The 142,555-nt window shown below is 42.2% G+C and overlaps 8 protein-coding genes and 4 pseudogenes across 12 annotated transcripts in view; 8 read left to right on the plus strand and 4 right to left on the minus strand.

Moving 5' to 3' along the window:
• Window positions 1–593: 593 nt before the first annotated feature.
• Window positions 594–3,743, plus strand: LOC307251474 (inositol 1,4,5-trisphosphate receptor-interacting protein-like; the record flags this gene model as incomplete). Its single annotated transcript, XM_080028845.1, is given in 4 exon segments — window positions 594–634; window positions 2,213–2,974; window positions 2,976–3,181; window positions 3,274–3,743. Coding segments are annotated over 4 exon segments (1,479 nt in total).
• Window positions 3,744–9,043: 5,300 nt separating this feature from the next.
• On the plus strand, window positions 9,044–14,854 carry LOC307251476 (inositol 1,4,5-trisphosphate receptor-interacting protein-like; annotated as a pseudogene). The gene is made up of 3 exons: window positions 9,044–9,179; window positions 11,268–11,361; window positions 13,317–14,854. The product of its transcript is annotated as an inositol 1,4,5-trisphosphate receptor-interacting protein-like (transcript).
• A 5,683-nt stretch (window positions 14,855–20,537) lies between these two features.
• On the plus strand, window positions 20,538–23,652 carry LOC307251477 (inositol 1,4,5-trisphosphate receptor-interacting protein-like; annotated as a pseudogene). The gene is made up of 2 exons: window positions 20,538–20,578; window positions 22,111–23,652. The product of its transcript is annotated as an inositol 1,4,5-trisphosphate receptor-interacting protein-like (transcript).
• A 9,378-nt stretch (window positions 23,653–33,030) lies between these two features.
• LOC307251478 (inositol 1,4,5-trisphosphate receptor-interacting protein-like) lies at window positions 33,031–42,771 on the plus strand (annotated as a pseudogene). Its single transcript has 4 exons — window positions 33,031–33,104; window positions 33,269–33,414; window positions 33,905–33,987; window positions 41,320–42,771. The product of its transcript is annotated as an inositol 1,4,5-trisphosphate receptor-interacting protein-like (transcript).
• A 15,227-nt stretch (window positions 42,772–57,998) lies between these two features.
• LOC307251479 (inositol 1,4,5-trisphosphate receptor-interacting protein-like) lies at window positions 57,999–61,496 on the plus strand (annotated as a pseudogene). The gene is made up of 2 exons: window positions 57,999–58,033; window positions 59,964–61,496. The product of its transcript is annotated as an inositol 1,4,5-trisphosphate receptor-interacting protein-like (transcript).
• Window positions 61,497–65,160: 3,664 nt separating this feature from the next.
• LOC307252023 (ras-related protein Rab-40C-like) lies at window positions 65,161–70,785 on the plus strand. The gene is made up of 6 exons (XM_080029552.1): window positions 65,161–65,779; window positions 65,889–65,949; window positions 66,438–66,498; window positions 66,588–66,665; window positions 66,870–67,092; window positions 68,712–70,785. The coding sequence occupies exons 1-6, from the start codon at window positions 65,626–65,628 to the stop codon at window positions 69,041–69,043; spliced, it is 909 nt and encodes a 302-aa protein (XP_079885678.1). The 5' UTR covers window positions 65,161–65,625; the 3' UTR covers window positions 69,044–70,785.
• Window positions 70,786–72,110: 1,325 nt separating this feature from the next.
• wfikkn1 (WAP, follistatin/kazal, immunoglobulin, kunitz and netrin domain containing 1) lies at window positions 72,111–74,004 on the plus strand (the record flags this gene model as incomplete). The annotated part of the gene is made up of 2 exons (XM_080028847.1): window positions 72,111–72,377; window positions 72,496–74,004. 2 exons carry the CDS (start codon window positions 72,111–72,113, stop codon window positions 74,002–74,004), a joined length of 1,776 nt encoding a protein of 591 aa, XP_079884973.1.
• A 613-nt stretch (window positions 74,005–74,617) lies between these two features.
• Window positions 74,618–77,480, minus strand: mettl26 (methyltransferase like 26). Its single transcript, XM_080029553.1, has 6 exons — window positions 77,151–77,480; window positions 76,721–76,883; window positions 75,697–75,756; window positions 75,495–75,562; window positions 75,329–75,407; window positions 74,618–74,894 (listed from the first exon to the last, which is right to left on the minus strand). Exons 1-6 carry the CDS (start codon window positions 77,342–77,344, stop codon window positions 74,838–74,840), a joined length of 621 nt encoding a protein of 206 aa, XP_079885679.1. The 5' UTR covers window positions 77,345–77,480; the 3' UTR covers window positions 74,618–74,837.
• Window positions 77,481–78,650: 1,170 nt separating this feature from the next.
• Window positions 78,651–99,983, minus strand: LOC307251481 (girdin-like; the record flags this gene model as incomplete). The annotated part of the gene is made up of 28 exons (XM_080028848.1): window positions 78,651–79,684; window positions 80,236–80,301; window positions 81,722–81,802; window positions 82,622–82,836; window positions 83,207–83,299; window positions 83,913–84,058; window positions 84,296–84,482; window positions 84,567–84,710; window positions 84,819–85,096; window positions 85,571–85,732; window positions 86,124–86,297; window positions 86,398–86,539; window positions 86,654–86,784; window positions 87,412–87,606; window positions 87,724–87,929; window positions 88,573–89,250; window positions 89,619–89,763; window positions 90,187–90,333; window positions 90,844–91,002; window positions 92,018–92,099; window positions 93,224–93,402; window positions 93,807–93,947; window positions 94,322–94,405; window positions 94,503–94,561; window positions 95,771–95,840; window positions 97,697–97,802; window positions 99,737–99,828; window positions 99,921–99,983. The coding sequence occupies 28 exons, from the start codon at window positions 99,981–99,983 to the stop codon at window positions 78,651–78,653; spliced, it is 5,259 nt and encodes a 1,752-aa protein (XP_079884974.1).
• A 2,600-nt stretch (window positions 99,984–102,583) lies between these two features.
• On the minus strand, window positions 102,584–112,670 carry LOC307252021 (inactive phospholipase D5-like; the record flags this gene model as incomplete). The annotated part of the gene is made up of 10 exons (XM_080029550.1): window positions 102,584–102,846; window positions 104,258–104,348; window positions 104,520–104,685; window positions 104,901–105,052; window positions 106,052–106,249; window positions 108,036–108,163; window positions 108,682–108,790; window positions 109,029–109,212; window positions 109,900–110,036; window positions 112,638–112,670. The coding sequence occupies 10 exons, from the start codon at window positions 112,668–112,670 to the stop codon at window positions 102,584–102,586; spliced, it is 1,461 nt and encodes a 486-aa protein (XP_079885676.1).
• An 11,913-nt stretch (window positions 112,671–124,583) lies between these two features.
• Window positions 124,584–135,683, minus strand: cep170ab (centrosomal protein 170Ab; the record flags this gene model as incomplete). Its single annotated transcript, XM_080028849.1, has 18 exons — window positions 124,584–124,780; window positions 125,311–125,362; window positions 126,654–126,747; window positions 127,164–127,252; window positions 127,707–127,865; window positions 128,040–128,148; window positions 128,379–128,610; window positions 128,963–130,450; window positions 130,986–131,118; window positions 131,279–131,407; window positions 131,535–131,901; window positions 132,576–133,029; window positions 133,164–133,298; window positions 133,995–134,145; window positions 134,628–134,686; window positions 134,888–134,966; window positions 135,350–135,439; window positions 135,579–135,683. The coding sequence occupies 18 exons, from the start codon at window positions 135,681–135,683 to the stop codon at window positions 124,584–124,586; spliced, it is 4,122 nt and encodes a 1,373-aa protein (XP_079884975.1).
• Window positions 135,684–140,031: 4,348 nt separating this feature from the next.
• The window catches only part of LOC307252018 (B-cell lymphoma/leukemia 11A-like), a 35,526-nt gene continuing 33,002 nt past the window's right edge, over window positions 140,032–142,555 (plus strand). The window contains 1 exon segment of the mRNA XM_080029547.1: window positions 140,032–140,295. Coding sequence (XP_079885673.1) covers window positions 140,241–140,295 — 55 coding nt within the window. The 5' untranslated portion in view covers window positions 140,032–140,240.

A 142,555-nucleotide genomic window follows, 5' to 3' on the forward strand; every position in this document is an offset into this window, starting at 1 on the left:
TTTTAAATATGGCGGGCATGAGGTTTGAGTTGCTCTGGTTGGTCAGGATAATCCCTCCCCCAACCGTTCGCGCAAGCAGTTCTTATCAAACCCTGCTCAATCCTGGGGTATGGGTTCCCCCGGTTTTTACGGCCCGGAGCAGGCTCTCTGGCGGTGTGAAACCAAAACACTGGCTCTAACTCCGAACAAGCCCAGAACTAGCTCCGATTTTGCGGCGGTGTGAAAGGCCTAATGGTGGAGCTTCTTACCGTGATGTGCAGGATTGAGCAGGCGGGAGAGTCAGTGGGGTTCATGTGGGTCCCAGCTCATGTGGGGATAGAGGGGAATGAGATAGCTGATGGGGAAGCAAAAAGGGCTTTAAGAAGGGAAGATGTGGATGTAAAAGTGAGGCTGGGGTTAACTGAGTGTAGGTCAATCATCAAAAAGAACATCATGGCTCTGTGGCAGGAGGAGTGGGATAAGGAAAATAAGGGGAGGCATTACTACAGCTTGCCAGTGCTTTTGGGGAAAGGAAAGGAGGCATACAGTCATGATGACCAGACTGAGGCTGGGGCATTGCGGACTCGCATGGGATTTACACAAAGTTGGGAAACATGAAGATGGACTATGTGGAGTGTGTAAAAAACAGCAAACAGTAAAACATATCCTGATGGAATGTTCTGGACTCACTCGACAGAGGGAACATCTGTATGCAGCAGTGGAAAGCCTGGGCAAAACACCGGTTACACTAAAGAGCCTTCTAAATCCCATTGAGAATCAGCCTGGGACTATAAAAGCTGTCCTGGATTTCATAACGGCCACTGGATTATTCCTATGGAAATAGGATGGACTGATTGCGTCTGAAATATATATATATATATATATATATATATACATATATATATATATATATATATATATATATATATATATATATATATATATATATGTTTTGTTTGTTTGTTTATTTCATTTATCTAGTTTTGTCCTGTGGGTGGCAGCAATGTGCCTCAAAGGCATACAGTCTGCCGGAAATTAAAAGCTACTTGTGGGTTTTTTCAAACAGTGAAACTGAAAGAAATGTTTTTATTGGTATTTTTGCCTGACTGGTGTATAGCTATTAGCTTTGGGACAAGCATTCAGCTTTTGCTCATAAAAACATCTTTCTATACCCCACACCCGTCTGGAAATGCCTCGTTTTTAACAGGACAAAGGATTGGAAGTTAATAGTGTAGAAGTCAACTTTGAAGATAATTTTTTCACTGATTTTAGTGGTATTTTTAGCCGGTAGCTCCCGAGCTAGCTTCGCAGTAGCCACCATCTTTTGCAGCATTGTTATTGTGAACATGCCGTTTCCATTAGCTTGGAAACGGCAAGTCAGTGCATCTGTATTCCATAGTCTTTCATGTAGACAAGGATAGGTCATGTCAAACTGTTCAAAGTGCGTTACTAGCACTAGACTTGGTTCTTCTCATGGGTAGGCTAACTGCGCTAACAGGCCCAGCAAATACGTCATCATTGTTTACAAACAGACAGAGGGCGAGGCGTATCAGGCTTCGCTTCCAGACAGGGGGCGGGGGCAGCTCAAAGATTGTATATTTACGAGGGGAGCTGCAGCTCTTTTTAAAAAATAGGCCATTGTGAGATTAGCTGAACATCAGCATAGTACAATAAATTATCTGAAAGTTTTTTTCAGCAAACAATTAAAGAAAAACGTATTAGGGACCACTAAGACCATATAATATGGTGTTAGAACCGAAAAGTGTATAATATGGGAGCTTTAAGTTCCACACCGCAAAACAAGCCTGTACATTCGCCATATATTAACGCTATGTACGCCACAAACGGACCGCGGTCCACCTCTGTAACACCAAATACGTGCCTGTACCGTCACGGTACAAATACGTTTATCGTTACACCCCTACTAATGAATCAAAATCGAATCGAATCGTGAGATTCTTGACAATACCCAGCCCTACAATTCTGCTGGATGGAAGAAGAGTGAAATTAGAGTTATGGTAAGTACTCTTCTTTATTATTATTTGGGGAGCGTGTCTATGTTCCCACACCCCTGTGTTCCCACATTTCTGAGTAATCTAACTATGTAATATAGAATAGTATGTCTGTGATTGTGTGTGTCACTCCTATTCTAACCTCTTCCTGTCCCCTCACCGTAACAACCCAGCTGTGATGCCTGTACCTAATTGCTAAGTTGGTCACAAAACTCCAAAAGTGAACCTGAGACTGATCTGAAGGCTTCAGGGCAAAAGGCAAATTTACTGCATGACAAGAAGAACACACCGGGAGAAGACATACAGTCCTATGGTTCTTTTAGAGACATAAGCACACCACAGGGGCAGCGAGAAAAGCCAGAAGGGAAGAAAGTGATCAGCTCCAATGAACACCTCGACACAGAAACATCTGCAAATGAAACTTCAGGGAAGGACGTTGCTGACCGGGAGAGGGATTACCTATGGTACATATGGAACACGTTCTCCATCATTTCAATGATCCGTTTCTTCAGGAAATACCTAGGAAAACATTTCCAAATGACGCAAGGAGAAACCAGGGCCTTCCCAGGGACCTGCACTGCCGCCGGAGTGCCTCTACCCGACAGCCAAACTCTGCAATGTTTCCATTCCAAATGCATTCAAGTCTCGTCTAATAAAATGTGGAGGGAGGAGTTTTTGGAGTGGTTTGCAAGTGATCTATTGTACACCATGAGGGCTGTCTGTGACAGAAAGGGTGGCATGGTGATTGAGGACTTTCAGATGGTGGATGTGTGTGACATCATGGTCCCCGTTAGCCCACCCGATCCATATAGATTTCAGTGTCTGCTCTGGAACAACCAGCCGTGTGACCTGCTGCCAGATATGCAAGTCTGCGGTCAAATAAACCTGGTGGAAGATGAGAAAATCCAAAATGGCTGCCTTTGTCAGTCTCCTGATGCAGATGATGTGGTTTGCCTGCTGCATTGTGAGAGTGAGAAAAAGACAATTCACTGATGTTTGCAATGACCTTAGCACAAATAACTCCACGTTCCTGTCAAAGTCACAAGTTACCAGGTGGTTCCAGAACACTATCAAACAAGCCTGGGCACAGATTTCACACAAGTATGAATTTGAGCTGATCATTCGCTACGTAGATGGTCCAGGTGGTTCGATTCAGATCGGGGAAGAAGATAAGCTTCAATATAAATCCTGTACTTAAATACTATTGCTCATTTCTTCATCGCTTCTTGCTCCCCAAACAATTTGGATACGTTCTGGGCCTTGTCCCTGACCAACTACGAAGATCGTCTTTTGGAGCAAATCTCTAAACGCCTGACTGAACACTCGTGCCACAGTCAGACCCTAGACATTGCACTTTTTCTCAGGAGGCAGACCGCAGTCTCAGGAAGTAGTGCACTCAAGGATTTTCATTTCAAAACAGCACCGATTCATCTACTTTTGACGAGAGACCCTTCACAGTGGAAACCCCATTATGTGGCCTGTAGGCTACGAGATTTACTCTACGTCATGGAGAGGAGCCTTGAGAAAAAGCTGCTGCCCCACGCTCTCATTGGGAACCCTTTAACTCAGAAGGGTGTTCAACTCCCTGAGTTTACTGGAGCAAAGAAAGTGAATCTCTTCCATCCCCTTGTGGCACACAACTGCATCTACAGAAATGCAGTGCTGCATTTCCAGGAAATGCTCAGAAATACACATGTGCTGATAGACGATTATGTTGACAAGTGCATTGATCTTGATGTTCTCTGTAAATAAATTATATTTTGAAATCAAGAGTATGAATTACAATTCTAATCCCTTAACTTCAAAATGAGTGACAGCATTGTGCAACAGAATTATCAGGTGGAGATTTAACTAAAGCAAGGTAAAAGCTTCCCGTTGCAGCAGCAGTCAGACTAAATCTATATATGGTTCAGGACATTGCAATTGTTATTTTATTTACACCAGACCCAGGCTAAAGTGGATGTTCAATGAATTGTGATTAGTTATTCTACTGGATGTGTGCGAGACTCTACTTTTAGGTTGTATCAATTAAGGTATGGTTTGTGTCTCAATCTGCTATTAAAAAAAACAAGTGCGAAAAAGCCATTTAATTTATCATTTCCAGATGATATTTTATTCAAGCCCCCCAAATGCTCCAGTCTGGAAGCTTGTCCATGTCAGGGTCGTCATCAGAGAATGTTTGAGCAGCAAAGGGCTTTGGCGGGATATCACCAACATTTTCACCCTTGCTGACCGTCCAAGAAGGGCTGGAGATCATCTTAGCAAAAGCTTTGGGAGTAGGACATGAGAAATGCCAAATGTTAGTTTTAACTTAAGCCAACAGTTATTTTATGCTTCAAAAATGTCTGATTGAGGAAAATCAAGCTACTATGGATTTGTGTCACCATTGCCCTGTTATGCAATATTCATTGAATTGAGTGAGTCAAGGAAGGTTATGTCAACTCACGCCTGTATGTGCCGGAACACTTGTAGTCACAGCAGGTGCACACAGAGTCATGACCGTACAGCTCCTTCCAACTAAAAAAAATAAATACATGTTATTCGATCGTGAAATACCATTTGCCACGGACAAAACAAAAGCAATAAAATAAGACCGTTCGTCCACTTAGTTTTATGGACATGGAGGTACACATTAAACATTTAATCCTGCTGGAGACTTCAAAAAAGCAAGCTGCCACCTGCGATTGTTTAAAATGTAGCCCTAGTCAACTCACCTTGAGGTAGTTGCATCATAATTGCAAGCCTTTAAACTGGGAGTTGGAGTAGGGTCCCCCTTAAAGACCTCACAGTGCAAGTAGAGATTCTGAAAGACATTTGGTTGCAATTTTAGCACACATTCTGTGTGACAGCAAAGAGCTCTCTTCCACATGCTTTTGGCATTACCTGTGATGAGGAAGCCCATTCCCTGAAAATCAAGGAGCCCACACTGATTTTCTGGACCAGCAATGAGTCATCAGGGTGGAACATCGACTGTTGAGTCACCTTGCCATCAAGCATGCATCTGCAAATCAACAAGATTAAAAAATAAATACACAACACCAACCAGGTGGCATGTCCACTGTATGCTGAAATCATTTTAAATCTTACCCTTGGTTGTCAATTATTGTATATTTAGGTGTCGAGTGAGGGTTAGGAGAGGCTGTGATGAAACACTTGTTGATGTAGGTTCTCTGATGTTCAGTAGCTGCAGTGCCAGTGGGTTGCCTGGCCACAAAGTACATTGGCTGGCCCAAGGTGTAAGTTTTGGCAATAGGGATGTCGATTACTGATGGAATAGAGAGACAGTGGACAATTTTAAAGAAATTAAGAGGGCCATTGCTCATGGTCACCATTTAGTGCCTGGGTTGCAATAAAATGCACAAGGGGTTTGTGGAGATATTTCATTCCTGCCTGATGGGCCTGAATGCAGTGAGGAATTACTTCTATTTAACATTTTAGTACACTTCCCAAATAAAATACTGCTATGGTGGCATGAAAATCATACGAACAAAAAGCTGGAGTCATTTGAGGCAACCTTCAAATGTTGGTGTTGCTACAGGTGTTAGTAAAGATGATCTGAAAGTACCAACGTTGTCCTTGTCCCTCGAAACACATTTGACTTGCCTGTTTATGTGAACCAATTTATAGCACCTCTAGTTTACCCTGCTCCCGTCTACATTTTAAGCTGCCATTTCCCACCATGTTAGTTGACTTCACAACATGTCACTAATTCTGTCTGAAGAAAATGTAGACCAAGTAGCACATTTCTAGGTTGCCGGGTTTAGTTTAGACATCCTTGTGCATTTGAAGGCCTGCTCCTTTTTTGCGACCAATTTAAGCAAGCCGGCCACTTGATCAGAAAGCGTTGCACGTTTACATGAATGCCCGCATGTGTGAACATAATCAATTGACATTTATAAAGAGGGAGCATACCTTGACCAAGATCATCATCACTTTTGGGTGCAAGTGCTTTGAAAACAGTTCCTCCTTGTAGTTCCGGATAGAAGCCAACTTTATAGGAGTGATGGAACCTGCAACAGACAAGTGAAAACTCACGTCAATACAAGTCAGCAGGCAAAGGGTTTCTGAAATCCAAATTCTCATGTTACAAAATGTGTAATCTTGACTTTAAAATCTCTTTACGGGAATACATTGAATAACCACTCAAATTCCTACACAATCCCACCAAAACAGAAACTAAAAATGCTTACTTGAAATAGTTACACTGCAGGAGAATGTCGAATGGCATCTCCCTTAAAATGTGACTGGACGGCTGGTAGTGGAGGATAGTGCCCAAGGTCACAACAGATGGATGAACCTGGAATAGAATCATTTTGGGAGTCAATATTAAGCACAACAATAGTTATGGAAAATTTAAGATAAAGAAATGGACCAGTACAAACCTCCACTTTGTAGCCACAGTCTGTAAACAGATAGTACTTAAAGTTGAAATGGGTGCTGGTATGTTCGTTAATTGGACAGGTGCCCAGTGTCAAATCTTTGTATGCATCCAAAGTCTTAAAGAAGTCTTTCCTGATTCCTACAATCAGTCCATCATTATAGCACTGGAGTTCAACCACACTTGTTGGTGGTGAAGTTTGACTAGTAATGGAATGAGCCCCGAGTAACATTTCCTTGACCGCGTGAGGGACCTGTCTGGCATTCTTATCTGGCTTGAAAACTTCTCTCGGTACTTTTTCGTCTGAGACAACCACATACTTAGGAAGCAAATTACTACTACAGGCATTACAAAACTGCAAAAGTACAAGCCCAGCACAAAACAGTCCCATGTTCACCCCAGAAGCTGCTCTCTGACTTGTCCCTTGGCTGAACCGGTTAAGTATGAAAGTCATGTTGCACCTGGGACCTTTTGTATTCTGCAGCCAGGACAAAAGCCCACAGCTGCTGCAAATGCCAATCAAGAACAACCAATGAGAGGTGCTCAATAGTATTCCCCCCTAAATTGTCTCTTGTTGTGTCATACACAAACAATAACACTCAAATACAGAAAAGTGCAAATGGCTTAGTTCTTTTGCCAAAACTGTTTTGAATAATAATTCCCGAAGCAGATTGGTATGTTCTTATTTTGTACTAGGCCTACTGATAAACCTAAAAGAGTCTTAATGTAGGCTAACTTTCAAAATAAAAGGATTAATCAAATTCAAAAAGATAGGGTAGATTTAAAAACATGAAAACTAAATTCGCCCAATAAAATAGGAAAATTGACAATAAGTTTAACTTTTGTTTTGTGTTAATTTTCCTAACAATTTATTACATTTAGGATTTTTTATCTTTTTTAACCCTTATGCCCCGCTGGTGGAGATTTGTGTATCTGGGGTTGCATTTTTGAGATAATTTTGGCTGTGATTGTCCCCTAGCCATAAAATTTGGTAAGGAGGTGTGTTTTACAATGAAGTTTTGATATTCTGAGTTTCATCCATTTCCACTTCATTTTGACTGTGTGAGATGTTTTTGTTACACTGGGACCGCTTCGTACATTTTGTGTACCATTGACTTCCATTATAACGACATTTTTTGACCCCCACCTTTAAATTAAAGTGAAAAATATTTTTGACTGTAATTTCCCATTTCTCTGTAGTAAACTTGATAAGGTTATGTAAAAATGAGGTCAATAAAAAAAATGCCCCATTTTAGCCCCCCCCCCACTAATCTCTATGGTGACCCTTTACAACAAATTGGCATCCTTGTGTAATTCATGGCTGCAAACCAATAAAAAAAATAAAAAAATACAATAAAATAGTTTTGATGTGTAGTTAGTGAACACCTCTTTTAGTCAGAATGGTTGAAGTTAAAAAAAAAAATCCAGGAGTGTGTCTGTGTGTACTCAAATCACATACACTGAAATCCTTGTCTAAAAAGATGCCATTTCGTGAACTCATAGAAAGCCATAAAACCAGTATTTTTGATTCCTTGGCCATGGCAAGATAAAATCTGAATTTATATAATGTTTTGCATTCATTTAGAAGGTAAGGCATCATATTTTAGGTTTTAACTCTTATCTAGTTGATTTATGAATTGCATATGGTGTATTACTGGGGGAAAACTTGCCTCATGACACAAACGAGAAAAAAAATAGGATTTTTCATAATTTTCAAAAATTTCAGGAATACTGGCCACTGCGACAACAAATCTAAAGAAAAATGTCAAATGTGTTTGAATATGGATGGGAGGGACTGTTGTCTGCATGTCCATGACAGAAAAAGATTGTGTGTGTATGTGTGTGCGTGTGTGTGGGTGTGTGTGTTTGCATGTGTCATTGGATAATATGGCTGCAAATCTGTACCCCTTCTATTTCTCTCCTCTCATACACACACACAAGCACACTTTTACACACACACATGCACACACGCACGCACGCACACACACACACACACGCACGCACGCACACACACACACACACACACACACACACACACACAAAGAGAACAAAGAGAACAAGTGACAGCCTTTCTGACTTGTGTCTTTGAAGTCAATAGATCAAACACTTTTACACTCCCTCAACTTGTCAGAAGATATCAACATGACCCCAGTGCCCCAACAACAGTTTTGGTGCAGCGAATTGCATGGTGCGAAAATGTAAACAAGGTGAGAAGGCAGGAGTTTTGTTTATGCAGGTGCGGCTGATCTAAAGTTACTCTATACACCCAGTATCAGAAAAATTCATTTCTAATCCGGCAGCCATGGACAAGCGTCGATTTTATGGCAAATCCTGCTCCCAGCTCAGCGCTGATAACATCCATGGCCGGCGGCCTGAACCGAGGGGGTCAGTGGCTGACTCCCAGGCTTCTTCCTCCAGAGCACCAGAGCCTGATTCCAGCGACTCCAGCTCTGACTACTCATCTGAAGAGGAGATTGACTCCACTGAGTCAGACACCGAAACGGCAAGTGATGTCTGGATGCCGCCACCAAGTTCAGACAGTTCAGAGTCGGAAGAGGATGGAGGACTACCGATGCGGCCGAAGAACGAGCAGGTGGCCGCTCAGCCTGTTCTTTAACATGCTGGATGTCAGTGCGTACAACGCGTACGTCCTGTGGAGATGGGTAAATCCACAATGGAATGTAAGCAAGACCTGGCGCCGCAGGCTCTTCCTCCAAGAGCTGGGGATGGCCCTGGTCTCACCCTGGATGGCACAGCGGCAGCGTCTCCCTCGGGCCCCCACTGCAGCCGCACTTGTCAGGGAGGTGCAGGTAGGAGCTGAGGAGGCTGAGCCAGCAGAACCTGAGGAAGATGAGGCAAGGGCAGTCCCGTCTAAGAAATCGAAGAATGCAAATAGGGGCTTTTGCTCAATTTGCCACAAAAGGGTGACAATCTGCTGTGCCATGTGCGGGGACCACGTTTGCAGGGAGCACTGGTCACCAGTGTGCACACTGTGCACTGACGCACAGTAGAGACACACACACACACACACACACACACACACACACACACACACACACACACACACACACACACACACACACCTGTTTTGTTCTTGTACGGGTTATGGTGTTGTCTGTTTTGATAACAGTTGTTTAAAAAATGCTGTATATTTGATAAAAACCCATCTTTTGAAATAAAGACAGAGGTGATTAAATGGGAAAATTTTGCTATTCTCTTTTATTTTATCAAATTGCATTGTGTTTTCTGCAGAAAAATTGGAAATCAGAGGTAAAAAAAATGTTTCACTTTAATTTAAAGGGGGGTTCAAAAAGTGTCGTTATAATGGAAGTCAATGATACACAAAATGTACGAAGCGGTCCCAGTGTAACTTTTTTATTCAATCTGACATTAAACAAAAAGTAAAAATGCCCCAAATTCAATTTTCTCACCTATCATTCAGATGGGTGAGCCGGTTATACTAATAATAATCAAAAAAAAAAAAAAAAATTGAATATTGAGTTTTAGTGTATTTTTCCAAAAAGCGTTTGGTGGTATATGATCAAAACTGGCATCTAAAGGGTTAATTTTTAATTGTGATTAATGAAATCATGACATAGATTGAACAACAACCCCTTCATGAAAAATATGGAAAAAATTTTTTTGAAAAAATATTGATCTTTCATAATTGTAATGCAATTTAAAGGTCAAAATACACAAAATGTACGAAGCGGTCCCAGTGTAACTTTTTTATTCAATCTGACATTAAACAAAAAGTAATAATGCACCAAATATGATTTTCTCACCTATCATTCAGATGGGTGAGCCGGTGATACTAATAATAATCAAAGTAAAAAAAAAGATTTGAATATTGAATTTTTGTGTATTTTTCATTAAAGCGGTTGGTGGTATATGATCAAAACTGGCATCTAAAGGGTTCATTTTTAATTGTGATTAATGAAATCATGACATAGATTGAACAACAACCCCTTCATGAAAAATATGGAAAAAAAAATTGTGAAAAAATATTGATCTTTCATAATTGTAATGCAATTTAAAGGTCAAAATACACAAAATGTACGAAGCGGTCCCAGTGTAACTTTTTTATTCAATCTGACATAAAACAAAAAGTAATAATGCACCAAATATAATTTTCTCACCTATCATTCAGATGGGTGAGCCGGTGATACTAATAATAATCAAAGTAAAAAAAAAGATTTGAATATTGAATTTTTGTGTATTTTTCATTAAAGCGGTTGGTGGTATATGATCAAAACTGGCATCTAAAGGGTTAATTTTTAATTGTGATTAATGAAATCATGACATAGATTGAACAACAACCCCTTCATGAACAATATGGAAAAAAAAATTGTGAAAAAATATTGATCTTTCATAATTTTAATGCAGTTTAAAGGTCAAAATACACAAAATGTACGAAGCGGTCCCAGTGTAACTTTTTTTTAACGGGGCATAAGGGTTAACCACACCCGGATGGGACGCAACTAATGACGTCAATACAAGGAAGTTCCAACACGGTCCACTCGGCTACATGTTGTGCCTTGAAGCTGAATATCCCTCGTTAGATTTTTTATTTCTGTAAAAACAAAGCGAACCAGTGGTGTTGTGGATCTAAGTGTGTTAACTCATGAGAGAACTGCAACATTTGGGGGAATTGTAAAGGAAAGGCTAAATAACAAATGGGGACAGTACATACAAATTTACACTGATGGGGCTCAAGACCCAATAACTGGGAAGTCTGGGTTTGCTTTTTGCATCTCAGATTTGGATGTTGTCAAATATAGGCGACTGTCTGAGGGTTTCAGTTTATACCACAGAGCTGCTTGCAATAATCTGGGCTATGCAGTGGGTGGAGGAGGTCAGGCCAGGGCCAGTTGTGATATGTTCTGACTCTGCTTCAGTGCTGATGACATTGAGGGAGGGAGGGCTTGGAGCCAGGTCGGACCTCATGGTGGAGCTTCTTACCCTGATGTACAGGATTGAGCAGGCGGGAGAGTCAGTGGGGTTCATGTGGGTCCCAGCTCATGTGGGGATAGAGGGGAATGAGATAGCTGATGGGGAAGCAAAAAGGGCTTTAAGAAGGGAAGATGTGGATGTAAAAGTGAGGCTGGGGTTAACTGAGTGTAGGTCAATCATCAAAAAGAACATCATGGCTCTGTGGCAGGAGGAGTGGGATAAGGAAAATAAGGGGAGGCATTACTACAGCTTGCCAGTGCTTTTGGGGAAAGGAAAGGAGGCATACAGTCATGATGACCAGACTGAGGCTGGGGCATTGCAGACTCGCATGGGATTTACACAAAGTTGGGAAACATGAAGATGGACTATGTGGAGTGTGTAAAAAACAGCAAACAGTAAAACATATCCTGATGGAATGTTCTGGACTCACTCGACAGAGGGAACATCTGTATGCAGCAGTGGAAAGCCTGGGCAAAACACCGGTTACACTAAAGAGCCTTCTAAATCCCATTGAGAATCAGCCTGGGACTATAAAAGCTGTCCTGGATTTCATAACGGCCACTGGATTATTCCTATGGAAATAGGATGGACTGATTGCGTCTGAAATATATATATATATATATATATATATATATATATATATATATATATATATATATATATATAAATATATATATATATATATATATATATATATATATATATATGTTTTGTTTGTTTGTTTATTTCATTTATCTAGTTTTGTCCTGTGGGTGGCAGCAATGTGCCTCAAAGGCATACAGTCTGCCGGAAATTAAAAGCTACTTGTGGGTTTTTTCAAACAGTGAAACTGAAAGAAATGTTTTTATTGGTATTTTTGCCTGACTGGTGTATAGCTATTAGCTTTGGGACAAGCATTCAGCTTTTGCTCATAAAACATCTTTCTATACCCCACACCCGTCTGGAAATGCCTCGTTTTTAACAGGACAAAGGATTGGAAGTTAATAGTGTAGAAGTCAACTTTGAAGATAATTTTTTCACTGATTTTAGTGGTATTTTTAGCCGGTAGCTCCCGAGCTAGCTTCGCAGTAGCCACCATCTTTTGCAGCATTGTTATTGTGAACATGCCGTTTCCATTAGCTTGGAAATGGCAAGTCAGTGCATCTGTATTCCATAGTCTTTCATGTAGACAAGGATAGGTCATGTCAAACTGTTCAAAGAGCGTTACTAGCACTAGACTTGGTTCTTCTCATGGGTAGGCTAACTGCGCTAACAGGCCCAGCAAATACGTCATCATTGTTTACAAACAGACAGAGGGCGAGGCGTATCAGGCTTCGCTTCCGGACAGGGGGCGGGGGCAGCTCAAAGATTGTATATTTACGAGGGGAGCTGCAGCTCTTTTTAAAAAATAGGCCATTGTGAGATTAGCTGAACATCAGCATAGTACAATAAATTATCTGAAAGTTTTTTTCAGCAAACAATTAAAGAAAAATGTATTAGGGACCACTAAGACCATATAATATGGTGTATAATAGAACCGAAAAGTGTATAATATGGGAGCTTTAAGTTCCACACCGCAAAACAAGCCTATACATTCGCCATATATTAACGCTATGTACGCCACAAACGGACCGCGGTCCACCTCTGTAACACCAAATACGTGCCTGTACCGTCACGGTACAAATACGTGTATCGTTACACCCCTACTAATGAATCAAAATCGAATCGAGTCGTGAGATTCTTGACAATACCCAGCCCTACAATTCTGCTGGATGGAAGAAGAGTGAAATTAGAGTTATGGTAAGTACTCTTCTTTATTATTATTTGGGGAGCGTGTCTATGTTCCCACACCCCTGTGTTCCCACATTTCTGAGTAATCTAACTATGTAATATAGAATAGTACGTCTGTGATTGTGTGTGTCACTCCTATTCTAACCTCTTCCTGTCCCCTCACCGTAACAACCCAGCTGTGATGCCTGTACCTAATTGCTAAGTTGGTCACAAAACTCCAAAAGTGAACCTGAGACTGATCTGAAGGCTTCAGGGCAAAAGGCAAATTTACTGCATGACAAGAAGAACACACCGGGAGAAGACATACAGTCCTATGGTTCTTTTAGAGACATAAGCACACCACAGGGGCAGCGAGAAAAGCCAGAAGGGAAGAAAGTGATCAGCTCCAATGAACACCTCGACACAGAAACATCTGCAAATGAAACTTCAGAGAAGGACGTTGCTGACCGGGAGAGGGATTACCTATGGTACATATGGAACACGTTCTCCATCATTTCAATGATCCGTTTCTTCAGGAAATACCTAGGAAAACATTTCCAAATGACGCAAGGAGAAACCAGGGCCTTCCCAGGGACCTGCACTGCCGCCGGAGTGCCTCTACCCGACAGCCAAACTCTGCAATGTTTCCATTCCAAATGCATTCAAGTCTCGTCTAATAAGATGTGGAGGGAGGAGTTTTTGGAGTGGTTTGCAAGTGATCTATTGTACACCATGAGGGCTGTCTGTGACAGAAAGGGTGGCATGGTGATTGAGGACTTTCAGATGGTGGATGTGTGTGACATCATGGTCCCCGTTAGCCCACCCGATCCATATAGATTTCAGTGTCTGCTCTGGAACAACCAGCCGTGTGACCTGCTGCCAGATATGCAAGTCTGCGGTCAAATAAACCTGGTGGAAGATGAGAAAATCCAAAATGGCTGCCTTTGTCAGTCTCCTGATGCAGATGATGTGGTTTGCCTGCTGCATTGTGAGAGTGAGAAAAAGACAATTCACTGATGTTTGCAATGACCTTAGCACAAAGAACTCCGCGTTCCTGTCAAAGTCACAGGTTACCAGGTGGTTCCAGAACACTATCAAACAAGCCTGGGCACAGATTTCACACAAGTATGAATTTGAGCTGATCATTCGCTACGTAGATGCTCCAGGTGCCCTGGTTGTTCGATTCAGATCGGGGAAGAAGATAAGCTTCAATATAAATCCTATAGTTCAATACTATTGCTAATTTCTTCAACCCTTCTTGCTCCCCAAACAATTTGGATACGTTCTGGGCCCTGTCCCTAACCAAGATCGTCTTTTGGAGCACATCTCTAAACGCCTGCCTGAACACTCGTGCCACAGTCAAACCCTAGAAATTGCACTTTTTCTTCTCAGGAGGCAGACCGCACTCTCAGGAAGTAGTGCACTCAAGGATTTTCATTTCAAAACAGCACCGATTCATCTACTTTTGACGAGAGACCCTTCGCAGTGGAAACCCCATTATGTGGCCTGTAGGCTACGAGATTTACTCTACTTCATGGAGAGGAGCCTTGAGAAAAAGCTGCTGCCCCATGCTCTCATTGGGAACCCTTTAACTCAGAAGGGTGTTCAACTCCCTGCTGAGTTTACTGGAGCAAAGAAAGTGAATCTCTTCCATCCCCTTGTGGCACACGACTGCATCTACAGAAATGCAGTGCTGCATTTACAGGAAATGCTCAGAAATACACATGTGCTGATAGACGATTATGTTGACAAGTGCATTGATCTTGATGTTCTCTGTAAATAAATTATATTTTGAAATCAAGAGTATAAATAAAAATTCTAATCCCTTAACTTCAAAAGGAGTGACAGCATTGTGCAAAAGAAATCGTCAGGTGGAGATTTAACTAAAGCAAGGTAAAAGCTTCCCGTTGCAGCAGCAGTCAGACTAAATCTATATATTTTCATTTTCATTTCATTTAACTTTTATTTATCCTCGAGAGACCAATTGAGGGGTGACCCTCATTTTCAATGACGTCGAGTTCAAACAAATTCAAAGGAAAAACAACAATACATTAACAATATTCAACGCAAATACATCAAATACACAACAGGTGAAGAGAAAAACAATTGAAACATTTACACAGTGGTGAAATTAAGTGGTAGCAATTAAAATTAAATGGGTGAGAGTACAATATAGCCTAATTAAAACAGTTACAGGTAGTGTTTGGCAGATTTAAAATAGTTTGTTTAAATTGGTTAAAGGATATGAAGTTATTTAGTTTAATTTGTTGCTGTAAGTTGTTCCAGGAGTCAGGGGCACTGAAGCTAAAAGCTGTCTTTCCTAGCTCAGACCGGGCTTGTGGGACATAAAGCATAAGCATGTCAGTGGAGCGGGTCTGATAAAGCCCATCTGAGATTTGCAGCAATTCAGTTAAGTAACGAGGAAGCTTCCCGGTCAAGGCTTTGTAAATTAAAATATGCCAATGTGCGTCACGTCTCTCTTTAAGGGAGGACCACCCAACCTTTTCATATAAAAGACAATGGTGTGTGTCATAAGCATCTCCTGTGATGAACCTTAAAGCAGAGTGAAAAACAGAGTCCAGGAGTTTAAGACATGAATGTGATGCATGCCGGTAAACCACATCACCGTAATCAAGGACAGACATGAAAACTGCTTCAATAATCCTTTTCCTACTAAATAAAGGGAAGGTGGTTTTGTTCCTATAAAAATAGCCAATTTTTTGTCGTAGTCGAACAAGATTTTTTATATGAAAATTAAAAGTGAGTTTATCATCTAACCAGATGCCAAGATATTTGTACTCTGTGACTCTTTCAATTAAAAATCCATTATTTGTAAAAATATTAAAATCATTCAAATTTGTAGTTCTTGCTCTGGAGAAACACATATATTTGGTTTTGTCTGTATTTAGAACCAGCCTGAGGTCCACTAGACAGTCCTGCAGGGTGTTAAAAGAGCTTTGTAGGTTCTGAATAGATTGGTGCACCGAATCGGAAATGCAATACAGTACTGTCTCGTCAGCGTATAGATGGGCATGACAGTTTTTTAGCGATGAAACAATGTTATTTATATAAATTGTGAAAAGAACTGGACCTAAAATTGAGCCTTGTGGGACACCATTTGTAACAGTTAAAAACTCAGATTGGTATCTCCCGAGTTTAACTGACTGCTGTCTATCAGAGAGATAATCCCTAAACCAGCTACATGCAGAATGATCAAAGCCAATCAAATATGGTATCATATGGTTCAGGACATTGCAATTGTTATTTTATTTACACCAGACCCAGGCTAAAGTGGATGTTCAATGAATTGTGTTTAGTTATCTTCTACTGGATGTGTGTGAGACTCTACTTTTAGGTTGTATCAATTAAGGTATGGTTTGTGTCTCAATCTGCTATTAAAAAAAACAAGTGCGAAAAAGCCATTTAATTTATCATTTCCAGATGATATTTTATTCAAGCCCCCCAAATGCTCCAGTCTGGAAGCTTGTCCATGTCAGGGTCGTCATCAGAGAATGTTTGAGCAGCAAAGGGCTTTGGCAGGATATCACCAACATTTTCACCCTTGCTGACTGTCCAAGAAGGGCTGGAGATCATCTTAGCAAAAGCTTTGGGAGTAGGACATGAGAAATGCCAAATGTTAGTTTTGACTTAAGCCAACAGTTATTTTATGCATCAAAAATGTCTGATTGAGAAAATTAAGCTACTATGGATTTGTGTCACCGTTGCCCTGTTATGCAATATTCATTGAATTGAGTGAGTCAAGGAAGGTTATGTCAACTCACGCCTGTATGTGCCGGAACACTTGTAGTCACAGCAGGTGCACACAGAGTCATGACCGTACAGCTCCTTCCAACTAAAATAAATTAAAAATATGTTATTTGATCGTGAAATACCATTTGCCACGGACAAAACAAAAGCAATAAAATAAGACCGTTCGTCCACTTAGTTTTATGGACATGGAGGTACACAAACATTTAATCCTGCTGGAGACTTCAAAAAAGCAAGCTGCCACCACCTGTGATTGTTTAAAATGTAGCCCTAGTCAACTCACCTTGAGGTAGTTGCATCATAATTGCAAGCCTTTAAACTGGGAGTTGGAGTAGGGTCCCCCTTAAAGACCTCACAGTGCAAGTAGAGATTCTGAAAGACATTTGGTTGCAATTTTAGCACACATTCTGTTTGACAGCAAAGAGCTCTCTTCCACATGCTTTTGGCATTACCTGTGATGAGGAAGCCCATTCCCTGAAAATCAAGGAGCCCACACTGATTTTCTGGACCAGCAATGAGTCATCAGGGTGGAACATCGACTGTTGAGTCACCTTGCCATCAAGCATGCATCTGCAAATCAACAAGATTAAAAAATAAATACACAACACCAACCAGGTGGCATGTCCACTGTATGCTGAAATCATTTTAAATCTTACCCTTGGTTGTCAATTATTGTATATTTAGGTGTCGAGTGAGGGTTAGGAGAGGCTGTGATGAAACACTTGTTGATGTAGGTTCTCTGATGTTCAGTAGCTGCAGTGCCAGTGGGTTGCCTGGCCACAAAGTACATTGGCTGGCCCAAGGTGTAAGTTTTGGCAATTGGGATGTCGATTACTGATGGAATAGAGAGACAGTGGACAATTTTAAAGAAATTAAGAGGGCCATTGCTCATGGTCACCATTTAGTGCCTGGGTTGCAATAAAATGCACAAGGGGTTTGTGGAGATATTTAATTCCTGCCTGATGGGTCTGAATGCAGTGAGGAATTACTTCTATTTAACATTTTAGTACACTTCCCAAATAAAATACTGCTATGGTGGCATGAAAATCATACGAACAAAAAGCTGGAGTCATTTGAGGCAACCTTCAAATGTTGGTGTTGCTACAGGTGTTAGTAAAGATGATCTGAAAGTACCAACGTTGTCCTTGTCCCTCGAACCACATTTGACTTGCCTGTTTATGTGAACCAATTTATAGCACCTCTAGTTTACCCTGCTCCCGTCTACATTTTAAGCTGCCATTTCCCACCATGCAAGTTGACTTCACAACATGTCACTAATTCTGTCTGAAGAAAATGTAGACCAAGTAGCACATTTCTAGGTTGCCGGGTTTAGTTTAGACATCCTTGTGCATTTGAAGGCCTGCTCCTTTTTTGCGACCAATTTAAGCAAGCCGGCCACTTGATCAGAAAGCGTTGCACGTTTACATGAATGCCCGCATGTGTGAACATAATCAATTGACATTTATAAAGAGGGAGCATACCTTGACCAAGATCATCATCACTTTTGGGTGCAAGTGCTTTGAAAACAGTTCCTCCTTGTAGTTCCGGATAGAAGCCAACTTTATAGGAGTGATGGAACCTGCAACAGACAAGTGAAAACTCACGTCAATACAAGTCAGCAGGCAAAGGGTTTCTGAAATCCAAATTCTCATGTTACAAAATGTGTAATCTTGACTTTAAAATCTCTTTACGGGAATACATTGAATAACCACTCAAATTCCTACACAATCCCACCAAAACAGAAACTAAAAATGCTTACTTGAAATAGTTACACTGCAGGAGAATGTCGAATGGCATCTCCCTTAAAATGTGACTGGACGGCTGGTAGTGGAGGATAGTGCCCAAGGTCACAACAGATGGATGAACCTGGAATAGAATCATTTTGGGAGTCAATATTAAGCACAACAATAGTTATGGAAAATTTAAGATAAAGAAATGGACCAGTACAAACCTCCACTTTGTAGCCACAGTCTGTAAACAGATAGTACTTAAAGTTGAAATGGGTGCTGGTATGTTCGTTAATTGGACAGGTGCCCAGTGTCAAATCTTTGTATGCATCCAAAGTCTTAAAGAAGTCTTTCCTGATTCCTACAATCAGTCCATCATTATAGCACTGGAGTTCAACCACACTTGTTGGTGGTGAAGTTTGACTAGTAATGGAATGAGCCCCGAGTAACATTTCCTTGACCGCGTGAGGGACCTGTCTGGCATTCTTATCTGGCTTGAAAACTTCTCTCGGTACTTTTTCGTCTGAGACAACCACATACTTAGGAAGCAAATTACTACTACTACAGGCATTACAAAACTGCAAAAGTACAAGCCCAGCACAAAACAGTCCCATGTTCACCCCAGAAGCTGCTCTCTGACTTATCCCTTGGCTGAACCGGTTAAGTATGAAAGTCATGTTGCACCTGGGACCTTTTGTATTCTGCAGCCAGGACAAAAGCCCACAGCTGCTGCAAATGCCAATCAAGAACAACCAATGAGAGGTGCTCAATAGTAATCCCCCCTAAATTGTCTCTTGTTGTGTCATACACAAACAATAACACTCAAATACAGAAAAGTGCAAATGGCTTAGTTCTTTTGCCAAAACTGTTTTGAATAATAATTCCCGAAGCAGATTGGTATGTTCTTATTTTGTTCTAGGCCTACTGATAAACCTAAAAGAGTCTTAATGTAGGCTAACTTTCAAAATAAAAGGATTAATCAAATTCAAAAAGATAGGGTAGATTTAAAAACATGAAAACTAAATTCGCCCAATAAAATAGGAAAATTGACAATAAGTTTAACTTTTGTTTTGTGTTAATTTTCCTAACAATTTATTACATTTAGGATTTTTTATCTTTTTTAACCACACCCGGATGGGACGCAACTAATGACGTCAATACAAGGAAGTTCCAACGCGGTCCACTCGGCTACATGTTGTGCCTTGAAGCTGAATATCCCTCGTTAGATTTTTTATTTCTGTAAAAACAAAGCGAACCAGTGGTGTTGTGGATCTAAGTGTGTTAACTCATGAGAGAACTGCAACATTTGGGGGAATTGTAAAGGAAAGGCTAAATAACAAATGGGGACAGTACATACAAATTTACACTGATGGGGCTCAAGACCCAATAACTGGGAAGTCTGGGTTTGCTTTTTGCATCTCAGATTTGGATGTTGTCAAATATAGGCGACTGTCTGAGGGTTTCAGTTTATACCACAGAGCTGCTTGCAATAATCTGGGCTATGCAGTGGGTGGAGGAGGTCAGGCCAGGGCCAGTTGTGATATGTTCTGACTCTGCTTCAGTGCTGATGACATTGAGGGAGGGAGGGCTTGGAGCCAGGTCGGACCTCATGGTGGAGCTTCTTACCCTGATGTACAGGATTGAGCAGGCGGTAGAGTCAGTGGGGTTCATGTGGGTCCCAGCTCATGTGGGGATAGAGGGGAATGAGATAGCTGATGGGGAAGCAAAAAGGGCTTTAAGAAGGGAAGATGTGGATGTAAAAGTGAGGCTGGGGTTAACTGAGTGTAGGTCAATCATCAAAAAGAACATCATGGCTCTGTGGCAGGAGGAGTGGGATAAGGAAAATAAGGGGAGGCATTACTACAGCTTGCCAGTGCTTTTGGGGAAAGGAAAGGAGGCATACAGTCATGATGACCAGACTGAGGCTGGGGCATTGCAGACTCGCATGGGATTTACACAAAGTTGGGAAACATGAAGATGGACTATGTGGAGTGTGTAAAAAACAGCAAACAGTAAAACATATCCTGATGGAATGTTCTGGACTCACTCGACAGAGGGAACATCTGTATGCAGCAGTGGAAAGCCTGGGCAAAACACCGGTTACACTAAAGAGCCTTCTAAATCCCATTGAGAATCAGCCTGGGACTATAAAAGCTGTCCTGGATTTCATAACGGCCACTGGATTATTCCTATGGAAATAGGATGGACTGATTGCGTCTGAAATATATATATATATATATATATATATATATATTTGTTTTGTTTGTTTGTTTATTTCATTTATCTAGTTTTGTCCTGTGGGTGGCAGCAATGTGCCTCAAAGGCATACAGTCTGCCGGAAATTAAAAGCTACTTGTGGGTTTTTTCAAACAGTGAAACTGAAAGAAATGTTTTTATTGGTATTTTTGCCTGACTGGTGTATAGCTATTAGCTTTGGGACAAGCATTCAGCTTTTGCTCATAAAAACATCTTTCTATACCCCACACCCGTCTGGAAATGCCTCGTTTTTAACAGGACAAAGGATTGGAAGTTAATAGTGTAGAAGTCAACTTTGAAGATAATTTTTTCACTGATTTTAGTGGTATTTTTAGCCGGTAGCTCCCGAGCTAGCTTCGCAGTAGCCACCATCTTTTGCAGCATTGTTATTGTGAACATGCCGTTTCCATTAGCTTGGAAATGGCAAGTCAGTGCATCTGTATTCCATAGTCTTTCATGTAGACAAGGATAGGTCATGTCAAACTGTTCAAAGTGCGTTACTAGCACTAGACTTGGTTCTTCTCATGGGTAGGCTAACTGCGCTAACAGGCCCAGCAAATACGTCATCATTGTTTACAAACAGACAGAGGGCGAGGCGTATCAGGCTTCGCTTCCGGACAGGGGGCGGGGGCAGCTCAAAGATTGTATATTTACGAGGGGAGCTGCAGCTCTTTTTAAAAAATAGGCCATTGTGAGATTAGCTGAACATCAGCATAGTACAATAAATTATCTGAAAGTTTTTTTCAGCAAACAATTAAAGAAAAATGTATTAGGGACCACTAAGACCATATAATATGGTGTATAATAGAACCGAAAAGTGTATAATATGGGAGCTTTAAGTTCCACACCGCAAAACAAGCCTGTACATTCGCCATATATTAACGCTATGTACGCCACAAACGGACCGCGGTCCACCTCTGTAACACCAAATACGTGCCTGTACCGTCACGGTACAAATACGTGTATCGTTACACCCCTACTAATGAATCAAAATCGAATCGAATCGTGAGATTCTTGACAATACCCAGCCCTACAATTCTGCTGGATGGAAGAAGAGTGAAATTAGAGTTATGGTAAGTACTCTTCTTTATTATTATTTGGGGAGCGTGTCTATGTTCCCACACCCCTGTGTTCCCACATTTCTGAGTAATCTAACTATGTAATATAGAATAGTACGTCTGTGATTGTGTGTGTCACTCCTATTCTAACCTCTTCCTGTCCCCTCACCGTAACAACCCAGCTGTGATGCCTGTACCTAATTGCTAAGTTGGTCACAAAACTCCAAAAGTGAACCTGAGACTGATCTGAAGGCTTCAGGGCAAAAGGCAAATTTACTGCATGACAAGAAGAACACACCGGGAGAAGACATACAGTCCTATGGTTCTTTTAGAGACATAAGCACACCACAGGGGCAGCGAGAAAAGCCAGAAGGGAAGAAAGTGATCAGCTCCAATGAACACCTCGACACAGAAACATCTGCAAATGAAACTTCAGAGAAGGACGTTGCTGACCGGGAGAGGGATTACCTATGGTACATATGGAACACGTTCTCCATCATTTCAATGATCCGTTTCTTCAGGAAATACCTAGGAAAACATTTCCAAATGACGCAAGGAGAAACCAGGGCCTTCCCAGGGACCTGCACTGCCGCCGGAGTGCCTCTACCCGACAGCCAAACTCTGCAATGTTTCCATTCCAAATGCATTCAAGTCTCGTCTAATAAGATGTGGAGGGAGGAGTTTTTGGAGTGGTTTGCAAGTGATCTATTGTACACCATGAGGGCTGTCTGTGACAGAAAGGGTGGCATGGTGATTGAGGACTTTCAGATGGTGGATGTGTGTGACATCATGGTCCCCGTTAGCCCACCCGATCCATATAGATTTCAGTGTCTGCTCTGGAACAACCAGCCGTGTGACCTGCTGCCAGATATGCAAGTCTGCGGTCAAATAAACCTGGTGGAAGATGAGAAAATCCAAAATGGCTGCCTTTGTCAGTCTCCTGATGCAGATGATGTGGTTTGCCTGCTGCATTGTGAGAGTGAGAAAAAGACAATTCACTGATGTTTGCAATGACCTTAGCACAAAGAACTCTGCGTTCCTGTCAAAGTCACAGGTTACCAGGTGGTTCCAGAACACTATCAAACAAGCCTGGGCACAGATTTCACACAAGTATGAATTTGAGCTGATCATTCGCTACGTAGATGCTCCAGGTGCCCTGGTTGTTCGATTCAGATCGGGGAAGAAGATAAGCTTCAATATAAATCCTATAGTTCAATACTATTGCTAATTTCTTCATCCCTTCTTGCTCCCCAAACAATTTGGATACGTTCTGGGCCCTGTCCCTAACCAACTAAGATCGTCTTTTGGAGCACATCTCTAAACGCCTGCCTGAACACTCGTGCCACAGTCAAACCCTAGAAATTGCACTTTTTCTTCTCAGGAGGCAGACCGCACTCTCAGGAAGTAGTGCACTCAAGGATTTTCATTTCAAAACAGCACCGATTCATCTACTTTTGACGAGAGACCCTTCGCAGTGGAAACCCCATTATGTGGCCTGTAGGCTACGAGATTTACTCTACTTCATGGAGAGGAGCCTTGAGAAAAAGCTGCTGCCCCATGCTCTCATTGGGAACCCTTTAACTCAGAAGGGTGTTCAACTCCCTGCTGAGTTTACTGGAGCAAAGAAAGTGAATCTCTTCCATCCCCTTGTGGCACACGACTGCATCTACAGAAATGCAGTGCTGCATTTACAGGAAATGCTCAGAAATACACATGTGCTGATAGACGATTATGTTGACAAGTGCATTGATCTTGATGTTCTCTGTAAATAAATTATATTTTGAAATCAAGAGTATAAATAAAAATTCTAATCCCTTAACTTCAAAAGGAGTGACAGCATTGTGCAAAAGAAATCGTCAGGTGGAGATTTAACTAAAGCAAGGTAAAAGCTTCCCGTTGCAGCAGCAGTCAGACTAAATCTATATATGGTTCAGGACATTGCAATTGTTATTTTATTTACACCAGACCCAGGCTAAAGTGGATGTTCAATGAATTGTGATTAGTTATTCTACTGGATGTGTGCGAGACTCTACTTTTAGGTTGTATCAATTAAGGTATGGTTTGTGTCTCAATCTGCTATTAAAAAAAACAAGTGCGAAAAAGCCATTTAATTTATCATTTCCAGATGATATTTTATTCAAGCCCCCCAAATGCTCCAGTCTGGAAGCTTGTCCATGTCAGGGTCGTCATCAGAGAATGTTTGAGCAGCAAAGGGCTTTGGCAGGATATCACCAACATTTTCACCCTTGCTGACTGTCCAAGAAGGGCTGGAGATCATCTTAGCAAAAGCTTTGGGAGTAGGACATGAGAAATGCCAAATGTTAGTTTTAACTTAAGCCAACAGTTATTTTATGCTTCAAAAATGTCTGATTGAGGAAAATCAAGCTACTATGGATTTGTGTCACCATTGCCCTGTTATGCAATATTCATTGAATTGAGTGAGTCAAGGAAGGTTATGTCAACTCACGCCTGTATGTGCCGGAACACTTGTAGTCACAGCAGGTGCACACAGAGTCATGACCGTACAGCTCCTTCCAACTAAAAAAAATAAATACATGTTATTCGATCGTGAAATACCATTTGCCACGGACAAAACAAAAGCAATAAAATAAGACCGTTCGTCCACTTAGTTTTATGGACATGGAGGTACACATCAAACATTTAATCCTGCTGGAGACTTCAAAAAAGCAAGCTGCCACCTGCGATTGTTTAAAATGTAGCCCTAGTCAACTCACCTTGAGGTAGTTGCATCATAATTGCAAGCCTTTAAACTGGGAGTTGGAGTAGGGTCCCCCACAAAGACCTCACAGTGCAAGTAGAGATTCTGAAAGACATTTGGTTGCAATTTTAGCACACATTCTGTGTGACAGCAAAGAGCTCTCTTCCACATGCTTTTGGCATTACCTGTGATGAGGAAGCCCAGTCCCTGAAAATCAAGGAGCCCACACTGATTTTCTGGACCAGCAATGAGTCATCAGGGTGGAACATCGACTGTTGAGTCACCTTGCCATCAAGCATGCATCTACAAATCAACAAGATTAAAAAATAAATACACAACACCAACCAGGTGGCATGTCCACTGTATGCTGAAATCATTTTAAATCTTACCCTTGGTTGTCAATTATTGTATATTTAGGTGTCGAGTGAGGGTTAGGAGAGGCTGTGATGAAACACTTGTTGATGTAGGTTCTCTGATGTTCAGTAGCTGCAGTGCCAGTGGGTTGCCTGGCCACAAAGTACATTGGCTGGCCCAAGGTGTAGGTTTTGGCAATTGGGATGTCGATTACTGATGGAATAGAGAGACAGTGGACAATTTTAAAGAAATTAAGAGGGCCATCGCTCATGGTCACCATTTAGTGCCTGGGTTGCAATAAAATGCACAAGGGGTTTGTGGAGATATTTACTTCCTGCCTGATGGGTCTGAATGCAGTGAGGAATTACTTGTATTGAACATTTTAGTACACTTCCAAAAAAAAAAAAAAAAAAAAAAAAAAATCTGCTATGGTGGCATGAAAATCATACGAACAAAAAGCTTGAGTCATTTGAGGCAACCTTCAAATGTTGGTGTTGATACAGGTGTTAGTAAAGATGATCTGAAAGTACCAACGTTGTCCTTGTCCCTCGAAGTACATTTGACTTGCCTGTTTAGGTGAACCAACATATAGCACCTCTAGTTTACCCTGCTCCCATCTACATTTTAAGCTGCCATTTCCCACCATGTTAGTTGACTTCACAACATGTCACTAATTCTGTCTGAAGAAAATGTAGACCAAGTAGCACATTTCTAGGTTGCCGGGTTTAGTTTAGACATCCTTGTGCATTTGAAGGCCTGCTCCTTTTTTGCGACCAATTTAAGCAAGCCGGCCACTTGATCAGAAAGCGTTGCACGTTTACATGAATGCCCGCATGTGTGAACATAATCAATTGACATTTATAAAGAGGGAGCATACCTTGACCAAGATCATCATCACTTTTGGGTGCAAGTGCTTTGAAAACAGTTCCTCCTTGTAGTTCCGGATAGAAGCCAACTTTATAGGAGTGATGGAACCTGCAACAGACAAGTGAAAACTCACGTCAATACAAGTCAGCAGGCAAAGGGTTTCTGAAATCCAAATTCTCATGTTACAAAATGTGTAATCTTGACTTTAAAATCTCTTTACGGGAATACATTGAATAACCACTCAAATTCCTACACAATCCCACCAAAACAGAAACTAAAAATGCTTACTTGAAATAGTTACACTGCAGGAGAATGTCGAATGGTATCTCCCTTAAAATGTGACTGGACGGCTGGTAGTGGAGGATAGTGCCCAACGTCACAACAGATGGATGAACCTGGAATAGAATCATTTTGGGAGTCAATATTAAGCACAACAATAGTTATGGAAAATTTAAGATAAAGAAATGGACCAGTACAAACCTCCACTTTGTAGCCACAGTCAGTAAACAAATAGTACTTAAAGTTGAAATGGGTGCTGGTATGTTCGTTAATTGGACAGGTGCCCAGTGTCAAATCTTTGTATGCATCCAAAGTCTTAAAGAAGTCTTTCCTGATTCCTACAATCAGTCCATCATTATAGCACTGGAGTTCAACCACACTTGTTGGTGGTGAAGTTTGACTAGTAATGGAATGAGCCCCGAGTAACATTTCCTTGACCGCGTGAGGGACCTGTCTGGCATTCTTATCTGGCTTGAAAACTTCTCTCTGTACTTTTTCGTCTGAGACAACCACATACTTAGGAAGCAAATGAATACTACTACTACAGGCAGTACAAAACTGCAAAAGTACGAGCCCAGCACAAAACAGTCCCATGTTCACTCCAGAAGCTGCTCTCCGACTTATCCCTTGGCTGAACCGGTTAAGTATGAAAGCCATGTTGCACCTGGGACCTTTTGTATTCTGCAGCCAGGACAAAAGCCCACAGCTGCTGCAAATGCCAATCAAGAACAACCAATGAGAGGTGCTCAATAGTAATCCCCCCTAAATTGTCTCTTGTTGTGCCATACACAAACAATAACACTCAAATACAGAAAAGTGCAAATGGCTTAGTTCTCATGCCAAAACTGTTTTGAATAATAATTCCCAAAGCAGATTGGTATGTTCTTATTTTCTACTAGGCCTACTGATAAACTTAAAAGAGTCTTAATGTAGGCTAACTTTAAAAATAAAAGGATTAATTTAATCCAAAAAGATAGGGTAGATTTAAAAAAGTGAAAACTAAATTTGCCCTATGAAATAGGAAAATTGACAATAAGTTAAACTTTTGTTTTGTGTTAATTTTCCTAACAATTTATTACATTTAGGATTTTTTATCTTTTTTAACCACACCCGGATGGGACGCAACTAATGACGTCAATACAAGGAAGTTCCAACACGGTCCACTCGGCTACATGTTGTGCCTTGAAGCTGAATATCCCTCGTTAGCTTTTTTATTTCTGTAAAAACAAAGAGAACCAGTGGTGTTGTGGATCTAAGTGTGTTAACTCATGAGAGAACTGCAACATTTGGGGGAATTGTAAAGCAAAGACTAAATAACAAATGGGGACAGTACATACAAATTTACACTGATGGGGCTCAAGACCCAATAACTGGGAAGTCTGGGTTTGCTTTTTGCATCTCAGATTTGGATGTTGTCAAATATAGGCGACTGTCTGAGGGGGTTTCAGTTTACACCACAGAGCTGCTTGCAATAATCTGGGCTATGCAGTGGGTGGAGGAGGTCAGGCCAGGGCCAGTTGTGATATGTTCTGACTCTGCTTCAGTGCTGATGACATTGAGGGAGGGAGGGCTTGGAGCCAGGTCGGACCTCATGGTGGAGCTTCTTACCCTGATGTACAGGATTGAGCAGGCGGGAGAGTCAGTGGGGTTCATGTGGGTCCCAGCTCATGTGGGGATAGAGGGGAATGAGATAGCTGATGGGGAAGCAAAAAGGGCTTTAAGAAGGGAAGATGTGGATGTAAAAGTGAGGCTGGGGTTAACTGAGTGTAGGTCAATCATCAAAAAGAACATCATGGCTCTGTGGCAGGAGGAGTGGGATAAGGAAAATAAGGGGAGGCATTACTACAGCTTGCCAGTGCTTTTTGGGAAAGGAAAGGAGGCATACAGTCATGATGACCAGACTGAGGCTGGGGCATTGCGGACTCGCATGGGACTTACACAAAGTTGGGAAACATGAAGATGGACTATGTGGAGTGTGTAACAAACAGCAAACAGTAAAACATATCCTGATGGAATGTTCTGGACTCACTCAACAGAGGGAACATCTGTATGCAGCAGTGGAAAGCCTGGGCAAAACACCGGTTACACTAAAGAGCCTTCTAAATCCCATTGAGAATCAGCCTGGGACTATAAAAGCTGTCCTGGATTTCATAACGGCCACTGGATTATTCCTATGGAAATAGGATGGACTGATTGCGTCTGAAATATATATATATATATATATATATATATATATATATACATATACAGTATATATATATATATATATATATATGTTTTGTTTGTTTGTTTATTTCATTTATCTATTTTTGTCCTGTGGGTGGCAGCAATGTGCCTCAAAGGCATACAGTCTGCCGGAAATTAAAAGAAGAAAGAAGAAGAAGGTGTTGTGGTTTGTCTCCTTTGTTTGTATGTGGGACGTACACGTTTGCGCTATAATGCAATTGTTAGCCAGCTAGCTAACATGCTAACAGCAAGTTAAGGTTGTTTTGATTGTTCTTGTGAACATTAGCGGCGCCAGTGACGTATATCGAAGGGTTACTTGGATACAAATCCACTCCAATCCTGAAACAAAAGTATGTTTTCTACGTTTAAAAGGACAGAGTCGAAGTCAATCGTGGGTAATGTTGCAGCTAACTGGTTAGCTAACGTTAACGTCAAAACCTGCAGTTGGCCCAAGCAGTGAACGTGTGGCGAGCTTCCAAAGCTCTCTGTGAACCGGATCCAATGCGTGGGATGATGGGGACCCAAAGTAGCCCTGTTCTGTAGGGGTGGGTAAAAATATCGATTCAGCAATGCATTGCAATTCTTTTCCCTGCAATTTTCTGAATCGATTCAACCCCCTGGCCAGTGGGGGCGCTCTGAGCAACACCCTCGTGTGATTCGCGCAATACGGACGGGGCCGCACTTGACCAAGCCATATCAACATGGCGACCGAGATGAGTAGCTGCCGGTAGCTGCTCCGTTAAGCCGCCGCCTTCAAACCTGAAAGCAGACGTGTGGATTAATTTTGAATTCCCGTGTAAACCTGGAACACAGGAAAGAGATAAAAGTAAGGTGTTGTGCAAACTTTGCCAGGCGGTTCTGAAATACTGTAACAACACGACAAACTTGCAAAACCATCTGAGCCGACACCATGCAGAAGTTCTGCAGCAACCCATTGCTAAACCCGCGGATTCGAAACAAACGCAACTCAACATAATGTGCAAACTGCCGCCATGTTCTGCCCGCGCACAGAAGATAACAGAGTCGGTGGCTGTCTTTATATGCAAAGACCTGCGGCCGTACAGTGTCGTCGAAAACAAGGGTTTAAAGAAGATGGTACATTCGCTCGAAACACGATACGCCATACCAACACGCAAATACATGACAGAAGTCGCCATTCCGAAGCTGTATGAAGAGAAAAAGACCGCGGTTTTGCAGTCGTTGAAATTGACAGAGAGAGTGTCTCTTACATGTGACGGTTGGACGTCGAGAGCGACGGACTCCTATGTAACTATTACCTCTCATTTCATTTCTAACGAGTGGGCACTAGTTTCACATGTTCTGCAGACTAGAGCCATGAACGAAAGCCACACAGGGATCAATATAGCGAACCTGTTGAAGGAGGCAATTAATGAATGGGGGTAGTGGAGAAAGTGCCGGCAATCGTCACAGACAATGCTGCAAACATGCTGCTTGCTGTCAGTCTGATTGAGTGTTTGCATGTTGGCTGCTTTGCCCACATACTCAATTTAGCTTCTCAGGCTGCCCTTACAGTTTTTTTTCGATTGCTAACCCAGAGTGGGCACAACTGTAGCTCAATGTGCAAAACTCTAACTACAGTCTGCACTACCAACAGTCACTGGAGCTGAACAGTTCACTTCACCTGCAAAATAGGCTCAGTGCAGCAAACACTGTGAATTGTCCTCACTGAGATAACATACACTGTCACTCAGAATATGCTCAGAGTACAAGCACTAGCATCAAATCCCAATACACAAATTACAAACTTTTAATCTTTACAGCTTGAATAATTTGAGTTATTTCACACAAATTACGTAATATTTTCTTTGATGAAAGGGTGAAATTCTTTCACATGAAATTGTTTATTTTATAACATACCCGTTTTATTAGGAAAACAAAAAGAAATGAAAATCAGAAGTTTGCTTCAATAGATACACATTTTGTATATTTTATTGAAAACATTTCCAAATATAGTATTTATCTGTGTTAATATTCTATAATTGTAATACAGAAATCTATCCCGCAATGTTGTCATTTACTGTAAGGATGCAACTCTAAGCTGTTTGTTTGCTGGAAAATTCGTTTTACATATGCAACTTTAGATTTTTGCAGATTGGGTTGCACTCTCAACCCTTCACAACAGGGTCTATCAGTGTAGCCCATACTGTATTTCATCAGACATTACAGCTCTATGTCTTCTAGGTCTTCCTCCACACATCCACACTCTCACTGCCACTCTTCTCCCTCCAACAACCTGTCTTCATTGGTCCATTTACAAAAAAATAAATATTTTTAAGCTTTCCCTTTATACTGTATATGTTCACTAACAAGTCTAAAACAAGACACCTTCTTAGTGTTTCAGTTGAAATTGCAATCTGCAGTGTTTCAAATGCACAAGGCATTTTGAATGTGTGGTTTACAGTTGTGGCAGTAGTGTGTTAGTGTTTGAAAAAAAGTGCTGGAAATCCACAGTGTTGTGCAGGTTGTGGTTAAGCCATGAGATAGGTGTGTGGAGTTTTGAAAATTGTGTTTAATCTAGAGGTGGGCATAGATTAATTTTTTTAATCTAGATTAATCTAGATTAATTTTGGAATTAATCTAGATTAATCTAGATTAAAATGGCTCATTTTAATTCATTCATAAGATAAGATAAGATAAGATATACTTTATTCATCCCAGCAGGGAAATTCAGATGCTACAGCAGCCAGCATACACAGAACACAACACAGCACATATAGGCCTATCCCCACCCAAACATGAGCATACATACATAGCCAAGATGAGAAAGTGGTATGGATAGTCTCTGTGCATAAGTGCATAAGTAACTGTTACTCGTATATAACAGTACACAAATACTAGCTCTGCCAGTGCATATGATATGATAAAAAACTAAAATTATGCTAAAAGAAAAAGCAATCAAGTGTGCAATTATACATGTGCAAAAAATGCAAAATATGCAGCGCAGGCTAAAGTTTAAAAGTTCAAATGTCCTCTGTCCTTACTGAAAGGGGAGTCATTATAAAGTGCAATTGCAGTAGGTAAAAAAGTGTTTTTGTATCTGTTATTTTTGCAGCTTAGCCGCCGTAGCCTCCCACTAAAAACACTCCTCTGTTTACACACAAGACTGTAAGGGATGCATGTTATTGTCCATAATGTTCAGCAGCTTCTGTACCATCCTTCTCCCCATCACCACCTCCAGGGGCTCCACAGCAGTACCCAGCACAGAGCCAGCCATAATATGTGTGTGCTCCCTAAATAATGACTCAAAGTAAGTCTTTGAGAACGTGTCTCTCAAGCCAGGTGGCGCATCAGACCAGGGGCTCATCTCCTGTGCAGGTGCACACCTAATGCATCAAGTTAACGCGCGTGCAGAAAGAGGATGTCACGGAACTCATGTCCGTTAGCTTTTCAATATAAGACTGTCAAAATAAAAGTCCCGCAAAACAATCGTTATTTTGGGGATTAACTTCTCCGCGTGAGAAATTTGAGTTGTAGACTAGCGTGTGAGAGTGTGAACTGGTTGATATGAGTGTGTCTCACGGCCAAAAGGGTGAGACTTGGCAGCTCTGTCAGTTGTCAAACAAAGCGGACGGACGTGGTCTCTATAGCAACGAGATCAGCTGAGCTATCACTGATAAAAAAAAATATTGTTTCCATAATGATTTCCATAGCCTTAAGCCATAGGCTAGCCTACATGTTGTGTAATTCAGTGATTTTCAACCTTTAATGAGTCGAGGCTATGCATTGGCTTTGGCGATTTCCCTTGCCTCTTTTTTTTCTCTCCACACAAAGCTCTCCCATTGCACACACGCATGCCCCGGCCGCTTCCGAGAGCACAGACTGTTAGAACTCCTACAGTAAACCAATTCCGCATTGCACAAGGTGCAAACAACCTTGGTCTTGTCGAGGTTTCCATTGGGAAGCTTCTTAAAAATACATTTTCCCTGAAGCAAACCCGGCGGCTTCCTAGCTGCATCCATGTGAGCACGTTACGTTTGATGTGGTAGGCTACACAGGTGCGAAGTCGGACTCGTTCTGACTCGTGCACTACAGTGCAATTCGGCCAGGTATACATCCGCGCTAAAATAAGAGGAATAAGAGATTAACGGCGATATTTTTTTTATCGCCGATAAGAGTCTGGCGTTAACGCAGCACGTTAACGCCGTTATCGGCCCACCACTAGTTTAATCAATGAAAAATGAGCTAGAGCTTGGCCCGAATGAACCGCTGCTCTGCATACTGTTGTTAGAGTTTTGCACATATCGCTCCAGTTGTGCCCACTGTGGTTTAGCAATCGAAAAAAACTGTAAAATCCCTGCCGTCTCACGGCTTCTCGGCAAAGTGAGGCGCATCTCCACCTTTTTCCACCGAAGCACGCTAGCCAATCATGCACTCAAGAACAAACAGAAGTTGCTGGATCTCCCACAGCATAAACTAGTGACTGATGTACCAACACGTTGGAACAGCGCATTAGAAATGCTGGAAAGATTTTTGGAGCAGCAACCAGCTGTGTCCGCTGCACTACTTTCCCCTGAAGTACGAAAACAGGAAAAGGATCTGTGCACCCTTACAGAGGCAGACATAACAGCAGCAGAGGACGTTGCACATGCTCTGAAGCCACTGAAGAAAACCACCTTGGTGATGTCTCAGGAAGGTACCCCTACTCTGTCATCGCACCCCTCTTATAGCAAAACTTCTGGAGGAAATGCAACTGACCCCCAATGACTCTGGGATCGTGAAGGAGATTAAATCTGCAGTGCACCAGGATCTCCAAAAAAGGTATTTATTGTTCTACATCATGACATAGTTAGGCCTGTTTTATTCACAGTTTGTTTTGTACAGTAACTATACACTACAAACTCATTTTAATTAGAATTTCATGATTATGAGGGGGAAAAATATTTATTGTAATGTGAATTAATTAATAAATTTTTATTTTCAAGGTACATTGGCCTGAAGGATGAACTCCTCCTAGCTTCAGCTCTGGACCCGCGCTTCAAGGCCCTGCATTTTCTGTCTGATGATGAGCGTGAGGAAATCTTCGCCCATCTCACCACTATCACTGATGCATTAGCAACTGAAAAGGACTGTAAGTACAAATTTATATTGAATGAAGGTGCTGACTATGTGTGCAACTGTGCACACAGAATATGTTTGTTTTGTTGTCTTAATATGCAGTTAGCTCTGGAATTATTTGAACGCTGGCACTTTTTATTTTATTGAAAAGTTCTATCATCATACACTCCCACAGTGGATTTGAAACTAACTGTATAACTATTGCATATAAAGCTGTTCTTTAATTTAATGTGATTCATTTACTTTCACAACAGGGTGGGCCAATAAATGCAGCAGACAGTGAGGCAGTTAACGTGCTGGAGCAGCAGGCAGAACCAGCTGATGACTCTGGACCCCCATCAAAGAAAGCAAGGGACTCCTGTGCTTTGGCTGATCTAGAGATTTTTTAGATGAGGTGATGAGGTCACTGCCACTCTACACCAATCCACTCAACTGGTGGAGAGAACATGAGGGGGAATACCCCCTTTTGTCATGCCAAGCAAAACGATATCTTTGTATCCCAGGTACTTGTGTACCATCTGAGAGGATCTTCTCCACAGCTGGTGATATTGTCACGGCCCAGCGAAGTGCACTTAATCCAGAACATGTAGACCAGCTGATTTTCTTATCCAAAAATCTACATGTGCACATCTAGTATGTAAGGAGAAGGCATCTGGTTCTCATGTGTTTTGTGAGCTCAGAAGAAAGGAAAATACATGATTTAAGTTTACATAGGCCTACATTACATTTAATACAGCACTTTTTTTCACCTTTGTACACCTTATACTGGTATTGTGCTAATGTTTTATTTGTTACCAGAAATGAAGGCACCTGGTTCTTATGTTATTATTGTTCAAAGATGTGCTGATGTTATGTTACAATTTCCAAGAGGAGATAGTTATACCATGGCTGTTTGTTCATAAGGCATGAAATTAAATAAATACCAATTTAAAAAAAAATAAATGTATTCTTTCTTGTGTATTTCTACTTGATACTGAATCGATATCGAAGCATTTCAATCAATATCGAATTGAAATCGAATTGTGACCTAATGAATCGAAATCGAATCGAATCGTGAGATTCTTGACAATACCCAGCCCTACAATTCTGCTGGATGGAAGAAGAGTGAAATTAGAGTTATGGTAAGTACTCTTCTTTATTATTATTTGGGGAGCGTGTCTATGTTCCCACACCCCTGTGCAGGGGCGTAGCACCAAATTCTGGGCCCCTATACAAAAAGTCCTGATGGGCCCCCTGAAAGGCGGTCTTACAATACACATGGCTCTCTGAGCCAGACAACTCCACAATATTTCATCTGATGAATGACCAAATCATTACTTTTACCAGTATTTCCCCCAGAAAATGTCTTAGTCAAGGTGGTCACTGGCCAGGGTCACAGGAGGCGCGGCGAAAATAATGGGGGTATTTTGCTCAAAGATGCCAATGTGCACTATAGAAATAAACAACTGTTTATTTGAATACAAAAATACAACAGACACTGACCTTACAGTTGTGCAATTTTGTTTGCTATGTGCAGGTAACATTTTACAGACAGTACAAGACACAATTAAAGGAAACTTCTACTGTTTTGGTGCAATACTATGCAGACACACTAAATACAAATAATAGACCATACACTTGTGTATGGCAAATTCAACTTTTTAAAGTTCCTTTATGGATGGGGGGCTGTGATTATTGTGGACAATTGGCCTACTGTGATGCGATAGCCTATAATTCATCAATGGTTATTTTTCTCCTCTGTCTATCTTCCATGATTGGCTGAGCGATGCCCCGGGGGTTCTCTCCCTCTGTCTACCAAGCACACTCCATGCCACTCGATTGACTCCGAGTTCTGTGCGGAATCAGCCATCCTATGAACGGATGCTCCCCGCCTGCTATTGCCTCACATCAGCACTGATTCACCGTCCATCAGGATAGTACTCTGTCTACTCGCTTGCTTGTTCAATCTTTAAATTGAATTTGAATTTAAATTTAAATTTTTGCTTTGCTCATCGGTTGCCTGTCTGTCCTCTTCCAGTTTTCCCTGGTGTTGACGAGACGGTGTGGATCTGGTCCCCCCTCTGGCAATATCTGAGAATGGATCATCAACGCGGAAGATGTTGCAGTGGTTAAGGACGCCACCTGGAGACGTGGGATGTAATCCCGGCGCTGGAAACCTTAGTTTTCTCTGGTGGAGACGAGACGGTGTGGATCCTCTGGCAGCATCTGAAGTCTTCCTGCATCCACACTATTCGCACTTTACTTTAGTATTACCATGTAAAAATCTGGTCAATTATCAAATTCCTTCGTGATTTTCTCTACTTATGACATCTATTCCAGTATGTCCGTCCTGGGAAAGGGATCCCTTACTTTGTCGACTCTCCCTAAGATTTCTTAAATTTTTTTAATCCCGGTAAAGGGTTTTTTACTGGGAGTTTTTTCTCAGCCGAGCTAAGGGTGTAAGGGCAGGGTGTCATATTGTATCATATTGTATGGAATGTAAAGCCCACTGAGGCAAATGTCTATTTGTGATTTTGGGCTATACAAATAAGACTGATTTGATTTGATTAGCCTACTTGCTTGATTTCTTTTTAAAGAGATCCTATTATACTACTTTTCTGGTCTTAATTTCTTGTTAAAAACTGCTATAGAGAAACCTGACACGAATCACATCACAAAAAACTATAGCCCCTTTTACACAGCCAGTGAAAGCCGGGAATATGCCGGCCTTTCGGCCCTCCGCCCTGCTGTTTAAATGCGACAGTTGCGGAACGAGGGAAGAAAGGTGCGAGAGATTGTTCCGGGAATTTTACTACCTCGGGGGGTAGTAAGATTCCCGACACAATCAGTTCCGCCTCTCTGTTTAAATGCTCCAACTTGTTGTTGCGGAACAGGGGGGCGTTTGACGTTACATAGCCTACGTTCTAAACATGCGACCATGTTAGCAGTTGAAGGACGTGTGTTTAACATTAATCACGACGGCCTGATGTCCCGTAAAAATCACCAAATAAAAGGAACGGCGTATAATCTATCTGATCATGAGGTCCGTTGCTCAATCCAAACCCCCACGCTTCATTTTGCAGAGTGTATGAGTCTATTTCTGCCCAGGAGAAGTTGTACAATGGGAAAGCTAGGCTAGGCTAAGTAAGGGATAAAGTATAGCGAACGGGTCACTTGCTAGAAATAAAGACCGACAAGCTGAAGCAGGAGCCCGACGCGCAGCGGACGGCTCTTGTTCAGCTTGAAGGGGGAATAGTCTGCTTGCCCCGCTAGACTGTCTGCTTCAGCTGACTGAAGGCTCCGGCTCAGCTGTTAGCCACAGAGCTACTGTTTTGCTAACTCAACTCAAGACGTGAAGAGGTGAAGCGGATTGATTTTGTCAGTTTGGTTAACAGTCCCAGTGATGTTGGACTCAGCGCGTAGCGAGATCAACTGGCACATCGTGGGGACAGTAAAATACGGCCCTCTTACTGCAAGCTCCAGCACTTCTGCTCTCAATTCACCTGCCAGTGTTGTTGTTGTAAAGCAGCTGACCGGCGCGGCGCTAAATGTTTACGTCACACCTGACGCTGTTTACAAGCACCTCTTTCATTCCGGAGCGCTGTGTAAAAGGAGCTACTGATGCGCCAGCAGGCCGGCGTTGCTTGGTTCTGTGTAAATAACACAGAAGCAAGCAACGCCGGCATTTTGGAGTGATGTTGTTCCGTCAATATGCCGCAATCTCTGTGTAAAAGGGGCTTGTGTAGATTTTCGGGACACTCTTCCTCTTACCCTAGCGAGCACAGCAGTCTCTCTCTACACACTGCTTTGAGCTTCTCCGCCCCTCCCCCCCTGCTGCAAACCCCACTCCGTTGTGATTGGTTACCTTCCTTCCAGCAGCGGGAAATTTTCAGGAAGGTGGGGGCATGCAGCCGGAACTTGCCTGGGCAGCATTACCATACATGGAAACATGACAGAAACTACACAAGCGTGACATAAACTATCCGGAAATTTGAACAAGTTCGGCTCGACCGGCTGCCATAGTTTTTAGTGCTCTGCACAGCCACCCCAGACGGTCAGCAGGGAATACGTCTAAATGTATGTACGTAATTATTTGATACTCTAGTATGGTTAAACATGACTATAAATCATTATAACAACGTTTATAGGTCATACAAGTCGAAAAGTATCATAGGTCCTCTTTAAATACAGAGGTTATTGGTCATTTTGGAACATGTCTTTCCCAATTTAAAACATAAAAATAAAGCAGCATTGAAAATACAGAAAATAAATCTTGTTGGCCTACACTAGCATGCTGTTCTACAAATAACTCAATAGTAAATAAATACAATGTGTTTTCCCCTTAAATTGTCTAAATGCATTTCAAAGACAGTAACAGTGTGGCACTTCTTTAAACTTACTGAAACTTGCAGGGGCAATCACTCTCATGTATTCATCAGACTTTTCTCTGCGCTGTCTGAGCGGATAGATAGGTTGTGTTGCCACAGTGATGTGGAGTCTTAAAGGGGACATATTATGAAAAACCAAACATTGCAGGTGTTTGGGCACACTTGTTAGGTTATTGGGGCCCCTACCAGGACACACAAGCTTCAAAAAGACAAATATGTCAGTTTCTTCTGGGATGCTTATTTCGAAAAAGGGGGGATTTGAAGGTCTGTTCCAAAAAACACCGACTGATGACGAAATTGGTCGGTTTTCATTAACATAAATACTCCCACGGGACAGCTTGCCAGAAACTCGGCAGTTGATTGGCAAATCAAGACGCCCCGTTGGTAACCACACACACCTGGAACTGCACCTGCTAATGCAACAACAGAGCAGAAGCAAGCTGCAGTGTTAGCTCATCCTCAAGCTACCATCACACCCCAGCCACGAAGCAGACCGGGGCTGAATGGATTTACTTCATTTTTTGTTAGGCTATGCCCAGCAAAGGTTGACAATCTAGTGTGATCTGCCGTTATACTGGAGTGTGGAGGAGATTGTGCCTGGAAGACTGAGAGACACCATCTCTCCTCTGGAAATGTAAGTAGTCCTATTTAAAAAAACAAATCTGTCCGTTTATGAGTTCAATGTGTGTAATGTGCTTTGATTTATCCCTCCTATAATAACCAACACCGACTGAAACGAGATAATGCCACTGGGTTAAGTAGTTAGCGTTAGCGTCCGCTAGCTTAACGGTTAGCTTTATGCTAACGTTTAGATCTGTGAGTCTGTCCGCGACAGCCCCTGTGTGAGAAACAGACGGGGAAACTGTATGGTGTGTTGGAAACTGAATAGTATTTGTTTGTTGTTGACAGTGTGTAGTTATGCAAGCAGTCGTGGTACATGCAGCAGTAGGCCTATTACATCTCCAGTGTTTATGTACACTATAATAGACAGGAAGAATAGCCTACTGTAAGTTGCCTCTGCTGCTGTTTGTTTCCTGTCCATTATATTTAAAAAGAACACAGTATCACTCAGAACTCGTTGCTTCTTGAGCAAGGGCTATACTGAACTTATTAGTAGCCTATCTTATTTAATAATCGAAGAAAAAATATATTTTCATTAGTTAGTAGCTTTGCCATAACTACAGATGTATGATGTATATTTCAGCTAGGCTACATGATATAACATTGAATGTGTCATGTTTTACAGATATGAGTGACCTGACGGACCACACTATCTGTTCCATCAGAGGAGACTGTTCACTGGGTGGGACAGGTGGTATTCTTCAGGGCCCACCAGCAACAACTGGACAGTTACATACAAGTTATGGCTTTCCTTCTGTTTAATATGTACACTTTATATTTCCATTTCACTGGCTATGAATAAACTGCTTTATTTTTAAGTATGGTTTTGGTCTTTTTAAAATGTAATGATACTGTTTTATAAGAAATCTTCAGAGAGATAAAGGGTTGAATTAAAAAACGTATAAGTCAATGCATGTAGATCGGTCAGAAAACTAGTCCAACATCCTGACTATGAAAATGTGAGTTTCAAGTAATCCTTTACTACACGAAGCAAACAGTGACAGTTAGCAACACAATACATTTTTTAACAGTAAAACTTTATTATGAATGAGTGATCACAATATAAATTATACATTATCTATTAGATATTGAAAGGGTGTCAGATAATTTGCAGCTCTGACTAATTATTTCTATACTTTTTTTTAGAAGTGGTGGTAAGTGTGCTGACATTTGCTGTAGAAATGAAGCTAAACATGGTAACATCGATCTCCATGCTGCATTGGCCAAAAGTAAACAAAACTGACAGCTGGGCGTGTGCCATGCCCATATAGGTTGGTATAGAGTAAATGAGCAGGGCGGTGCATGCACACCCATGTAGATCTGACCAGTCAGAGCAGACTAGGATTTTTGCGAAGGGGGGTAGATGTTAATACCGACCTTTTGAGATAGAGAGCAGAAGAGGCTGGAAAAGGCAATGAAGAAATGGGTAATGGTAGAAAACTAATGGTTTTTTTCAACAATAAACCATTAAAACCTTTTCTAGTAGACCTCGGAAATATACATTTAAACCAGAGTTTTTGCATAATATGTCCCCTTTAAACTGTTCTAGCTATGCCAGCACTTATTTCTGTACAGCTAAATATCCCCATAGAAACATTGCTGCGTTTATTTTCGCCACCAGTTCAATTCAACGTTGGCTTGCTCCTGCTTACTCTCCCGCACACATGCCTTAAGGCTGAAACATACTCCGCGAGAAGAAAGAACAAAGTTATCGATGACAGAGCTGCGAGAACAAGAACAAAGTTCTTTCTGGTCTGGACAATGCATACTTCACGAGAACTCAACTGCCGAACTCCTCACCGCGGCGCATTGTTACCATGGTAATTGACTCAGTAGCGCCAGCTGATTTCACTTCGCTTTCCTCATTGACTTCAGACTGACCAATTACACAATAGTTCTCGGACAACCTGCGAGAAGAAAGTTCTGCCCAGGTGATGTGTCGAGAACAAGCTGCAAGAACAGCTGAACAAGAGCTGCGAGAAGAAAATGACGTCATTTTCTTCTCGCAGCTCTGTCATCGAGAACTTTGTTCTTTCTTCTCGCGGAGTATGTTTCAGCCTTAAAGGCTGTTACATACTCCGCGAGAAGAAAGAACAAAGTTCTCGGTGACAGAGCTGCGAGAAGTTCTTTCTGGTCTGACATTACATACTTCACGAGAACTCAACTGCCGAACTACTTACCGCGGCGCAATGTTACCATGGTAATTGACTCAGTAGCGCCAGCTGATTTCACTTCGCTTTCCTCATTGACTTCAGACTGACCAATCACACAGTAGTTCTCGGACAACCTGCGAGAAGAAAGTTCGGCCCGGGTGATGTGTCGAGAACAAGCTGCGAGAACAGCTAAACAAGAGCTGAGAGACGAAAATGACGTCATTTTCTTCTCTCAGCTCTGTCACCGAGAACTTTGTTCTTTCTTCTCGCGGAGTATGTAACAGCCTTTAGTCATGCGCCCCTGATCTCCTTGCAAGGGTCAGGGGTTTATCATGAGCCAGTCAATTTTTTATTTTTTTTGGAATGGCATTGTTCAGGGCCTTCGAAGATCGGGGCCCCACATTTAGCTTGTTAAAAAAAAATAAAAATGGGCCCCCCCAAGACTGTCGCACTTTCCCCCGCAGTCCGTCGGCCCTGCCCCTGTGTTCCCACATTTCTGAGTAATCTAACTATGTAATATAGAATAGTATGTCTGTGATTGTGTGTGTCACTCCTATTCTAACCTCTTTCTGTCCCCTCACCGTAACCCTAACAACCTAGCTGTGATGCCTGTACCTCATTGCTAAGTTGGTCACAAAACTCCAAAAGTGAACTTGAGACTGATCTGAAGGCTTCAGGGCAAAAGGCAAATGTACTGCATGACAAGAAGAGCACACCGGGAGAAGACATACAGTCCTATCATAGGAGTGTATGTCTTCTCCCGGACTCAGTCCATAGGACTGCTATGGTTCTTTTAGAGACATAAGCACACCACAGGGGCAGCGAGAAAAGCCAGAAGGGAAGAAAGTGATCAGCTCCAATGAACACCTTGACACAGAAACATCTGAAAATGAAACTTCAGAGAAGGACGTTGCTGACCGGGAGAGGGATTACCTATGGTACATATGGAACACGTTCTCCATCATTTCAATGATCCGTTTCTTCAGGAAATACCTAGGAAAACATTTCCAAATGACGCGAGAAACCAGGGCCTTCCCAGGGACCTGCACTGCCGCCGGAGTGCCTCTACCCGACAGCCAAACTCTGCAATGTTTCCATTCCAAATGCATTCAAGTCTCGTTTAATAAGATGTGGAGGGAGGCATTTTTGGAGTGGTTTGCAAGTGATCTATTGTACACCATGAGGGCTGTCTGTGACAGAAAGGGTGGCATGGTGATTGAGGACTTTCAGATGGTGGATGTGTGCGACATCATGGTCCCCGTTAGCCCACCCGATCCATATAGATTTCAGTGTCTGCTCTGGAACAACCAGCCGTGTGACCTGCTGCCAGATATGAAAGTCTGCGGTCAAATAAACCTGGTGGAAGATGAGAAAATCCAAAATGGCTGCCTTTGTCAGTCTCCTGATGCAGATGTGGTTTGCCTGCTGCATTGTGAGAGTGAGAAAAAGACAATTCACTGATGTTTGCAATGACCTTCTTTGCACAAAGAACTCCACGTTCCTGTCAAAGTCACAGGTTACCAGGTGGTTCCAGAACACTATCAAACAAGCCTGGGCACAGATTTCACACAAGTATGAATTTGAGCTGATCGTTCGCTACGTAGATGCTCCAGGTGGTTTGATTCAGATCGGGGAAGAAGATAAGCTTCAATATAAATCCTATAGTTCAATACTATTGCTCATTTCTTCAACCCTTCTTGCTCCCCAAACAATTTGGATACGTTCTGGGCCCTGTCCCTAACCAACTACGAAGATAGACTTTTAGAACACATCTCTAAACGCCTGCCTGAACACTCGTGCCACAGTCAAACCCTAGAAATTGCACTTTTTCTTCTCAGGAGGCAGACCGCACTCTCAGGGAGTAGTGCACTCAAGGATTTTCATTTCAAAACAGCACTGATTCATCTACTTTTGACGAGAGACCCTTCGCAGTGGAAACCCCATTATGTGGCCTGTAGGCTAAGAGATTTACTCTACTTCATGGAGAGGAGCCTTGAGAAAAAGCTGCTGCCCCACGCTCTCATTGGGAACCCTTTAACTCAGAAGGGTGTTCAACTCCCTGCTGAGTTTACTGGAGCAAAGAAAGTGAATCTCTTCCATCCCCTTGTGGCACACGACTGCATCTACAGAAATGCAGTGCTGCATTTCCAGGAAATGCTCAGAAATACACATGTGCTGATAGACGATTATGTTGACAAGTGCATTGATCTTGATGTTCTCTGTAAATAAATTATATTTTGAAATCAAGAGTATAAATTAAAATTCTAATCCCTTAACTTCAAAAGGAGTGACAGCATTGTGCAAAAGAAATCGTCAGGTGGAGATTTAACTAAAGCAAGGTAAAAGCTTCCCGTTGCAGCAGCAGTCAGACTAAATCTATATATGGTTCAGGACATTGCAATTGTTATTTTATTTACACCAGACCCAGGCTAAAGCAGATGATAGATACACTGGCTGTGAAGAGCTGTGTCTTTAAGACATATGTTCAATGAACTGTGTTTAGTTATCTTCTACTGGATGTGTGTGAGACTCTACTTTTAGGTTGTATCAATTAAGGTATGGTTTGTGTCTCAATCTGCTATTAAAAAAAAAGTGAGAAAAAGCCATTTAATTTATAATTTCCAGATGATATTTTATTCAAGCCCCCAAATGCTCCAGTCCATGTCAGGGTCGTCATCAGAGAATGTTTGAGCAGCAGAGGGCTTTGGCAGGATAGCACCAACATTGTCACCCTTGCTGACCTTCCAAGAAGGGCTGGAGATCATCTTAGCAAACGCTTTGGGAGTAGGACATGAGAAATGCCAAATGTTAGTTTTGACTTAAGCCAACAGTTATTTTATGCATCAAAAATGTCTGATTGAGAAAATTAAGCTACTATGGATTTTACCATTGCCCTGTTATGCAATATTCATTGAATTGAGTGAGTCAAGGAAGTTTATGTCAACTCACGCCTGTATGTGCCGGAACACTTGTAGTCACAGCAGGTGCACACAGAGTCAGGACCGTACAGCTCCTTCCAACTAAAAAAAATAAATATATGTTATTCGATCGTGAAATACCATTTGCCACAGACAAAACAAAAGCAATAAAATAAGACCGTTCGTCCACTTAGTTTTATGGACATGGAGGTACACATTAAACATTTAATCCTGCTGGCGACTTCAGAAAAGCAAGCTGCCACCACCTGTGATTGTTTAAAATGTAGCCCTAGTCAACTCACCTTGAGGTAGTTGCATCATAATTGCAAGCCTTTAAACTGGGAGTTGGAGTAGGGTCCCCCACAAAGACCTCACAGTGCAAGTAGATATTCTGAAAAGACATTTGGTTGCAATTTTAGCACACATTCTGTTTGACAGCTAAGAGCCCTCTTCCACATGCTTTTGGCATTACCTGTGATGAGGAAGGCCAGTCCCTGAAAATCAAGGAGCCCACACTGAATTTCTGGACCAGCAATGAGGCATCAGGGTGGAACATCGACTGTTGAGTCACCTTGCCATCAAGCATGCATCTGCAAATCAACAAGATTAAAAAATAAATAAATACACCAACCAGGTGGCATGTCCACTGTATGCTGAAATCATTTTAAATCTTACCCTTGGTTGTCAATTATTGTATATTTAGGTTTCGAGTAGGGGTTAGGAGAGGCTGTGATGAAACACTTGTTGATGTAGGTTCTCTGATGTTCAGTAGCTGCAGTGCCAGTGGGTTGCCTGGCCATAAAGTACATTGGCTGGCCCAAGGTGTAGGTTTTGTCAATTGGGATGTCGATTACTGATGGAATAGAGAGACAGTGGACAATTTTAAAGAAATTAAGAGGGACATCGCTCATGGTCACCATTTAGTGCCTGGGTTGCAATAAAATGCACAAGGGGTTTGTGGATATATTTAATTCCTGCCTGATGGGTCTGAATGCAGTGAGGAATTACTTCTATTGAACATTTTAGTACACTTCCAAAATACAATAAAAAAAAACTGCTATGGTGGCATGTAAATCATACGAACAAAAAGCTGGAGTCATTTTTGAGGCAACCTTCAAATGTTGGTGATGATACAGGTGTTAGTAAAGATGATCTGAAAGTATCAACGTTGTCCTTGTCCCTCGAAGCACATTTGACTTACCTGTTTAGGTGAACCAATTTATAGCACCTCTAGTTTACCCTGCTCCCGTCTACATTTTAAGCTGCCATTTCCCACCATGTTAGTTGACTTCACAACATGTCACTAATTCTGTCTGAAGAAAATGTAGACCAAGTAGCACATTTCTAAGTTGCCGGGTTTAGTTTAGACATCCTTGTGCATTTGAAGGCCTGCTCCTTTTTTGCGACCAATTTAACCCTTATGCCCCATTGTACAGTAGGCCTACCCCCTTGGTAACCTGGTGCTACCAGACCATCGTACTTAATTTCATTTGTACAGAAGGGACTACTGAAGGGAAAATTAAATTTGGCCGGAAGTAGGTAGGCGGGCAGAGCCAGGCTACCCCCTTGGTACTGTTGGAAAGCTCTGAATCTCAAGCACAGCGTTATCGGATCCAAATATGGTATTTTCCTTTGTATCAGTAACCAATCGGGAAAGTGTGAGGAGGGATTTAATGCTAGGAGCGCGACCTCATTGGCTAATGCACATTTCAGACGATGTGATTCGCTAAAAGGCATCACGTGATGCTAGCCCAATAAAAATGGGGAAAACGCCGAAAATATATGCCAAACCAACACAAAAAAATATATACTTAATCAATTGGCTACGGACATTACATGATCGCCATTTGAAGGGGAGAAGTGTTAAAGACGCCGACCAAAGGATCAGAGGGGAGATGGTGGGGAGAGAGCGTCTGTGCCGACTGCGGAGCAGGTTGACAGACAGTAGCTAATAATGAATGAATCACGTTTAAATTAGGTTGTGGATGTAAATGTTTGCCATGGTTTATATATGTTAAGCAGTGGTATGCCTATATGGCATTGAGGGGTGCAGGGCCTAATTCAATAAATTACTGTAGCTATAATAAGCAGAATTCACGGTCTCTTTAACGGCCGTTCTCAAAATGAGCCGTTTCCAAAAATCTCTCAACTTCTAGACCACTGACATCAACCAAACTTTCTATAATCATGCCTAGCACTATTCTGAAGATTTTTACACAAGGATGTGTTAATATATTGTTAATTGTCTGATTTATGATACATTTTCCTCCTAAAAACATGCCGAAAATGCATTTCTAAGACATGAAGGCCTACAGTATTTTTTGATTTATTAAATGAATAAAGGCTGTATCCAATATCTGTTGGGTAAACTTTAGAAACTAATGTGGTTAAAATAAAATAGAGATTTTAACTCTGGCTTTATCCAACATCTAGATTTATTTTTTTAAATTACCTAAATGTATGCATAATTGGTTAAATATTGCCATATTTGCAAATTTAATAAAAGATTAAAGAAAAAAAAAGTGTTAATGTCAGTTAACTGGTAAAGTTTCATGATATCTATTAAGTAAAAAAAAATAAAAAAATCCCTATTCACCTGGTGTGTCTCGCCTTAATGCAGTTTAAAGGTCAAAATACACAAAATGTACTTACTGTAACTTCTTTTTTTTTTAATAGGGCATAAGGGTTAAGCAAGCCGGCCACTTGATCAGAAAGCGTTTACATGAATGCCCGCATGTGTGAACATAATCAATTGACATTTATAAAGAGGGAGCATACCTTGACCAAGATCATCATCACTTTTGGGTGCAAGTGCTTTGAAAACAGTTCCTCCTTGTAGTTCCGGATAGAAGCCAACTTTATAGGAGTGGTGGAACCTGCAACAGACAAGTGAAAACTCGCGTCAAGTCGGCAGGCAAAAGGCTGCTGAAATCCAAATCCTCATGTTACAAAATGTGTAATCTTTAAAATCTCTTTACAGGACTATGTAAATAAATTGAATAACCCATCACTCAAATTCCTACACAATCCCATCAAAACAGAAACTAAAACAGCTTACCTGAAATAGTTACACTGCAGGAGAATGTCGAATGGCATCTCCCTTAAAATGTAACTGGACGGCTGGTAGTGGAGGATAGTGCCCAAGGTCACAACAGATGGATGAACCTGGAATAGAATCATTTTGGGAGTCAATATTAAGCACAACAATAGTTATGGAAAATTTAAGATAAAGAAATGGGACCAGTACAAACCTCCACTTTGTAGCCACAGTCAGTAAACAAATAGTACTTAAAGTTGAAATGGGTGCTGGTACGTTCGTTAACTGGACAGGTGCCCAGTGTCAAATCTTTGTATGCATCCAAAGTCTTAAAGAAGTCTTTCCTGATTCCTACGATCAGCCCATCATTATAGCACTGGAGTTCAACCACACTTATCGGTGGTGAAGTTTGACTAGTAATGGAATGAGCCCCGAGTAACATTTCCTTGACCGCGTGAGGGAGCTGTCTTGTATTCTTATCTGGCTTGAAAACTTCTCTCGGTACTTTGTCGTCTGAGACAATCACATACTTAGGAAGCAAATGAATACTACTACAGGCAGTACAAAACCGCAAAAGTACAAGCACAGCACAAAACAGTCCCATGTTCACTCCAGAAGGTGCTCTCCAACTTATCCTTCGGCTGAACAGATAAAGTATGAAAGCCATGTTGCACCTGAGACCTTTTGTATTCTGCAGCCAGGACAAAAGCCCACAGCTGCTGCAAATGCCAATCAAGAACAACCAGCTGCTGCAAATGCCAATCAAGAACAACCAATGAGAGGTGCTCAATAGTAATCCCCCCTAAATTGTCTCTTGTTGTGTCATACACAAACAATAACACTCAAATACAGAAAAGTGCAAATGGCTTAGTTCTCTTGCCAAAACTGTTTTGAATAATAATTCCCAAAGCAGATTGGTATGTTCTTATTTTCTACTAGGCCTACTGATAAACCTAAAAGAGTCTTAATGTAGGCTAACTTTCAAAATAAAAGGATTAATCAAATTCAAAAAGATAGGGTAGATTTAAAAAAGTGAAAACTAAATTCGCCCAATAAAATAGGAAAATTGACAATAAGTTTAACTTTTGGTTTGTGTTAATTTTCCTAACATTTTATTACATTTAGGATTTTTTTTTTTTAACCACACCCGGATGGGACGCAACTAATGATGTCAATACAAGGAAGTTCCAACACGGTCCATGTTGTGCCTTGAAGCTGAATATCCCTCGTTAGCTTTTTTATTTCTGTAAAAACAAAGCGAACCAGTGGTGTTGTGGTTTTTGTCTCCTTTGTTTGTATGTGGGACGTACACTCGTTTTCAACCCATACACGTTTGCGCTATAATGCAATTGTTAGCCAGCTAGCTAACATGCTAACAGCTAGTTAAGGTTGTTTTGATTGTTCTCGTGAACATTAGCGGCGCCAGTGACGTATATCGAAGGGTTACTTGGATACAAATCCACTCCAATCCAGAAACAAATGTATGTGTTTGACGTTTGAAAGGACAGAGTCGATGTAAATCGTGGGTAATGTTGCAGCTAACTGGTTAGCTAACGTTAACGTCAAAACCTGCAGTTGGCCCAAACGTGTGGCGAGCTTCCAAAGCTCTCTGCGAACCGGATCCAATGCGTGGGATGATGGGGACCCTAAGTAGCCCTGTCAAGAGTTACGATTATTTCCTGAAATTTCTTTTGGTGGGAGACAGCGACGTCGGGAAGGGAGAAATCTTGGAAAGTTTGCAAGACGGATCAGCAGAGTCACCCTATGCCTACAGCAGTGGTGAGTAGCCCTTATGTTTGTATGTTTGTTCAGTTGTTTTGGATTAATTAATTAGCCTACAATGAGCAACACGGACTAATTTGTGTGAGGGTTGTGTGTAATCTCTCAGGGATTGACTACAAAACCATCACAATTATGTAGGAGTGGGTAAAAATATCGATTCAGCAATGCATTGCAATTCTTTTCCCTGCAATTCAATATCGATTTAGCAATTTTCTGAATCGATTCAACCCCCTGGCCAGTGGGGGCGCTGTGAGCAACACCCTCGTGTGATTCGCGCAATACGGACGGGGGCCGCACCTGACCAGGCCATATCAACATGGCGACCGAGATGACTAGCTGCCGGTAGCTGCTCCGTTAAGCCGCCGCCTTCAAACCTGAAAGCAGACGTGTGGATTCATTTTGAATTCCCGTGTAAACCTGGAACACAGGAAAGAGATACAAGTAAGGTGTTGTGCAAACTTTGCCAGGCGGTTCTGAAATACTGTAACAACATGACAAACTTGCAAAACCATCTGAGCCGACACCATGCAGAAGTTCTGCAGCAACCCATGGCTAAACCGTCTGCCGCGCACAGAAGATAACAGAGTCGGTGGCTGTCTTTATATGCAAAGACCTGCGGCCGTACTGTGTCGTCGAAAACGAGGGTTTAAAGAAGATGGTACACACGCTCGGACCACGATACGCCATACCAACACGCAAATACATGACAGAAGTCGCCATTCCGAAGCTGTAAGAAGAGGAAAATACCGCGGTTTTGCAGTCGTTGAAATTGACAGAGAGAGTGTCTCTTACATGTGACGGTTGGACGTCGAGAGCGACGGACTCCTATGTAACTATTACCTCTCATTTCATTTCTAACGAGTGGGCACTAGTTTCACATGTTCTGCAGACTAGAGCCATGAACGAAAGCCACACAGGGATCAATATAGCGAACCTGTTGAAGGAGGCAATTAATGAATGGGGGTAGTGGAGAAAGTGCTGGCAATCGTCACAGACAATGCTGCAAACATGCTGCTTGCGGTCAGTCTGATTGAGTGTTTGCATGTTGGCTGCTTTGCCCACATACTCAATTTAGCTTCTCAGGCTGCCCTTAAAATCCCTGCCGTCTCACGGCTTCTCGGCAGATTGAGGCACATCTCCACCTTTTTCCACCGAAGCACGCTAGCCAATCATGCACTCAAGAACAAACAGAAGTTGCTGGATCTCCCACAGCATAAACTAGTGACTGATGTACCTACGCGTTGGAACAGCGCATTAGAAATGCTGGAAAGATTTTTGGAACAGCAACCAGCTGTGTCCGCTGCACTACTTTCCCCTGAAGTACGAAAACAGGAAAAGGATCTGTGTACCCTTACAGAGGCAGACATAACAGCAGCAGAGGACGTTGCACATGCTCTGAAGCCACTGAAGAAAGCCACCTTGGTGATGATGTCTCAGGAAGGTACCCCTACTCAGTCATCACACCCCTTAGAGCAAAACTTCTGGAGGAAATGCAACTGACCCCCAATGACTCTGGGATCGTGAAGGAGATTAAATCTGCAGTGCACCAGGATCTCCAAAAAAGGTATTTATTGTTCTACATCATGACATAGTTAGGCCTGTTTTATTCGCAGTTTGTTTTGTACAGTAACTATACACTACAAACTCATTTTAATTAGAATTTCATGATTATGAGGGGGAAAAATATTTATTGTAATGTGAATTAATTAATACATTTTTATTTTCAAGGTACATTGGCCTGAAGGATGAACTCCTCCTAGCTTCAGCTCTGGACCCGCGCTTCAAGGCCCTGCATTTTCTGTCTGATGATGAGCGTGAGGAAATCTTCGCCCATCTCACCACTATCACTGATGCATTAGCAACTGAAAAGGACTGTAAGTACAAATTTATATTGAATGAAGGTGCTGACTATGTGTGCAACTGTGCACACAGAATATTTTTGTTTTGTTGTCTTAATATGCAGTTAGCTCTGGAATTATTTGAACTCTGGCACTTTTTATTTTATTGAAAAGTTCTATCATCATACACTCCCACAGTGGATTTGAAACTAACTGTATAACTATTGCATATAAAGCTGTTCTTTAATTTAATGTGATTCATTTACTTTCACAACAGGGTGGGCCATTAAATGCAGCAGACAGTGAGGCAGTTAACGTGCTGGAGCAGCAGGCAGAACCAGCTGATGACTCTGGACCCCCATCAAAGAAAGCAAGGGACTCCTGTGCTTTGGCTGATCTAGAGATTTTTAGATGAGGTGATGAGGTCACTGCCACTCTACACCAATCCACTCAACTGGTGGAGAGAACATGAGGGGGAATACCCCCTTTTGTCATGCCAAGCAAAACGATATCTTTGTATCCCAGGTACTAGTGTACCATCTGAGAGGATCTTCTCCACAGCTTGTGATATTGTCACGGCCCAGCGAAGTGCACTTAATCCAGAACATGTAGACCAGCTGATTTTCTTAACCAAAAATCTACATGTGCACATCTAGTATGTAACCAGAAGGCACCTCGTTCTTATGTGTTTTGTGAGCTCAGAAGAAAGAAAAAACATGATTTAAGTTTACATAGGCCTACATTACATTTGATACAGCATTGTAATTTTTATACATTTTTTACTTGTGTGCTGGTGTTTTATTTGTGCACAACTAGTATGTAACCAGAAGGCATCTGGTTCTCATGTGTTTTGTGAGCTCAGAAGAAAGAAAAATACATGATTTAAGTTTACATAGGCCTACATTACATCTAATACAGCACTTTTTTTCATTTTTGTACACTTTATACTGGTATTGTGCTAATGTTTTATTTGTTACCAGAAATGAAGGCACCTGGTTCTTATGTTATTATTGTTCAAAGATGTGCTGATGTTATGTTACAATTTCCAAGAGGAGATAGTTATACCATGGCTGTTTGTTCATAAGGCATGAAATTAAATAAATACCAATTTTAAAAAAAAATGTTTACTCTTTCTTGTGTATTTCTACTTGACTGAATCGATATTGAAGCATTTCAATCAATATCGAATCGAAATCGAATCGTGACCCAATGAATCGAAATCGAATCGAATCGAATCGTGAGATTCTTGACAATACCCAGCCCTACAATTCTGCTGGATGGAAGAAGAGTGAAATTAGAGTTATGGTAAGTACTCTTCTTTATTATTATTTGGGGAGCGTGTCTATGTTCCCACACCCCTGTGCAGGGGCGTAGCACCAAATTCTGGGCCCCTATACAAAAAGTCCTGATGGGCCCCCTGAAAGGCGGTCTTACAATACACATGGCTCTCTGAGCCAGACAACTCCACAATATTTCATCTGATGAATGACCAAATCATTACTTTTACCAGTATTTCCCCCAGAAAATATCTTAGTCAAGGTGGTCACTGGCCAGGGTCACAGGAGGCGCGGCGAAAATGTTGGGGGTATTTTGCTCAAAGATGCCAATGTGCGCTATAGAAATAAACAACTGTTTATTTGAATACAAAAATACAACAGACACTGACCTTACAGTTGTGCAATTTTGTTTGCTATGTGCAGGTAACATTTTACAGACAGTACAAGACAATTAAAGGAAACTTCTACTGTTTTGGTGCAATACTATGCAGACACACTAAATACAAATAATAGACCATACACTTGTGTATGGCAAATTCAACTTTTTAAAGTTCCTTTATGGATGGGGGGCTGTGATTATTGTGGACAATAGGCCTACTGTGATGTGATAGCCTATAATTCATTAATGGTTATTTTTCTCCTCTGTCTATCTTCCATGATTGGCTGAGCGATGCCCCGGGGGTTCTCTCCCTCCGTCTACTGTAGTGGAACAATGAGGTATTACTATGGCCGAGGGGGCCATTATTCCAAGACATTTGGTACTACTAGAAGGAGACATCTCAACAGTCAAGGTAGACGCGGAGGAGGAGAGGAGTGGTCTTAACAGGTTACTTTATTTAAAGGTTGACATCGAGGTTACAGCTATTAGACAGTGTCTACTATTCAACACAGGTGTTACCTATTCATGACAATCATTCAGATCTTATCTTATCCTGTCCTAGCCTATTCTTAACTTGGAACGGGGGAGCCCTGAAAGGCCTAGCCGTCTTCTTCCTCGGGCGAGAGAGCGCCTAGTCTGAATGCACTTTGGCCTTTTATCAGCCCAGCTGGGTGTGTGTGTCTGTGTGCGTGTATCTATCTGTGTGTGTGTGTGTGTGAGAGTGTGCGTGTGTGTATGTTTGTGTGTGAGTGTGCATGTGTGTATGTTGGTGTGTGAGTGTGTATCTAATATCACTCTGAGCTATTTGTAGCAAGATATTGCAATACGTGTTCCTATCTTCCTGCTGTGTCTGCAACAGTTGTTGTTGCAGTTTGTGGCCTAAAAGGTCATTCTGACCTGTAAGTCTGTGTTACCTTTCTGCTTTACTCAAACCTTACTAACTTCTTTTAACATAACGTAAATGTTGGAGACACATACTCCCTCCTTGCGCCACTTCTGTGGCGCACCAGAGAATTTCAACATTTAACCTTATAGAGCATGAAAAATGCAAACCCTTTAAACTCAACAAAAATCAATAATAATAAACTTTGACAAAATGAAACTATAGTGGCCACTGTTAACTTAATATAGTATGAACCTTAATAAAACCCTGTTAGACCCTTTTAAAATTCAACAACATGACAATAATGAACAGCATATTATGACAAAAACCTTTTACAATTGTCTTTCATTTTTTGTTCTTCGGACCATTGTCCAGTCCCGCAAAACCCGCGCACTTGCGAGAAACGACACGAGAGTGACCTGCGCATGTTTGGAATTGCTTCAAAGCAACTCTTTTCCAGTGCGGAAAGGCACAATCGCAACAGCCCCCCCCCCCCCCCTTTCAACTATTCTGGGAGGCTGGAGGGAAATCCCAGTGCACCCATGTGCATTGGTGCGTAGCTGGGAATCGATGACTCGTGCAACTGGATCCGTTGAGAAGGGAGACGAGAGCGAAGACCTCTCGATTTCCAGATGACGACGTTGATGACTGCTGGAACTCCTCTGATGTTGGCGACGTAGCCGGCGGTGGAAGGAACTTTTCGTTGACCGGTTTCAACCGGTGTCGAGTTGCTTCTCCCTGACAGGTGGCACCCCTCTTGCTGGCTGTGTAGAGCTCGCTGGGATGAGTTGAGCTGTGTGGAGGACGACAGACGACCCTCGGTTCTGGCTGTCAGCTGGCCATTGACATCACGCTGATAGCACGAGTTGAGAGCGTAGCTTAGCACATGGACCACAGCACAATATTCCCCCAATTGTTCACAGAAGGAACAGGATTCTGCACCTAGTTTTTTATCGAGGCCATCAGAAAGACAGTGATAGAAGAGAAGAGAGATAGGGAAAAGAAACCTATCCAAACCCAAACTTCTAAATAACTCTCTACTCCTTATTAGAGAACTGATCTTGTCTTTGTTACGGGAAGTTTTGTCTGCCTCACTTAATTTTGTAACCTAGGTTCACTGTATCACTGCACATACGTGTAATCTAATCACACTTGATATAAAGCTTTTTGGAAAAGCTAACTGTAACATCAACAACAAACAATAGGTTTTGTTCTTACTCTATTTAATAAGCTTGATCCTGAACCCTAAATTAATCACTTATAACTAGGGCTGTCAAAATTATCGCGTTAACGCAAGGTGATTAATTTCTGGAATTAATGCGTTCATTTTTTTATCGCAATTAACGCATGTGCAGATTGATCCGCCCCGTACATCCCACCGGCTCTGTACTACAGCCACTCAAACGTTGCAGCTGACCCAGGATCAGTAGCTGCGCGCAGCCAAACATCACAGCACGCTAGCCCATGCCGTGTTTTAAACTGCTAATGGTCACGTCTGTGTCGGGGGCATAGATAGTAGGCCTATATAAAATCAACTGCCGCGGAGCCACTCAAACGTTGCAGCTGACCCAGGATCAGTAGCTGCGCGCAGCCAAACATCACAGCACGCTAGCCCATGCCATGTTTTAAACTGCTAATGGTCACGTCTGTGTCGGGGGCATAGATAGTAGCCTATATAAAATCAACTGCCGCGGGTGACAGTTGATGTCGGGAGCAACAGGAGGAGAAACATTGTCCGCTCTGTTCAGAGCCCGCGAAGACACAAACGTCTGCAGTTTTCAGAGGTGTGTGTGAGTAGACATCAACATAACGTTGGCTTCCTGGCACAAATGAACAGTCCCCTAGGACGTGTTCGCGCGTACACACACACACACACACACACACACGCACACACACACACACACACACACCGCGGACTGTAATCAAGTTGTATTCAAGAATGCACAACCTATAGATTCACCAAATAAATGCCATTATATAGCCTATATTTGCCCAAAGACATAGTAAAGAGACAGACCAATTGAATTATGGTGTGGTAGGTATATATTTTAGTTTGATTTAAATACATTTTTAGTATTAAAACCATCATTTGGATTTTCAATTAATAAAAATTCAAATTTTAAATGTACATCCACCTTCTGTCCTTTATCTTTCCGTTCATACAACAATATACAGAGAAAATAAGAATTTTTCGGGCATATTTCGAATGGTAAAATTAATCGTGATTAATCGTGATTAATCCACAGAATCCTGTGATTAATCTGATTAAGAATTTTAATCGTTTGACAGCCCTACTTATAACTCATTATCTTCTTAAATGAATATTAAGTCTTTTGATCATTATCTCTTTTTAACCTTACTTTGCTTGTAGTGTTTTCTCTATGTGGCATTATCATTAATATTGTACTTATTACCTTTCTTTAACATGTACTTATATTATTTTTAATTAATGTGCTTTCTCAAACTCCCCCTCCTTTTCAAATGTTTTATTTGAAACACAAAGAAGGAGCATATTTAGTTAAACATTCAGCTAAAAATAAGGTTCCCACTTAGTAGTGAGCAATTGTATTCAAACAGGAACAAACAAACATGTGGCTTTCTCCCAGCCCCCTTAACAATAACCCCAAAACGGTTTATCAATTTAGACTGGTAACCCTTTTTTCAAAAAATCCAATTCCTTGAATCGGTAAAATGTAAAGGAGCAACCCTTAAAAAAATCAGGTATTCTGAAAGTGTGAGAATAAGGTTGGTTCAAAATCCTACTAAAACAACAATTATTCCTCATTATTTTTAATACCTCTTCACTTGGGAATATTTATTCTTTATTAACTTTATTATCTTTAAACTTCTTTACTTGGGAATACTTAAAACACTAATCTCTTTTTGAAATAAAATTAAACACCTCAAGTCATGCTTTCTTTTTGACTGAGAAAAAAACAACACAATCTTTTATTGATTTGAAGCTGGTAAGACACTAGTCGTATCTTTTTGAAAATAACCCTAAACCTGCTTTTCTTAAATGCATATAAAGGGGAACCTATTAGTTATCAACCCGGTCCTTTATACTTTTAAATCCTACGTATCTACTTTTTTCAAAACATTATGTCGTTTTAAAGGCATAACTAGATTAGTTTATGTTCAAAACAGACCTATTCCACTTGCTTGCTTGCACACAATTCCTAAATTTAGGGGAAAACACCATAATCAGAGAATTGTCACAATATAGAGTACTTGCACTTTTTTAAGTGGAGCTAGTGATTCCACCCTCCTTTGATGGAATGTCCACTTTTTCAGTTTAATTGCAAAGGAAACCCCCTCACATCCGCTGCTTCAGTGCCTTCTTCATCCTAGAACACAAGTCAGATGTCAGGAAATGTCATTATGGCACATGTTACTTGCCATCTATGTAGTTCTTTCATCCTGTAGTCCCACACACAGGGCATTGAATGTCACTTTTGGCACGGTATTACTTAGCCACGTGCATATAAGCCTCCATCTTTGTAGTTCACTGGGCATTGGCAGAGCGTTCTCTGCCGGTATGCGTTGGCTCCAGTCAGACTCGTTGGCTCCAGACCATACTGAAACTGGAAACTGCTCTGAGCAGAGCAGGCTTCAGGCTAAATATCTTCTTGAATCTCAGTCCATTCGTTTTTATATATCTTTTTGTAAATTGTCTTTTTGCGGCATCTGGTAATGCCAGGCAATTTGTTTTCTTCTTCTTTATACTTTTTTTCTTTTTTCTTGATATTATATATATTTTTCTTTTCTTTTCTTCTTTGGGCAGAGAAAAAGTACTTTCAAACCTGTGATTTTTCAAGCACAATACTTAATTTAGAATAGTCTTTAGATAGTCTTTAGTCTTATATCAATAGTAACTCTTACTATCCTGAAAGGGGATTTATTTGTTCATCTAACTCTTCAAACCAAATGCTAAACCTTTACTTTCAGTGCACTGTAATCATTTTTTCCAGTGCACTGTCTCAGTTAAACAGCTTCTGGAAGAGAAAAAAGAAAATGTCACACATTTAAAATAGAACCAAGGGATTCTCAAACCTTCAAAATGTTGCTCACAAAAATCTCTTACTTTTAATTTATCACGATGTTATTCAAAAGATTGTATCACTTACCCAAAAACCACAGGATTTACTGTTTTTTACTGTAATTTGAGAGCATACTTTTCAGCCTAAAGGACTTATGTCTCAGCAAGATTTAGAAAAACTTGTCCATGCATTTATCATTAGTAGACTTGACTACTGTAACAGTGTCCGTGCAGGTCTTTCAAAAAAAAAAAATCTATCAGACAGCTTCAGCTAATTCAGAACGCTGCTGCTCGAGTCCTTACTAGGACTAAAAATAAATAGATCACATTACCCCCGTTCAGAGGACTTTACACTGGCTTCCTGTCACTCAAATAATTGATTTCAAAATACTGATGTTGGTTTATAAAGCACTAAATGGTTTAGCGCCAAAACACATTATTGATCTGCTGATACGTTATGAACCGTCCAGAGCCCTTAGGTCGTCTGGGACAGGTTTACTCATGTCCCAAGAGTTAGGACTAAACGAGGAGAAGCAGCTTTTAGTTTTTGTGCACCAAATATCTGGAACAAACTCCCAGAAACCTTGAGGTCTGCTGCAACCCTTAGTTCTTTTAAATTGAGTCTGAAGACTTTCCCGTTTCCATTTTAACCTGTACTTTTTATTTTTATTTAAATGTTCTACTCCTTTTCATTCGCTTTTAAATGTCTCCTAATGTGTTTTATGTATTTTAATCTTGCCCCTGTAAAGCACTTTGAGTGGCCTTGTGTTTGAATTGTGCTATATAAATAACCTTGCCTTGTTTTGCCTACTCAGGTGTAAAACTTGATTACAATCACTTATTAGTGTGAATACTGGAGCTTCCAGCATTCACACTACTATTATCCAAATCTTTATTAAACTTATTTTTCCGCTTCTGTTTTGTCTTTAAAGAATTCCAGTGTGCTGTGTGGTGGACACGCAGGTGTCTTTGCGTCTGGTAGATTTGCAAGAATGAATCTTTCCCATTTTAAGGCTTTTCCCATGAACTCCTTGGAGAGCTCTCCCAGCCAGTAGACCATTTTTTCATTTTCTTCTTTGATTATCATCATATTGGTTTCAGTTTCTATGAAATCAACTATGATCCCATCTGCGGTACATAATATGGCGCATTTATAGTTGTTTTTAATGCTTCTTTTCTGCTTCTCCTTGTTTTTACAGGGATTGCTTCAATCCATCTTGAGTATCTGCATACGACTACTAATAAGTATCGTTTTCCTTTTACTGGTGTTAACATGTCACAATAATCTATTTCTAGATGCGACATGGGACCCCCTCTGGGGAGGGGAGTGCCCCCTGGGTGTGTAGTTATTCCCGGTCTGACATTTGCTTCTAACCACACAATGCATTTTCTTGTGAAACGCTGCAATTTCCTGTCGGGTATTTGGAGACCAAAAATTCCACTCTGTTGATATTTTTCTGTACATTTCTTCTTTTGCTGCATGGGCTAAACCGTGTGCATCTGCTACCAGTAACGGTATCAGGCTACTGGGGGCCACTAATAGGCCTGCATGATTTCTCCATAGCCCTGTTTTATCTTTTCATGCTCCTCTCAACTCCCACTGTTGTTTTTCACCACTTGTTGCTTTCCCCTGCAGCCGAGCTATCCCACCTTTTTCGGGATTCTGGGAAAGGGATCCCTTACTTTGTCGACTCTCCCTGAGATTTCTTCAATTTTTGTAATCCCGGTAAAGGGTTTTTTACTGGGAGTTTTTTCTCAGCCGAGCTAAGGGTGTAAGGGCAGGGTGTCATATTGTATCATATTGTATGGAATGTAAAGCCCACTGAGGCAAATGTCTATTTGTGATTTTGGGCTATACAAATAAGATTGATTTGATTTGATTAGCCTACTTGCTTGATTTATTTTTAAAGATATCCTATTATACTACTTTTCTGGTTTTAATGTCTTGTTAAAAACTGCTATAGAGCAACCTGACACGAATCACATCACAAAAAACTATGTAGATTTTCGGGACACTCTTCCTCTTACCCTAGCGAGCACAGCAGTCTCTCTCTACACACTGCTTTGAGCTTCTCCGCCCCTCCCCCCCTGCTGCAAACCCCACTCCGTTGTGATTGGTTACCTTCCTTCCAGCAGCGTGAAATTTTCAGGAAGGTGGGGGCATGCAGCCGGAGCTTGCCTGAGCAGCATTACCATACATGGAAACATGACAGAAACTACCCGAGCGTGACAGAAACTACCCGTAAATTTGAACAAGTTCGGCTCGACCGGCTGCCATAGTTTTTAGTGCTCTGCACAGCCACCCCAGACGGTCAGCAGAGAATACGTCGAAATGCAAGTACGTAATTATTTGATACTCTAGTATGGTTAAACATGACTATAAATCATTATAACAACGTTTATAGGTCATAAAAGTCGAAAAGTATCATAGGTCCTCTTTAAATACAGAGGTTATTGGTCGTTTTGGAACATGTCTTTCCCAATTTAAAACATAAAAATAAAGCAGCATTGAAAATACAGAAAATAAATCTTGTTGGCCTACACTAGCATGCTGTTCTACAAATAACTCAATAGTTGAAATAATAAATACAATGTGTTTTCCCCTTAAATTGTCTAAATGCATTTCAAAGACAGTAACAGTGTGGCACTTCTTTAAACTTACTGAAACTTGCAGGGGCAATCACTCTCATGTATTCATCAGACTTTTCTCTGCGCTGTCTGAGCGGATAGATAGGTTGTGTTGCCACAGTGATGTGGAGTCTTAAACTGTTCTAGCTTTGCCAGCACTTATTTCTGTACAGCTAAATAACCCCATTGAAACATCGCTGCGTTTAATTTCGCCAACAGTTCAATTCAACGTTGGCTTGCTCCTGCTTACTCTCCCGCACACATGCCTTAGTCATGCGCCCCTGATCTCCTTAAAAGGGTCAGGGGTCTATCATGAGCCAGTCAATTTTTTATTTTTTTTGGAATGGCATTTTTCAGGGCCTTCGAAGATCGGGGCCCCACATTTAGCTTGTTTAATAAAAAATAAATAAAAAAATGCCCCCCCCCCCTCCAAGTCTGTCGTACTTTCCCCCGCAGTCCGTCGGCCCTGCCCCTGTGTTCCCACATTTCTGAGTAATCTAACTATGTAATGTAGAATAGTATGTCTGTGATTGTGTGTGTCACTCCTATTCTAACCTCTTTCTGTCCCCTCACTGTAACCCTAACAACCCAGCTGTGATGCCTGTACCTCATTGCTAAGTTGGTCACAAAACTCCAAAAGTGAACTTGAGACTGATCTGAAGGCTTCAGGGCAAAAGGCAAATTTACTGCATGACAAGAAGAGCACACCGGGAGAAGACATACAGTCCTATGGTTCTTTTAGAGACATAAGCACACCACAGGGGCAGCGAGAAAAGCCAGAAGGGAAGAAAGTGATCAGCTCCAATGAACACCTCGACACAGAAACATCTGCAAATGAAACTTCAGAGAAGGACGTTGCTGACCGGGAGAGGGATTACCTATGGTACATATGGAACACGTTCTCCATCATTTCAATGATCCGTTTCTTCAGGAAATACCTAGGAAAACATTTGCAAATGACGCAAGGAGAAACCAGGGCCTTCCCAGGGACCTGCACTGCTGCCGGAGTGCCTCTACCCGACAGCCAAACTCTGCAATGTTTCCATTCCAAATGCATTCAAGTCTTGTCTAATAAGATGTGGAGGGAGGAGTTTTTGGAGTGGTTTGCAAGTGATCTATTGTACTCCATGAGGGCTGTCTGTGACAGAAAGGGTGGCATGGTGATTGAGGACTTTCAGATGGTGGATGTGTTTGACATCATGGTCCCCGTTAGCCCACCTGATCCATATAGATTTCAGTGTCTGCTCTGGAACAACCAGCCGTGTGACCTGCTGTCAGATATGCAAGTCTGCGGTCAAATAAACCTGGTGGAAGATGAGAAAATCCAAAATGGCTGCCTTTGTCAGTCTCCTGATGCAGATGATGTGGTTTGCCTGCTGCATTGTGAGTGAGAAAAAGACAATTCACTGATGTTTGCAATGACCTTCTTTGCACAAAGAACTCTGCGTTCCTGTCAAAGTCACAGGTTACCAGGTGGTTCCAGAACACTATCAAACAAGCCTGGGCACAGATTTCACACAAATATGAATTTGAGCTGATCATTCGCTACGTAGATGCTCCAGGTGGTTCGATTCAGATCGGGGAAGAAGATAAGCTTCAATATAAATCCTGTACTTCAATACTATTGCTCATTTCTTCATCCCTTCTTGCTCCCCAAACAATTTAGATACGTTCTGGGCCCTGTCCCTGACCAACTAAGATCGTCTTTTGGAGCACATCTCTAAACGCCTGCCTGAACACTCGTGCCACAGTCAAACCCTAGAAATTGCACTTTTTCTTCTCAGGAGGCAGACCGCAGTCTCAGGAAGTAGTGCACTCAAGGATTTTCATTTCAAAACAGCACTGATTCATCTACTTTTGACAGGAGACCCTTCGCAGTGGAAACCCCATTATGTGACCTGTAGGCTACGAGATTCTCTACTTCATGGAGAGGAGCCTTGAGAAAAAGCTGCTGCCCCACACTCTCATTGGGAACCCTTTAACTCAGAAGGGTGTTCAACTCCCTGCTGAGTTTACTGGAGCAAAGAAAGTGAATCTCTTCCATCCCCTTGTGGCACACGACTGCATCTACAGAAATGCAGTGCTGCATTTCCAGGAACTGCTCAGAGATACACATGTGCTGAGACACGATTATGTTGACAAGTGCTTTGATCTTTATGTTCTCTGTAAATAAATTATATTTTGAAATCAAGAGTATAAATTAAAATTCTAATCCCTTAACTTCAAAATGATGAGTGACAGCATTGTGCAACAGAATTATCAGGTGGAGATTTAACTAAAGCAAGATAAAAGCTTCCTGTTGCAGCAGCAGTCAGACCAAATCTATATATGGTTCAGGACATTGCAATTGTATTTACACCAGACCCAGGCTAAAGTGGATGATAGATACACTGGTAAGAGCTGTGTCTTTAAGACATACATGTTCAATGAATTGTGTTTAGTTAATCTTCTACTGGATTTGTGCGAGACTCTACTTTTAGGTTGTATCAATTAAGGTGTGGTTTGTGCCTCAATCTGCTATTAAAAAAAACAAGTGCGAAAAAGCCATTTAATTTATCATTTCCAGATGGTATTTTATTCAAGCCCCCAAATGCTCCAGTCCATGTCAGGGTCGTCATCAGAGAATGTTTGAGCAGCAAAGGGCTTTGGAAGGGTAGCACCAACATTTTCACCCTTGCTGACCGTCCAAGAAGGGCTGGAGATCATCTTAGCAAAAGCTTTGGGAGTAGGACATGAGAAATGCCAAATGTTAGTTTTGACTTAAGCCAACAGTTATTTTATGCTTCAAAAATGTCTGATTGAGAAAATTAAGCTACTATGGATTTGTGTCACCATTGCCCTGTTATGCAATATTCATTGAATTGAGTGAGTCAAGGAAGGTTATGTCAACTCACGCCTGTATGTGCCGGAACACTTGTAGTCACAGCAGGTGCACACAGAGTCAGGACCGTACAGCTCCCTCCAACTAAAAATAAATAAATATATGTTATTCGATCGTGAAATACCATTTGCCACGGACAAAACAAAAGCAATAAAATAAGACCGTTCGTCCACTTAGTTTTATGGACATGGAGGTACACAGCAAACATTTAATCCTGCTGGAGACTTCAAAAAAGCAAGCTGCCACCACCTGTGATTGTTTAAAATGTAGCCTTAGTCAACTCACCTTGAGGTAGTTGCATCATAATTGCAAGCCTTTAAACTGGGAGTTGGAGTAGGGTCCCCCACAAAGACCTCACAGTGCAAGTAGAGATTCTGAAAGACATTTGGTTGCAATTTTAGCACATTCTGTTTGACAGCAAAGAGCCCTCTTCCACATGCTTTTGGCATTACCTGTGATGAGGAAGCCCAGTCCCTGAAAATCAAGGAGCCCACACTGAATTTCTGGACCAGCAATGAGGCATCAGGGTGGAACATCGACTGTTGAGTCACCTTGCCATCAAGCATGCATCTGCAAATCAACAAGATTAAAAAATAAATAAATACACAACACCAACCAGGTGGCATGTCCACTGTATGCTGAAATCATTTTAAATCTTACCCTTGGTTGTCAATTATTGTATATTTAGGTGTCGAGTGAGGGTTAGGAGAGGCTGTGATGAAACACTTATTGATGTAGGTTCTCTGATGTTCAGTAGCTGCAGTGCCAGTGGGTTGCCTGGCCACAAAGTACATTGGCTGGCCCAAGGTGTAAGTTTTGGCAATTGGGATGTCGATTACTGATGGAATAGAGAGACAGTGGACAATTTTAAAGAAATTAAGAGGGCCATCGCTCATGGTCACCAATTAGTGCCTGGGTTGCAATAAAATGCACAAGGGGTTTGTGGAGATATTTAATTCCTGCCTGATGGGTCTGAATGCAGTGAGGAATTACTTCTATTGAACATTTTAGTACACTTCCAAAATAAAATAAAAAACTGCTATGGTGGCATGAAAATCATACAAACAAAAAGCTGGAGTCATTTGAGGCAACCTTCAAATGTTGGTGTTGATACAGGTGTTAGTAAAGATGATCTGAAAGTACCAACGTTGTCCTTGTCCCTCGAAGCACATTTGACTTGCCTGTTTAGGTGAACCAATTTATAGCACCTCTAGTTTACCCTGCTCCCGTCTACATTTTAAGCTGCCATTTCCCACCATGTTAGTTGACTTCACAACATGTCACTAATTCTGTCTGAAGAAAATGTAGACCAAGTATCACATTTCTAGGTTGCCGGGTTTAGTTTAGACATCCTTGTGCATTTGAAGGCCTGCTCCTTTTTTGCGACCAATTTAAGCAAGCCGGCCACTTGATCAGAAAACGTTGCACGTTTACATGAATGCCCGCATGTGTGAACATAATCAATTGACATTTATAAAGAGGGAGCATACCTTGACCAAGATCATCATCACTTTTGGGTGCAAGTGCTTTGAAAACAGTTCCTCCTTGTAGTTCCGGATAGAAGCCAACTTTATAGGAGTGATAGAACCTGCAACAGACAAGTGAAAACTCGCGTCAATACAAGTCAGCAGGCAAAGGGTTGCTGAAATCCAAATTCTCATGTTACAAAATGTGTAATCTTGACTTTAAAATCTCTTTACGGGAATAAGTAAATACATTGAATAACCCATCACTCAAATTCCTACACAATCCCACCAAAACAGAAACTAAAAATGCTTACTTGAAATAGTTACACTGCAGGAGGATGTCGAATGGCATCTCCCTTAAAATGTGACTGGACGGCTGGTAGTGGAGGATAGTGCCCAAGGTCACAACAGATGGATGAACCTGGAATAGAATCATTTTGGGAGTCAATATTAAGCACAACAATAGTTATGGAAAATTTAAGATAAAGAAATGGACCAGTACAAACCTCCACTTTGTAGCCACAGTCAGTAAACAAATAGTACTTAAAGTTGAAATGGGTGCTGGTATGTTCGTTAATTGGACAGGTGCCCAGTGTCAAATCTTTGTATGCATCCAAAGTCTTAAAGAAGTCTTTCCTGATTCCTACAATCAGTCCATCATTATAGCACTGGAGTTCAACCACACTTGTTGGTGGTGAAGTTTGACTAGTAATGGAATGAGCCCCGAGTAACATTTCCTTGACCGCGTGAGGGACCTGTCTGGCATTCTTATCTGGCCTGAAAACTTCTCTCGGTACTTTGTCATCTGAGACAATCACATACTTAGGAAGCAAATGAATATTACTACAGACAGTACAAAACTGCAAAAGTACAAGCCCAGCACAAAACAGTCCCATGTTCACTCCAGAAGCTGCTCTCCGACTTATCCCTTGGCTGAACTGGTTAAGTATGAAAGCCATGTTGCACCTGGGACCTTTTGTATTCTGCAGCCAGGACAAAAGCCCACAGCTGCTGCAAATGCCAATCAAGAACAACCAATGAGAGGTGCTCAATAGTAATCCCCCCTAAATTGTCTCTTGTGTCATACACAAACAATAACACTCAAATACAGAAAAGTGCAAATTGATTAGTTCTCTTGACAAAACTGTTTTGAATAATAATTCACGAAGCAGATTATTATGTTATATTTATAGCATATATTTATAGTATATATTTTCTACTAGGCCTACTGATAAACCTAAAAGAGTCTTAATGTAGGCTAACTTTCAAAATAAAAGGATCAATCAAATTCAAAAAGATTGGGTAGATTTAAAAAAGTGAAAACTAAATTCGCCCAATGAAATAGGACAATAGACAATAAGTTAAACTTTTGTTTTGTGTTAATTTTCCTAACATTTTACAAGTCAAAAAATTATATTTAGGATTATTTTATTTTTTTAACCACACCCGGATGGGACGCAACTAATGACGTCAATACAAGGAAATTCCAACACGGTCCACTCGGCTACATGTTGTTTTATACCATCTATGGTTGTGCCGTGAAGCTGAATATCCCTCGTTAGCTTTTTTTTCTGTAAAAACAAAGCGAACCAGTGGTGTTGTGGTTTTTGTCCCCTTTGTTTGTTTGTGGGACGTACACTCGTTTTCAACCCATACACGTTTGCGCTACAATGCAATTGTTAGCCAGCTAGCTAGCATGCTAACAGCTAGTTAAGGTTGTTTTGATTGTTCTCGTGAACATTAGCGGCGCCAGTGACGTATATCGAAGGGATACTTGGATACAAATCCACTCCAATCCAGAAACAAATGTATGTGTTCTACGTTTGAAAGGAGAGTCGAAGTAAATCGTGGGTAATGTTGCAGCTAACTGGTTAGCTAACGTTAACGTCAACCTGCAGTTGGCCCAAACAGTGGACGTGTGGCGAGCTTCCAAAGCTCTCTGCGAACCGGATCCAATGCGTGGGATGATGGGGACCCAAAGTAGCCCTGTCAAGAGTTACGATTATCTCCTGAAATTTCTTTTGGTGGGGGACAGCGACGTCGGGAAAGGAGAAATCTTGGAAAGTTTGCAAGACGGATCAGCAGAGTCACCCTATGCCTACAGCAGTGGTGAGTAGCCCTTATGTTTGTATGTTTGTTCAGTTGTTTTGGATTAATTAATTAGCCTACAATGAGCAACACGGACTAATTTGTGTGAGGGTTGTGTGTAATCTCTCAGGGATTGACTACAAAACCACCACAATTCTGCTGGATGGAAGAAGAGTGAAATTAGAGTTATGGTAAGTACTCTTCTTAATTATTATTTAGGGAGCGTGTCTATGTTCCCACACCCCTGTGTTCCCACATTTCTGAGTAATCTAACTATGTAATATAGAATAGTATGTCTGTGATTGTGTGTGTCACTCCTATTCTAACCTCTTCCTGTCCCCTCACCCTAACAACACAGCTGTGATGCCTGAACCTAATTGCCAATTTCAGGAACATAGGGCTGTGGGACCATTGGGCTGTGGCTACATAGGGATGACCCCATTATTTGTAGCAATGTGGAATTAACAATTCAACCAGGGCTGCAGTAATATTGAAAACAATATTGTGTGTGTGTGTGTGTGTGTGTGTGTGTGTGTGTGTGTGTGTGTGTGTGTGTGTGTGTGTGTGTGTGTGTGTGTGTGTGTGTGTGTGTGTGTGTGTGTGTGTGTGTGTGTGTGTGTGTGTGTGTGTGTGTGTGTGTGTGTGTGTGTGTGTGTGTGTGTGTGTGTGCCTTTAACAGGGACACGTCAGGTCAAGGCAGATTCTGCACCATATTCCGGTCGTACTCTCGTGGGGCACAGGTGAGGTCTTGCAGAGCAATTACAGTGTTTTTTTCTCTTGTCTTATAATTCTGTAAAAGAAGTCAAAATGTTTGTCTGTCATCCTGCAGGGGATCCTGCTTGTTTATGACATCACCAACGGTTGGTCGTTTGATGGCATCGACCGCTGGATCCGGGAAATTGACGAGGTAATCCCATGCGTCTTTGATAAATAAGCTCAATAAATGCAAGGAGCAGCATATGTATATGTCTATATGCATCTATCCCTTTTGGAAGATCACTGTCTATTAGATAGCGCAACTTATGAGAAGGAGATTTGTTTAAGAGATACTGCAGAACTTGGGTCAAATAAGCTACACATAGCAACAGTGTTTGTTGTTTATTTCCTTTAGCACGCCCCAGGAGTACCCAGAATCCTGGTGGGCAACCGGCTTCACCTGGCCTTCAAGCGGCAGGTGCCAACGGAGCAGGCGAGGGCTTATGCGGAGAAGAACAGCATGACTTTCTTCGAGGTCAGTCCTCTGTGCAACTTCAACGTCATCGAGTCCTTCACAGAACTTTCACGTATTGTGCTGATGAGGCACGGGATGGAGAAATTCTGGAGGCCCAATAGAGGTGAGCTAGTTCATTCTTTTTTGCTCTTAAAACATTTCAGAAACTAACAAAAATATTGTGAATTCCCAAAAACAGTCTACCAGTTAAACAGGATAATTCAGATTCAGATCCTTTAATGCTAGAATGTAACAGAAGTACAATGTATTGCTTACTTTCCATTGCTCCCCAGTACAGACTCTTAAAAAAAATTGTTTTTTAACATAGATTCCCAATAGTAGAAACAAATTAAACAAAACAAAACATCAGTGACACAACAGGTTAAACAACAGAAATTATCCAAATATCATTGTCAATGTTATCAACGTTTTCCATTGTTACCATTCCTGTGGTAGAAATCATCAGTTCCAGGGAAATTAATTTAATTGAAGGTGTGCTGATTCTCCAGAGTAAAATGGACATGGTTTCTTGGAATCCATGCTTTGAGTTTCATGAATGAATATCTGTTGGAGCACCGCTAGGATCAGAGCTTTAGGGGTGCCTTTTTAACATAAACCCCTTTTCACCTTATTTGACAAAATACTTTAAATGTTAACTATGTGACTAGACTTACAACAACAATTCTGAGAAATCTTACTTTAATAATGAGCCACAAAATGAGATGAAATGGGTTTCATGCGAATGCATTTGGGCTCTCAGTTTCAGTTTTTAGCCATATCCAATTTTTACAATACCAAGACTTATAGATAACAGTGTGCAGAAATAGGGAAGCGATAATAATATTATCATCTCTATTTCAATCTTTCATGTTTTCACTTGATGCAGACCTCTGAACCTAGCTTACCTAGGCTATAGCTAGTTGACATGTGTCAGACATGGCTGTAAAACTGAGACTCTCACCCATGTGAGAGTTTTATGGACCTGTTTCAAAATAATCATGCCCATTTAGGTTTTCAAAAGCTCTGTCGACTTTGAAGGCATGTAACGACTACATCCCAGCATGCTAGCATAACGCGGTTGACAACTACCTGTTCGTCTGGCTGTGAACTTTAAGGTTAATACCAGCTGTGGCTCAAAAACTGAACTCGCAAAACACGGACCACTTCTTCTAATATTTTTCTTTTACAATTGTTTTTAGCGGTGCCGGGATAAAATGTAGGGGTCTCCTGAAAAGAGGTTAAAATGGCCACTGACTGTTTAATTACAATTTTAACTTATTCTGCCGGTCCAAAAATAAATTCCAAACCAATAAGTTGCAGTCTCTTTAACTGACTGTTTGTTTGAATGGCTTATGTCTTTCTGGTTGCAAATCACAGGTACATGCACATTTTGTCTTTTTTGTGACATGGTTGAATGAATGATACATTTTGCTAGAAGACAAACATGTGTATGTAAGCTGTTTCCCACTCCATTTTTGGAGGGCAGGGAAAAGAAGAATAAAAAGCATAAAATAACGGTAAACCTTTTTGTTAACAGCCTGAGACAAAAAACTAAATAGTGAACTATGCACGGATCACAATCTTTATCTGGCAAAGGATTTTCACTTTTTTCCAAAAGGTACGGTTAATTGACACACAGCAAAGTTGTATTGTGGCCATATCACACCTGCATTTAAACTAAGTACCATTTGCCCTCCTGACAGTAACATCTATATCCCCCTTGTCGTCCCCCCCCTCCCACAGTCTTCAGCCTCCAAGATCTGTGCTGCCGTTCTATCGTCTCCTGTACCCCGGTGCACCTCATTGACAAACTGCCCCTCCCCGTGGCCATCAAGTCCCACCTCAAGTCTTTCTCCATGGCCAACGGCATGAACGCGGTCATGATGCACGGACGCTCCTACTCAGTGGCACACAGCGCGGCCGCAAGCAGCAGCAGCAGCAGCAGTGGTGGTGGTGGCGGCGGGGGGAGCGGGAGCAAAGCCAACAGTCTGAAACACTCAAAGTCCTTCAGGCCTCCGCAGAGCCCTCCAAAGAACACCTCCTCATCTTCTAAGGGGAACTGTAAGATTTCATAGTGAAAGGTGTGGACTAACGGTTGCCTCCATAAGGGCAAGTATTAAAAGGTGCCGTTGCTCCAAGAGAGGTCATATGGCCACGAGGGGAGCTAACCAGCAAGTCTTTCACCAGACACGGATATATGGCTGTGAATTGACATTGGACATTTGGAAGTGATGGATGGTTTTGTTTCTGCTCTCTTGCTGCTGACATCATGTTGGATGCCAGTCAGTTTACCTGTACTCTTTGACTACAGAGGCTCACTGTGATCAAGTTAGAACAAGATTTTCCCCGGGACCAACAAGATGTGAATGAAAAGGATTATCACTCACCCACCGGTTAACACTACAACAAAGTGGAAGGGACATCAACTAGCTTTTATTTGGAAAAAGGATTGTTTACCTTTTATTGAAAGTTGGACTTGGAAGTTGTTAATATGCTGTATGTACTCATTGTTTTGGATCTTGGAGAGCAGCTTCTTACGCTTGTTTTGAATGTTTTGAGAGACTAGCTTTGATGTTCAACTTACATGTTCTTCTACCCAAGTGGAAATCGCCTTTGCAATCTCACAGGTGCTGAGCTTCTTATTTAAAACATCAGTTTGGTTTTGGATAAGGCAGGCATAAAATGAATGTCATGAGAAGATTAGATGGACTATTACTTGACTTTGAGAGGTATCAACCATTCTCTGTGTCCAGTAATACTTACTTCTGTGAAACTGTCCAGCGTCAAGCCACGTTGTCTTGAAAACTTCTTGTGGTGAAATGAATCCACCATCCATCTTCTCCATCAGTCATTAGTTGGACCATCTGTTGACTTTCTCAGGCCATTTTTGCCTCATCAATCTCACAACCCTCAGTTGTATCATGGCGGCAACTGGTTTAAACCACGATAAATCTTAAAATGTTAACTCGTGGTGCAACGAAACCTTGTACAAACTCAGATCTGTACAAATAGCTTGCTGCGTAGTCGTGGCGTTTTGCCTTCATAAAGTGCCACAAGGGCATCTCGGTTATTAACGGGAATTTGTAAAAACATTGGCGTCGGTAAGACAAATCTTTTTAATTTTACTGCTTTTTTTATGTTTTATGTACAAGCTTTGTATTTATGAATGTAACAATATTAATGTGCTACTTTCTGTGGCCACGTGGTTATATGCAAACTAAGAATCAGAGGTGGAAAAGTCAGCGCGTACATCTGCTACTGTACTGTTTTTATTGAGCGTTGCTTCATGTCTCTTAGTAGGCTATTTGCACTTATTTTAAAACTTTTTAAAAAGTGTGTAAAATTAGAAGGTTAGAAACTTTATCGTAGACTTTGCGTTAACAGTGCAAAGACCCTGTGCTGTCCTTTTAAGTTGAAGACTTCATAAAGCCTTTCCTTTTACCAGAGCAAACCAATGCTCTTGTTTGTTTTAATAATTCAATAATCGACACTTACCTTTCTTATTGTTAAAATTGTCACTTTTCTTTCCACCTCTGATTACCATATGCTGTATATCCTCTCCCAACATTCCCAGCGTCATGGTTTTATGTCTGAGATTTATAAAAAAAAAAACAAAGTGATTCGGGGCATAACAAAACTATTGGTGCATGTTTTCTACTGGCGCCATGTTTTCTGTGGTTGATTGATTGTTATTATAAGGCTTACAGAACATTTATAGCACTATATGTAAACGTTTGATAATGCTTGTCGTGTGTCAATGGTTTGGATACGGGATTCATTCGAATTTTTCTCCACTGAAAACAGTCACCCATCAGAATAAAGAGTCAAAACTACACGGTCGTTTTGTGTTTTCATCAACGTCTTGTGTGTCATACTGAGATTTTTCTTCCATCAAGGTCATCGTGGGAATAGCTTTTGTACCCTTTTGTCCAGTCCGGGGCCGCGGGTTCTCAAGTGTAATAAAACCCCGTGGGGGTAGGGGATGGAGGTGTGGGGGTGCTGAATTGATTATCTGCTCTCTCGGTATTGGCTTGTGTTTTTGGATAACCGGCACATCGCCGCGGCGCATGAATGCAACGCGGTCAAAAGTCAGCCAAAGGTTGCAGGGTCACTTGGAATGAAAAGACGAGGGTCGCTGCTTCTCATCGCCTCGGGAGCCGCGCCGGGACAAAGATGAGTCGCACACCATTGAAAATGTGGCGCTTTACGCCTTCCCACCTGACCGTGGCATCTCTGAGCTCCGTGTGAATGAGGGACGGTGGTAAATAGACCGACGTCTAGACAAGACGGACGTAAACAACAAGTTTTGCTAGACGTGATGCGACACGCCCCGCCGTGGGGGGCAGCTCTTTAAAATGTGCAAGAAAACTCTTACGGGCAGGAAGTTTGCGTTGCGTAAAACACCTGGACATTTTTAAATATCAGCAGCGAGGATGTAATTAAAAAATAAATCATCTAGACTACAACAGCTCCCGGTTAGAGAACAGCTCATTGCCTTATTTATGAATGACACTTCTATAAATGCTGTCTGGGCGCATTTTAACGTTGGATTTCTCACCGGAATGTGTAGCTCCGTGCGCTCGGTTGTTGGGACAGCTTGCCACCACGGCCCCACGTTTGCTTTGATGTTTTTACAATGTTTGTCCAGTTGCTTAGCGCATGGTGCTGCTTCATAAGAGTTTCAGACGCTGGACGTTCATGGGGGCGGTCAGAGGGGCTGCCCTTTCCACCTCCATTCACACTACTGAAAGGCTGATGTTGCGTCTCTCTCTTTTTCATTGTGCAGTGTCGTTCGCTTATTTCGCTGTTCGGGGAAAGCGACCTGAATGAGAGTTTGGCCATTGTCGCAATAGTCTTGTTTTTGATTATCAAGGCGTATATTTTTAAAGCAAGCCTAGTGCATTTTTAAACGCGTTTTCTGGGATGTATTTTGTTCAGTAAATGTCAACCGTATGGGAACTCGTCTTGGTCTTTGGGACTGATTCAACTCTGCTCCCTGCGCACAGAGAACCTATTTCCACAATGTGTGCGCACACAAACGGACGACCACATTTGAAAAGTCGACGGTAGACAAATTCCGAATGTAAGGACCTAAATTTGGAATGGATTTACTCGGTGGACGATTCATGCAAAAGAGCAATAATGCATAAAATTCATGTGCAACTTTTGGAGGATAGATTCATAACGGGTACAAGTTGGCACAATGCACCCAACTCAAATAAGCCAGTGCTAGGATGGATACGCGTGTGTTTGGTGATGCTCTTGCTTTGCGATTTTCCCGAACTTTCTTTGTGTGCAAGTGTGGCGGGATCCAAAGTTGAACACGAAGGATTTTGTCCCAACAAGCTGAACTCCAATCTGTGGGTCGATGCGCAAAGCACCTGCGAGAGGGAATGCAACGTCGACGAGGTGGTGTTATTTCTCTTTTCCCAATAAGTTATTAAAAAAATAGTATTTATATTTTTTAATTTCTCGTTAACATGTGCTTTCATAAGTGTTATTTTGTGTGTGCATTGTGTCCGTGCAGGACTGTGCTGACTTCGAGAGATGCTGCACCAACGTGTGTGGCCTCAACAGCTGTGTGGCGGCACGTTTCTCTGACGGCACCCCTGCCCAGCCGGGCGGAGGAGGAGGAGACGATGCACCCACCTCAACAGCAACCTGCGAGGGCTTCATCTGCAGCCAGCAGGGCGCAGTGTGTGACATCTGGGAAGGACAGCCCATCTGCAAGTGCCAGGACCGCTGCGAAAAAGAGCCCAACTTCACATGCGCTTCTGACGGCCTCACCTACTTCAACCGCTGCTACATGGACGCAGAGGCCTGCGTCCGTGGTGTTGCTTTAACCGTGATCGCTTGCCGCTTCTACCTTGCCGGGCCCCACACCAGCCCGCTGCCTCAGGACACCACCGCCAACCCCATCCCTATCTCCTCTCAGGAGGAACCCATGCCCCCCACGCTGTACTCCAACCCCCACCACCATTCACTCTACGTTGGAGGCACGGTCAGCTTCCACTGTGATGTCACTGGAGTCCCCAGGCCTGACATCACGTGGGAGAAACAGAGTGGACGGCGTGAACAGCTGGTCATGAGGCCCGACCGGATGTATGGCAACGTGGTGATCACTAACATCGGTCAGCTTGTCATTTACAACGCCCAGGTGTGGGACACAGGCATCTACACCTGCATTGCACGGAACACTGTGGGAGTGCTCCGTGCAGACTACCCCCTGTCTGTCATTCGCCGGTCCGATGAAGATTTCTCTGAAGACCCTGAGATGCCCATGGGCCGTCCCTTCTCCCCAGCAGACTGCCTGGCCCAAGTGGACACCAGAGTGTGCAGCGGGGAGCGCCACGTGGACTGGTTCTACGACGGCAAGCTTGGCACCTGCATGGCCTTCAGCAACGGAGGCTGTGACGACAGCCGCAACCGCTTCGAGACCTTCGAGGAGTGCAAGGCCTCCTGTCAGAGAGAGGGCATGGGTATCTGCTCCTTGCCCGCCGTCCAGGGCCTCTGCAAGACTTGGGAGCCACGTTGGGCCTGGAATACCATCATGAAACAGTGCCAGGCCTTCGCGTACGGTGGGTGCCACGGGAATGCCAACAGCTTTCCCTCCAAGAAGGAGTGTGAGGCCAACTGCCCAAAGCCCAAAAGGAAACCTTGCAGGACCTGTCGGGTGAAGGGGAAAATGGTACCCAGCTTGTGCCGGAGCGACTTTGCTATCGTGGGGCGACTGACAGAGCTGGTGGAGGACCTGGATTCAGGGTTGGCCCGCTTTAGCCTGGAAGAAGTCCTGAGAGATGAAAAGATGGGCTTGACTTTCTTTAATACCAAACACCTAGAGGTCACTATCGACAAGATAGACTGGAGCTGTCCCTGTCCCAACATCACCATGGAGGAGAACCCTTTGCTGGTGATGGGTGTAGTGCAGGACGGCATGGCCATCATCCAGTCTAACAGCTACGTCAGAGCCATAACCCAACGCAGACTCAAGAAGCTACGTGAGGTTCTGGGTAAAAAGGCCTGCAGGGCATCGTAAAAGCCCCCTGGGACTCAGACTTATGAGCCAACAGAGGATCTGTGGTTCACCTTTTAGCACTGAAGAAGAGCATCAGAACAACATGCGAAAAGCTGACATTTAAACAGCAACTTGAAAACTATGTTAATGAAGTTATGAGATATCATTTGTATGTAAATATGTATCATTATTACATTACAGGTTGTACTACATTCCAGATGTGCTGTGACTCCATTAATGCTCTTTTTAAATACGTTTCAATAGATTTTTCTTTCTTTGATATGTATTCAGTCTCTTTCAGCAAAAGAAAAATAGTAGCCAGAATAGCAGATACACAGGCTTGTTATGCTCAAGAAATAGTCTCCTGTAGTATGTTGCCTGTATTGTATTTCTTTGTTTTACTGTATGATGTTTCTATTGGTTATTATATTAGTCATTAACCCATGCGTTTTTATCTAAGTTTCTATTTGTTGTTATGTATACTTTAAAATTGTAATGTAAAGTACATTCTCTCTTAAATATCTCCCTCCGCAAAGCACTTCCGCTTACTTAGATGTACTGTTCATTTCTGCGAACTGAATGAAGAAATAAAAGGGTATGTGGCTGTCAATATAGCACACTGACAACATGTATGTGAGCCTTATTCATTTTAATCAAGTGTGCAATACAGAGAATAATAGTGTGTAATAGATAAAAGGTTTTCAGCCATGATTAAACAAGTTCATTTCATGCCAACGTGTATTTAGAAGATGGCAAAACGATTCATTGACAGTTCTTGAAAAATGTGGCACTGATTCTGGGCTTGTGGCTTTAAGTTAAGGCGTTTTGACCATTTGAAGGAATGACAGGATACTTCACACCAAACTCTCCTTCCTGAACAGAAGACACTTGTTGTTTGCCGGCATGTCCATCTAAGCAAAATAAACATTTCAAATCCGTAAGTGCATTGACTTTACATTGGTATCTTTTTACATTTCAAAGAAATAAATCACTGTTTTATGATTTAATGTATGGAAGCCACGATGTCCGTGCTTGCAATGGTTTTTAATGCCCTTATCTCGTTATCTAGAGAAAATGGTGTTATCTCGAGATGACACTATGATCAATATGTTATGACAAAAGGTTGTTTAAACTGTTCTTCATTATCTTCTGGTTGAGATTTTTTTTTCTCTTATTACATTATTTCAGTTCTCCATACCTATCTTTTGATATTGAGAAAACAAAGCTTGTTTTCTCGTGATCATGTGTTCATTATCTGCAGCTGTGTACTGTATTATTGAGATAACGGCATTAATATTATTGCAACCACGGCCGTTCTTGCCTTCCGAATCAAAGATTTACTTACCATCTTCTCCAGAAATAAACCATTTCGTTGTGCTATAGAATTGATGAGGGAGATATCCCTGAGTCCCCACTCTGAATTTCTGTAAGATTAGAGAAACACTGCCTTTATATATCCCGCAGTCACCTTTGCGTTATTTGTTGTATGAATGATTCATAGAACACATTACCTCTGTCGTAGGCTGTAGTCGAAGTCAACATTGCTTTGAGGGGTGATCTGACCATTCACTGCATAGGGCTGCAGGTAATATAAAATATAAAGCATATCCTGTGACTTTTTGAATGTTTTGCTTGTTTATATTAGATAATAATAACATGTCATGAATTTGGTAAGTGCATGTTTATGACAACATGAAATGGCTAATGACTCACCCCATAGGTCAGTAGAAGACCTTGCGGCTTCAGCACGGCTCCAGCCCCATTGAATAGACCCTAAAAGAAAAACAGTGATGTGTTTAAGGTACTAGCATCACTTCACAGTGGTCTGGTATGGCCAGTAGCATATAGTGGCTAATGTAAGCTAACGACACCTTGATATTGCTTTTCTATTCTATTATAGTATGTTTTAGGATTCAACATTCACATGATGATGATAATAATAATAATAATAATAACAACCATTCAAAAAGTATTGCTCAGTGTATTGATGTATTCCTTCTTTTAGAGATTTAACCCACAATTTTTAATATTCTTTATTTAATTTTTATCTATGATAATCAAAATATTCAATACTAAGAATTACACGTAGAGTAAAGTGTGTTTTGTAAAGTAACTGCAGGCTCTGCAAATGTAAACAAATCCCCCTCCCCTGAAACTGCAAAGGGCACCTTTATTAGTAATATGTTTGTGGTGAGTTGATTTATTATACAATCATTTAGAAATATGCACCATGAGCACAATTTAAACCCGTATAATGAATAACTTATTTCTACTTGTACCAAGGGGACATTTTGCTTCACAGGGCCTCAATATTGGGTCATAAAGTTTATATTATGCTTTAGAGATTTGTATAGGCCTAGTACTCAAAAAATCACTTTAAAGAACAAATCTAAATCAGTGAATATCTCATCTAATCTGCTGCCTGTCTTTACTGTGAGTGTGCTGAAAAAAAATCTGGTGTTAACACAGCATAGGCTTTGTAAACTGGTAAACAAAGGCCAAAGAGTAAACAAAGGGGGCACTCCATAGCTAATAACATTCCCGTTTACAGAGGCTACTAGGCTGTGTATTAACACTGGATTTTTCCCCCCAGCACACACAAAGAATAGATAGGTAGCAGACAGAGATATTCGCTGATTTTGACAAAAAGTGATTTTGACCACAAACATTCTCAGGGATCGCTGACTCCACCTTTAAGTAGGCCAATATTAGTAGGCCTATGAATCAGCAATCATACCTCTGTGCAAGCCATCGGAGAAATGTGGATCATGTTAATGTTGACCACCAGGTCGAGGCTCTCTGGCTGGATCCCTCCCCAGTGCGGATGGGGCAGAGAAGCATCCAGGTGGATGGCAGGCATCACATTGCGCAGCCGGTAGTGGGCTCTGTACGCTTCTATACTGAGAATGGGAACAATGGGCATTATTGTTAATGCATGCACCCTTCCAACAAAACACACGTTTACCAGCACAGTACGCCTGTCTTGCATCAGTTGTATTTAATGTAGACTACTAGGCTACTTACTACCGTAATAACCCGAGTTAAATGCCCATCTTCAAGTACTACTCAGAAAGGGATTAATAGGCTACGGATAGCCTAATTAATACAGTTTATAAGCTGTTTATAAGGCGAAACGTCTGTAACTGGTGCACACAACCTGAGTTTACCTGGCTAGAGACTGGCGGTCATACTCTGAGGGCTGCCATATGATATTTGGCAGGGCCTGAGCGAAGTGTGTGACGTGCTGCCCGGTGCCGGAGGAGATCTCCAGAGCCTGCAGGGGTCTCGCGGTGTTCACGCTGTCCCGGAGTACCGACAGGATGGGCTCCTTGTTCCTCTCGGCGGCGGCGGCGCTCAGCATGGTGGCAGAGCCCGGGTACAACTGTCGAGTTAGACGCTGCAGTATGCGGAACCACTCCAGTGGACCAGCGTTACGTCAGCCCCTATTGAATAACTCAACAACACCTACGCTACGAATGTTTTTGTTTTTCGACTGAGAATGGTCCACTTCCGCATCGCCCCCACGTGACCGTCCTGACATCCAATAAGACCGCTGTGTGGGTGGGCACAAATGATCGTGTACCGTTATAAAATACTGACAATGAAGAATACAGATGTAGGCCAAGACCGATATCTACTTATCAAAATTGTACAACATATATACAGCCAACACATTTATATTTCTCTTCATGTTCAGAAATTGACAACAGATCCAGCGTTTGCAAAGAGGAACCAGAATATTTAACATATTTTATTTACTTTTTTTTTCACTTCAAACTAACTAACTAACTTACTGTGTTGGTAAGTGGTGTTATTTAAATTATGTAAAAATGCAAATTTAAGGTTTTACAGGTTTCCTGTGCGAATTTTAAGAAATCCAAAACTCTGGCACTTATAAGCACTAAGATAAGTAACAAAGCTGTTTTGTCTTACGTACAACGATATTTTCAAAGAGGGATGATCAATATGGAATATGCCTGATATAATTGTATAGAATTTTCAAAAAAGTTATTTGAAGGAAAAGAACACTGACAATGTGAATACATTATTCACAGAGGGGTTGTTTATTTAAGGGAAAATAGCATTCAGGTAAACGTCCTATTTTACAAGATGTACAAAGTTTCACACATATCAAGGTCACATTCCCCCAAAGGCTTGAATTTAAATCAAACAGACACAACAACAAACTTATAATAATTTAAAGTTTTTTTCCAAGTAACAGGACACAAATAGAAAGGAAATTAACTCTTGTTTTGGCAAACATAAATATACATAACATGATTGTCAGTGTGGTAAAGTGAAGAGAAACAGGCTAGAGGTCAAAATAAAACCCTACAGTAGTGTTTTAATGGCAACAGAAGATATATTTCCAAACACAATTCAGTTATGCTTAACAGCACTTGTGCGAGAAAAGAAAAAAATGACCCTGATGAAAAGATAATACTGTGGATCTCTGGACCTTTAACTCATGTAAAATAATGTTGCGTCATTGTATTTACACCTCTTTAGATTAGGCTGCTCTATACAGTGACATACAATCAAAACATATTAAATTATGACAGTTACTTAAATTGTGTGCTTGGTTTTTTAATGTTATGTAAAGCCATCTTGTAGCTACTATTCATTTGAGTGACTCAATATTAACTGATGTGACGTGACGGCGGCTTTCATGCAATGGTCAGCGGTTTGTTCTTCTCTGCCAGCCCGGCTGCATTGTGGCTCTGCTCATCTCCCATGTTGTGGAGTGTTTGTGTTTGTGGAGGAGGAGACTCTTGGCAGAGGGAGGTCTGGTTGTTGCTAAGGGCCTCTAGACTAGTCGCTGACGTGACTACGTGATCACTGAAGATGGTGTTGGAGAAGACGGAGTTGAAAGTGAACGAGGAGGCAAAAAGTGATTCCTGTACGGGGGATTTGGAGCAGTCTGTGGGGTCAACGGCTGTTGGGTCTCTGGGTGGTTTGACTGGAGGAATGGGCACGGGCTCACTGCCTTTGGTGTCTGCTTCTGGTTGTTCCTGAACATTGCTCTCTGCTGAAACTCTTACGGGTGGCGGCTCAGTCTTGACCGTCACCCTGCAGTCGCTGTTGACGCTGGAGCGTCGAGACGACCCCTCAGCTGTGGAGATGACGCTGCTGGCTCGGGGCAGGGCTTTGGGCGACCTGGGGCCTCTCAGTCGCCCCTCTTTGCCCAGAGGGGTGGAGAAGCAGTTGAGGCAGCCGGACATCGAGGAGGACTTACCCTGGACGTACAGCACCGTGATGGGCGAACACACTGAGGTTGAGGTAGTGGTTTCAGCTTTGCCGGGGCTTGGTTTTGAATTGGGCCCCGGGTTGGGTTTGACCAGCGCGCCCCCAGAATCTGACGAGCGACGGGTCACCTTCCCCCTTGGCGCCCTGCGGATGCTCTTGGTGCCCCTCGTGAGCCAGAAGTCCTGAGAAAGAACCGTGTCTTTCCGCTTTGGCGTATATTGTATTTCTGAAGTCTGGCTCTTGGTGACGGGCATGGTAGAGGCTTTTTCCTTGTGATTCTGCTGCCTGAGTGTGTGCTGCGGGGTGGAGGCGTCGCTGGGCGGCTGGTAGGAGGAGCGGCGTGATGGAGGTTGCTGAACGGGGCTGCTGCCGTTGGACCACGGCTCATTTTCCAGGCTCATGCTGAACTCGCCGCTGCTCTCGCTCTGTGCTCGACTCTGTATGCCACTCACCCCTGGAAAAGAGGTTATGATGTTAAAAGCTATGATGCGTAACTTTTTCATATCCTGTAAATTAATTTTGGTTACACATAAGCCATTGATATCACACAGTGTTGATTAAGCCTTAATCAGCTCCACAAATCTCTATGTACTTTGTCATTGTGGCAGCGTTTATAAACTGCTGAGCTGGCGCAGAAGCTAAAGAAGCGCCCAAGAAATGTTTCAGTTGTTGATTCTACTGCTTAGAAAACAGCGGAAGGTGTTGTTGTTATTAGTCAGAATTCCTTATGGGGGCAATATAAGTAACACAAGGAGCTACAGTACAACATATATAGGCAAATATTCACCTCTAACATGTAAACATGTCAGATAAATCAACGTAACATTCTTAATGACCAACAGGGGGCAGCAGAGTGAAGTATTTTTAGAGTTGTTTGGCCTCAGTGTTAAGCAGAGAGATTAATATGAAACAAGGTCATGATTGCAATTTGATGGATTTACTCTAATTCCTGAGCTGGAACTACATCTGTATGCCTGCTGAGCATATACAGTACAGGGGCTTTACCGTGATTTTGCAGCTCGTCGTTGTCCTCAAACCCAGATGGCACAGCGCTGTCACTGGAATCCTTGTCTGTGGGGCGTAAAATGAGAAATCACTGAATGGTTACACGCCACATTGACGTGATTCAACGCTCCTAACGTTAAAGGGATAGTTCAACATTTTTAATCATTAGCTTTTTGCCTCACTCTCTGGCTCTCGAAAAGGTTCCTGTAACTGTGCGTGCATTCTTAAAGAATAAATGGGCATAGGTCGCACATCCGGGTTAGCTTAGTTTAGCGTTTCTAGTCAAGGGGAGCCACTCAAAGGATAACTTTACAACATCACTTAAAGCTCCTGTGCGCTTGTTGGGACTTTTTTATTTACCACGTTATGTTGCACTCTGTATTTCTACACTTTATGTTATTTTAGAATCAAAAATATCCTTAGAGGAAACCAGGAAGGGCCCGTGACGGCTGGTTTCAAAATGTTGAACTATGCCTTTAAAAGCACACAAGAGTGCTATCTTTGCTCTGCTCTCTTCTACACTTTATTCTAGCCTTTCCAACTACTCAAAATGAAGAAAACAAAATGGTGGCTGGTGAATGAATGCCTCTACCTGTGACCCAAAGTTCAGAGACATCTGGAACAATATGGGTGGTCTCAGGGGTGGTGGTGGCGATGTGGTCGGATGGAAGAATGGCGGGATGATTGAGATGGAGGATGGATAAGATGGATGTGGTGAGGATTGTGGTCAATGCATTATTCCCATCCTCTTCCGCATCAGACCCAGACCCTCCCAGCCGCTTCTCCTCCAATGGGGCCTCTGGGTGCACCAAGCTGCTCAAGGCTGCGTTTTGTCGGACCGAGGGAGTGGAAGATGTGGGAAGTGAATGAGGGACGGGGGTGGGATAGACAGGTGAAGCGGTCATGGAATGGAGATTAGGAGGTTTTTTTCAAACGCGTGGAGAAAAAGATGGACACAGGGGATGGCTATCTGGAGTTGGGGTTTCATACTGTTAAAATAATAATATATATATATATATATATATATATATATATATATATATATATATATATATATATATATATATATATATATATATATATATATATATATATATATATATATATATATATATCTACTGTTTCCTTACAATATAGCTGGCTCCTGGTAGCACAGAGCTCATGCAGGAACCAGCATCCTCCTGCAATGCAGCATTTCTTTGACCTCTAATTTTCTAATAAAATACTCCAAATAGTCCCCACTGCTAGAAAATAACTGTGGTGAAATGAGGCATAGGTGACACATTACTATGAAATTATAGCTAATTTCACACCTGCCAAGAAGCACTCTGTTGTCAATGATGTATTTCACTCAAATTATAGTATGCATGGTGCAATTGCAGTGGTAGATGAAATGAAATGTATTCACTTAGTCTTATCCAGTTAGCGGTGAAATAAAAGACTACAGTTAAAATGAGGCTAGACCCCGGACCACAGTCTTTCTTACACATGGAACGACGGAAGAGGGACTTGACTTTGTCTCTGTCCTTCAGCCTGCTCCGCATACGGGGAAACATTTTCAGACCGGCTATTTGACAGCAAGTGCAGCCACAAGGGAGGTGGACACAGGGACAGATGCACACAGAGAGAGGGATGTAAGGCAGGAGAGGAGAAGGCAGGGAAGGGAAAGACAATGAAAAGAAGGAAGGCAGGAGTGAAGAGACATATTAACAGACAAGAAAGACACGGTGGAGGACATATTGAGGACTGTTGAGGAACACATCATGCATCAGGAAGAATGACGCTCTGAACATGACACATAAACACATACACACATTTGCTTGCTGTTAAACACACACATTTATCATTTTGATATTACACAAACTACCTGGACCTGCTTCACTACTTGCATGCTAACTTTTTTTGCATAACTAATTTATGTGTAAGCGTTCGTAAAATGCTAAGTTAAAGGCACATTTTAGTAATAACGAATTTCTTTATCCAACTATTCTTTAACTTTTTCAGTTGACACGGAGTGGAGGTTGCGTATGATGGATATTACCAAACAAAGAAAAGGTCCATCTTTACTTAAAAATCAATTTATTGTAGTTTTTGCGTCTCCTTGAGAAATGCCGAGGTGGAGGAGGGAGTGCTTTAGTCAAATGCAGTGAGGCTGACTGTGCTACAACTGTGGCTTCCTGTGTAGATGAAAGTGCTGTGGCTATCGGTTCACCCGCGTCTCTCTGTCCTCCTGAATGATTTTTGCGCCCTGTCTCTGACGGCCACCTCACTCGCTGGCCCTGCCTTTGGTACTCTGATGTGAGCGGGAGGGCCCTTTCTTTATAGGTCCATGGTAGGGCCAGGTCAATGGGAGAGGATCTGGTGAATTGAAGAAGGCCATACTCACTGCTGTTACGTTGTGGGGAGACGGCATCGCCCGCAGAGGTGGATGCCGAGCCTCCGGAGCCGTCTGAGCTGATGAAGGAGCTGTTGTCATTGAAGGGGAGCTGTGGTTCAGTGAGGCCGACACAGTGTGTGGGTATAGGCGGGCAGTCGGGCCCATTCTCACGGCTGTTGGATTTAATCAACTTCTTCAGTTTCAGAGTGATCCAGTTTCCACGTCTGTGAGCGAGCAGACAGTGAAAGCATAAGAGAATAAGACACACGATAAAACAAAGAGGGTGATTCTCTCTCTCTATCTCCTACTGTGTCTAAATATAGCACTTGAAACAGTTCAGCATACTTGACGAAGTGCTCTGCTGTACAGAGAAGGATAACTATATGGAGCTCACAGTATCTATCCTAAAATAAATCTTTACTAAAGTGAACTGACATGACTTGAAAACCAACACTTTGAATTCACCAAATACCTTAGACATTGGTGATCATAATGTAGAAGGTGCTGAATGTTGAACCGGAATTAGACCACACCAATTTCACAATAGTTATGGTAGGGTAATTAGCACAATTTTATCACTACTAGGAAACTTACCTGCGAGGAGGCGAAGGCTCATAGAACTTGTACTGGTCCATTATCTTTTCCTCCAGCTTCTCCTTCTGCCTCCTCAGATCATGCAGCTTGTCACTGAACAGGAAGGGAAGAGAGAGAAAATGATAATTAGTTATTATTGTGGTCCTGCTGGTGATTATTGTTTTATTGTTGAAATTAAAGTAGCTACGAGGAACTTTCAGTTTCTGTTGATTCTAGCAACAACTTTGGACAACAGTGGTAGTGTTTATGACACCAGCGCCCAAGTGAGTGCATTTGTTTAGGATGCAAGTGAAAGAGAGACTGCAGAATATATTGCGATGAGGTAATGTTTTTATATGTGACTTTTTTTAGGATGAATAATGGTAATATGGCGATGGAGAAGCAAAGTAAACATTGATTTAGTACCGTTCAGGACACACAGGATGTTCTAGTCTGCCTGCTTTAAACCGTTTAAGACCTCGTGAAATGGTACCCGAGCAGAGGCATTATTTATAACCATTAAAAATAGACTTGTTTATGCTGATGGTCTTGTTTGCTTTTACATGTAATTTATGATCATCAGAGGGAAAATGAGACCGCTTCATGAATATTTAAAAGTCCATAGGAGCTTTTAATAAGGAAAGGTGTTGTGCTTGTTTGTTTATTTTTGAATGTTTGTTTTAATAGACCCTATTACATTTTCCATGTCATGGTTTTATTTGCTTACATATATTGTCTCTCTTCAACGTGAAACAGATCCTTGCTCTCCATAGTCTGCTCCAACAAGGTGCGGTTTTGCAGCATCAGGGTCTCTATCTGGCAGAGCAGGTGGCGGTTCTCTTCCTCCAGGTTTCCCTTCAACTGGCCCAGCAACTAAGTACAACATGGACAAGCAGGCATATGTGCACGTGTGTGAGCATGTATACAAAATACACAACATCATGCAATTACTCAAACATATAATGACATAAAGCGAGCCTCCTGGGCCTATGTACTGACTCTGAAGAGAGTTTGTCCAAAGTGTGCTGAGGTTAAAAGGCAGTTACAAGGTCAAGTTGTATTATTGAATAGTCAATGACGCAGCAGCTGCAACCTGCTACATGGCAGTACCTCACACTGGTTGCTGAGCTTAGTGGAGCTGATGTCCAGCTGCTGAAACTCCTTCTTGAGCTTGGAGAAGTCTGCCTCCAGCCAGGTGTGCTCCAGCTTGGCCTTATTCAGCTGGCTCTTCAGCTGCTTGTGATCCACTGTCAGTGACTCGTTGTCGTTAAGAAGCTGACGGTACGTCTGGTTCAGCCTTTAAAACAAAATGGCTCCATGCGTTAGTTCAAATTTGCATCAGTATTTATTCCAGTGGGTGCATATGCTTGTGCCTCCTCACCAGTCTTTCTCATCACGTAGCCGGCCACATTCAGCAGCAGTGGTCCTGTGCTGTTCTTTCTCCATAGCCATCCTCATCTGCTCCTCCTTCAGGGCCTTCTCCAGCTCTTCTAACTTGCTGCGCTGCTGCAACAGGTTATTGTACCTGCAGATACCACCAACAACACACACATGAACATGCAGGGTTCCCGTAATGCACAACATGCACTTCCTTTAAAGCCCGTATACTGTGTCTGTCTCTCCATTCCCCCACCTGTCCTGTAGAGTGCGATGCTCCAGCTCCAGTGTGCGGTGGGCGTTCTTCACACAGCCATGCTTGCCCATCAGGACCTCGTTCTCCATGGCTTGTCTCTCATGCAGAGCCGCCAGGCGCTCGTGATCTCGGAGCAGCTGCTCGTGAACGCCTCGCAGCTCTTCACGTTCCCGCATGGCGCCGTCCCTCTCGCTCTCCGTCCCTGACTGCTGCTGCTGCAGCTGAGCATTCTGCGCCATGAGGGAGGCACTCTGGGAGCTCAGAGTTGATTTCTCCACCTGGAGAAGAATAAGGAGAAGTCCATAAGGAGTTAAGGTTAAGGTGGGGTCAGCGATTCAGGAGAATGCTTGTAGTCAAAATCACTTTGTCAAAATCAGTGAATATCTCCTCACAATCCGCTATTTTTCCGTATGTAAAAAAAAGTCCAGTGTTAATACACAGCTCATGCTCTGTAAACAGGAATTTTGCTAGCTGTGATGAGTCCCTTTTGTTAACATTCCAGTTTACAGAGCCAAGGCCTGTGTATAAACACACAGGTAGCGTATCGCGAGGAGATATTCACCAATTTTGACAAAAAGTGATGACTCCACCTTTAATTTAGCATAACCGCTACAAGTGAATGCTCGATACTGGTATAGAGGCTTTGCAGATATTTATAGGACTCTATTAGTGACATACTCTACGCATGTGTGGACAGTGTGTGGCTGTTACATTTAGTGTAACACAGGGAATGGTGTTTGATCTAGTGGCACCTGTAGGTTAGCGTTGTGTGTCTGCAGGGTGGTGTTGTTCTCCTGCAGTGAGGCTGCCTGTCTCTGCAGGGCGAGGATCTGAGCCTGCTGGCTGACACACTGACTCTCCAGCTGCTTGAGCTGCGCCTGCATGGCCTGGCGCTCTGCCTCCAGCGTCGCATTCTGGAAAGGAGAGGAGAGGAGAGGAGAAAGAGTGAGCTAAGTTGCTGATTTTACCAATGTATTGTCTTTTCCAATTACTGTTAAATGTGACTTTTTGCAAGACAAAGAAGAACATGACAATATGAATATAAAATCAAAAACAGGTACTGATTTTTGTGAACCGTGGTAGGATTTTTCAAAATTTTTTCTGAATTTTGAAGCCGTTATTTGACAGTACAGTCAGTGAAGATGGACAGGGAACAGTGATGAGAGGGGGAAGACATGCTGCAAAGGGTCCAGGCCTGAGGACTTGGCCTTCATGGGACACACTCATCCTGGTACAGGTTAACAGTACAATTTAAAAAAATGAATGAATATAGGTCATCTACATCATTAAGGCCTAACACCGTACATTCCTCTCCACTTCAATGAGACGGTCTTTGAGCTTCAGCAGTTCCTTGGTGGCCTCCTGGCTTTCACGCAGCCATTGGCTCATGGCCCTGCCGCTCTCTGTGGGAGGAGAGGAGCTGCATGAGGTCCACTCTTCCTCCTGCCTCTGTTGCAAGGCCTCGTAGCTCAGCTTCACCTGGGGATTCAAATGGGTCAAACACTTGAAACCTGTAACAGCGTACGATGTATTTTCAAATGTGGCACTAGAATAGGGGGAATTAAACGTCATGACTCACAGCCTTGAGCTCCTGGCGCAGCTGATGGGTGAGGGTGGAGGACTCTTGCAGACGAGCCTCCACAGCCGCCATCTTGTCCTCTTTGATCTGAAGGGATCTCTTCAGGGACGACTCCAACTCTGACTCCAGCATCTTGAACCTGCTGCATACAAGGAGAGATGACCGAATGTTACCAGCATTTCACAAATCTTTTTCCCTCCAAAAGTTCCATGGTAGAGAACTCCAGGCAGTGTATGCTCCAGGCAGTGTAACAGACCTGTTGTCTGGTGCGTCTTCGTCAGCCTGCTGTGTACTCTCCTGGTTCAGGACATTCATTTCCACCTCATGGGCCAGCCTCTCCAGTTCATTGTCTCTCTGCTGGGTCTTCAGCTTCTCACTCACAAGCTCCTACAGATGAACAGCGTAGGGATAACAAGAGATTGTTCATTTTAAAAGACATTTAATTAAAAAATTTGGAATGTACTTTTTCGGGGGAAAATGCTTCTGGTGGTTTGAACCAACATGGCAGCAAGGAATATTGAAAAATCTAGGAACAGGTCAAATCTGGGAACCTCTTCTCAAAACATTCACACTGCATACAGTGCATTATCAGTCTTTATCTTTATTGTGTGTAACATCTTAAATATAAAATCGCAGCTTAAAATACTTAACAAGTAAATCACATGCATTTTGTTCATTTCCTTCGCTTGGAATGTAAGTTGTATAGAGTTATATTGTGTTGTGTTCAAGTGCTGTTCAGTAAAAATTAAGTAGTATTTGACGAAGGTAACTTGATCGTAGATAGTTTAATGTAATCTTGTAAAATGTGTTTGGCGAGAAACTAAAACAATTAGACTACAGTATAGTTGAAATAGAAAAAGGTAATATTATTACCCAACAGTAATACCTTGCCACCACAGGGTAGAATCTGGGGAAGGTTTAAACCGGGAAAAAAAAATTGGATATCACCCACACCTAGGGAAGATTATTTAGTCCTTCAGCATAACATAGACAGCACAGACTTGTTCCCCTCACCTCTCGGAGTGTGGCCAGGGTCCTGTGGTCGATAGTGACTTGCTTGGTCAGTTCTCTGTTGTCTCCCTCCAGGCCTTTGACCCTCTCTGCAGTCTCTCTTAACCCCTCCACTTCCTTTACCAGACAACGCATCTCCCTCTCCAGGCTGGCCGTACACACGTTGCTGTTGTCTAAGTTGGCTTCCTGGATTTCGGCCTGAGACGGAGGGGGAAGTAGAACGGTAGCCATTTTTAACTCAGGGGCAATGGACATTATACTACCTCAGTTAACCCATCGGCACCTTGTCCTTAGAAAAACGCGCCGTTTACCTACCTGCTGTCGGAGTCGCCGGTTCTCCTTCTCCAGCTGCCTCTTGTCCCTCTCCAGCCCTGTGGTTTCCTGCTCCAGACTTTGCTTCTCTGTCTCCAGTTGCTCCAGGCGTCTTGCAGAGATCTTCAGTTCCTCTAGAGTGGCTTGTAGACCTTGGTTCTCCGCCTCCAACTCCTCCACCTCTGCCTCCAGGCGCTGCACTTTACGATCTACAAGGACGAAGCGGGGAAGAGGAAATTAACTTAAAGCCAGACACAGGAGGTGAATAGTGTAAAAAAAAATCATCATGAAGCTTATCCAGTTGATTACTTACATTAAAATAATATTTTTCTCTTGTAATTTGTTTTATATAAATGTTGGAGAAAATATACAAATTAGGCAATATCTAACTAATAATTTTGTGAATGTTGCGTCTCTTTTTAAAACCAAAAATCAAGATATTGGATAAAGCCTGAGTTCAAATCTTTTTCTAATTTTTTCAACATATGTATGTCCGAAGTTTTTAGAGAATAGATTTTGGTCAGGTCTTTCTTTTCATTTTATGAATGGAAAATTACCATGTACACGTCTTGAAAATGCATTTTATGCATGTTGTTAGAACCTCATATAATAAATCAGAGGATTAACAAAAATATGAACAAATCCTTTTAGTTGTTGTAGGTGGTTGACGCAAGCAGACAAGGCTTAGTAAAATAAACACCTAAAAAGACCTTTTGGACCTTTTATTTATACTAGTATGAAAGCAGACATGTTTCAAAATCTCAAAATTGACCAGTGCTTGAAAAAATAAAACACACAAAGTTTTTGCCTGCAATGTCTGGCCTTGATGTCTGTTTGATCTCCAGAACCTACCGGTGTTTTCGAGCGCAGCCTGTAGATGCTGGTTGACCGTGTCCAGGGCCCTGCACTTGGCCTCCAGTCGCTGTGTGTGCCTGCTGGCGTAGGAGGAACGTGCTGGCTGACCCGCCAAGATGCTGTTGTGACAGGGACCGCTGCTCTTTTTAGAGACGGGAGAGCCGTCACCCGATCCACCTGAACAATCCTGTTGCATCCTGTTGTGACTGTTTTCCAAGACTTCCAGGTCAGACATCAGTTCTTTGAAGTTATCTGCACTGTCTCCTTCCTCAAGCTGCCCTTTCTCCTCAATGTGAAGCTCAGGATTATGTGTGAGGAGGATCTCGCTAGTCTGACGTCCCTCTACCTCTTCGGCAGGGAGCGGATGATGGCAGTTTGAGTGTCCATTCAGGATCTGCTGTGTAACTGTTCTGAACGGGGATGCATCGGTGTGGTTTTCTACATCCGAGCAAGAGGTTTGCAACCGCATAGGGTCTTCTGTTGATGAGGTACAGTTGTGGGTGCTACAGACACCCTGGCAGACATGACGGCGGCTGTGTTTAGACTGTGTGCTGTGGTTCAAAGAGGCAGCTCTGAGTTCCTCCAAGCTCCTCAAGAGACTTTGGTTCTCCTTCTCCAGCTTCAGCGTGCGGCTGCGGGTCCTCTCACTCACCTCCTCGCTTAGGGTCTGCTGGCCTTCACATAAACACGTGACCACAATTACTTATAGGAAGTGAAGAATAGAGACGGACAAAATGACAGACTAGTTGTAAACATTAAAGGTGTTTTTTAATAGAAAATGTCTGCTGAGTGCAGTTTAGCTAATTTAGCCTACTAAATGTCCATAGGATAATCAGCTTTTCTACTCAAAAAAATGTTTAAGTTTTAAAACTGTCATGCGCCTAAATGTTCATTATACTGTACATACAAAACCCTACATTTAAAAACTTAAAAAACAACCTGTAAATCAGATTTATTTGTTGATATAATTCCAGTGTTGATAGAAACTGTGTTTTTGGCGTGGTAGGATGGTAACCCCATCTTACTGTATAACCGCCTCTTACCTTGAGAGTTGTCAGTGGTCTTGGAGAGCTGCTCTAACTCCCAGCCCAGGTGTTGGCTCTCCTCCATGCTCCTTCTCTGAGCCAAACACACAGCCAGGTTCTCCTCCTGCAGCTCCTCAATGCGCCTACGGTCTGCCTCCCTATCCTACAGTGACACAGAGTATCCCCGCAGGTATAAATAGAACTGTTGGTTGTCAAATTGTGAAAGGGGTGGTAGGATGGCTTAGAAGACAAGTAACCACAAGGTCGCTGGTTCGATCCCCGGCACCGGACAGGAGGGTGTTATTTGTAAAACTAGTGGTGCCTGGTATTACATCTACGGTCCCAAACATCTCTACCATTGTGTCCTTGAGTAAGGCACTTAACCCCAAACTGCTCCAGGGAGGCCGTAATGGCTGACCCTGCACTCTGACCCCCTCCGAAGTGTGGTAACTTGAGAGGGGATATGTGAAGAATGTTTCGATATACCTTGTGTGAATTGACAAATAAAGAAACTTAGAAAAGAGGCTTGATACAAGGCAACAAAGACGACGTGATGATGTCCTTGTGTGTGTGTGCGATATCTGACCTGTTCCATGTCGTGGACCCGGGCCTTCAGCAGCAGACTGTGCTTCTCCAGCTGGTGGATTTTATCAGAGCGAGCCCTCCACCCTTCCAACTGATCCTCCAACACCTCTTTGGTCTCCTGTAGCACCCGGTTGTCCTCTTTTAGCTCCTGGAACACACACACACACACACACACACACACACACACACACACACACACACACACACACACACACACACACACACACACACACACACACACACACACACACACACACACACACACACACACACACACACACACACACACACACACACACACACACACACACACACTATACATTTTAACTTCCACACACTAAACATTGTTGATATCTAAGGAAAATTCCCCTTTATTACACTATGCAATATCAGCCACTTAATCCTTAAAACAATATATGAATAAGTCATTGTTGCATTAAAGGTGGAGTCAGCGATTCTGAAGAATGCTTGTTGTCAAAATCAGTGAATATCTGCTCACGATCCGCTACATGTCTGTACTGTGTGCGTTCTCCTGAATCGCTAACTCCACCTTTTAAAGCATTATTCAGTGATTTCCAAAGTTTCAAGTATGCTGTATCAAATTAGAATTCATGTTTGAAAAATTTGCTGGGAAAAGCTTTTATAAGAATTCACCAACCTCCACTTTGGCCTTGTGAAAGTCCATCTTGTGCAGTTGCTCCCTGTAGCGTGCCACTTCACTCTCCAGCTTGTCTGCCTTGATGGCTCTCTCTCTCAGGGCGTCCAGCTCGTCGCGGTAGGTGCGGGCTGCGCGGGCGTCTACAAGCAGCTGGGAGTTCTGATGACAGGTTCAAACAAAAGGCAAGATTTATAAACCGTGTATATATAGCATAAACTTAAAATAAACCTAGCTCTGCTTTCTATCTCAGCTGTCGTAAACTTCCTGAAACAAGTTGTAAGTCTTGTAGTGACTTACGATGTACAGTATGTCAGTGAATTTTTTTTCATATTATTTTAATTTAAAGCTGCTTTAATCAATATATTATATATTAATAATGGACAAATGTATTACCTGTAATGGGAAAAGGTAAGTACAGATAAGTATCTCCCAACTCAACAGTTTCTCCTTTAGGTTTAGCATTTTTAGCTTTTGGTTTCTTTCAGCTCATGTTTTAGTGTTTCTGTAATTTACCAGCAGCCGTACTGTTTTACTTCTGTCTCATGTCAACAACCTCATTTTGAGGTGCAGCAGGCAGCTGTATTTAGCAGGCACCTTTCATAAATCAACTTTATGCTATTGTCTGAGGACTGAAGGGCATGCAGACATAGTTGGCGACAAGGTTTTGCAGCATTTCGCTGCTAAAGAGCCAGATATTTCCCTCAAGAGTTGATAAAGACAAAATCATAGCTAAAAGGAGAAGCCCGACTCCAAATGAATGCTAATGTTGATCCGTGTGATATTTAAAGAGGTGGCTATTTGCTAGTATGTTGCACATTTCAACATCAAGGTGATAGTATTTCAAAGATGGGTAAACTTGTCCAGTGGCCTAAACTCAATTAATGCTGCTATCATTTGACATACATGTTTGGTTGTTGAACCAATATGAACCATGTTAATTTCTACAGCCAACCTAAGCCACACAGCTTAAACAGAGAACATCGAATGGGATCTCCTATTCAGGCAAATCCATATAAGCTTTAGTTGTATCTCTGAGTCAAGAGTTCAGAGGTTTAAATTTGCCGTCATTAAGAGCTGCCTGCAGCAAAGGGTGGTGTGCAATAATCTGTATAATCTGCAGGGCGCATAGGATGTTTTTCAGCATCACAAGGAGCTGAAAATCTATTCTTCAAACCTCCTGCTGGATCCTCTTCTGCTCAGCCTCCATGTTCTCCAGCTCGTGTCTGCAGTCCAGCATCTGCTCGCTCTTCTCCTCTCTGGTGGGTTCAATAGTGCAGTATACAAACACAATCAGTGCCCTTCTTCGTAAATAATTGTATATTGTGTGTGTGTTTATATATATATATATATACGCATATACAGTATATAGCAAATAACCAAATAGCACATACACAAATGTATCACACTACTATAGAACTAAACGTATGCTCTCATTATCAATTTTGCTGCAAACTTGTATTGCACAAACACACTGGCTCTAATTTAAAGCTCCCAACATAAAGCTCCTGAAAGCCTACTTTTTATTTTCTCTTCCACACAGCAGATGAGTGCAGGATGATCTATTGAAGTTTCCGATGTGTATAATGTGCACATGAAAGACTTGTATAAGCTGATGCTTTAAGTGATATTGTGTTTGCTCAGAGGCAGCAGTATGTGAATCTGAGCATCCCAACCAGTGAGGACAATACAGCGTAAAAAGTGGGATGTAGAGCAAAGTGCGGACTGAGATCTTGATTGGATCAGGGTTAGTATGGGGTTGTGTGTGTGTGTGTGTATGCGCGTGCGGATGCAGTATCGGGTGAAATCCAGAGGCAATGTGGGTCAGTGGTATTGCAAAGCCATGGAACCTGCCAAGCAGGCAGTAATGTGGGCCAAGCTCCCCAGGGCATCACTAGTATATCGCTCTATCTCTGCCTCCCATTCACTCTCTATTGGCAGTTCACCAGAGGAAAAGTTAACATACTCTTTACCACCAGCCACCCTGAGAGAAAATATTAAAACAAAAACATCACTTGTTGGAGTGAGTTACTCACTACTAGTGAGTTATTTTACTCTAAACTAAACTATTTGGGGAAATTACCAATTTTCAACAGAAATGGTGAATTGTAGAAAGCACTAAATTCAGGCGAGGAATATGGATCATTCAACGTTTGAATTAAACTCTAGCATAGCATTGCTGTCACAGCGGCTATTACAGTCTTGACTACATTTTTCAGAATGTATCAGCAATTCTAAAAACAAAATTGCCACAGGACAAAAGCACATTTTATAAAATAAAAGAATACAATTGTTTTTTTAATCAATTCTCTGCCTCACACGTTCTTGTCTGGCTGCGATGTATTTTTAATTCTCTATAAAGTTAACCATTCCTGTTACTTACAGTTCTTGTCTAAGTCGTCTGATCTTGGCTTTGGAATCAGCCAGCTCCACCGCCAGGTGTTGCTGAGTCCCCGCCTGCTGCTGTTGCATGCTGGGAGAATAGCTTCCGGACTGTGGGCTGATGGGGCTACTGAGCAAGCTAACAACACCTTCCTTTTCCTGCATTAGCTCTGCTATGGTCTGCAAAAAGGACAGGTTACCTTAAGCATACAGCAAACAACTTACAAGTAATTTTTAAAGAACTAATTTTATTACAGAATTTGGTGACTGAGTGAGACAGGCGTTATTTTAGTCATTTCTACAGTAATACATCTTAAAATATATCTACATATACACCCAAAAATCACCACTGATTGCCTTTTTTATCTTTATTTTATCTGGTGTATTTAACCAGTGTCGGCTAATGGGACTTCCACACTTGCCATTGCCATAAGGTCATACAAGCAGCATTTGACTGACTCAAGTGCCCCCGAGTGCCCCCCCAAGTGTGTGTGTCATGTCATTGGGTCAAATATTGGTTTTATCTTCAGATAAGTTGCTAAAAAAACAACATGCAGTCGATATGTATCTGAAATGGGCTCTACCTCTAGATGGGTGTCCCTCTGGTCCAGTAGTTGTCGGAGGTGTGTGGCTATGTTCTTGGCTGCCGCCTCCAGTTCATCTGGGTGCAACTCACTGGAGTCTAACCAGTGCAGATCCAGCACATTCTCCTGACTGTGGGTCAACTGGTAAACAGCAAAGAGAACATTCAATGTGAAAGGTCCTCAGGACACAGTTACAAAATGACACACAGTTAGTTACTTTTTCCAGTTTCCAATACATCATCGAATGCTACGTATTAGGAACATATAAAGGTCATTTGTGATTGATGGTAAGAGTGACCTGTCCTCATCTACCAGGAACTCTAAAATAAATTGTCTTTCTCATAATATATTCAGCCAACAACATAGCATGTCATTTGACCTTCTCTGCCGGCTGTGAAACTTGCTGTATCTACAGTGTTCTTCATTTGTCCGAAGCACAGCTCTACACACTGAATAGATTTTCTGTACAGCAATGCTGCAACACGCAAAGCCCATGACGTATACAAGTCATATACCTCCTGAATATGTGCAGCTATGGCAGCTTTGGTGTCAAAGTCAAGCGTCTGGATCCTCTCGATGTACTCCTCTTTCTTCTCACACTATAAATAGAAGTGGAATGAGATTTAGTTCTCCGCTGCTCATTTGGTCTTGTTTCAAGTTTTGCTGCACTCAAGTCATCAGATAGTCAGTTTTTACCTGGACTGCACATCCTAACAGAAGCAGCAAAAGCTTCTTAACTTCCTCCAGACTTTGTTCTGCGGGGAGTTAAAAAAAAGAAAGATAGAAAGAAAGAAAGAAAGAAAGGATAGAAATTAGGTCATTATCTGATAAAAAAAACTTATCAGATTGCAGTAGTGCGGGTTGCTGGCATGGATTTAAGTTGAATAGGGCGCTGGCTGGTGTATTTGGGTCAGCCCTCAGCAAAGCCTTACCATCACAAACCAGCGTGGTTATCAGATTGATGGAGTGCAATTGAATTACAACTGTATCGGACCCAGCTAAAGCAGCCTGCGTGTCAGGAAATAGTGAACTGAACCATTTAAAGTGTTGGGAATTCCAACTATCATGGGAGGAAATTGCTTTTTCACTATTTAGAAACAATGATTATCACTTCTGTTGCTTTGTTGCTATTTTTCGAAAATACAATTACCATAAATACTAATAATTCACTTAAAGGTGGAGTCAGCCATTCTAAAGAATGCTTGTTGTCCAAAACACTTTTTGCCAAAATCAGTGAATATCTCCTCACGATCCGCTACCTGTCAGTAATATGTGTTAGCTGAAAGGAAATCCAGTGTTAATCCACAGCCTAGGCATTGTAAATGGGCATGTTGCTTGCTAGGGACCCCTGTTTTTACATACCTTTTGTTTACATAACAGTTAACAGTGTATTAACATCATCTTTTTTTCTCAGCGCACACATGGTACAGACAGGTAGTGGATCTTTAAGAGATATTCACAGATTATTATTATTATTTTTTTTAAAAGGTTTTTTTTTTGTTGCATTTTTATGCTTTATTGATAGTGTAGAGACAGAGTTGAAATGGGGCAGAGAGGGGAGTGACATGCAGAGAACGACCGCGGGCTGGAATCAAACCCGGGTCTGCTGCTGGCCGAGGCCCATGGGGGGGGACGCCTTACCAACTGAGCTAAAGGTGCCCCCACTGATTTTGACAAAAAAAGTGTTTTGACAACAAGGCGTTGACTCCAGCTTTAATTTTCATTGGCATGTTTTTGTATACTACTAGTTTGGTTATACTTCAATTAGATCTTTTGTTTCAACCAGTTAAGCAAACAACCAGCAACGTTCATATTAAACAGGTCTTCCTCATCTAAGGCCAATTATGGGAAATCAATACAGTGCCCAATGACTGTCAGCAAACAGATCTATTAGTCTTTCAACCATGTACTGATTTAGTAGCTCCAATAGGAAGGCTAGATGAGGAATACTTTAAAGAGCATACCACAGTAAGGAGTCCTGCCAAGCAGCAACACGTTTGGCAGAGGAATCATGATGAATTGTCTTAGATTATCCTGCAAAAGACAAAACAAAGAGGGCAGAGGGAGATGGGTTGAGAAAGAGACGGATAAGCACATTTAAGGCCAAACTAAAACAAGGACAGAATACAACACTTCTTGCGTTGGAGCCAAAGTGCTTGAATGGACGGGACGTATGTATGTACAGCACATAGCAGCTGCTTATACACATGAATAGAAACACAGCCAACAAATAGAGGAGTGCTCTGAATGGGCTGATGACAGAGCCAGTTTCCCTGGTGAAATCTACCAACACTCTGGTGCAGACCTTGTTCCAGACTGGCTTGCGTTCATGCATGTGTGTACAGCGTGTGTGTGCAGTGTAATAGTGGTTGTTAATAGCTTCCCACGAGGAACAGCGACCCTGTACATTTCAGGAAACTATTACTAATTCCCAGTTGACTAGAGTCGTTCAGTCTTTGATGTATTTTAGCCCAATCTGCACCAACAGTCACTTTTTCCAGTGACCGCCACTTTGACCCTCTAAGGAAAGTTTAACTGTCTGGCCACACATCTCCAATTATCCTTTCCTTTCCCATGCGTATGTGATCATGGGGTGTAGAACAGAGAGCAAGGCTCTAGTCTTGAGAGGTGTTAGCAAAAGTTGATGAAAGTGAAGAGGATTTAAACTAAATATGCTAGGGATACAGGGCCTTACAATCAAATCAGGTTTTATTCATATAGACCAATATTTACTAATAGCAATTTGCCTCGGTGAGCTTCACAATATGTTCAGCAATATGACACCCTCTTTCCTTAGACACTCAACATGGCTGAGGAAAGACTCCCCAAAATAATCCTTTAGCAGGCCTTGCAGTTTAAAATTCATTGGACTTCACAACTACAACTGGTGGGAAAAAAACCCTTATTGAACAAACACTTGCTAAACTAATAAGGCTTCATTCCCATCCGCCTCAGCTGTACTGTACATACATGCTAACAGCCTAAAGTAGGATGGTGTCCATGGTAAACATAACACCTGTTAAACATCAGCTTGTTTGCATTGTTAATCTAAACATGTAAGCATGCTGATATTATGTGACTCAAAGCACCACTACGGCAGCTGACAGGGCCACTAGCATGGCTGTAGAGACTCTTCTGTCTAATTTCCCAACCAATGGAGACAGTCCTTCAAGTAGCATCACAACGTAAAAATAACCAAAATTGGAGTGGATGTGTTTTTTTTACATGACATCGTTTGAAAGATACAAGAGCTGCCCAACATCTACTTTTACCGAAGTGTACTGTCTGGATTGAAGGTCATTTTAATATTAATTTGATTAGACATGCCAATGGTGATATCAGATATACTTTTAATGTGTGTGCTAAAAAGAAAAAAACATAATTCCTTTGCAGTGCTAATCAGAGGAACTCGGCAAAATGACTTTTCTTGGGATCTTAACAGTTGAAAGCTTAGCTCGAAATGTACTTAAGTGCTCTTGACACAGAAATAAAATCCAAGATTCAGTCTTTCAGTGTCTGCCCCTGAATCTGGTGACTTTCTGTGTCAATCTAAAGCTCTGGCAGCAGCCTGAATGTGGCTCTCTGCTGTGCGCTAACCTCGCTGCTGTGCTGATTACACAGATGTGGACATGGCCGATATTTAGGCCACACATCTTAAGAACTAGTTCATCTGCTGGGACACAAGTGCCGCCAACTATCCGCTCTGTGCATGTGTGAGAGCTGGTGTGTGCGTGATGGAGGATGATAAAAAAACTTAAGAGTTAAGATTGAACATATTTAGATATCCTAATCTGATGTAAAGAGAGAGAGAGATGGAAAGCTAAGCAGCCTAAAGCTTGGATACATTATATAACATAATGAAATTGCTAAAAAAAACATCCAAAACTCACCACATAATACATCTTGATTTGCTGGACCAGAAAGTTTAGGTTCTGGATCCTCTGGCCTGGATCCCTGCTCACTTTGTTTGCACCTTGAGTAGCAGCCGAGGGATTTCTGTGGATGGGGCCCAAAACAAAGGTGTTTTACTCGACATTTCTGCTATTCACATGCAAACAAATGCTTGTCAGTAGAAAAGGAGTGAGAGGAAGCTGCAGGCTGGCAAAAGTCTTGGCTCATAGAGGATAGCCATGAAAGCATGTATGAGGTCTCTATTCATTCCTAACTTTAGCCTGTGTGACGTCATTCCTTTCAGCCGACAAACTGGACTGTTTTTCCAGCCAAACAGGGGTGGCATTACACTTTCCACCCAAAGTGGAACCCCTTGAGCTGGATCCTTGGGGCTGTTGGCACGGGACTACTGTAGTCTGGCGTTGAATTGTTACATATTATAGCTACATTTTGTCATTCATAACCCTGTGTGGGGTTATATGGCCTGGATTTCACATTGTTTGATTTGAATGACATTCATTTCAAACAGGTAAAAGAAAAAAGAAAAGTCATACAAGAAATAATGATATTACACAAAATAGGAAGTATAATGAGATAGATGAATGACAAATTATACTTGATGCTTTGGGTAAAATGTCCGAAAAGAAGTGGGAAGAACGTTGTATTTAATCCCACCCCTTCTCCATAAGTCATTTTTAGTTAGTTAACAAACTCCCTCAATCCTAATTTTCTTCGATTTACCTACCAAGTATTTTACAAATTACAATGTAGTACTTATATGTTAATATCAAATGTGCAGTATCACTTTGCTCAAAAATATATAAACTCATAATTGATAGTGAACATACATTCAGAAATAAAATAAGAAAAGTTTATGAAAGAATACCTGTTGATTCAAATGTATGCTACACATGGGAAAAACAGAGACAGATAATAGAGAGAGATAGAGATGCTACCCTGCTGGCCAGGCATTCACAGTTTTGTTTATATCCCTGTGCTGTTTGCCCTGTTTTCCTATGCCTCCTCCTCCTTCCCATCTGTGCCCCACTGGCTCAAAACACCAGCAGTACAGGCCCTAATCCGGGAGGGTCTCTCAATCCAGGAGATTATCCCGCCTCTTCCCCTCCCCTCCGCTCCCCTTGGCACAGCATTGTTTGAGCATTTAGAGCTGGTTATTGTGACCCCGGCCGGGGGGATAAGTGGGATGAATGGATACTGTAGTCTTGGGGGTGGCTAGACAGCTTTATCTATAAATGCGTTGGATCATCACTTTGTTTTACCCTATCTTTGCAACTCTTCAATTTAAGTTATTAGTGCAATACCGTCAACATCTGAAGTGTCATCCCATCGGGGAGCCTAAGGTAAGGGTCTCGCCACTTATTAGACACATTGCAAACTGCCAAAGGACCATCAATGAGTGTTTGATGAGGCTTATTTCCTCAGAACATAAGGCACCCAAATCATAATCTCTTAAGTAGGGTCTTGACAGTCTCTATGATGTCCGTCCTGTCTTGTCAGATCTTGTCCATTTGTAGAAAAGTTTCATCTAGGACTAGGTGATGTCCCACAATGAAGGCTCGGGTATCTGTAAACATCGGGCTAATATAACTTTATTTCTTTCTTGCGAAACCCTAACCTGTAAGTAATGACAAAGTTGCATTTTGAGGACTGCTGAAGACTACAAAGATCCCCTTTATTTGCTGCAGAGTGACAAAGCGGGTACTGTTGGTGCCTGGGTAAGAATGCTATCATGGACGAATTATATAGTAGCCTATCAGTAGCTGCAATGCAATATCTGGCAGCAGGGGGGAAAGACACCTAATTTCTTAAATAAAAGGCAACAGGCTTGATTGGGATGATTGACTGCCATTCAAACCTCACAGTTGACCACAAGTTAACAATAGATGCTGCATCACATCTGGGACAGCCCAGCCCGCACCTTCAAAACACAGGCTGCTAATCTGAATACCCATCTGGACAGTGCTCACAACAACCTAGATTAGAAGAGTGACAAAATGAAACATAACAGTGTGACTTACATTTGTGTCATAATGTCATTCAAAAAGACTCCATCCAGTAATTCAGTCAAGTCCAGGTGCATGCCCCCATCATTTGGCACGAATGTCTTCACCTAAATCATCAAGAAGACACAGGGTGAGGGGGGTGGAGGATATCATAACACCTGACAGGAAATCAGAGCCACATCCGCATTGGCCTACTTACCCAGGTGACAAGCGGGCTCAGCATGAACTGCTCCAGACTGTGCAGAAGAACGCCACTTTCCATCGTTGCCATGGTTGTGGTGGGTGATACACCCTTAACAGAATGTCCCAGCTGTTTCAATCAGGGGAAACAACGCTACATTTTCTTTACACGTGTTTAGTTCCTTCGGAAGTGCCACCGTTCAAATTAAATAGGTCCCATCCATCATAGTTCAACTAGTTGAGAGAATGTTTCTGCCTCCTAGCACTGCGGCAACTGGACGGTCGGCGTCTTCACTTGCAGACTCTTCTTGTTACATCATTCACGGCCGTTTGAACGTCGCCGAAGTCGGTGTGTTCGGTTCAAGCACAGTCTTATCTGCATTTTGCCCCGCAGCACCACGCAAAAGCATTAGCATCCCCCTTGGTCCTCTGCTGCAAAGGCATCTGCCGTCAGTCCCTCACCCCCTCCCCGCCCCCGCCAAACCAACCCCTCCTCCTCCTCCTCCCAGCCTCCCTGCTCGTCACAGACAGAGTTGGCGCCTGCTCCTTTAAAAAAATATATATATTAAACAACCCAAAGTGACATTTTAGCCATGCATGTCAACTCCTTTGAAGAAAGAAAAAAAATCTATTCTATGGGACAGCATCAATTGAAATGTCCACCTCCTACTACCCTAACCTACCGTTTGGAGCCACTGCAGCAGAAGTGCTAAATAGAGCTATATGAAATATCTTCGCCTTTTAATCTGTTCCCTTGACAACGGCGCCCCAACCCCTCCCAATCACAACTGCACTGTTAGCCGCCTAGCCAGGACAGGAAGGAGATAACAACGACTTATAAGACTTAAAGTTCTGAGTGTTTTTTCTTTTTCCATTTTTTATATGAATTAGTTAGTTTGAAAAGTTCTCAATATTTCACTGAATAAACAACTATTTGTCCTGAACATTATCACTCATTCTCAAGTAGGGCCTACATTGTTCAACATGTCATGGCTATTGCCTGATGTAGGCTAGTCTAATCTCATTTAACACAACCATATGTGGGTCAGTTTAGGGAGCCGGGTAAGCACTGAAAAAAAAGGAAGAAAAAGATCCAGGATACCCAACCATGAATGTGACGAGGTTCCTCCCTCTGCAATCAAACATCCAAACAACTCATCATGCCCAACTTTGGCTGCCAAAGTCAGGAGCCTGCGCGGTGCTTTGGCACCACCTTGTGTTAAAGACTGAGAACGAACCTTTTGGGCTACTCTACATAGACTATGGCAATGCCTTACAAATTCTGTACATTGAAACCTGTACTACTATAGGCATAGGCGACTATGATTTGAGAAGCATAATTATACCAAATTACAACAAAAAAACAAACAAAGAAATGATTGTGCACCTCCACTATGAGTGAAACACATATTTTTCATCGGCTGTACTTTTAATTTTTTTGCAAATCGCATAAATGGCTATGGCTAAATGGATAATGCGATTTCAAATACTCAATCTTAATACATTTTATCAATATAAATGCCAGATGTGAGATGTTCTCTCTCAGTAAGCATCCACCTAGAAGTTTATAATCCACTCGTATTGAATGAGCAACCGATAGTTTGTAGCCTAATGTTATTTGACATCAAATTAAATGCTCAATCAAATACTGCCCCTTGACTCCAAAAATGGATGATACGTTTTGTGTTTTTGTCAAGTAACTTGTTTGGGAGTTTGTGTGCCCACAAGTGGAGAAACTTGGTTGATGCAGTCTGCCTAACAAAGTTTGTTAACTGATTCAAGAGGCCTCCTTGTGTTTTAAATTTAAATGTTTACATTGTTTTCTGCATTTATATAACCTTAGAAGATGCATTGTGGTAACTTACAGTGGGCTCAAATTAGTGAGGAGGAAAAACACAGTAGAGAAATTATTACTATTATCTGTTGAGAAGCACTGACTTGACCTTGTTTGTTTGTAATTTGTGTATACATGTATTGTTGACCACTCTATGATTCTGTGAAGTAACGCTGAAATAAAACACAACAACACTTAGGAAAAAGGTCCATTTTATATCGATGGATGAACATTTTCAATGAGATGATAAACAGCTGTTGTTGTCACATCTGTAAAACTCCTGCAAAGGCCTGTGGTTGTGCGTGAGTGAAGAAATCAAATGAATTACAAATCACTGCAAATATAGGATCAAAGTCTTAAATGCTATGCAAATCCAAAAGTATTATAAAGTTTTTAGAAAATACAAAAAAACTGTCAAATGAAATAGTGCATCATCATCATTCAATACCAAATGTGATTTGTTTTGGTGAGTTTGATGGAATGGGGTGCTTCTGAATATAATTAGGTTTCACATAGAGCATATTGATTTTATAATCAGCATATTGCTTGTCTTAGTGTATAGTTTGAAATTGAATATTGCTTTCAATATTCATGCCGCATCGCATGCTCATATAACAGTCAACATCGAATTAAGTAGTTCGATACTATAATTGTAACTTGCAAGTGTATAGTGAGTCCAATAATGACCTTAACGTTGTCTTTGCTACGGGTAATTGAATCTATCCAAATAACGTCATACAATTAGAGTCAAGTCTATAAGTGTAAGTCACATTCTGATATTGTGTGTTGGAGTGAAATCCAGTACTCAGCCTCATAAGGCTTTAGGATATATAAAATACATTCGGTGCTTATAAATATAAAGGGTTGTTCCACTCGTTTTCCTCCTTAGTCTCCATGTAAATGTTGGCCTGTTGCAGGTTTCTGTATTTGCCCTGTTGGTCCTTGTTTGCTTGGAGGCTTTTAGCGTAACGGGACCTCCAGTCTCTTTCAAACGCAGCCTTGACACGCTCCAGGATTGACACATTCCTGTCCCCAAGACTGTGTTTCATCTTCAGCACCAGCCCAACTCCTGCATTAATGGCAAAGTCACTTCCAACCCAGTCATGGCTACCTGTGAACAAAACAGCAGGCCTCAGATTCTGTGTCTCTAATAGATAATCACTTGGAGTTCCAGTGCTGTGCTTTTTATTTTTTGACGTACATGTGCAAAATCATATATAAAGTTTGGTGCGTGGGTGTCTTCTTTCCTTTATTGTAGATGGGTTTGATGAAAAGATGGATACCATGAAGCCTCAGCCAGGAGAGGGTTAATAGCTTATAGCTTAGCTGACCTGATTCTGACAGAAGGTAAACAAGAAACAAATCAGCACCTCTAAAGCTCACCGATCCACAGATTTGGTCTTGTTAGTTTAGAGCTGGACTATTTCTTGGCAGGACAAGCACACACCACACAGTGATGACAAAAAATAATTGGCACTCAGCAGCTCCCCCTGTCAGATACCTGGAATAGACAGATTGTGAGGAAGGCAAGGTCAATTTTTAGCCGGCTATGACCATCCACTCTTGGATGATTTTGTCCTTCTTACATTGGCTCGAAGGTGCATGTTGCCCAGGGAAAAGTGCAATAGATACAAATGTTCCTAAGTACATAGTGCTATGCACTTAAACAGTCCTAAATATTGACCTTACTTTCAAGCAGCACTAAAGTACTTTATTTTGCCAAAAATTCTAGTGGAATAGACTTTTTAACTAACGGCAACATTGTTTCTTGTTTTTTCTTGTTTTCTTTTACTATGTTGCATTTGGTCAGGTTGGTTTGCAATGTGTATGTCCTTTTCTATGTTGTTTGTGTTTTTACCAATAGTGCAAATCCATTGCCCTTGAGGGACAATAAAGAACCGGTAAGAAGACTCATACATCTTATAAATTGTAAGCTCACTATGGATGGACTGACTGTGTGTGTGTGTGTGTGTGTGTGTGTGTGTGTGTTTCAGATTTCAGTGGGTGTTTATATAGCTGCATCACAATGACCTCCTGATTTTATGACATCACACCACCAGCCAGGCCAAGAAAAGTTTCACATGACCCCTGTTAAAACTGCCAGGTAAGTTACTACTGTTTTAAGTCTTTGCGCTAAGCTAAGCTAACTTAAGTGTCTCCTCCTGACTGTTGCTTTACATTTTATGGATAGGAATGAGGGTTATAAAAAAAAGTATTTTCATCCAAGTACAAGAGAGAGAATTAATGTATTTTTCCGAGGGTCAAACTCTCCCCGTATTGAAAGAAGGCTACTGTGTGAAGTATTCTGAAAATGGCATTAAAATATGGAGACCAGGGGGCGCTCCTGATGTAGTGGTTAGGGTGCTCCCCCAATAGAGGCTCAGTCCTCAGAAGCAGCAGACCACAGGTTCAATCCGGCTTGTGTGCTCAATAAAATGAGACTAACTGAAATATCTTTAAAAAAATATATAAAAAATAAATGTTTTAACAATGTTAATTTACATATTATATACATTGCCTACCAACGTAGAGAGCATTGTCGGTCACCATGTACTTGTTGTGGTTGAGTCCATGTTGCATATCATCCTTTTGCTCCTTGTGACTAAAAAACCTCTGCAAAAAAAGGAAAGGAAATATATATAGCCTATATATAAAAAAAATCAATATTAATATCAATCTAATTTTAAGCATAAGCAATTCTAAATATAATTCACGGCATATATTAAATTACATATGTTAAATTACATATGCTGTACTATGGATGAATGATGTTAATTCACGTACCACCTCTAATGAACAGTTGTGGAGCTGCATGCAGAGCGACTTTAGTGAGGTGACAAAGTTAAAGGTGAGCGGGTGAGTCTTCTTCCAGAAGCTTATCAGCAGCCGAACTCTGACTCCTCTGAGAACCACGGCCTCCCTGATCACCTCATCAATAGTCGACCAGTACCTATTGATGCCACCATTGTAATCAGACACGGTTGTACAATCAAAAGGCAATGAGGCGTACATGCAATTTTGTTTCTCAAATTGAAGTTGATTTCACTCCATTTTCTTCCCTTGACAAACAACAAACACACAGCTTATAATGGAACCTATTTGTCACCAGAAATCACATTTCAATGTCAAAGCTATTAGGATCTATAGGGGAGAGTTCTGCTGTACCTTGTAACTGAGGTTCCTCTGAAACTCCTGCTCACCATGGGGAGGTAATCTGTCACGGATATGAAGACAAATGTATTTGCACTCTGGATGACTTCGTAGATGGCGTCTACATCTCTGGTGCGATCTTTAGAGCAGAAGAGTTCAGGAGAGGCCTGCAGAGAGGATACATCACTCAGACAAGATTGCACCCAAACTGACAGAACTGGAAGGTTGAGAAATGATTGATTTAGACGTCTTTTTAGTTAAGATGAACGTTCAGTTTCTGTTGATTCTAGCAGCACCTTTGGAATAAAGCAATAGTGTTTTTACAACACTAGCACCTAAGCGTGTGCCAACGGTGCTTGCATTAGTTTAGAAGCGACTGGAAGAGATGGAGAAAGGAACCGCAGGGTGCGTTGCGATGAGGTAATAAATGTACAGTATATGTGACTATGTATGATTGATAATGTTACTATGGCGATGCTGAAGCGGATTAAACCTTTAGTACCTTTCGGGAAACGCAGGCTCTTCCGTTCTGCGTACAAAAGGATGTTGTACGTTCCTTAGAAATATCGGACCCGTGTAAAACCCTTAATAATAACTATTTAACAATAGCGTTCTTTTAAATGATGGTCTCGGTTGCTGTTACAGGTCATTTGTGATCAGCAGATACATATTCCAAAAGTTATTTCAAGGAGGCATAAACAAAGAAAAGTTGACAACTTTATCGTTAAGTTTGCATTCCAAAAATGTTACACTGATAGAGAAGACACAATTCAGGGTTTTATAATGTTTACAAAGTGTCAGACTGATTCGGTATAACATATTGACAAAGTATAGGGCAAGAAAAACAACAAGGCACATTTCTCCAATCATATATCACAGGAGCTGGCTGGAGATGCCAGCAGCTTGTGTGACCGCACGGCTCCACTAGTTCCTGCAGAATGATGAATGTCCTAAACACGACTGAGAACAGTGTCTTGTCGCTTAGAGGGTAACAAGATTCATTACTGTCAAATTAGGCTGAGGAGGGACTAACATATTCAGGCTGAAGATGCTCCTCACTGTGATATAACCATGATTAATCACGCCCCTGTGTGTGTGTGTCCGTTACTGGTCAGTGATAGCATGCAGTGTGTAAATGCTGCGACGTGACAAAGTGCGTTGCTCACAGACACATAGGCAGTGGCCTCTGTGGCGTTGAGTTGCAGCTGCAGGGCGTCGTGCCTCCCGTAGAGGGCTGTAACTCTCTTGGACCAGATGGAGGGGATGTAGTCCCTCTCGTGGAGCTGCCAGTAGAAGGAAAAGACTCTGTGGAGGTCCAGAGCCAGACAGCTGCAGTTATACACCACCACCCCGACTTCTTTCCTCTGTGGAGTCGTCAGAAAAAGGAACACACATAAGAGGTGATGCAGCAGAAAACTTGCATGCTGACTGACTGAGTGCCTGCCTGTGCGTGTTGTTCACTGGATAGCTTGAGCAACTTGAAGGAAGGTAGTAGAGCAGATCAAATGCAAATGCTGGGGTCTTCAGACATTTTAAGATTTGAATGGAATCAGTTACGTTTTCTGAGGAGAATTGAATTGAATTGAATTGAATTGAATTGAATTGAAAATGTTTTTATTTCGAGCAAGTAAACAATAAAAGACAAAAAAGCAATAATAAACAATAAAATAAATTAAACAAGTGGACAGTTACAATAAAGTAATATTTACACACAATGAAAACCACAAATGAAAATAAACTGTCTCACACTTGCTTTACCTGTTCGAAAAGGGGTGAGAAGAAGAAAGAAAGAAAGAGAGCATAGATATGACCAACTAGGAGTTTTTACAGCCATCTTAACTGCTATGTGGAATGTTTTGAACTAAGTTCTAACACCATATGCTCACATTGCCAATGCTAACTAACATGCTGCTGCTAAAGAGGTACTGTATTGATCATGTGTGGTGAAGAATATACAATATAATTGAGTGTATTAGTATTGTCATCATTCATATGCTAACTAGCACTTAAATAAAACAGCTGAGTCTGACGGGGGTGTCAGTTTTTGAATGAATTAAGATTTTGACCTGATGGTGCAATTCATGAAAACTCAAGGGATCACCATAGTGATTACAATTCATCCTAAGGGGGACAATAGTGTGTCCACCCAATTTCATGACAAATCCATCCATCCGTTTCAACTCAATCTTATTGTGGCATTAGAGGATAAGTCAGGGGATCAAAAAAAGTCAATAGGGTTTATCCCCTGGGCAGAAGTGTTGTATGCACCAAATATAATGGCTACCCACCCAATCGTTGTTGAGTTATTTCCATCTGGACCAATGCATGGATCGACATTACCATCAATAGAGCTGTTAGCATGGCTTAACAGAATGCAAATGCAAAGTGAACCAGAAACAGTTGTGCTAATTATATTCCTGCCTGGTCATTAACTACACAGCGGAAAAGGTTTATTCTATTTTGGTGGGTGACCCAGTAACAAGTACACAACTATAGTGAATTTGTGACAGATTGTGCCTCGCTCCCTTTTTTTCTCTTCTTTCCTGTCCTTACATCACTTGCCCGGTGTGTACACACACACACACACACACACACACACACACACACACACACACACACACACACACGCACACACACACACACAGTACCGTCCCTTCCTTCTCTCTGGCTCCTTAGTTAATTACACTGAACAGGCATAGCTCTCCCTCCAGCCAGTTTTGAAGCATGAAAAGTGCCAGGTAATCACTTAAAAGTTGTAGTATGCTAATGCGCCCCGGTTGTCCCCTCTATTGTGAATTACATAGTAAATACAAAGTGAAATGCTACTAGTCTTTCAGGCTCTCCTCAGACAGCGACCTTAAATCATCCCTGATTGCTCGAATAACTGCAGTAAAAAAGTACAGGTATGCTGTGGAACTAGTCCAGACTGTTATCTTTTAAGTCTGTGTGGGGTGCCAAGGTTATCATTCACGTAATTAAACTTGTGTACGTCTGGCTGTTATTTCTGGGAGACAGAAAGCTGCTGTAGCCATTTTGAGGCCAGAAATGAGCTGCAGACCTGACCACGCCTGACTTGACTGCAGAGGCTCATTTATCCTCCTGTTCTGATTTGACTCTGCACGCTTAAATGTTGTCGATGTTTGTTGTTACCTTGGAGAGCGACCTCCAATCCATGTCGGCGCTCCCGATGTAAAAGTGCTTCCGATCCACTATCCAGAATGAGGAATGCAGTCCTCCTCTGGTGAACACTGTCATATTGACAAAATGGACCTCTGCATCTAGAGACAGACAGAGAGGGTTGGCAGCATAAAAAGTTTGAATGAACGAGATGGGGATGACTGTGGAACTCAGCCAATTGGCCTTGGGCTGTCTGACTGACATGTGGGCAAAGCAGGCAGGCAGAAGGAGAGACAAAGGCTTTGAAAGGAAACCAGTCAAGTACCTTTTGCACATTCATGATTTCTTTTGACCTTCATTGTGAAGTCTGAAGGTTGTATGACGAGCCATGGAGCTCCTGCCTGGGGCTGCATGGCTCTTCATCAATCAAATCATCTGAGACGCTTGTATGCTATTTTTCATTATATATAATGCTGCTGGTCTAAAACAGACTAAAAAAACGACAAAACTGAAATGATCACAGAACACATGGGGATCTCTTTTTACAAACTGGTTTGTGCAAAGAAAAATAAAGGTGTCAAGTGAGTTGTTAAGGAGCTATATGTATCTTCGCTCTGGTTGGCAACAGCGGCATAACAAATTGCTTTTTTAAAAAAGGGAAAATATGACAGCCACTCACTGTGCGCTGCCAAGGTCTTCAGTTCAGCGGAGTTAGTCAGACCGCTGGCTATCTTCAGTTTAACCCCACGAGATTTAAGGCTGAGCAGTCTCTGGAACAATAGCTGACCCTGAGGAAGAGAGGGATGTTTTGTATTACTGTAGTTGAGCACTCGAGTAGCGCCTCCGGATGTCTCTAAAAAGGGCAACACTTACATCTCGGCAGGACTAACCTCATTAAAAGACTAGCAACAGATTTCCTCGGAAGTAATTGCATTGTTTTACAGAGCACCTGGGAAATGCAGTTGGTTCATGTTTTGCAGGATGCAGGGGCCCTGTATGCAGAGACTGTCGGCCAGGGATATATACCTGTTTCGCAGCGCTTGGAATTGGTTCCAGAACCCAGGGGCTTAAGTTCCAGACCGGTGACACCACCTCTATTGAGCTTTTTGCCTGGTCCAGCAGTGTGTGTAAGCCAACAGAGAGAGGGAGGTGGGCTCGGCCATTCTTGGGGAAGGAGAAGTCGCCTGGAATGTTCTCCACAAGCTCGATGCTGAAAGTGAAACACAGGCGTATTGAGTTTCTGGAGTGTTAAAGGGGAACTATTTTACACGTCAATATCTGCCGACACGTTTTGAGGAATACTGCTGTGTATATGTGAAAAAAAGGAATACAGAGCGTTTTGGAGGTTTGTGGCTCGCGGCTTTATTAGACGATGGCAGCAGGACACAATTGCTAGTCAAGTTCAATTGTGGTTACTGTAATGTAGGCTACATGTTTCAACAAGGAGGGTTTCAGCAAAGAAGAACAATGTGCGGAATAAAAAAAGTCGATATCTCTGGTTCTGCTACATGGATTTTGATTGAAGAATTAAAGAACAAGTCATTGTGAGTCAGTACTGTTTTAAGAGTTTGTAGAATTATAGCGCCATACTTGTTAGCTAGCAATACTTGACGATAAACACAAAATCTTGGGAAGTTACCAAGGAACCGGCGGAGAGAGAATCAGGGCTATGACCTTATCCTTCATAGAATTAATGGTTCCTAAATAACTGTTAAAGAACTGAGAAATATGTAGTAGATAGTGATATGTTACTGGAGAACTGAAAACTTGGAGATAATGTAGTCTCTCTAGTCACAAATCATTATGTTATTATTTGCCTATATACTTGATGCTTTACAAAATAGCTATTATTTTTTTGGTTGTGTTTTCTTGTTATGCTATTTTCAGTGAATGTTACCGGCAGTCAGTGCCACAGTTTTCCTCTGTGATACTGTCCTCATCGTCGCCCCAAATGTCCACTGACGAGAAGATGAGCACCACCAGCACAAAACAGCAGAAGACAAGCGCAAATATGGCGAGGCACTTCTGCGGGGTCTGGAAGATGAGATAGACACACGCACGCACACACACACACACACACACACACACACACACACACACACACACACACACACACACTCGCACGCACACACACACACACACACACACACACACACACACACACACACACACACACACACACACACACACACACACACACACGCACACACACACACACACACACACACATACACATTGAGAAACTGTCAGACTTATAGGTGGAGTCAGCGATTCTTGAGAAAGCTTGTTATCAAAATCAATTTTCTCAAAACCAGTGAATATTTCCTCACAGTCCATTACCTGTCCGCACTGATAGTAAATCCGGTGTTAATACACAGCCTAGGCTATGTAAATATGTAAACAAAGGGCATGTAAATAAAGGGAGCCCACCCACCGTAGCTAGCAACATGCCCTTTTACAGAGTTACGGCAGTGCAGTAACACTGGATTTTTTTTCAGCGTACACATTGTGAATAGATATTCACTGGTTTTGATAAAAGTGAAAGTACTCTCCAGAATCGCTGAATCCACCTTTAATTCATTAATGGAGATTTTGTGAAGGATGCCCGTAGAACATAACTTTTCCCCTTTGGTTAACAACTTGGAGTGTGGAGACCCTGACATGGCAGTTAGTTTCTGGAGGTGTGGAAATGATCCGTCTATAAATGCTAATGCCCTCCTTAGCGATCAATGTCATTGAACAGAGGTCTGATTCACAATCTATACAACAACAAAACGTCTTCTTTCCACATTGGAAACCCTTTATTTGACAACTAGGCTTCAGGGGGAATTCACAACTCTGGAAGCAGAACTCCCTCAGCTTCACAAATCCCACTTTGTGCCACAGAGCAGCCAGGGTGAGTGAAGTGGAACCAACGCTCTCCAGCTCCAGGCAAATTGATACTCGCAAAAAGCCTAACTGCAAGGCATAACGCACAATCTCTGCTTTATGCTTTCCTGTATACTGTCTGCTTTGTTATTGAAGCGAATCCCAGCTTGCAGAGATTTTATGACCTCTGTGCCAGGCCGTACATACCCAATGTCGCATTTATGACAAGCAATATTAAAGTCTATATTAGTGTGCACGTATGTTTGTGGATGTGCAGCATATGGAATATAAAGGTGGAGAATTGGAATGAGTGTCATAACAGGTTACGATGCGGCTGCAGCCCTATATTGCCCCCGATGCCGCCCCGTGGGGTCTTGATTTTCACTGTTATAAAAAAGTGCAGTTATAGGCACTTCTGTTTTGCTTACGACTACAGGTTTGCAGCATCTCATTCCTCGCCCCTGTTTGGCTTTGTCAGTTGTTGTGAGCTGTCATCCCATCTCATTACACATTCCCTTTGGTTGTCTTGGATCAAGTGATGCATCCCGCTGATCGGTTCTGTAGCGTAAGCAGGAACTTTTCACAGACTGAACATTTTATGAAACCTGACAATTAAACAGCAAGAAAAACCCCATTCAGCACCAATTCATGGCAAGCGGAGGGGGTTGCTGGAGGATGTCTGTATGCCTTTTATCCCCCTCATACCCTGTATAGCACCACACACTCGTTCGTCTGATGTCCTTTGAGATCACTGGGCTCTTCATCAAGTTTAGCAGAGTCAAGGAGTGTGCTTGACTTGTGGATGTGTACCGCCAAGGAAATAAGTGCTCCCCACAGAGAACAAGAAGCGGTTCAGTCGACTTACGGCTACTGATGCGATAAGACACACTATTTACTTCCCTTCAAAATCACAATAACCCACTGGATAGTCTGGATACACAACATAGTTTCCACAGCTGTTCTCAGCGGAGACAGAACAACCTTACATCACTAAGAAGGGCTCACATGTTTAGTCAACTATTTATTGAAAATAATGTTAAATTGTAATTTTTCAAGCAAAAGCCCCAAGCGCAAGCCCAACATTAGCTGGTTCCAGCCTCCCAAGTGTGTGTGTACCTTCTTCTTTTCCCTGTTGTATATCATGGTACATTGAATGGCAAATGTGAAGGTAATATTTTTCAATGTTTTTCACACATTTTATGAAGAATAATTAATCAATAATTGAACATTGAGATTTTGGAATGGTCATGTTTTCTGAGAATTTTACAGACTAATCAATTGATTGCTTGAAAGAATAACTAAATTCAATGATAATTAAAGCTGGGGTGGAGGATTTGGGGAGAAAATGGCAGATTTGAATCCAAATAACTCAACCACTCCACTTGTTCTCTTTGGTCCCTCCCCTATGGTCCCTCCCTGACACGCTCTAGTCTACACCAACAAAGTCATGCCAAAGTGAATGGACAGTCCCAACAGCCAATAAAAACAGAGAATCGGAGCCTCGCTCTGATTGGTCAAAGTGTACAGCTCATGTTAACTTTGACCAATCAGAAATCACATACCCCAGCTTTAAGTTGTTAGTTGCATGCTTAAATATATATTTTTTAATTTGACATGTCAATGTTTTCACTGAATAATAACACATGACTGAATAATGTAATGGAAGCCTTAGGCAAACATGCACTTAAACCCCACCAACAGACACACTGATAATAACAGCACACACTAAATAGACGCAGAGTGTTAGTTCAGATCTGTTAACGTCACCTTCCAGGGCTCCGGTGTGGTCGGTCCCGCCATGAGAGCAGCACTCCTTCAAACTTCTCTGACAGCTGGGAAACAGCAGCTCAGTCACCAGACATATTTGTGCTTGTCTCTATCAACCACCTCCCAACTCTGATATCTTCACTCTTTGCCACTGTCTTCATCCGGCTGTTTTCTGCTAGGCATTTGTGTGTACCTCAGCTCCTGGTCCGCCCCGTGTCCTGACATGATTCTTCCAGCTTCTGACTGCCTGAATGAATGTGTGTGTGTGTGTGTGTGTGTGTGCGTGTGTGTGTGCGTGCCTGTGTAAGCTGTATGTGTGCTGCTCAGTCTCCACTCCTCAGTGGAGGTGGTGAGAGAGATGGAGTGAGACCAAACCCCTCTCTTTCAAACGGCCAATACAGAGCTGTTGTAGCTTGGAGCCACAGCAGACCCCCCCCCTTCCCCTCCCTCTTGATTCCTCCCTCCTCTTCCTTTTCCTTGTCTCTCCGTATCTTTCATCTGCCTTGTGAACAAACCTCATCTGGCAGAAAACAGTTGGGCTGTGCTTTAGAGGGGGACAGATGCTGAAACATGCCATTGTGTGACAGTGGCTGCAATGTACACACACTCTCACGCACGCACACATGCACACACGCATACCTGCACACACACACACACACATGCACACACACACACACACACACACACACACACACACACACACACACACACACACACACACACACACACACACACACACACATACACACACACACGCACACACACACACACACATGCACCTAGGTCTGCCCAGGAAAGACCAAATAATTTTAAAGAGCCCTCCTATTTATAGCTCCCATTAATAACTTCGACTGATGCTGTAACTGTTAGTCAGCAGCATTGTCTGCTTCAATTCCCATTGTGTTTGAATCGTTGTAATAAATGTGCCTTTCAGCATTGCACCAGTATTCCAGAGCCCTCATTCATGTTTCACCTTTCAGCGTATATAGCTTTGAATCTAAAGCTATACCTCCTATTGGACAGAAGTAAATACATGAGCCTTGGTGGGGAATAATGAAATATGCAAACACTTTCCTTCACCTTGTTACAGTATTGGCCTTAGCCCCTTTCTCATCGATGAATATAGCATCGCCGAAGGGGAGGAAACAACATATGCTGCTGACTGCAGGCAAGCTGCTGCTGTTTATGACTCGTGCACTGTATAGAGGGTAAAGGCAGGTCCTAATGAGGAACCAGAGAGTAAGAAGAGAACGGAAGGTTGAAAAGTTAATTAGTTGTAACTTCTGACATAATTTAAGTCAAACTCAATATGCTGAAGCAGAACAATGTGCAGCAGTCTGATATGCTGTATTAAAAAAAGTTGAAAGAGCCTTAACAGCATTGACATTTACTTTTTTTTTAACTCCTGCAAATGGCTTGAAAACTAATAGATAAATTCCCTCCAGATTTATTGCACAGGAAGAATGTAATAACTGTGTTGGTCCTCCTGGACTTTTCATCTAGCTCCATCATCAGGTGCATATTTGAAGTTGTCCAGTACTTTGGTTTATGACAAATGTCTGCATAACTAATTCCATCATCCTTTGCTGTACGCTACTTGATTCATAGTGCTAATTTGCAAACGTTAGGATGCTAAAATGCTGTTAAAGCTATAGTGCGTAACTTCTTCATATAAAGGAATTTCCGTTACATTCAAGCTATTGCTAAATGAGTTGACAAAAAGTTGCAATGTTTACAAACCGTTGTCATTCTGCGACATCGGTGCACATCAGCTCAGGCAGTGAGGACTGGACGTTGTAGACGTTCTTGGACAGCGGAGACTATATTTGGGCTTTAAAAAAAAAGACTTTAGAAGTGGCTGCTGCTGACGTGTATGGATTTGGATTAAATAAAGTTAGTGTGACTGTACCCAAGCTGCCAACTTGTAGTTCTTTCATGGGAGCTGTAGCTTTTCTTTGCTAAGAAAGATGTTGTTGTTTAACGTTATTTAAATCTCTTATGGCAACTGATGACCTGGATATCAACATGTCTCAGGTCGCACTCACACCATCCTTGTTAAGTGCGGTTGTAACGAACCCTAGGGCGATTACAGTAAACAACCGGACTCTGGTCCACTTAAAAAGGGTGGTCTTGGGTCGCTTGCAAGTGAACTCTGGAGTGGTTCATAACTGGTGTGAACCACCATTAGCACTGCGACTTTGTTGTCATTTTCAATATTTAATAACAATCGACCATACAATAGCAGTTCCCCATGGGTCTGTATCAATTAAATATACATGAACCGCCAGGGGGCCTAGGGGCACTGCATTTAATAGACAGTATTCACTCCATATTTAAACCAGCATGAAAACAACCTGCCGATTCTCCACCCACGATGTGGGCTATGTTAGAATTACGAGGGGTTTGCCTTTTTACCCACCTTTCCGTGCACTTTACTTTGGTTTTCAATATAAAGTCCATTTATAATTTTGTGAACACAAACCGAACCATCTGAAAATCAAAACAAAGTATCCAACTCACATCTGGTGCGCACCAAAAAAGCAGCCCATTAGGTGTGAAGAAATACCTTAATTATTTCCTTAACATCGGCTTACTCATGAACAAATAGTTAATTATAAAGACTTGTGGAGAACTATATGAGATTCTAGAAAGAAGTTGTTAGCAGAGTAACAAAGTCATATCAGTGTAGCCTGCTGTGTCTGTGTGGGGCAGGTGCCCTCTGTACGTCAGCCTATCTGTGAGCAAAACAGAGCCAGAGAGAAATAGACAGAATAGGGGACTGAAATGTTTGGACCAGCTCCCAGGAGAGGTGAATGTTCCTGCAAATATGGGGTCAAACCAGGGGGGGGGGGGACAAAGGGACAAAACAGGAAGGGATCTCCACTGCAGACCATCAGCTGAGAAAGAACCAGAGAGCAGTTTTTAACTGGGTAACACCTGGATGACGACTCCCCTCCTCAGCTTACAGTTGGCAGTGGTCATGCCAGGAAGCTGTTGACATCAACGCTTTCCCAACTGCACAGTCACCATCAACATGATGCAACATGGAATACTACTGTACCAAATGTCTACCTGTACATTTTCTCTTCAATGGTCGATGTTCGCAGTAGAGCAGTTCAGAGGTAAAGAAAGCCCCCCCCCCCTCCCTCTCAACTCTCTGTACAGGACATCATTATCTGATAATTCAAAGCACAGTTCTCCTACTCAAGAGACCAATTATAAATAGTCCTCATCTTTACGAGCCAAACTGCAGGGCACATTCAGACTTAAAGTGGACAAATCATAATACAATGGGCTCCAAGGCTTTCATGCATAGTGTGTGACAAAAATATGGTAGTGAAATAACCATGGTATCTACAATATATGTGTTTCCACTGAAGTTTTTGGACAATTGATTATTTTATTATTACTGCAAAAATATGTACTTGAATACTGCCCCCCCGCCACACACACACACACATCCGAACACTCCCCTTTGAGTGTCCTATGAAAGACATCTCTTTGCCTGTGATTCACCTTCACACCCAGAAATCTAACAGCAGGTTTCCATGGATGCACAGGATGTACATTTTTTCACGTTGCCATACTCAGGGTGATATGTTGCTGAGTAAAGGCTTGAGTGGGCACAATGCCACTGGCCGCATGCCAAAGGCACAGTGGATGGGGTGCAGACAGGGACCTAGGGTGTGTGCTAGTTTGGATTGGTATATGTCTTGTTCAGAATGAGTGTCTGTCCGCAGCAGATCACTGGAGCTACTATAGTCCAGCCCCTGCAGCAACATGCCACCAGTCCAAAGACAGAGGAGGAATTTATTGTTTCATTGATCATTTTATAATGGAATTGCATGACTAAGCAGTTGCTGGATGGAAGAAAAAAAACGGAAACTCTCAGTGCAACTCTCAGGCACTCAGTGGTGTAAATTATTGACTATCCGCATATGTAAAAGGAAACAAAAGTAGAGTCAAGTGAGGGTGGAGGACAATACTCTTAAATGCTTTTCAAACATGTGTATAGAGAAAGACGTGTTTGTTGTTGGAGATGTTTATAATAAAAGGAAATCCAAAAGAAAGAAAAGGCTCAAAACGTTGTACTCTTTCTAAATGTAATAAAATATATATTCTTTTAAAGGAGCATTCTCCAGTGTTGCGGGTCCTTGGGAAAAACAGACCATTGTATTGCCTCATGGAAATGAAAGATGTGTTGTGTTTTGAAAACAGATCTATAGGCTAAAGGCCCTCAACCTCTCAGTTCAGCTTGTTTGTAACTACCCAGTGCATTCAGAAGATGAAGCAATTCATGTCAAACAGGCCACAGGGAGAGGATCCTACCGACTGACTATGGGAAAACTGTAGTGCAAAGCATGCCAAAGGTGAATAAAATAACCTTTTCAGGCTCATTCATATACCAAAATTGTAAATATTTGTTTTAACAAGTGTATGATGTTAAATTAACCTTGCAAATTCTAAATGGGTAATACTGTAATACGTTGGGCGGAACTATATGAGAAATAAAAATGTGTCCTTTGAGTGAAGCTTAACTGGATTTATGAGTAACAGTGCTTTATGAACAGTTTGGTACAGCCTGTCTGCCAAAAAAACGAATATATTCTTCCTTTTAGATGGTCTAACTTTACCCCTTTATTACATTAATGGACTGAAAACATAACCTTTTTGGTGGACATGATAAAATGAGATAAATGACCAATAACGCGAAGAGAAAACTATTCATGTGAACAGTCCCACTGATACAAATGCATGCAGAGGCTATTGCGTTTATTTACACACACACACACACACACACACACACACACACACACACACACACACACACACACACACACACACACACACACACACACACACACACACACACACACACACACAGTGAACCCTGTTGCCGGCTCTGCCACTGACCACTGAAAAACTGTATTCGTTTCAAAGTGACTTTTGGATGAAGGGACGTTTTGTTTTGTGTGAAGGGACAGTGGGTCGATATTCAGCTGATTATGTCACCGACTCACAGACTACTGGCTTCAAATATACATCTTTGCTTTAGGGATGTCAGAAAAAAAGGGAAAATTGCCTGTCAAGATTTCCCAGAGGCAGTGGAGTTATATTCACAGTGTTTATTTTGTCTGAACATTGTATCAAAACCGATAGATATTAAAATGATTCTCCTTTATCACAAAGCAAAGCCGGAACTAGCAAACAATTGGCATTTTTGATATTGTTGATCAGTTACGTAATTAATTTTTTTAGCTTTATCTTTTGGTCCCAAGCATCTCTTATCAGTAACTAAGATTATTTAAATACATAATAAGATTTCTCTATTGATAAAATACAGGCTCCTAAAGAACATGCTTTGAGTTATAGTGAAGCTTAAAACACAGACGTGACATGAAAACATGAAGTCACCCCGGAAGTCCTGTTAGTCCAGATTGTGGGATCCCTGACATGTGTGTTGTTTCTGTGTGTGTGCTTGGCTCGTTGCGTGTGGCAGCAGTGAAGAAAGTGGCAATCAATTCTCATTGGAGGCAACACAGCTCAAGTGCACTCTTTCTCCAGCAGCAATGCTGAGGCTGATGCACCACAGGCCTGCAGAATGAATGGGTTTCCAGTTGATTAAACTAATGCCTTTCCTAGGCTCACGGGATGCCATATAGCGAATTGGACAATTCCCTCTGAATGTACTTCTACACACTTTAGATGCTTTTACCGGTGTGTGTTGCCACATTCTTGTCCAATTTCCAGGTTTCAGCTTCACGTCTTCACACTATCAAAAGGCAAATTCAAAGGGATAGTTCAGGGTTTTTTTAAAGTGACGTGTTGGGGGTACTTAGGCATAGTTAGTGTGTTACCTAACCTTATGGAGCTGACGTTCAGCGCAGTCATTTTAAGTAGTTTAGGCGAGATGTTGCTGTATCATAAGTCATCATTGTACTGTTGCACAGGGGGCCAGAAGAAAAAGGTTTTTTCTCCACATATATAAATGGTAACTTCAAACCTAAATATCCCTTAAATTGTACGCTAAACTGAGATTTTTTTCCACAGCTTTAGTTTGCCACCAGACAGCATTTTATTTTTGTTTTCTTGTGTCTCTTGAATAATCCGCAGTAGTTCTGAGTAGAACAGCTGATTGACAGAGTGATACAAACAATAAATGTATGTCTGGCAGCAAACTAACACTGTGGAACAAATCTTAGTTTAGCATACAATTGAATGAATTTTAGGGTTTTAGATTAGCACTTATAGGCCTATATATGGAGAGAAAAAAAGTTGTTCTCCTGTCCCCCTCTGCAACAGTACAAAGCTGACTTCTGCTACAGCGACATCTCTCCCAAACTCCTCATAGTAACTGTGCTGTTTGCCATCTCCATAAGGTGACACACTAACTATGCATAAGTACCCCATACTACTCCACTTCAAAAATACTGGACTATCCCTTCAAAGTGGCATACATCATGGCCTGTTCCAGCTTGTCTCTGCGTCAGACAAACATAGATGCCAAGTACCAAGCTGGACTGAACTGTAGCTGCTGCTTCACACAGGACAGGAGCGCTGGGGGAGCCTCAACCTTGGTTCATCTGACAGTTCCATTGATGACCTGTGAGCTGTTGTCTGCTGCTGGTGCACACACACACACACACACACACACACACACACACACACACACACACACACACACACACACACACACACACACACACACACACACACACACACACACACACACACACACACACACACACACACAGACAGCTGCTGTCACCCCAACTCTTTTCTTTTCTATCTATTTTTTAGTAGCTGAATCAGCCACTATTGGTCTGTGCAGTCTAAGCATACAGTGCCTGGGGTGTACACCCCACCGGTTTGTGGCCACCGCACCAATGCCTGCTCACACTCTCACACTCCTGTGTGTGTGTGTGTGTGTGTGTGTGTGTGTGTGTGTGTGTGTGTGTGTGTGTGTCTGTGTGTCTGTGTGTCTGTGTGTGTGTGTGTGTGTACAGTCTCCAGTGTAGGATGGGAGAGGCAGGTAGTGGGCTAATGTGGGCTCCTCCATGGGGCGAAGGTGCAACAGGAGCTGCTTCACTGACAGAACAAGACGGAGAGCATCAGGAGAGTAATCTGATTGAGAAAAGTGTGTGGCACTCTCTCTCTCTCTTTCTCTCTCTCTCTTTCTCTCTCTCTCTCTCTCTCTCTCTCTCTCTCTCTCTCTCTCACACACAGCCATATGAAATTGAATTTCTCCCTTTGCACCTCACACACTAGAATACTAATACTGGCAGAGACAGAGCTGTCCTAAAGTTATATGGCCTCACCTTAAGAAACCTTTGGCACTCGAGAAAGGAGCCATATGGTTGGCATAAAGGAGAGACAGACACACACACACACACACACACACACACACACACACACACATACACACACACACACAGACACACACACACACACACACACACACACACACACACACACACACACACACACACACACACACACACACACACACACACACACACACACACACACACACACACACACACACACACACACACACACACACACACAGGGACAAGCAAGATGACTTGAGGTTTGTATAGTCTGCACATTTAAAATATAGAAAAAGTTGCTTGTGTAAGAAAATTTGACTCCGCTCGTATCTAATTCAAAAGCCAAACTCCCATGTGCCCACTCATTCAATATGAGCAAAGCTGCTGTAAGTGCATTAATTCAGTTACTGTATTTGGGCATATTACAGTAAAATGAGCTGCCTTCCACGGACAGAAAGAGGGGAGGGCCCAGTCCGACTGGAGGCTAAATTGACATGAACCAATCAGGGGCTGACTTCCACTGATGGATGGGGCAGGGCTCCTCCCCATGGAGATTGGAGAAAGGCCAGACAGAACAGCGGGAGAGAAAAGAATGTGAAGCTTGGTCGAGATCAGGCTATTGTTCACCAATGTTGTGAAAAGAATGAAAAAGGACAGCTTGAAAGACCCAACACCCACTCCTTTCTAAACTTCACATAACTGGCATGTCACAACTGGAAGAGGCTAAGAATATCAATGACAAAGTTTTTGTTTTCTGGAAGTTCAAGAAATTGGTCACAGTCCCCCCTAAATTGATGTACGTAAAATGTGAGGGGAGTCCTTCTGAACATACTGGCAGCTGGTTGCAACCTGTGCTAGACTGAGAACGGATGTTTTCTAATTATGTTTCTGTTAACATAAAATATGTGTATTAGTTAGCTTTAGAGCAGTGGTTTTCAAACTGTGAATTTTTCACAGATGAATATGTGAAAAAAAAAAGTTTGTGTTTTTGATATTAACATCATATTAAGCAAATGTAAGTTATCATACAAAACAAGGAATACAATGTTTTGGTCTAGATAGTTAATAGCCTAATAATTGAATCAGATCATCTGGGAGATAATCCGAAGTTAACGATCACATCACGTTCATGTCCTAGCACAGTGTGTATTGAGTTTATTTAAAAACATTTGGAAATGGGGCTGCCCTCAGTTGCCCATGCACTGTGTATAGTCTATAGTATATTTCAGCCTCGTCTGTGGAAATAAAGATAGCTGGACAAGAGTTCTTCTGCTTCGGACATACCCCCGGACCCCCCTAGGAGGGTCTGGTTCTCCGTTGGCTACTATTTTCACCCAGAAGGACATTGGAGGCACTACTGAAAAAACACTGGGTGTGTGAAGGACAACAATAGTCAGTAATTTGGGCAAGTCTGTCTGCCTATCTTTCTCACTCCACTGCACACTCAGTCACTACTGTCCATGCTTAAAGGAAGCAGGATTAAACCACTGGATTAAGATGTTCAAAAAAGCAAAACAAAAACATAGATAAAGATGTTAAAATCTTTAAAATAATGTGTTTAAAAACGCACAAAGATGTTTGAATGTTTCAGAAATATGTTTAAAATGTGTAAAATAGTTAAAAGATCTTTCAAAACACACAGGGATTTAGAACTTTTTTTGGGGGGGGGGGGACTCAGCTGAAATTTGTTCTCTGAGGGGGGGCTCACTCTCTCACACTTTGAAAACCCCTGCTTTAGAGGAACTTTATGTCAAGATAAACTAATTGCTTCTGGGCTGGCTACACTCAGTCTGAGTCATCTCAATGTTCCAATCTAAGAATCAGGAAAAACAAAAAAACAAAAGGTGTTTTTCTATATCTCATTTTTACATAAAGGTGGCAAACCCTTCAGCTCTTCAACGGTAGGACAATCAGGCCTTACTTTGTATGGACTGTGTGTGTGTGCACCACTTCACCACTCCTCTTCTTCTCCTCTCCAATACCCAAAAGCAATGGCAAGTCCGTCAAATGGGTGGTACAGAATATGTATATGACCCTAGTATCCTGCAAGCACACAGCATGGGATCATACATCTTATTCACTCAGAGGCCGCATAGGTGCTAAATCACTAATGACAGCTCACATTACACCCAATAGGGCGCAGGGCACATGCTGTGCATCACATGGAAAATAGTTTATATCCACTTTAAATTTGCCTACATGATCAAATAAACACATCGTTTTATTTTAAAGAGGTCCGGGCGGACACTGTAAGAGGCAAAAGCGCAGCATTGATATGAATATTTAATTTAATATGGAGTGAATGCCAGCAAAGTGGGTACGCAACCCAAATGCCCACAGGGAACTTGAACTTGATAAAACAAAGTGTGAACAATTCTGCAGAACTGTTCCCACCTACTGTAGGTGTAGACCTGCAGAAGCGCTGATGTGCCCAAGCAGCCGCGGTGAGTGTTGTCCGCAAGGGAGAAAAACCCTGACACAGCTTTAAGGATTAAGGAAGTAGAGCAGAATATCTGGAGACATACAATTAGTAGTGCAGTGGCTCTGGCAGTGCGGCCTCTTAAACCTAATTTGTGTGGGTACTTGCCTCTGCAGAGAGAGTGAGAGAATCCAGACAGAGAGCGTGGTTGGCTTTTTAGTGGAAGAAAGATCCGGGAAGTTGTAGCTTTGGATAATGGCCAAGAGTATAGATCATGGTGTATTAAACAGGAAGATGGAGAAACTTAAATGGAGAAATCAGCTTTTTAATAGGACTACATGAATTGTGGTTGACTTCACATTTGATAAAATACTTTTTCACACCCAATCACTTGTTAGTGTAGAATAAAAGAAGTATTAGTGGAAGAAGTATAGAATATGTATTTTTATGTTTAATATGTAAAAATACTATAGCATTGAGATTACTCCTGCTTTTATTGTAGGCATACAATGGAATAAATCAATCGCACTGCAGTGGAATTAATGTAAAAATAAATAGATGAAAACAAACAAAATTGCTCATGCATTTTATTGGAAATGAGACAAACAATACACAGGTATTGCAAGGTCAACATTTAACCTAACATCATTACAAAGGAAAAGAAGAAAAAAAAACGTCATACAAAACATCCAATCGGAAAATCGCCAAATGCTCAAACAAAAGTAAAGACAAAGTTGTGTAAGTGCTGAGCACAAAATGCAATTATTAATCTTTGTTATTAAAGTACTTTTGGCTAAAATGTTTTCAACAGTTCTGATCTGGTTACATTCATGTGTAAACATCGGTATGAGGCAAGACATCGGAGTACCTAGGGTTGTGACACTGTCCATCCCTCATTGCATCTGTAAGAATAAAATGCAGCTTCAGGACTTGGAGGTGGCCACCCCGTCGATGCTGATTGTTCAAACACAGCATTTTGTTTGTGATCTGAAAATAATTTGACAAACCACTAGTCTTCACCCTGTTTGTTTTTTTTTGTGTCGAGGACATCAACATGACAATGTAGTGCCATTCGGGATGAATCCTAACATATATCTGTTTTTGTAATGTGCCAACAAAGACACACTTTCCTTTCCACCTCACCGTCTCCTACACAGTGTAGCATTTTCGTACCTCCAACAACGGTTAATGATTGTTTGATCCAGGGCACTTGTGACAAAATCTATTTGGAAGAGGAACACCTTTCTGGGAGCTACATTTGATTTGACACTTTCTATAAACATATAATAGTCCACCTTTAGATACACTGGTTGCAAATGACATCTCCCAAGAAAAAAAAAAGGCATTGGATGGGATTTTTGTCCTTTAAATATAATAAACGTATACATCGGTGCAAAATGTGGGGAGGGGACCCAGTTCCTTTACCAGCAAATGAACAACATGGCCTTCATCTGATGGAAAATCATTACCGAGGCAGTTTTGGGGAATTGGAATTGCAACAGGCCAACTATATTATGTAAATCATTTTATAAATATTTATATGGCGGGATAGAAGAAGAATGTGTTTCATATACACCTTTGCTGATTAATTTTTTTGACACCATTGCACTTGTTCTAGTTTGGGTTTCTGCATTTGCCTTAGGTCAGCTGAGTGAGTGACACGCGTATGATTGGGACATAACAATGTTAAGGCTTGTAATTAAAATGGCAAGAATGAGTATTCATTTGAAGTCAGAGTTGCTCTGATTTCAGAAAAAAAAACAAGGTTGAAGAATCGAAGCAGGAATTTGAAAAGTTTATCTGTATCATAACATCCTCTCATCCTTTCACATCTGTTCTTCTGCCCAATGTTGCCGAGGAGAATGGATGATAGAATGAGCTGCAACACAAACACACAGATGCCATGTATATGATGCCATAGCTTCTTCAAAGGCCCATTGATTAATAGTAATGTTTTCATATTGTATATCTCACATGACAAGAGCTGCTATTTGGTAGTATTGAAGCCCCGTTACGATACAGGCTTCACCGTGGGAACAGGCATCAGTCTCCTCCTTCTGTTCCTCCTGACCGCACAATGCTATCTGCTCACGAGAGCGTCACCATATATGCCCAACATAAAGGATGCATTCTAAATGATGTCCTTGGATGTACAGGTTGTAGGACTAAGAGCTCCCAGGGTTGAGGGCCTGGGTCTCACTCTGTATGCTCCGAAGCTCCACAGGGTTCAGTGGCCTTTCCATCAGGCCTGGAGGAAGCTCCAGCTCCAGGGTGCAACAGCGACGCCCCCGGCTGAGTCCCAGGGCTGATCTTGGGGTCGGTCAGAGGGCTGGTGATGCCCATAGTGGATAGGGCATCCAGGGTGCCATCTGGATCCACCATCATGTCGATTACTGTTAGGTTGATGAGATTAAGCATTGAAGATGAGTAATATTGAACTGAAGGTGAGACACTGAAGGTGAATAGGGTGACATTTTTAACTTATAGATATCATGAAACGTTGACTACTTACAATAACATATATATTTCTTGTATTATATTTTTTTTCAGAAACGCTTGAATAAATATGCAAATGTGGCAATATCTGACTAATTATGTATACATTAGCATCTCTTAAAAAAACAAACATATAGATGTAGGCTAGAGTTAAAATCTTTATTTCACTTTTACAACATAATGATGTCAAAAGTTTTTGCAGATCAGATTTTGGACAATTTTATAATTAAATTAAAAAATTAAATAGTAAGTACAGGCCTTAAAAATGCATTTCTTTAAGAACAAAATGTATCATAAATCAGACAATTAACGATAGGAATAAATCATTCTGCAATTACCTTCATAGTGCTAAAAATGATAATGGAAAGTTTATGTCAGTGATTTAGGAGTTGACACTGGAAATGAAATAAAAGCATGGCATCCATACCTAGCAGTTGTCTTTCCACTCTCCTCAGGTCTTGAATAATAGAACAAATCTCCTGCTGAGAGAACATAAATACACAATCACAAGGCTGGCTAAGGGTGCGATTAAGACAGTAAAGGTTCACACGTCTAATAAATCAACTCAATTAATTTCTAGGTTGCTGCAAGAATTAGGTTTGGAGCGGTGCCGTGAGGACCCAGTAATGCTTTATGGGCCCTTTGACCGTGTGGTGGATAGACATATCACTTCAAGGGTTCACACGAGGCCAGGCTGGGTTAAATGCAGAATTTATGACCCGCCTGTCCCCGAGAGAGGCAGAAGTTTGGTGGACTCTTAACTTTTTTTTTTTGCGCCCGTGACAACAGCTCGTCAATCTGTCATCTCCATCAAAACAAACCGTGTTTGATGTGCAGTGCTCTCGGAAAAGGGAAATTTTGCAAAGTAATCGAAATGGCGTGTGCGAGACTGAAGTGTCTTTGATTTGATCCCTCAGACAGCTGTAATACTGTCAGCACTCACTCTGATTGCTTCAGTAAGTAATCAGATATCGCGTGGTTTCTACAACTACAGAGACAGGGAAGGAGAGGATTTAAAACTCTACGCCGGCATTAATCCCCCACCATGAAAAGCTAACGGATCCCTGACATAAACAAATTCTAAGGCAACATATTTCATAATTGTAGGGTAGGCGTATACAATTGCTGTTCAGATTGGCGTTCAGTCTCTGCCTTTTGTTGTATTTATTTATGCCAAATAAATGCCAACAAGAGAACAATATGCTGATTACACTTCCGTGAAATACATCTGTCTGATGACTAAAATTATGGCTGTGCTAATTTTGTTTTAACATGATTAACATAGGTTGTGTTTGAGCTACATGCTCAAAATTAAAATGCTAACAGGTTGGTAGGTGTAGTGTTTACTTTGTTCACCATGTTCATTTAGTGTGTTTGGATGCCAGTATGTGCTTATAAGCATTAACCACAAAGTACAGCTGATGTCAGTAGATTAGCAAGGTCCAAAATATTGGACAAAGGGAAAATTTTGGACCTGCTGGTGCTAAAGGAAAGGATGTGGGGATCACTAAAAGAGGTTACATCATTTTGAGGGGAACATACATGTTTGAACTAAATTTTGTGACAATCCATCCACTTTTTGTTTGAAAGCAGTGTTGGCACTGGAGGAAAAGTCCTTAAAAGACTCTTCCGCTGGGAACCACGGTTATCTTTACCAGAGCCCTAGAGCCAGGCTGATAGCGTTTCTATAAATATCACCGTCTCGTCCATTTCACCAGCTCTCAGTAGATAAAAACAGACAAAGTGTTTAGACGTGGAGAGGTTCATCACCTTGTTGGAGCTCTTGAGTAGTAAAGAGTCATGCTCTGCCTGCAGTTTGTTCTCAATGTCTTCCCATTTCCGTTCCTTGTCCTTGAAGAGGATCCTGGCAGCCAAGTGTCGGATACAAAAACAGATGAAAGTAAATGACATGAAAATGTGTTTAATAGGATATAAGTATGAGATGACTGATAAGGTGATTGCATTCACACATTGTATGTGGGCAAGAAAATAGTGCCTTTGAGTTGTTATCCCTGCATGTGATAATGAGTAAGATGTGTGCCTATATAGTTGTTGGAGTGAAGTTTTTTGATGTGTCACTCAGTGCTGGTTGGCCTAGTTCTGACATAAAACACAGGCAGGAATCTTAATACACTTAGTCCATTGTGTTCCAGACTTGGCAATTCTCATTCTAATTTTCTCAGTATAGTGTGTATTGCATTTACAACGAAATACAATAACAGCACATTCTCTTATGGGCCGTTGACGACTTCCCATTAAGTGATGTGGCTTGATGCTCACCTGAGTTTGTAGGTCGTCTTGTCAACAGACTGACGTATCCTGGAGGAGAGTTGTGTCACAGAGGCCAGTAGTAAACTGTCTAGGACCGCCTGAAAACCCACCCCCCCAAAACAAAACATATTACCTACTTATAATTAACGGGGGCATACGATGAATGCACAAGGTAAAAATGTTGACAGTTATTGTTGAATTTACTTAATTTAGCCTTTTTATAACAATGACTTTTTCTGCATTACAATTTTTGCCGGTTTTAAGTCCAATCAGAAGCACAGTTTGTTGCTGTAGGTGAAAGTAGTTGGCATGTAGGGAGCTCCCTCTAGTGGCACTTTCAGAGTATAGCCTGTCTGACATGTTGATATTGTGTCACACACTCAACAAAGTAGAGCGTTCTGAATCACTGTCACCATTAACCAATCACAGAGTGGAACATTGTATACAACATACATGTCCCTACATACTAATTACAGAGGAGTGTTCACGCTTGGCAACTATCACATCTGAAATAGCCCCACGGTAGGCAGATGCCTGTATATGTTGACTCACATCCTCACTGTTCCATGTCTGTCTGCGGATGGCACGGGAGCGCTGTCCACTAGAGATTCGTGGCCGGAGTTCCACAGATCTCCCGTTAGTTGCCAGAATGCTGCTGTGCTCTGTGGGACCACTCTGGTCCAAGCTGTCGTCAAACACACGCTCCTCTAACTAAAAACAGGATTACGAGAACAAACGCAGTTGCATCAGGTCCTATGTTTGGTCGATTCTACATAATTAGACTTTTTTAAGGGTAAATTATTCATTAAGAACAGTTTCTTCTGGGAAGTAGCAAATACATGTACAACAAGTCATGCTATGGTTGTGTCGTATTGCGTTGACTACCAGGGCTCCAGGGTCAGTGGCTGCAGGGCTGACTGAGTCGATCTCTCCGGCCACATCATGGATTTCTCTGGCGAGCATGGCTAGGTCTTTGGCTAGGTCTTGGCTAATCCTGTAGAACAAACACAAATAAGAAATCAAAAGTTAATATACTGTATGATAATCAATATTTTCTTCTTCTCATTTTAATTGGTGATATCATTTTAATATATCTTACACAACCCAGAAAAAAATAAGAAATTATGAAAACGGTTATATAAGTCAAAGCAGTAAATGCATGTTTGACTACTGTCATTATGACTCATCTCTGTTCTCAGTCTGCAGTACCTCTCTCCTACGTACCGAGCTATTTCCTCGCTGTGTGCTGTCCAGTCTCTCATATACTCGTCCTGTTCTCGTGAGTGCTGCGTCAGGGCAGGATTAGGAGTAGCCGGGGCTGAACCTCCTAGCTGGGCTACCCGAGTGGTAGGGAACGGCTGGGTCTGGCCCTGCTTGGATTTGTGGCGGTTTGAACCGTAATCGTCTTCTGACGTGGAGGTGTAGTCCACGGGCACGCGGCGCCACCGAGTGCCAGCTAACATTAGGATGGAATCAAAAGTTAAGTTGAGATGATGCTTAAAATGTAGAAAGTTATTATTTTATGGCCACTTGGGAGCAGCATAACAAGCCATAAACAACATTCAGGTTGATAAGGCATAAGGCATGCAGACATGAGCAACATTAGCATGTGTGTGAAGTCACGTTTATGGCAAACTGAAGAATGCCCAAAATTCAATCTCATTTAGCTCTGTTTTGGTCACCACCGACTCTTTGGAAATAAATCTGTCTCTTTTGGTTGTAAATGCTGCACGATGTTAACCAGCTAGTTGCTTACTTTGTCTGTCTACTTGTTGGTGCAGGACAGGTAGTGAAAAGAAACTACTTACACACAGGTGTGACATGTCCATAGGAGGAGGTGGCTTTATTCTTGTCGGGCAGCTTGGAGACACTGTTAGCCCTCGCTCTGGGTCCAGACACTGCTGTCACGTTGGACCCTCTCAGTCCTTGTCTGATGGCATAATCGCCTGCTGCAGTTCTGCCCCCCAGACCTCTACTCCTCATCCCAGTGGCCTCTGAGTCACTCTGGGCGGAAGGGGAGCCCACCCTGGGCCTCCTGGGCTGAGCCAGAGCCTCTATCCTGGACATCCCCCTTCTCGCCATGCCTGTCCTGGATGTGGAACTAGCGGTGGACGCCTCAGAGGCTACCGACATCCGGTCAAACTCGGCAGGTTCGGTGTCTGAGGAGTCCCCCATGCGTGCTCTTCTCAGCAGGGACGACCTGGTGGGCCTGGGCTTTTGGCCAGGGGCGTTTCTACTGGCTGCGGTGGAGGCTTGGGCCTGGGTGATCTTAGCCCGACTAGACTTGGTGCTAGCCCCAACTGTCTTGCTCCCAGTCTGGGCTCTGGCATGTGCGCTTTTAGAGTCCTGCGTGGAGGTGGGTAGTGAATCCGATAGAAGCGAGTTGGAGTTGACGTCGTCGTCGGTGAGCTCCATGGAAGTCCAGGGACGGCTGGACAGTGGAGGACCAGATGCCCTGTTCCTGACCCTTCTGTCCTGGGCCTCTCGGTTCCCTGCTGGGCCTTTTTGGCCGGTTGAACACACAACCGTTCTCTCCTTATGCTGCCCTGCCAGAGTGCGGCGTTTCTGGACTACCTTTCTGGCCGCGTCGGCCTGGCTCACCGTGCTGGTGGTGTCCACATCGGACTCCGGTGACACGGAGCCTTCGATGGACTGACTGGGCGGATCGCCTTGGTCTGATACGGTGGACTCTAGAAAGGCCGCCACGGCTTCTGAGTCTTTCTGCAGTGTGGCGCTGTCGATGCCACTCTCTCTACTCTGAGTTCTGCTGTGCGCAAGCCCATCGATACGGGGTCTGAGCTCGATGGGCACGTTGGAGTTGGGTTTCTCCACGGTGAAGCTCTCCTGCCTCAACAAAGGTTTCCCACTGCTCTCCCTTGCCTTCTCCTCTTCCTTTTTCCTCCTCTGAGTCTCCTCCAGTCTCTTCTCCCCGCTAGTCAGTGGTCTAGGGGGGAGCTTGGACAACACACCCTGCTGGCCTGGTCTCCCTCCACCACCACTGTCCTGTGATTTGGCCGGTGAAGAGCGACTGGGGCTGCCACCGTGACTGCCCACACCTCCAGAGCCCCCATGACCTGGCCGATTCTTTCCCCTGGACATCTTCCCCTCCTGCTGGTTCTCCTTCTCCTGTAGCTCCGTGTCCTGTTTCTCCCCCATGTCTGCACGCAGCCCTGAGCCGGGGGTCCTCCTGCCTAAGGCCAGCTCCTCAGCAGGCAGCTGGGGCAGGGTTCTCCTCTTACGCTCGGTGTAGCCAGACGAGGCAAAGGAGGCAGAGTAGCTGGACTCGCTTATCTCGGCTGTAAGGAGATAGAGCACATTATTAGATAAGTGGGTCCTCAGATGAATGTGTATTACATATCAATGGTCGGTTGTATGCTAGTAGAACTGATTAGCGGTAGATGACACATGATACTTGAATGAATGGTCACGCCACTATTTGTATAGTATGTGCAAAGATCATGTACAGAAAGCACCACGTGAGTTTTTTTATAGTGTGCCCCTCTTATCCCATAATTGTCCCTTGTAGCCACAGCGACCTTTGCTTAGCACGACACATAATAACATTACACTCTCAATGAACACAATCCCAAAGTCAGTGCAATATTTACCTGACCTCTGGGAAAATAATCCTCTGATAAGATTTTACCATGACATTGTCCAAGTTTTCAATATGTTGGCCATGTATTCCACCACTACTTAACTTCACCAACATCTTATGGTTGAAGGACTTATCTTTTCGGAACAAAAAAGAAACCTAAATCAAACTAGATCATGTACTAAAAACCAAATATTTACATTTGTCCTGCTTTAGGTGAGATTTTATCCAAGTACCTCTGTCCTCTGTGACCATGGCGTGACTGTCTCCTCCTGATCCCTCAGGGTCTGTCCTAATGTGACTGGCAGCCAGGGTAGCCCACTGTGAGACCCAGCGAGGTCCACCCACCATCAATTCCTCAGGTAGTACCTGGACAAAGACAAAAATAAAACAGTTTAGACAGAGTAGCAGGTTTGAAGCTGTGGACTCACATTGAAATATGGCAGAGGAAACAATTTTGGCTAACTATTATAATTTATAATACAGTATATAACTTCTAGGGTTGATATAAAAGCTTTTAACTCTTCACCTCTGTCTCCACACGCCCAGGCTTTCCCCTGTCTCCGGTGCCTGACCTCTGGGTGGTGAGCCTTTCTCTCTGGTCAGCACCCCCCAACCTGGACACACACACAGCCTCCTGCTCATTAACGCCAAACACCTGTAACATACAAACACACAAAAGTCAATACACAAATGTATATAAATAAACAGTTTGTGATATAAGCCAAATCTGACTATATATAGAAAAAGGAGCTACGGTACATGAGACATTTCCTCTGCTCTACCTTATCGATCATTTTCCTAGCCTCTTCCTCTTCCTCTTCCTGGTCTCCATTCTCCAGCTCGATGGTGTAGGTCCCTCGGTCACTGTAGTCATCCCCGTGGCGATAGCCCTCTTCGTGTCCACCCTGCTGGTGAGGTGCTGGGCCACGTTGCCTCTCCGCCAGTCCGCTGGCCAGTTTTGAGGTGGAAGGCTTGCGTCGTCGAGCGGGACTGTCTTCTTCGGCGAATAACCCCTCCGGAACGTTAGCGCGACCTTCTCTGATCTTCAAGCCTCCCCACAGGCCCCAGGAGCGCTCCTCCAGCGCGGCCGCCCTACGCTGCTCTCCCAGGGCATTCTCTGAGTCACTCTGTGTGCCGTCCTCATGTCTACTGCCTGCCATGGAAGGGGGTTGAGGGGAAGGTAATGGGTCAGAATGCAAAGAACCAATACAGACAGACATGTTACGTCTGCACACGGGGCCTTTCATTCGAGGGGAGACTGGGCCCTGCCACTAGGGGGCCCATGGACTTTGGAAGCCAAGAACCTAACTAAGCAACATTTATTTGGTACCAAAATATTCATTATAACCTATTAGAAAAAACAAAATTGTATTTATTGCTTCTTGAGCAAAATATATCCAATTTTATCTTGTAAACTTGTAACTAGTATGAGTTCTTATTTCTCCACTCGCAGCTTTTGCGTACAATGTCAAAAGGTCTACCAAACAAACGTTCTATTGCACGTGCGTCTGGTGCCTTCCTATAATGTTCCAAAACTCATGTAGAAAATTGACTTCGACTTATACAATAAATGCAGCCAGTGGTTGAGGTTAAGCTTGCATTGATGATTGAATGTCGTTCTTATGTTTGTCTTTCATGTATACACTGTGAAATATTTCATTGAACACAATAATTGATAAGATAACTCCAAATATACATTTATGTAAAAATTAGCGAATGTGCAAACTTTGATACGAGTATAGCATGAGCACAGGGAGCCCGTTGACTGGACCTTTTCAGGGGCCCATCCATTTTTGTGTGTGGGTCTGGCTGCACATAAGTACAAACCTTTGAGACTCTTTAGTTGTACAGGAACATCACTTTTCACGCTTTCCCCGTCTTCTTCTACGACAGTGTCCTTCAGAGCCAGCGGGATCTCATTCTGGGCCAGCCAGTCTGCAACTTTAACCTCTGCAGCTACCATGGCTGTCTGGAGTGGACTCAGATCCTGGCCCGGAGCCCTTTTAGGACGAGGCTTGGTCTCTGGTCCCACCTTGGCCACTCGTTCTTTGAGGGCCACTTTGACAGGGGCTTTGCCTAGCTCTATGGTGAAGGAGGCATGGCCTTGGGAGGGCTCTGCAGCAGAAGAGGCATCACCCTCTTGCTCTGGAGCGGGGGCTTCACCACTCACTTTACCTCCTGGAGGAGAATCCTTGGTTGGGATCTCAAAGTAGCTACGCTCCTGACTGGAATCTGTTTGCTGGGGAAGCTTTGGGACATCTGCACTTTTCTTGGTGTCTGTCAGAATTCAAGCAAAAATATGTATTCAACACCACAAAGTCTGAAGAATGTAAGATAATACGACTCAAAATCCTTAAAGCTGAGTTGCAAAATTAGAAATATTTTATATGCAATTCCCACATTGCAAATACCTGTATCAGCTTTTTCTCGCGTCCGATCTGAGCTCTTGTCCTCTCGCTTTGGGCGCTGGCCCCCAGCATCCTCATCTCCCCACCAGGCAGGCTGGCCATAGAGGGGCGTGCCTCTGTGCAACACGGCTAAGTCCGCTGGTAGAACAAATCAGCCATTTAGTCAGTTAGATTTACATAGGACGGCCCAACCAAATTTACCACAAATCAAACATTTTAAACAGCTTAAGGGGTGAATATAAGCATCAGACCAACTGTAACTTTGTTCTATAGCTATACATTGTCTTCATGAGTTTCAAACCTACCTCTGAATAATTTGCTCATGTGTGTGTAAATGCCTAACACACTGTGGGGATTTGTTCTTGTGTGATTACATAATGTAATTAATTTATCAACAAACATGGTGAAATGTGCCAAAAGTTGAGCAAGGATTCTTATTGAAACCCAGTACTTAGTTTAAATGGTGCTTTGACCAATCATTGGGCCACACAGTGGGTATTAGACTGTCATCACACAAACATGGCATTATCATAAACATCCCTTAAAGGTGGAGTCAGCGATTCTGAAGAAATGTTGTTGAAATGCTTTTTGTCAAAATCACTTTTTGTCAAAATGGGTGAACATCTCCTCATGATCCGCTGAACCTGTCTTTACTGTGTTTGTGCTGAAAAATAAAAGGTTGTTAATACACAGCCTAGGATCTGTAAACTGGTGTGTTGCTAGCTATGGTGACCTCCTTTGTTCACATGCCCCTAACCATCACTGAAGTTATCTGTGGGTTAAGATCTGTGTCATTGGCATGCTGGTGTGGTGTAGTAACCCTTTCCCTCTCACCTGCCATCTTGTCCTCTGAGAGCTTGGTGTTGTCGGCCTTGGCAGCCCCCTCACACAGTGCTGCCTCGGCGGGTTTCGGCTCAGATTTAGAAGCCTGCACCTCCGCAAGTTTCCTCTGGTTGAGCTGAAGCTGGCTGCTGAACTTCTCATGCTGGCAGACAAGGGGACAAGCGAGGAGGATTTAGAGAGAGATCCAGGCCAAACATGACTGCTGCTTAAGCTCTGGAAGGGCCAGACAGAATTTTTGTTAATCGAAAACATTCCTGTTCGCTTATATCATACATTATCTTCCTTTTTTTTCTTTTTTTTTCAGTCATAGCTTATAGTTGAAGAGACAGGCTGAACTTTCCTCTCACTCAGTAAGATGAAATGCTATATCCTTTAAAGCCACCTGGGCAGTTTGCCGTGATGAAAACAGCAGATTCATCAATTTTGGAAAGTAGTGTTTTGCCCAGTTCAGCAGAACATCTTCAGATCTCTTTAGACTGAAATGCATCTCTTTCAAAAAAAAAAATTTCAACACACTGATGAAAAAATTACAAGAGCTTGCTGAATCGGAATTCTGCCCATTAACGTAAAACCTCCGCCAACTGTTAATAAATACAAATTTACATACACAACATGCAGCCTAACCTTGAGCGCCTCTTCTGGAATATGCATCTCCCCTCTTACCACAGTGAACAGGTTGGTATGTGAGGTGGCGGGTTAAGGTAAAAGACGATTAGCCTGTTTGCAGGGTTGGGAAACATGCACTGATGGCCTTATCCATAATGCAGCAGGCAGAGGCTAATGCGCCATTCAAAATGGGATAAAGTTACAGTGTTGTCCGTGCACGTTGGCCCTTGTGCTGCTGTGTGTCACTGGGTTTGACAGAGGCCATATTGAAAGGATATCATATCCAAAGCGTAATTTGTCGTCCATTTTCAGCGTGACGTAGATCTGCTCCTGTATTCGGACATCATTGACAAATGTCTGCAGATAAGAACAGTGCCATTAAAAACCACAGGGTTAAGATCAGGTCTGGGTATTGATTGAATCTTGGGTCGGTAACATCTGGTACTGAAAATGACTAATTACTGAATGTACTCATCAAAATCCAATTGATTGTTACCAAAGCTTGATTTTTATATATAAATCATTTTAGCACACACAGCACAGAAGATGAATGCATGAATGTGAAGACAAACTGAATACATTGTTTGGTACATTAAAGGTTAAACATTACATTGTTTGGTACATTAAAGGTTAAACATTCCACTGAAGGAAAAAATAAACGAAACACATTTTTGAATTTTCCATAGCATCTACATTATGATTCTTTGGAACACAGAGTAGTAGAAAAATAAAACAATCACCCCGTTTAAGCTGCCCAGGTCCTTGACTTTATGTTCGTCTGTATTGGGCTCATAGTTGATGACAGCGTGCTGTTTGTCCACACTGCGGGACTAAATCACACAAAATCCAGTCAATCACTGCAATCCATGCTAATCCCAGCGCCTTCAGATAATAATCCTTCTGGATGAAGAATGACAGGCCAGAGTAGTGTACTGTACTTTACTGTACTAATGTACTAATGTAGTGTACCTGCAGCATGAGCTCACAGTCGTCCCTCCCAACAAAGATCATCTCCCGGGGGAGGCGATGGCGCGTCCCCCCTCCACTCACCAGGAACCAGGAAGTCAGACTCATCTCTGCCTCTAGCTCACCTTTCAACCTCACTGCATCCTGCTGGGGAAAGGGACGATGTTAGACTAAGGGCTGTGCTAAAAAATCGATATATTGTGATATTTATTTTTCTATTGTTTCGTATTGTTTGCTCCAAAAATGTATAATATTATGAAGGAAAAAAAAGAGGCTTTAGTTGCCTCAGATTGTCGGGTTTTGAATTTGAATTAAACAGCTTTGACTCAATTTGTCCGTTGATTGAATGATCAATATAATGCCGTGTGATGGATCAAAACAACCCAGATCTTGCAGAGCAATTTGTAATTCAGCTTCAGATATCTTGTGATTTTTTGACCGATGGTCGTGATGCGTATCATGAAGTCCTTGCCAATGCCCATCCCTAACAAGACTTCTTACTGTCAATAGTAAAACACTAAGTTCGTATCGGCGTGAAAGGGGAATGCTGCTTCATACAAGCACAGAAGGTTAATGACTTCAACATATGTGCACGCGTGTGTCATTATGCTCAGTAGCTATTTCAGTTAGCACCTTGGGACACTAGCATGCCTGTCTCTCTCTCCCTGTAATACAGCAGACAACATTAAGGAAGAACCACAAGTGTACAAATTGACTTAACGGTTTACTCAAATCCAGGCATCCTTCTAAACTCCAAAATTGAATTACTCAGCAGGTCGACCGGTCACCAAATCACCAGATCCAGCGCCACACCACTGAAAAGACAACCAGAGGAGGAGTTAGATACTGTGCAAATAGATAATAATACATCAGTGCAGCTAATTTGATATGAAAGTCAGAAAGCAGACACACACACACACACACACACACACACACACACACACACACACACACACACACACACACACACACATGCAACTTAAAGCAGGGAGTCAGAGAAATAGACGATAAATAGAAGATAAAAAGAGCAGTCTTTCCTCAAAATACACCCTACAATGATGCTCTCATATGATCCCCATGCTACTGTCAAGGTTCCCACACACACTAAACAGCAAACAACAGCTCTCTTCACTGAAGGCAGCAGCCGTTCCTCCCTCTGCAGGAGCACCATCATCAGCACAGGCCTTGCTGAATCACGCTCTAGGCTAGTGAGCTTTAATTACGCACACTTAGTCATATCTGGGGCTCCTGTTGTGTGCATCAACTCATCCCATTGGAACTAAATATTCCCCTCATTTTCTCCGTCTGTCTGTCTATGTATCTCTCTCTCTCTATATGGAGGGATGGCCGGGTTAACCCTCGCTGTGAAGCTGGGGATCCTGTGGCCCACATTTCCCGTTTAAAACGCTTGACCACACACGGCTCCATCTATCCAACCATCACATATAAATCTCGTCTGCAAATGACAACACATCAAGAGCGCTTTGGAGCGACTGTGGCTGATGGGTTAAAGTCGGCCAATGACAGAGCCTGAAAATAAGCCCAGTTAGGTTAGGCCATGTCTCAGTTCCAGCGTCTATCATCAGGGCCACTGAATAATGACACACCGGCATTGTGGAGAGGAATTTTCTGTTAACGTATTCTAATGTCATACAAAGACCGTGTCGGCTACATTATGATGTAAACAAATGTCGATATAGACAATGTGTGTGTCTGCCGTGCATGTTCATTATTACCGACTTGTCATCTGAAGCCATATTGATCCTTACCGTTTTCCCTCTTTATCACCGCGCGCTCTTTAAGACACATATAAGCTAATTTAGACAGATGTACGATAACAGTTATCACGTGCCATTTGTAGTCAGGTTAAGGAGACATGTCTGCTGATGTGCAGCCAATGTTATCTCTGTCTGTTATCATTATCGACGACGTAAAGGTTTGTCGTCGCGCACAAACACAGCGACGCTCTTATTTCTACCGTCTCCATCCTCGGTGCTGAGGAAGCGGCACGAGACAACACACACAGGTCGGTCCGTAATAACAACAAACAGAGGATGGACTCACCGGCTGCTCAAGGGACGATCAGCATCCGATATGTAAAGGATCATGAAGGGAGTCTGCGGCTCCTCCTGTATGCAATAGCCGTCCCTGTATGCCTGCTGCCCAGCCCAGCGCCTCCGACGTCACCACCACGTCTTGGCCTCAAGGTGGCGCTATCTGCTCATCTAGGAAGAGCTCATGAGGTTATGTAATCCTAGTAACAGCAAACCGTGAGTGGCTATTAGATTTGATAGCGAACAATGATTCCGTAGGCTACAAGCAAACATCTACTATAGGTACCTATGCTGATGTATAGGGCCTACACAAATAGGCGTGTATATAATATTATGATATGGACATATGCTAAGCTAGGTCAATTGCTTGCACATTTACACTGTAGTGTAAAAAGTAATAGATCATTTTTCTTATTGACAGATATTAATTTTTATTTTGGGGATATTGTATCCAACCCCCTTAAAATAGATAGGTTTATGTTACAGGGTAGCTTATTTAATCTAAATTGCCGTTTGCTGTCAGAAAAAATATTCTTTGCTATTTTGAAGCATCAGGAACATTTTAATAGCCAAGCTTTATGATATGTGTATAACATAGATAGGTAAATAATCATACCTGACTGCTAGAATCTCTAATTGAACCACTAGGTGGCGCCAAAGCACTGCACTATGATTGTGCGCTTGCTACAGTTTCTGAATCCGATCTACTGTAAGGTTGACACTGACTGAACCAACAAACGATGACTAAAACTCACCAATAAAAAATGAAAATCAAACCAACCACTAGCACGTCTGTTTGGAATAATATTACTCATGCGAATTAATTCTAGGATTATTTTTTTAATTTAATATTATTCAATTTATGTTTAACCAATATGACACGTGGGAACTTGTATAGCATGTAAGCGACTAATTTGTCTCAAACTCAATCTGCTTTAATTAACTTAAAACGACCGAGATAGAAACCAAAACATTTCAAATAAAATAATAGCTCTATTAAGTTATTTTGAAATAAGCAGAAACAATAATGACCACTGTTGGGATAGAGCAGAGCGTTTTAAGTTGCCTTACAGTGTGGGGTTCTATTACACAGCACTTATTGTTTACATTTTTTTGTTGTAATACTCAGTTAACTATTTTGTCAAACGATCTGCCTATTTGCACGTGGTTGTACGTCCAGGCGACCTTACAACATGTGCTACCACACATATTGAGTGGGAATTATTTTATTTATTTGTGTTATCAGAATTGCTTGTGGCATGTTGTACCGCTTATCTATATCACATAGACAACCTGTCAGATGAGAACATTAAGATAAGCCGAGAACACAACATTTCAGTTCCCCTTCCGAATTTCTAACCATAGACCCAGGTGCATTATGTTCGCGCATAAACAATTGATTCGACACTTTTTACCCGCTGTTTAATATGACCAAATCAAATTATGTTGCAAATAATTGTATTGTAAATGTAACCTATAGGCTAAAATCAACTTTTATGGAGAGTTTTTTTGTTGCCTATTTGTAATAATTAATTCCCACTGTACCCAAACCATTTTGGTTTTGTATTGATTGAATTATACCACGTACAGTAGATAATAATGTTATCCTCGTGTCTCATTCTCTTGCATTTAGGACAAACAACCAAAGTGAGTATGCATTTAAAAAAAACAGCTTTTCCTCCTTGCTCACTAATTGAAACCTTTGACCTCTCAAATGAAACGAATGTTACAAAATAAGAGGATGAACACGGAAAAAGTGGGCTACTGTCTGCTCCTGTCGTGGCAATGAAACGACACGCCGTTTGAGTAATAATTGTGATAAAACAGTTTATCCTTCTCCATGTAGAAATCCAATATACGTTACACATTTACGTGATCGCTGCATATTCATATCAGCCTGAGAATAAGCTGTAAGCAATATGAATGGAGCGATTCCTTCCCAGCCACACATTACGCGAGGCTCTTTGCTCACTGCTGCTCTTCCACTTCCTTGGACTACTCTCTCTCTCTCTCTCTCTCTCTCTCTCTCTCTCTCTCTCTCTCTCTCTCTCTCTCTCTCTCTCTTTCTATCTATGAGAAGGCCAGCCCCCTTGATCCCCTCCGTCCATTGGTGTCTTCGGGGTCTCTCTCTCTCTCGCTCTCTCTCTCTCCTCCCTCCTCCTCCCTGCCATATAGGTAGTCCATAATGAGTGTCCATTGGTTTTTATTACGCCTTGTCCCCCCTCCCACTGGCCGGGCTTTCGTCCTGCCCATGTTTTCTCTATGTCTCACTCCGTCCATCTCCTGACGTTCAAGTTCGCAGGGGGAACGTCACGTCCGCACTTGAACTTGCAGCTCAGGGGGGCTTCGCCGTACCCCCATCACTCTCTCTTTGCGAAAAAAGTCATGAAGAGGTCCGCACAGCCCGCAGCGCGCTACTACGCCTCACCCTCTGTGTGATCTGCACTTCATTTTTTCCCAGTTTTGTTTTTTCTTCTCCTTCTTCCCCCTCTCCCCCACCCCTCTATTTGGATGTCAGACGCATCAATGAAGATATCTCATTTTGGAGTCTACCTTGTAGGAACGGATTTCCCAATGTGAACTCAGCTGAGCAGCCGCCACTGAAACCGACATGTCTCGCCGCAAGCAAGGCAAACCCCAGCACTTGAGCAAACGGGAGTTCTCGCGTAAGTGGAGATAAATCGCATTTTTGACTAAACCTAACTGCTTGTCCCCCTTCTTTCAACGAGCAACCTCTTCATTTTTTTTCCTGCCGTATTGGGCAATTTCCTTGGGGAATGTTCATAGTAGTAGTAGTAGTAGTAGTAGTAGTAGTAGGACACTTACGGACGCGCCGCTGTCCTGCATTGATGTGACAAAAAACTCAAACATATCCCAAGACCACAGGTTCTATTTCACACTGATCCCGGGATCCTCTGCTTGAAGTTTTCATAACAGCGTGACAGAGAGCTTGGACTTGTGCTGGTTAACGTGTTGTATAAGGCAGCGTTCAAGGTTTCTTTCGCCATTAAAGGGCATGCATGGGGCTTTATGGCCAGAGACCTTTGGCTATAGGAAGACAGGCAGGCAGGCACCCCGGGCATAGCGCTGCTGCTGCCGGTGGTGGTGCTTCTGTGTTCGCCTCTCGCTGATAAGTTTCCAGGTGTTGCACTGTTAAGCTGTTCCACCAAAACAACACACACATTTGAATTGCTGTTATTTGTATTTATTTAAAAGAGGCTCGAGCTGGTTTGAACAAGGGGGAAGTGGTGCTTACTGTTTACATGCACACTTGACTTGTCCACGGCGTATCGGCGATACGGAGACCTCGTGTGCCTTACCAAGAAGGATTAGTAGACAGTATAGTTGCTGTGTGGCACGAATTCCTCACAGCTGACGTTTTAAACAGCAGGTTGTAATGTACAATGTGGCTCTGTCTAGTGCCATTGACAGATATATGTTGTGTAGATCTAAAGGAATCTCGGTGCGCGACGCGTGTTTTACAACTGCTATAGGGGAGAGGAGGAAACGAACAGGGAAGTCGTTTTACGCGCGTGTGTGTGTGATAAAAATGCAGTGCCTTGATTGAGCTGGCGTGAAAGTTTGTTTTTGCCCCTCACTGTCGAGATACGCTTGTTATGTTTGAAGGAGAATTATTTCTCTCCCTCCATCTAATAAGAGCAACCAGGAACTGCTTCATCGATAGGCTACACTGGTGTGCGTACGCCAGTGAGTGAACGCGAGACGTCTCCCAATATACAGATGGTTATGATTTAAGTTTTAAGTGGAGATTTAGGGGACCATGGGTTATTTTTTTTTGTCCTTAATTATTATTATTTTTTCGTGGTGAATGTGCCTCTGCATGCTGTTCCCCCATTTCGGTTGAAAGCAATTACGCTCTGGCAACATGTATGCCTTTATTTGTGGCGTAATTGTCCAAAGGTTTTGTCAGTGGGGGGCGCACTACGATTGTGGTCCTGTCTGGCCATTTATGAACTTGAACTTGATCCACTATATATGTGTGAACTGCTTGTCCAAGCGCACGCAGACTGAGGATCGTTTCATCAGAAAATAAGTGATTGTATATTTTGGTGTTTTCATGTGTGAGGCTCATGTGCGGTTTCTTAAAAAAAAGTAGGAAATGGGAAGTGAAATATTCAAAGTGAAGGCAGACATAAAGTGTTTGAAATACAAGCAGTTATAAGCCTGTTTACATGTAAGAATTTGCAAAATCAACACATTGAAAAAAAAACTTAATCTAGCCTTTATCATCTCTCTTCTCCTTCTCTGACCCAGATCTTTTGAGTTCAGTGACATTCAGTCTGACATAATAATGATGCTTTTATACATTCATATTATTGATTTGAACAACAGAATACTACGGAATTTGCACTATTGTGTTTTTGGAGCAAAGGGAAACTTAATCACACATTTATACAGGCAGAAAATGGCCCTAAAAGCTTGCTTGAATTCTTTGTTTCAGTCTTGAAAATCAAAACAATATTCCCCTCTGCCATTTTCTCAGTGAGTGACTTGAAATTAAATTATTAGAACAGGGAGTCGTTGTAGTCTAAAATATCAATGATTTTACCGACAGTGAGACATCTGTACACTGGCCGAAACATCTTTAACTTGTGGCACAGTCAGATGTCTGAAAAAAGGGAGTATGTGGCAGTTTCCTGAATTATTCCCATCACTCTTGCGTCGCATCAAATTAGATTGTTTGGTTGGAAGAAAATCTTTCCACTAACCCAGTCTCACACCCCTCGCTTATGTCCATGGCATAAGCTGGTTAAAGATAAGCTCCAGTCAAATAGGGGCAAACTGCCTCATCTTTAATGCAGTCCCAACGTACAGGTAACAGGGCCTATATCCTGCACGCTCCCTCTCCACCTTCTAGTCTGACCCACACGGAATTAAAGGTTGAAGCGTCGGCAAGAATTCATC

The sequence above is a fragment of the Ammodytes marinus genome (assembly GCF_949987685.1).
Source record: "Ammodytes marinus genome assembly, chromosome: 6".
In the NCBI taxonomy this organism is placed as follows: Eukaryota; Metazoa; Chordata; class Actinopteri; order Uranoscopiformes; family Ammodytidae; genus Ammodytes; species Ammodytes marinus.

Bases quoted from the DNA above. Each gene is read 5' to 3' on its own strand.
- LOC307252023 (XM_080029552.1), top strand. From the start codon at position 65,626: ATGCGTGGGATGATGGGGACCCAAAGTAGCCCTGTCAAGAGTTACGAT. The intron at 66,499-66,587 runs GTGAGGTCTTGC...GTCATCCTGCAG, and splicing joins CGTACTCTCGTGGGGCACAG to GGGATCCTGCTTGTTTATGA. The intron at 66,666-66,869 runs GTAATCCCATGC...TATTTCCTTTAG, and splicing joins GGATCCGGGAAATTGACGAG to CACGCCCCAGGAGTACCCAG.
- mettl26 (XM_080029553.1), bottom strand. From the start codon at position 77,344: ATGCTGAGCGCCGCCGCCGCCGAGAGGAACAAGGAGCCCATCCTGTCG. The intron at 75,757-76,720 runs GTATGATTGCTG...TTTTTCTTTTAG, and splicing joins CTCCGATGGCTTGCACAGAG to GGTCTATTCAATGGGGCTGG. The intron at 75,563-75,696 runs GTGAGTCATTAG...TATTACCTGCAG, and splicing joins GTCTTCTACTGACCTATGGG to CCCTATGCAGTGAATGGTCA.